This window comes from Manis pentadactyla, chromosome 11, assembly GCF_030020395.1.
Source record: "Manis pentadactyla isolate mManPen7 chromosome 11, mManPen7.hap1, whole genome shotgun sequence".
NCBI lineage: Eukaryota > Metazoa > Chordata > Mammalia > Pholidota > Manidae > Manis > Manis pentadactyla.
In genome coordinates this window covers 40,304,456-40,436,711 of record NC_080029.1, presented here as the reverse complement: position 1 = coordinate 40,436,711, position 132,256 = coordinate 40,304,456, and the positions used below count along the sequence as shown (strand labels likewise).

General features: G+C 35.8%; 1 protein-coding gene across 1 annotated transcript; it reads right to left on the bottom strand.

Annotated features, from left to right (window-relative positions):
* Nucleotides 1–69,851: 69,851 nt before the first annotated feature.
* C11H14orf39 (chromosome 11 C14orf39 homolog) lies at nucleotides 69,852–130,007 on the bottom strand. The gene is made up of 17 exons (XM_057488405.1): nucleotides 129,956–130,007; nucleotides 129,804–129,860; nucleotides 126,726–126,852; nucleotides 122,139–122,228; nucleotides 112,601–112,788; nucleotides 112,470–112,512; nucleotides 110,643–110,763; nucleotides 109,561–109,652; nucleotides 108,060–108,190; nucleotides 107,289–107,369; nucleotides 101,660–101,741; nucleotides 101,510–101,568; nucleotides 98,663–98,721; nucleotides 80,755–80,930; nucleotides 78,959–79,097; nucleotides 77,731–77,788; nucleotides 69,852–70,148 (listed from the first exon to the last, which is right to left on the bottom strand). Exons 1-17 carry the CDS (start codon nucleotides 130,002–130,004, stop codon nucleotides 69,949–69,951), a joined length of 1,752 nt encoding a protein of 583 aa, XP_057344388.1. The 5' UTR covers nucleotides 130,005–130,007; the 3' UTR covers nucleotides 69,852–69,948.
* Between the last annotated feature and the right edge of the window lie 2,249 nt (nucleotides 130,008–132,256).

Below are 132,256 nucleotides of genomic sequence, written 5' to 3'. Positions count from 1 at the left end.
TACCTGGAGTATTTTGTACTGGGCCTCATGTTGGGTGCCATTAGCAAAGTGACAAATGTGGAGATGTGCCACCTAGCGGAGATAAAATATAATCAGTTAGAATTGGTTCATCTTTGGTTCTGATACAGATATTGGAATCTCCTTCTTGTGCCTTGTCTGGACAAAACTGTACCTGAGGGTGTGGGAAAGAGAATGGGCACAGAAAAGGCAGGCAAGGTGCTCATGATTGTGGATGGTATAGTACTGCCTTTTCCTGTGACAGCTACTAAACAGCTGTTATACTGTGTATTGACAGGTCTTTAATACACCTCTGTGTAGATAATAAACTAATCTTTTGAGATCTGTGTGGTATTTTATATAATCTTCCATTTCTATGCCCAAATGCAGAGTGCACTCAACCTATCGATTCAGTTCATTTACTAAGTCAAACCTGCCAGTGCTTATCATCACAGGGACATGGCAATGTTCACTTTCAAGACTAGAAAGCCAGAAAATAACCTATTTTGTCTTATTATTCTGCTTCACTCATTGACAAAATTTTATTAATCAGTAAAATGATGCACAAATGCCTTAACTATATTTTGCTTTGTTTTGCTGTGTCCATCTGGTACAGCTTCTGTAATATCAAGGACTCACTCTCTCACTATGCTCTGAAAACTGAGATATTATTTTTTCACTTTAATCACTCAATAAAACTAACAATCCTCTTTCTCCATCAGTTTTCAGCAGAATTTGAACTCTATCATCTAACTTAAATGGTAACTTATAATGGGTACTTTGCATTCCTTCAGTACCTGGGAGCTTTCCTTAAAAAGAGAAAATAAAAATTATCTGTTAATGCCATTGCAAATACAGTCATACCTAAGATCTATCGGTATCTCCTCATTCCCTTCAGAAAAATCCTGAGATTGAAGTCACCAAGATGGTGAGGTTGTTCCTGACTTTACTCCCCATCACAAGAAGAACTTCTATTCAAGAACAAGGCACCGCTGAGAGAATCCTAGAACACAGAGGGTGAGGCTAAGACACCCCCTGCACCATGCCCCTATAGGCTGGACGGACCACATCAGCAGGGTAAGAGAAGAAGCTACGCGCTGACTGCAAGGCCCCGCCCCCAGGCCCACAAGCTGCTGGGGAGGTCTCCCCTAAATCTCCAGTTCCTCCAGGGGGAAAAGAGAAGCCAGAGGGGACTGTGGGTCACTTTGTGGGAGCCCCTAACTCTGATCTTACACCATGGGGGCTGCAGGGGAGTCTCTGAAGCTCAGTAGCTGGGAATCTGACTGTGATGGAGGAGGGGGAGGGGCTGCACCAAGCAGCACTCAGATCTAGGCAGAACAAGTTCATACTTGCGGTGCCCACTGGCAATCCCAACCAGCAGCTTTGCTCATCTGCACACCAAAGTCAGAGGTGCACTCGGACCAGGGAATTCCACAACTTAGCAGGGTGCAGATCTGCCTGATTCAGCTCCTCGAAAGAGGAGTTTTGCTGGCCCTACAGCCTGGTGTACCCCCACTGAGGCAGGGTGCTGAGTCACAGCCCCACCTGTGCGGAGATTGCCTTCCATCCACCACCGGAAAGGCTGGTGACAACTCCTGGAAGCTGTTTGGCCTAGTGACACTCAAGCTGAGAGGCAAGTGGGCAGAGCTGATGGCTCCCAGAGCAAAGCCAGTACCAGGCATGGAGGCTTCCCTTGCTGTGCCCAGGCAAGGGGATTAATTCACAGCCAAGGCTGAGGGTAGCTCTTGGCCCCTCCCAACTGGAGCCTATTTGGGAAACTGAGAGTATTCTGGAGTGGCCCTTCTGCTTCCTGCCCAGGCAGGAAGGCTAAGATACAGTCCCATCCCTCTGTGGAGAGTGTCTTCTTGCCCCAGCTGACCAGAAGGGCTAGTGACAGCTACTGGAAGCTGTGCAACCTAGTGATACTCAAGCTAAGAGAAGGGCAGGCAGAGTCAATAGTTCGCAGAGCAAAGTCAGTGGCCCTGTTCAGCCAGGGAAATTGGGGTGCAGGTTGGCTTAAGACAACAAAGAAAGACCTTGACTGGTTTCAGAGCTGCTTCCCCCACTGCACCTGGGCAGGTAATCTAATCACTGCCCTGCTCATTGCTGAGTACAGCCTTCAGCCTCTCTGACCAGGGAATCTAAACAGAGCACATAAGAAGCTGTGTAGCCTATTCAGCAGCCCTATGTACAGTGGCACTTGAACAGAAAGCCTGTGGCTTTCCCCATTAGCAGAGCAAAACCAGTGGCCTCTTCTGACTAGGGAATTCAGTGCATACTCAGGCCTGATTTGGACCCCCAAAACAATGTGCTATAGAGGCCCTGGGCCCTGGCCTACTGCCTTGCCAGAGCAGGGAAGCTAATTCATAGTCCCATCTGTTACTGAATATAGTACCCAGTCCTGCTATCTAGTAAGCTTGACCTAGTAAGAGAATCTGAGCAACTGTGGAGCCCATCCTACAGCTTCACTTGGGTAGTGAACCAAACTTGCAGCCTTACCCAATGGTTCCTGGCCAGTGGCACCCCCCAAACCCTCAGTTTCAGCACTTCAACAGTTGCCTCACCCAAAAATAGACTTTAATAGAGGACCCCACCTGTACAAAGACATTACCAGAAGATACACCCAGAAACCCAGAATGAGTGGACTGGTTAAGAACTGCCTCTGCCAATATGGAGGTTCCTCAAAAAACTTAAAATAGAAATACCACATGACCCAGTAACTGCACTTCTAGGAATTTAACCAAAGAAAACAAAATCCCTGATTCAGGAAGATATATGCACCCCTGTTTTTCACCATGTTATTTACAATAGCTAAGATATGGAAGCAACCAAAGTGTCCATCAATAAATGAATGGATAAAGGAGAGGTGGTACATATACACAACAGAATATTATTCAGCCATAAAAAGAAAGAAATCCTGCCATTTGCTACAACATGGATGGATCTAGAGGGTATTATGCTAAATGAAATAAACCAGGTGGAGAAAGACAAATACCATATCACTTAACTCACCTGTGGAATGTCAAAACAAAATGAACAAAACAGCAGTAGATTCAGAGACACTGAGAAGTACTGGTAATTACCATGAGTAAGGTGTTGGGGTGGGTGGGTGGTGAGGATAAGGGGGAGAAAGAGACACAAAAATCTCAATCATAATATAAGTTGCTCATGGGGATGGAAATGCAGCATGGAGAATATAACCAATGGTTCTGTAACATCTTTCTATGTTGACAGATAGAGACTGCACTAGTTGTGGTGAGGATTTAATAACATGGGTAACTGTTGAACTACTGTGTTGTATACTTGAAACCAATATAATATTGTATATCAGCTATACTTCAATTTAAAAAAATTTCTCTGCTGAAGCAAACCTGAAAGTTCTGAAAGAGGAGCCCCATTACTCAAATGTATAGATAGCAACATAAAGAATGAAGGATCGTGAAAAAATTAGGTAAATATAACACCACCAAAGGAAACTAATAAAGCTCCAATAACTGACTCTAGAGAAAAGGAGATTAATGAGATGTCAGATGAAGAATTCAGAATAATCCTCTTAAGGAAGTTTAGTAAACTACAAGAAAACAGACAACTAAATGAAATTAGGAAAACATGGATGAACAAAATGAAAAGTTTGACAAGGAAATAGTAACCATAAAAACAAGCAAGCAAGCAAGAAATCCTAGAGTTGAAATATATGATAACTGAACTGAAGAATTCAGTTGTATCAAAGTAGACTCAACTATGCAGAAGAAAGAATCAGTGACCTAGAGGATAGATAGGACATTAGAAATTATCCAGACAGAAGAGCAAAAAGAAAAAAGAATGAAATAGAGTTAAAAAAGCATTTAGGAATTATGGGACACAATGAAAAGAAGTAATATTCACATTATGGGGATTTAACCAAAGAAAGATAAGAGGAAAGATAAGAGGAAGAAAAGGAAAGTACATTTAAAGCAATAATGAGTGAAAACCTCCCAAACCTGGGGAGAGAAATGGACATCCAGATCAATAAGGCCCAAAAGATCCCAGAAAGGTTGAACCCAAACAGGGCTACACTGAGACACATTATAATTAAATTGTCAAAGAGAGAATTTAGAGAAGCCATAGAAAAGACAGAAGTTACATACAAAGGAACTCCTATAAGACTGTTAGTGGATAGTTCAGCAGAAACTTTTCAGGCCCCGAGAGAATGGGATGACATATTCAAAATATTGAAATAAAATAACTGTCAACCAAGAATTCTATATCTAGTGAAGCTGCCCTTCGGAAACAAATGAGGGATAATGACTTTCCTGAACAAACAAAAGCCGAGGGAGTTCATTACCACCAGACCTGCTATACAAAATTGCTAAAGGGAATTCTTTGAGTAGAAGTAAAAGAACACTAATTAACATTATCATACAAAAAGATAGTGTAAGTATCACTGGTAAAAGTAAATATATAGTCATAGTTAAATTTTTCAATATGGTAATAGTGGTGCATAACTCACAACTCTAGTTTAAAAGTTTTTAAAAAATGAATGTAGCAAAAATATAAATATAATAATATATTATTAGCTACAAAATATAAAAAACGTGAGAATGAAATTGGATCATTGTCTAACCCCATACACAAAAGGTATATTTGAAATGGATCAAAGACCTGAATGTAAGTCATGAAACCATAAAACTCTTAGAAAAAAACATAAGCAAAAATCTCTTGGACATAAACATGAACAACTTCTTCATGAACATATCTCCCCAGGCAAGGGAAACAAAAGTAGATATGAACAAGTGGGACTATATCAAGCTGAAAAGCTTCTGTACAGCAAAGGACACCATCAATAGAACAAAAAGACATCCTAAAATATGGGAGAATATATTCATAAATGACATATCCGATAAAGGGTTGACATCCAAAATATATAAAGAGCTCACGCACCTCAACAAACAAAAAGCAAATAAGCCAATTAAAAAATGGGCAGAGGATCTGAACAGACACTTCTCCAAAGAAAAAATTCAGATGGCCAACAGGCACAGGAAAAGATGCTCCACATCACTAATCATCAGAGAAATGCAAATTAAAACCACAATGAGATATCACCTCACACCAGTAAGGATCGCCACCATCCAAAAGACAAACAACAACACATGTTGGCGAGGTTGTGGAGACAGGGGAACCCTCCTACACTGCTGGTGGGAATGTAAATTAGTTCAACCATTGTGGAAGGCAGTATGGAGGTTCCTCCAAAAACTCAAAATAGAAATACCATTTGACCCAGGAATTCCACTCCTAGGAATTTACCCTAAGAATGCAGCAGCCCAGTTTGAAAAAGACAGATGCACCCCTATGTTTATTGCAGCACTATTTACAGTAGTCAAAATTGAAGCAACCTAAGTGTCCATCTGCAGGCGAATGGACAAAGAAGATGTGGTTCATATACACAATGTAATATTATTCAGCCATAAGAAGAAAACAAATCCTACCATTTGCAACAACATGAATGGAGCTAGAGGTTATTATGCTCAGTGAAATAAGCCAGGTAGAGAAAGACAAGTATCAAATGATTTCACTCATCTGTGGAGTATAAGAACAAAGAAAAAAACTGAAGGAACAAAACAACAGCAGACTCACAGAACCCAAGAATGGACTAACAGTTACCAAAGGGAAAGGGACTTGGGAGGATGGGTGGGAAGGGAAGGATAAGGGGAATAAGGGGCATTTCAATTAGTATACATAATGTAGTGGGGGGGCACAGGGAAGGCAGTACAACACAGAGAAGACAAATAGTGACTCTATAGCATCTTACTACGCTGATGGACAGTGGCTGTAATGGGGTATGTGGTGGGGACTTGATAATGGGGGGAGTGTAGTAACCATAATGTTGTTCATGTAATTGTACATTAATGATACCAAAATAATAATAATAATAATAATAATAAAAAAACATGTAAATTGTAGCAGCAGTAACCTAAAATGTGAGGGAAAGTAGAAGGAAGTAAAAGGCAAGATACATGAATTCTGTTGAAGTTATTATCAGTTCAAAATAGGGTGTTATAAGCTTAAGATATTTTATGTAAGCCTTATGGTAACTACAAGGGAAAATCTTGTGGTAATGACACAAAAAACACAATATAGAAGTCAAAGCATACTGGTGCCAAAGACATCAAAACACACACACAAAAGCTAAAGAAAAAAAAAAGGAACAATGGATCTACAAAACAACTGGAAAACAATGAACAAAATGATAGTAGTAAATCCTTACCTATCAATAATTACTTTAAATGTAAATGGATTAAATTCTCTAATCAAAAGATCTAAAATGCCTGAATGGATTTTATAAAACAAGATCCAACAATATGCTGCCTATAAAAGACTTGCTTTTGCCCTAAAGACAAACATAGACTGAGAGTAAAGGGATGGGAAAAGACATTTCAAGCAAATGGTAACAACAACAAAAATAGCAGGGGTAGCTATACTTATATCAGACTTTAAAACCATATAAAAATAGACTTTAAAAACCAAAAACAATAAAACTACCATATGACCCAGCAATTCCAAAGCTGGAATATATCCAAAGGAAATGAAAACACTAACTTAAAAAAAGATATCTGCATTCTCATTTTTAAAGCGTTATTATTTACAATAGCCAAGACATGGAAATTGCCTAAGTGTCCATTGATGGGTGAATAGGTAAAGAAGTTGTATGTATGGAATATTATTTAGCCATAAAAAAGGAAATCCTGCCGTTTGTGCCAACATGGATGGACCTTAAAAGACACACTAAATGAAATAAATCAGACAGGGAAAGACAAATAGTTTATGATTTCACTTAAATGTGGAATCTAAAAAAAAAAAACAACAAACCAAACTCATAGAAAAATAGATCAGACTTGTGGTTACCAGGCGGGGGTTGGAAGAAACAGGATTGGAGGAAGGCGGTCAAAATGTACAAAGTTCCAGTTATACAATACATAAATACTAGGGATGTAAGTTCAACATGATGACTATAAATAACACTGCTGTATGACAAACAGTTGTCCCTGGAACACTATGTGTTTGAACCATGTGGTTCCACTTATCTGTAGATTTTTTTCAATAAATATATTGAAAAATTCTTTGGAGATTTGTGGCCATTTGAAAAATATTTTCTTTTCTCTAGCTTACTTTATTGTAAGAATATAGTACATATTACATATAACATACAAAATATATGTTAATCATCTGTTTATATTATCTGTAAGACTTCCAGTAAACACCAAGTTACTAGTAGTGAAGTTTTGGGGGAGTCAAAAGTTATACATAGATTGCAAATTCACGGGAGTTAGTTCCCCTAACCCCTGCATTGTTAAGGGTCAACTATATAGGAAAGTTAAGAGAGTACAATTCAGAGTACTCATCACAAGGATAAATTTTTCCTCTTTATTCTTTTTTTGTTATATCTATATGAGAAGACGGATGGTAGCTGAACCTGCTGTGGTAACAATTTCACAGTATGTGTCAATCAAACCATTATGCTGTATGCCTTAAACTTACACAGTGAATCATGTCAATTGTTTCTCAATAAAGCTGAAAAAAAAAAAGGAAAAACAGAGAAGCCCTTAGCCTGGCACATGAAGCTATGTATGACCTGGCACTGGAGCACCTCTCCACCTCTGGCCTCCTGCCATATTGAACTTCTCTCAGTCACTCAAAGCACCAATGTGCTTTCTCTTTTCAGAATATTTATATAATGTTCTCTCTGCCAAGAACTCTTTCTCACTGAACACTCTCTAACCTCATATTCTTTAGGAGTTAGCTCTGGTGTCATCTTCACCAGAAAATCCTGTGAGTGTGGACAACCAGTTAACATACATTCTGAGCCACGTGTCACTCCAGGTGTTCCCGTATGACACTGTACCAAACTTGATGTCATTTCTCTTGAGGGGTAGGGACCTATATTTTTCATCTGTGGGACTCCAGCATCTGGAACAATGTCTAGCACAGGTAGGTGCCATGTAAATATTTGTTGAATGCATTTTCTGTGAGAAATCATTAAATTTTGTGAAAGTCATTTATTTTATATGATAAAATCCTTGAAGTAAAGGAACCCAGACACATATATTAACACTTGATCTGGTTCTAAGACAATTGTGACCATGCTGGATCAGTCTTCACAAAGATAATCTTTTTATAGGAAATCAACTTAAACCCTACACAGGTAACTTTATGGCGTCCTCTAGATTGAGAAGATGACATATTTTGCCCTCTCCTTGTCTTTGCCCCATACTCTGGGCCAGTTTAAAATTTTAATGGGTGTTTCAACCTACATATTGGAAATAGTGACTGGGTCTTGAACAGCAATTGATGGTCTCTTCACAGAGGGCACAATCTAGAAATCAAAATTCTGTCTACCAGTTTTGTCCAATTGTGCAAATGAATGACATGCATTGCCTGTGTGCTTTTGGCAAAGCACGTATTTGTGACCAGCAACTGTGAATAGCAGTTTTCCTGTTTACCTTCTTATCACTTGTTTAAGTTCTAAGGAGAGGGACCTGGCCATTTTGTTACAGAATGGGGGTTTTCAATGCAAAGAAAAAAATCACAGTCTTGAGTTTTTACAATGTTTGCCCCTTTTCCCAGCAGGGATGTGTTTTGAGTGCCAGGAGACAAAAGTGTGGCCTCAACAAGCAGAATTTTAAAAAGAACATCATTTTCATTATATAGTCAATCTCAATTACAAGCAAATGTTTTCTCTGTGGAGACTCTTCTCCTTTCAGGGCATTATGTGAACCTCTTTTGTGGATTGAGAGAAAGGATCAGTGGTCAATAGGGAGCAGAGTGCTGTGTACAGTGGATTTTTGTATCCCTCCGTCTCCTACATAATGTGTTTTGTCAGGAGAACAGCCTGCCATCCTGAGCAGATTTGCTGAATTAAAGGGCACAGCGGGGATAGGAAACTTGTTGCTAGGTGACTGACCGGGGCTGCTTGGCAGGTCTGGGCCTAAGGTGACTCTGCTTTTCTTCCACTACTTAATCTGGCTTTTTAATCTGCATCTATAATTAACTCTGTTAATGCCACACATCCATTTCTTTCTTTTTTACTACACTTTAGGCAACCAATTTATCATTATTTAGTCTTTACACTCAAACAACAAACTATCTTTTCTCCATTAGCCATATGAGGTGAAACATTACAAATTGCAAAGAAAGATGTAGACTTGGTAGATATTGCCTGTGATTACTCACTTCCTCTGAGGATTTTCAGAGATACTTCTTACTAATCTGAATGAAAAACACATCCTTGAGGAAACACTCCTGTTCTGCATTATCTTGTACAGCTTACCTGTATAGCTTAACTGTGCCTAATGAATGGAAATGTTCTTGGTGGCTTTAAATTTATTTCAGTGGGGACACATATCAATGATTAAAAATTGATTTCTTCCTCAAAGGTTTACAGAATTGTTTCACTTGAAAGAAATAGTTGCCTTCAATGTCTTTGTAGGACATATTCTCTGTGGTCATTAACAGCCACAGAGGCTGGAGTTGGATGCAAGCTCTAGGGAAGCAAAGAATTAGGGAATTAGCAGAATCAACACCAGTGAGGTGGTGGCTACACCCAGTGTCTGGGGGCTGCTGTAGCAGATGCTAGCAACAGTATCCAGAATTCAACTTGGATGATACTGGTGGGTCATGTGTGATGTTGTTCGGAAGGTGATTTTAAGGAACCAGGTCTGTGGCATGATTTTCAATAAAGATCCAGGCTGGACATTCCAGGCTAGACATTTCTGACCCTCCCAGATATTCTTGGATCTAAGATACAGTCTAAGAACTCTTACTGATATAATAGGCCTTGATGTATATTTCTATACCCATATAGGCAGACTGATATGCTAGTTAAAGATCTGACCTGGAGATTGACTGCCTGGGTTCAAATCCCAGGTGTACCACTTACATGTTCTGTGGCCTGAGATAACTTATTCAACCTTTCTGTGCTTTGGTTTCCTCATCTCTAAAATAGTGGTAGTAAGTACCTTCTGATAAGGGTTGTTATAGGATTAAATGAATTAACCTATGTAAATCAATTAGTGCTTATTAGTTATTATACTGGCAATATGATGAAAATATTATATGACTAATTTTTCCATGTCTTAATACGACAAAATTTCATGTTGGTGGTGAATGAAAATATTGACATGAAAATTAAATAATGCCTTTTACTTAGGGTTTTCACAGTATTTAATGACAAGAGCTCATTAATTCTCAAACCCCTCTTGTTTTACAAATTGTCCGTTTATCAAGACAGGTTATCATACCAAACACAGCTGAAATGCACATTTTCCTTAAGAATGTATATTTTGTGTGTACTACAGAACTATACTATAGTTCAGATTTTTGGAAGTCCTCAATCAGACCCACATAAATTAAGGAAAGACAGGTTATGCAGGCTTTTATGCCAGACGTATTTGGAGAGCATTAGGCTGTAATTAGACTGACTGGGGCTAGTTGGAGTTTGTGATGGCTCTACTTCCCTGGTACATAAAAGCATTTCATGCACAGAGAATTAGGAAGCCAGAATAAAGACCATTAGGATGTCATTTACTACATTTTCATTTGATCAATTTATACTTTTTAATGTGGTGGCTTGGTTTGCATCCTTTATGTAGGTGTTAATTCTTTCTCTTTGACTCTTTTTAATACTCTTTTTAATGCAGTCTATGAAATGCAGCTGCCTGCAAGTCTACGTGCGATTATGATGAGATCACATTGTTGGGGAATGTGAGCCCAGACCCTTACTCCCTGTCACCACCAAACACAATGTGACAGCTGGAAAACTTCTACTTCTGATATTCTGAGAGTGAGTTAAAAGCCTCAGTCTTTGGAGGAGGTGCAAGAGGCTGTTAATGGAATAGAAATCAGAGAAGTGGAACACAGAGAAGCTGAGGCAGAGAGAGATAAAAGAATCTCCAGGAATGAAAGAATATTAAGAGAACTGTGTGACCAATCCAAACAGAACAATATTCACATTATAGGAGTACCAGAAGAAGAAGAAGAGTGAGAAAAAGGGATGGAAAGTGCCATTGAAGAAATAAATGCTGAAAACTTCCCCAAACTGGGGGAGGAAATAGTCTCTCAGACCATGGAAGCCCACAGAACTCCCAACACAAGGGACCCAAGGAGGACAACACCAAGACATATAGTAATTAAAATGGCAAAGATGAAAGACAAGGACAAAGTATTAAAGGCAGCCAGAGAGAGAAAAAAGGTCACCTACAAAGGAAAACCAATCAGGCTATCATCAGACTTCTCAACAGAAACCTTACAGGCCAGAAGAGAATGGCATGATATATTTAATGCAATGAAACAGAAGGGCCTTGAACCAAGGATACTGTATCCAGCATGATTATCATTCAAATATGAAGGAGGGATTAAACAATTCCCAAACAAGCAAAAGTTGAGGGAATTTGGCTCCCACAAACCACCTCTACAGGGTATTTTAGAGGGACTGCTCTAGATGGAAGCACTCCTAAGGCTAAATAGATGTCAACAGAGAAAATAAAATCACAGCAAAGAAAGCAGACCAACCAAATACTAACTAAAGGCAAAAAGTAAAATCAACTACTCACAAAAGCAGTCAAAGGAAACACAAAATAGTGCAGAATAAAACACCTAACATATAAAGAATGGAAGAGGAGGAATAAGAAAGGAGAGAAATAAAGAATCATCAGACTGTGTTTATAATAGCTTAATAAGAGAGTTAAGGTAGATGGTTAGATAGTAAAGAAGCTACTCTTGAACCTTTGGTAACCATGAATCTAAAGCCTGCAATGGCAATAAGTACATATCTTTCGATAATCACGCTAAATGTAAATGGACTGAATGCACCAATCAAAAGACACAGAGTAATAGAATGGATAAAAAAGCAAGACCCATCTATATGCTGTTTACAAGAGACACACCTCAAACCCAAAGACATACACACACTAAAAGTGAAGGGATGGAAAAAGATATTTCATATAAACAATAGGGAGAAAAGCCCCAGTGTTTTATGAAGAGCATCTGAACTTATACAACACACTGAACTTGACTTTATTTCAGGATATTGCTTCCTTATCTTTCTTTTTGACCATCAATGATAAACTAATAAACAATAATAATTTGAAGTAGGTGGCTCATCTGAACATAGTCTTCATAGATAATCCCGTTTTATAAGTGAGAAATGTCAGCCTAGTTGCTGACCTAGCTTCCCACAGTGATTCAGTGAGTCATAGTAGTAATGCAATGAAGCACAGATACGTTTTCCTTCAGGCCATGTTCCATGATGCCTCTCTGCTAATTCTTGCTGGTTCAAGTATGGTGTAGATAGAACAGTAAGTTGTTTTACTTCTTGTTTTCCAGAAATGCTAAGTGATTATCTTAATTGCACTTATAGAATGATTTCTCATTTTGACACTTTCATAAGATTTTTCCTCCAAAAACAAATAATAAAAGAGTCTTTAGAGCTGTACTCGAAATGCCCCATAGCATGTTTCTTAGTTTGCCAGATAAACCATCCCTGGAGGCTGAAGCTCCTTGAGGACAAGGATCATGTCTTCTAGGTTCACCTCTACATTGCCAGCATTTAGCGTAGTGCTCAGCACATAGCTGGTGTTCATATCATATCTGTTGAGCTATAAGTTGGTGAGCAAATGAATTAATAAATTAATATACCCAAAAGGAGAAGCATGTGTCTATTACTAGTTCCCTAGGACTCATTCTTTTCCAGTGGTTTTCTCAAAGTGGCTCAAATCAACTCTTCAAAATGAATTTGAAGGATTACTTTAAACTTGACTTTTGATTTTTTAATTTTCATTTCTGTTCTTTTTTAAATAAATTCTTGGCTTCTCAGTGAACTGTGTAGAGATTTGATTGGACTTTGGTTTAAATTCATAAAGTGAGTTCAGCAATGGTAACTTATCAGTTTAGATTTCTCCATATTCATCAAAGGATGGAATAAAATTAGAGAAGTTATTTTAGAGCTTTTTTATTCATTGTCTTTTCTTGAGAATGACTAAAATTTTGAAATGTTTAAAATTAAACATTGTAGTCTTACTCTCTAATATACAGGTGGTTGTAACAACCAGGAAATGGATAAAAAGTTCAAATTTTAAATTTAAGCTTGAAGTATGGAAATTATATATCTTTTCCTTTCATCCTTATGAATTTTCAAAGAAATGTAACAAATAGTTGTATTAATGTACTGGGAGCTATTATTAAACTAGGTTGTCCTAATATAATTAAAGTTATCATCAAATAGACCCCATTAATAAACTTTGATATTTGGTAGCTGATTATCTTTGATTTTGCAGCACATAAAGAGAGTCTATTTTTCATTTATATAAACACTTAGCTTTTAGTAAGTTCTGCTAATTGACATAACTATACATAATGACTGCAATGCACTAATAGGATTCTATTAATATTCCCTTTGCATCTGTTAAACACCTAACAACACTAATTATTAATCACTTTTCTGCAATCATCTTTTGCAGTTTTTTCAGAAATGTGTAGATATTTGTTTGGAACAAGCCTTCTGTTTTGTTATTTTTTTCCCATATTTTGTGTCTGTTATGTTTTAACTTTTTTTTTTTCAGTATGATTCCATGTCTAGTAGGTAAAAATTATTTAAATACAAAAACTGCAATCAACAGGGAAAATGTTTTATAATGCTATTCATTTTAAAAAGGAATATATCTCATAATTGATTCATATCATTTTATAGTATGAACTTCCATCCCTGGGATCATGGTGAAAATCAATAATTGTAAAAGTACTTGGGAATTATGGTTATTGCTGAACAAATTGGATTAAGCAAGTGATATACCAACTCAGAAGACTATCTGTAGCATTCTTGACCTCATGCAGGTTTATCACAAGTAGAATGACATGCCTATTTGCTCTACAACCTTCAGTACATAACACTGACATCTAATAAAATCAAAAGTTCGATTTCCCTTGCTAAATATGTCTCTTTGGTAAGTTATTCTTAAAAGACATAATTCTGCTTATTTCCCTTGTGTTTGTGCGATGTTACTTTATAGCTAAGAGACCTTACTAATTTTTCAAAATTATTTCTAACTTATAATTAGATTAAAATACATAAATTCATACCTTTTAAATTTAATTTTGTTTTTTTTGTTTACTTCTCAGAGTGCTGTGTTAAGTGTTTTAGACAAAGTATAGTGATAAATTTTTGTTGAATCATAGGATGCATTATAGCATTTTCTTATGTCAATACAAAAAGAATAAAATATAAATAGCTTGTAGCAATTTAACTTTACCCCCTGTGGACAATGATCTATCTGTTTATTTTGTTTGGTGGAGTGCTTATTTTTGTCTCTGGTCTAAAATTAGCCAACAAATATTTATTGAGAGCCTACTGGGAGCAAGTCACTATTCTAGTAATCACGCTTAAGAAAAAAATCATGGCTTAAGAAAAAGTCAGTATGAAATAGTGTATCATTGACTAACTCTTAGGGTATCTATCATATTGGATTACCATGTAAGTCTAACTGAGAGTTGTAAGAATACACAGAAGATGAATCAGAGAATGATTAACTTGCCATTCTCATTTCAGAATTCTTCAAAGTATAATAAGAATCTAACTAATAAATAATGAGCTTTAAACATATTTAAATGATTTTTGATCCTGAACTGAAAAGGAGAAATTATATTGTGAAAAAAACTTCAAAAATCGCCTGCTTCTCTAGGTCTGTTTTGTTATGTTATGGGTCTTTTTGCCTGGAGACCAATGATGATGAACACCTTTCTTATGGTCATCTGCATACCTTCTTTAGTTTGCCTTTTGATTGTCTTAACTGTATCTTTTGATGAGCAGTTTTTAATTTTGATCAAGTCCAATTTATCAATTTTTTTCCTTTATGGTTAATGCTTTTTGTGTCTTCTAATAAATCTCTGTTTATCTCAAAGATGCTCTTTTATGTTTCTTCTAGAAGTTTGTAGTTTTACCTTTTATATTTAAGTCAATGACACATCCCAAATTAGTTTTTGAAGTATATGAAGTAGGAGATGAGGTTCATTTTTTTCCACATATTTGCCGCCTTGCTGCAGTATCATTTGTTGTATTCCCTGTTGCATAGCCTTGGTACCTTTGTGAAAAATCAAGTGACTACATATGTGAGAATATTATTTCTGGACTTTCTGTTCTGATCCACTGATCCATTTGCCTGTTCTTAAGATACTACCACATTGCTTTGATTATTGTAATTTAAAGTAAATTTTGAAATCTGTATGTTTACCAGCTTTGATTTTTTTTCCAAGGTTAAAATCTGTTTTTCCACATTAATTTTAGAATCAACTTGTTAACTTCTACAAAAAAAATCCTGTTGAGATTATTGACTAGGATTGAATTTAATCTTTCCATAAATTTTGAGAGAATTGAGTATTTCACTCTAGAAACATGGAACATATCTCTCTACTTACTTTGGTCTTTCAAAATTTCCCTGTGAATATTCCTCAGTTTTCAGTGTAAATATCTTGTAGTAAGTACTAAACTGCTTATTGAACTAAAAGCCTCTTCTTTCATTTATTACCAATATGTAGTTTGAAACCTTTGAGCATTCCTCAGGACCCAACTACCATCCTATAATCCCACCTCCATTACTCTCTTGAAACAACATTTTCCACAGCAATCTGAGGTCTCCTTAATACTGTTAAGTCCTTATTTCCCCTTACCTCCCTGTAGCTGTCAAAGCCATCTACAATCTCCCCTTTGGAAGTCTCTCTGCATTTGCCATCCAATCTATACATTTTCCTGATTTCCCTTAAACCTCTGACTATGCATTCTTACTCCTTTGCTTATTTACTCCCTAACCATAATGATTCCCTAAGACTCAGGACTCAAGTCTTTGTCTTCTCTTCTGCTTACTGCTTCTACCTCACAGAACAAGTGACTCATAACCTAAATATAAATAAAGCTATCTTCAAAGTGTATGATTTCAAAATTTATAATCCCCATCCATCCATCTTTTGTGGAATAAATGAGAAATAAATATTCTCAGCCCTATCCCTTTCTCTAAACTTGAGTCATGTAGCTCTGCCTTCTAGACTCTTGAATCATCAATCCCCATCTCAAGCTTAATATACCAAAATCTGAACTTACTATCTTCACCTCTCCTTATTATCTTCAGCTGTTTATTCTAACCCCCTAATTTTCTCCAGTAACACAGGCTCAAAATCTAAGAGTCATCAATGAGACCTCTTTTAACTGTCAGAACCAATTAGTGAGAAAGTTTTTTCTTTCAATAGTTTCCACCTGTCCTTTCTTTTCCAATTCCAGTCAACCTTTTGGATTTTGCATAGAAACACCTCAATTATTACAATTGTTTCCTAACTTACTTTCCCATTTTTGGTCTTTTTTCACATTCAATTTAATTTTTACACCATTGTTTGATTAATCTTTTAATATCACCACCTTTATCTTATCACTTCCCTACTCAAATAGTCATCTGGAGTGATCATTTGTCTCTGAATTCCTTAACACCTATTCCTCCACACTTATTAAATCATTTGCCCAGGAATTGTGGATGTTTTCTTTATGATAATTCTACTTAGTGCCCCCAGATTTATTTCTGTCTCACTATCAACTTGTTTAACTATATTCTTTTAATAAATTTTCACCTGTGTTTCAAAAATTTCTAAGGTTTTCTAACTCACTTATTTATTTTAATTTTTTAAATTAAAGTATAGTTGATATACAATATTACATTGGTTTCATGTACACAACATAATGATTCAACAGTTATATACATTGTTAAATCTTTACCCCCACTAGTGCAGCTACTATCTGTCACATAGAAAGATGTTACAGAACAATTGACTATATTCTCCATGCTGGACTACTATCCCTGTGACCAACTTACATTATGATTGAAATTTTTGTGCCCCATTATCCCCCTGTAGGGAAAATGGAAGTCCTTATCACACTTGAGGTTAATGTCCTCTAATGTTTTCGTGGACTGGACACACACCCTAGCAAAGCTGCTGCTCGTTGGGTGTGCATGGAGCTCCCTACCAGTACCACTATTAGTCGCCTGTGGAAAGTGAGAGTCATGAATTCATCTGAGTAGAATTGGCTTGAATACAGCTGGAATGACCACTTGGTGGCAATCAGTCTCCTCAGGCTTGAGGATGACTATTTTTCTCATAATTTTTGTTGCTATCTGTATCATAATTTTTTGTTGTTATCTGTATGTTGTTGTAGGCTCTGTTGCCATTGTGGAATCTGGTTACAATGTTCCAGCTTTCTCACACAGGGACCACTGCATAAGATTGGGGGCACACAGATTGTGAGGCAAGAATCCTGGAGGGGCAGAATGTAGGGAAAATGAAAGTTTCTATGGCCAGGATCCTCACCTGACCCTAATCTACCTGCCCACTACACACATGCAATGATGTAATTGGCCTTACTGCATAGGCACATGCTTACACATGTGTTGGCAATAGCCCTTATTGTCTGTGTTACTATAGGAAAAACTCCACCCAGTGCTCTGCCCAAAGGCAGAGATGGAGACAGATTGCAGATTGCAGACTTGCTGAATGTGGATGTGCTCCTAACACATGACATCCTGAGAATAAATCTTGGTATAAACCCTTTTACCCCCAAAGTTCCATTGTCATTATTCAGTCTCACCAGAATCCAGAGGGAGCTTCTCCAGAGTAGAAACCCTCTGGCAGGACATCCCCTCATCCACCCCACCCACACACCCTAACCCCTCCCAGATGGTAACCACCAGTCACTTCTCAGTTTCTATGAGTCTACTGCTGTTTTGTTCATTCTTTTTGCTTTGTTTTTAGATTCCACAGATAAGTGAAATCATGTGGTCTAAACCATTTATTTTTCCAAGTTAATTCAAGATGTGTTAAGTTATTTGAAAAGAAAACTTGGAATTTTAGAATTCTATTAACTTTACAGATTTATTTAGGGAGAATTGAGATCTTTATAATATTGATTTTTTCATCCAAAAATAGCTGAAAGTATTTCAGCTTTCTATGTCTCTATCAACTTTTGCAGTTTTCTTCATGTGACTCCACACAGTTTTTATTGCATTTATGCCTAACTATTGGATTTTGTAATCATTATAAATAGATTCTTTCTTCTGTCTTCCCTTCCTTCCTTCCTTTCCCCATTTCTTTCCTCTTTCTTCCTCCATTTTTCTTTTTAACTTTTTGAATTCACTTCATTGAAGAGAATTTCAACCAAGATGAGAAATTTCCAGGTAATTTTGTGGATTTGATTATACAAAAATACAGAAACAAAGATATATAGATATATGTGTCTGATTTGTTGTTTTAAGTAAACATTGAAAGTAGAAAATTTTTCTTAAATTACATGGCTTGATTTCAGATACCATACTTCTTACTGGATATTTAGACTGCATAACTTAAATGCCAGCTTATATCCATTGAGAATATATGAAAATACCTAGTAAAATATTTACTGTTACTTGTGTTTTTCTTGTTCTCTCAAAGAAAATTACAATATTTCTATCCTAATGAGTTAAAAAGAGTTCCAGGGTATTCTTTTTCTTGAGTGTTATTTACACAGAGTAAATCAACAAAGATAATATTGAGAAAAGATATAGCATATTTTATTTGAAGATAAATAAAACAAAATAAAGATAAAACAGTGCTTCTAGAGTGGTTGCCAATTTAATATGGGTAACTGTTGAAACACTGTGTTGTATATTTGAAACCAACATAAGATTGTATATCAATGATACTTCAATAAAAAATGAAAAAAGATAAATAAAACAGTGTTTATCAAAGAAGGAATGCTTAAATAAACGTATTAGTCCTTTACCCTAATTATCTCATTTGTTAGTACTGAGAAAAACGTATGCACATTCACTTAAGTTCCCCTAACACTGGAATTTGCCAACAAAGCCAGAAGTAATTGCATTTTACTGAGTGCACATTAAAGCAATTTAGAAACAGCTATTAAAATACAGATATCCCAGTTCTGCCAGGATGGAGTAGTCGCATTATTAATCCCATTCTTCTCATGTCCTCTCCTTTCAACAAAAACATCCTGGACATACACAATAAATATAGGAAGACTCTGAAAGCAGTTGACCTGCCTAGGTTCCTCAGGACTTGAGGAACAGCATGGTAATGAGGTCCTGGGTTTCCTTGCCTCCTGTATATCCTGGACAAGGCATTACAGAAGGTTCCAATCTGAAACCACTAAAAGGAATAGGCAAAAGAACAACAAAGATTTTTAAACTCCAAGAAAAATCTGTTCCTCCTAGCCAAATCATTTGATGGTGTAACCACAGGAAAAAAAATCTTCTAGACAACACCCACCCTATTCTGGCCAAACTCCAATAGAAAAACCCCATTCCTCCTAAATATGTTCAAATAGCCCACAGGAAGGAAAGACAAGACAAGCAGAAATCAAATAATAAAAATGACAGAATTAAGCCATAAAATAACAAATATTATCTTCAACATAAAGAGTTTAAATACACCAGTTAAAAGACAGAGATTGGCAGAATGGCTGAGAAAACACCCAAAAATATGCTGTCTACAAGAAATTCACTTCAAAGACAGATTGGTTTAAAATAAAACAGAGATTGATTGACATTAATATGATGGAACAGAAAATTCCAGTCTTTGTTCTCTCACAGAAAACAGAGTTAATGATATATAAGTTACAGAATACCTTTATGAGAAGTCCAGAATCTGGTTAATAAGTTGCAGCACCCCCAGATGAGCAAAAAATTGAGATCAGCTGTGCTAGACTAGGTAAGAAGAGTGATTTCACTCTATCTGCATCAGTCCTTCTCTGAGCTGGCACAGCTCAGTACTGAGACAGCTTGTGACTCCTCCTTGGGGTTAGGGAGAGAAAAAAGAAAGAGGTAAATATCCAACACCCCCAGCCTTTCAGTGCCAAAAATAAATTAATGTGATATACTACATTAACAGTATGAAGGATAAAAAAACACATGATCATCTCAATAGATGGATAAAAAGCATTTGACAAAATTCAACATCCTTTCATGAAAAAAACTCTCAACCTACTAGATATAGGAGTAATTTATATCAACACAACAGAGTTTTTATGTGAGAAGCTCATAGCAGTTTTGAAAATTTTATTTTGCTTCTGTCAGTTTTTCCTTCAGGAATTTTGAGGCAGCAGAGCCTCAAAATCATGAAACAAAACTTACAGAGTAAGAGGAGAAATAGATAAATCCAAAATTATATATTGGGGACTTCAACAGCCCATTTGGCAATTGCTACTAAACAAGTACTAGATGGAAACTCAGCAGGATATATAAAATCTGAATAACACAATCAACCAATAGCTCTAATTGAAATATATAGAACACTCTACCTAACAACAGCAAAATACACATATTTTTCTAGTGCTCATGTATCATTCACCAAGATAGACCATATTATGGGCCATAGAACAAGCATCAACACACTTAAAAGAATTAAAATCATACAGAGTATATTTTCTAACCACAACAGAACCAAAATAGAAATCAATAACAGAAAAATAGTAGAAAAGTCTTCAAACAGTTGGAAATTAAACAATACAGTCCTAAATAATCCATGACGTGAAGACAAATTCTCAAAGAAAAAGTTAAAAATATACAGAACTGAATGAAAGTGAAAATTAACATGAAAATATGTGGTATGTAGCTAAAGAAGTGATAACATTAGGAAAAAAAGAAAGATCTCAAATCAATAATCTAAATTCCTACTTCAAGAAACAAGGAAGATAAACCTAAAGCAAGCTGAAGGAATAAAATGATGAATAGAAATCAGTGTAATTGAAAACAAGAAAATAGAGAAAATCAGTGAATTATTGAAACAAAAAAAGTTAAATCTCCAGCAATATCAACAAAGATAAAAACAAAGAAAACCAAAATCACCAATCTTAGTAATTAAAAATGGAATATCACTACAGCCATTAAGAGGAAAATTATCAGTTAGGGTTCTCCAGAGAAATAGAACTGATAGGATGAGTGTATATAGAAAGAGATTTATTTTACAGAATTGGCTCATATGATTATGGAGGCTGGCAAATCCAAAATATGCATGATAGGCAGGCAGGCTGGACACTCAGAGAGAACCAATGCTGTAGCACAAGTCCAAAAGCTATCAGGCTGAATATACAGAAAAGAGCCAATGTTGTACTTCAAGTCTGAAGGCAGTCAGGCTGGGGGCCCAGAAAGGAGTTGATGTTGAATTTAAATTTATCATTTAAATTTGAAGGAGGATCAACCATTGTGGAAAGCAGTATGGAGGTTCCTCAAAATGCTTAAAATAGAAATACCATTTGCTTGAGGGGCGGAAGATGGCGGCGTGAGTAGAGCAGCAGAAATCTCCTCCCAAAACAACATATATCTATGAAAATATAACAAAGACAACCCTTCCTAGAATAAAGACCAGAGGACACAGGACAATATCCAGACCACATCCGCACCTGAGAGAACCCAGCGCCTCGCGAAGGGGGTAAGATACAAGCCCCGGCCCGGCGGGAGCCGAGCGCCCCTCCCCCCAGCTCCCGGCGGGAGAAGAGCAGGCAGAGCGGGAGGGAGACGGAGCCCAGGACTGCCGAACACCCAGCCCCAGCCATCCGGGCCAGAGTGCAGGGCCCTCGATACTGGGAAAACAGGGCAGCAAGAACAGTGAGCAGGCACTGGAGGCTGGGCCACAGAGGACATAAGAAAAGCGCGCGACCATTTTTTTTTGCTTTTTTGCTGTTTTGTTTTGGCGAGCGCTTTTTGGAAGTCTTAAAGGGATAGGGACCCCAATACTAGGGAAACAGGGCAGAAAGACCGACTGGTGAGCAGAGGCCTGAGGCTGGCACTGGAGAATAAAGAAAAACGAACGACCACCTTTTTTTTTAATTAAAAACTTTTTTTTTTTTTTTTTAATTAAAAAAATTTTTTTTTCTTTTTTCTTGGTGGGCGTTGTTTTGTTTTGGCGGGTGCTTTTTGGAAGTCTTAAAGGGGCAGGGCGGGTCACTTAATCCAGAGGTAGGGAATCCGGGATCTCTGGGCACCCTAACCCCTGGGCTGCAGGGAGCAGGGAGGGCCCTTACGGAGATAAATAGCCTCCCAGCAGCTCCTGCTCCAACGCGACTCCACCATTTTGGAGTAGCTGCCCGAGCCAGGCCACGCCCACGGCAACAGCGGAGATTAACTCCATAGCAGCCGGGCAGGAAGCAGAAGCCCTGTCTGCCCGCAGCTGCGCAGCACAAGCCACTAGAGGCCGCTGTTCTCCCAGGAGAGGAGGGCCACAAACCAACAAGAAAGGAAGTCCTTCCAGCCGTCACTCGTCCCAGTTCTGCAGACTATTCCTATCACCATGAAAAGGCAAAGCTACAGGCAGACAAAGATCACAGAGACAACACCAGAGAAGGAGACAGACCTAACCAGTCTTCCTGACAAAGAATTCAAAATAAGAATCATAAACATGCTGACAGAGATGCAGAGAAATACGCAAGAGAAATGGGATGAAGTCCGGAAGGAGATCACAGATGCCAGAAAGGAGATCGCAGAAATGAAACAAACTCTGGAAGGGTTTATAAGCAGAATGGATAGAATGCAAGAGGCCATTGATGGAATTGAAATCAGAGAACAGGAACGCATAGAAGCTGACATAGAGAGAGACAAAAGGATCTCCAGGAATGAAACAATATTAAGAGAACTGTGTGACCAATCCAAAAGGAACAATATCCGTATTATAGGGGTCCCAGAAGAAGAAGAGAGAGGAAAAGAGATGGAAAGTATCTTAGAAGAAATAATTGCTGAAAACTTCCCCACACTGGGGGAGGAAGTAATCGAACAGACCACGGAAATACACAGAACCCCCAACAGAAAGGATCCAAGAAGGGCAACACCAAGACACATAATAATTAAAATGGCAAAGATCAAGGACAAGGAAAGAGTGTTAAAGGCAGCTAGAGAGAAAAAGGTCACCTATAAAGGGAAACCCATCAGGCTAACGTCAGATTTCTCAACAGAAACCCTACAGGCCAGAAGAGAATGGCATGATATATTTAATACAATGAAACAGAAGGGCCTTGAACCAAGGATACTGTATCCAGCACGACTATCATTCAAATATGACGGTGGGATTAAACAATTCCCAGACAAACAAAAGCTGAGGGAATTTCCTTTCCACAAACCACCTCTACAGAACATCTTACAGGGACTGCTCTAGATGGGAGCACTCCTAGAAAGAGCACAGCACAAAACACCCAACATATGAAGAATCGAGGAGGAGGAACAAGAAGGGAGAGAAGAAAAGAATCTCCAGACAGTGTATATAACAGCTCAATAAGCGAGCTAAGTTAGGCAGTAAGATACTAAAGAGGCTAACCTTGAACCTTTGGTAACCACGAATTTAAAGCCTGCAATGGCAATAAGTACATATCTTTCAATTGTCACCCTAAATGTTAATGGATTGAATGCACCAATCAAAAGACACAGAGTAACAGAATGGATAAAAAATCAAGACCCATCTATATGCTGCTTACAAGAAACTCACCTCAAACCCAAAGACATGTACAGACTAAAAGTCAAGGGATGGAAAAACATATTTCAAGCAAACAACAGTGAGAAGAAAGCAGGGGTTGCAGTACTAATATCAGACAAAATAGACTTCAAAACAAAGAAAGTAACAAGAGATAAAGAAGGACACTACATAATGATAAAGGGCTCAGTCCAACAAGAGGATATAACCATTCTAAATATATATGCACCCAACACAGGAGCACCAGCATATGTGAAACAAATACTAACAGAACTAAAGGGGGATATAGACTGCAATGCATTCATTCTAGGAGACTTCAACACACCACTCACCCCAAAGGATAGATCCACTGGGCAGAAAATAGGTAAGGACACGGAAGCACTGAACAACACAGTAGAGCAGATGGACCTAATAGACATCTACAGAACTCTACATCCAAAAGCAGCGGGATATACATTCTTCTCAAGTGCACATGGAACATTCTCCAGAATAGACCACATACTAGGCCACAAAAAGAGCCTCAGAAAATTCCAAAAGATTGAAATCCTACCAACCAACTTTTCAGACCACAAAGGCATAAAACTAGAAATAAACTGTACAAAGAAAGCAAAGAGGCTCACAAACACATGGAGGCTTAACAACACGCTCCTAAATAATCAATGGATCAATGACCAAATCAAAATGGAGATCCAGCAATATATGGAAACAAATGACAACAACAACACTAAGCCCCAACTTCTGTGGGACGCAGCAAAAGCAGTCTTAAGAGGAAAGTATATAGCAATCCAAGCATATTTAAAAAAGGAAGAGCAATCCCAAATGAATGGTCTAATGTCACAATTATCGAAATTGGAAAAAGAAGAACAGATGAGGCCTAAGGTCAGTAGAAGGAGGGACATAATAAAGATCAGAGAAGAAATAAATAAAATTGAGAAGAATAAAACAATAGCAAAAATCAATGAAACCAAGAGCTGGTTCTTCGAGAAAATAAACAAAATAGATAAGCCTCTAGCCAGACTTATTAAGAGGAAAAGAGAGTCAACACAAATCAACAGTATCAGAAATGAGAAAGGAAAAATCACGACGGACCCCACGGAAATGCAAAGAATTATTGGAGAATACTATGAAAACCTATATGCTAACAAGCTGGGAAACCTAGGAGAAATGGACAACTTCCTAGAAAAATATAACCTTCCAAGATTGACCCAGGAAGAAACAGAAAAGCTAAACAGACCAATTACCAGCAACGAAATTGAAGCGGTAATCAAAAAACTACCAAAGAACAAAACCCCCGGGCCAGATGGATTTACCTCGGAATTTTATCAGACATACAGGGAAGACATAGTACCCATTCTCCTTAAAGTTTTCCAAAAAATAGAGGAGGAGGGGATACTCCCAAACTCATTCTATGAAACTAACATCACGCTAATACCAAAACCAGGCAAAGACCCCACCAAAAAAGAAAACTACAGACCAATATCCCTGATGAACGTAGATGCAAAAATACTCAATAAAATATTAGCAAACCGAATTCAAAAATACATCAAAAGGATCATACACCATGACCAAGTGGGATTCATCCCAGGGATGCAAGGATGGTACAACATTCGAAAGTCCATCAACATCATCCACCACATCAACAAAAAGAAAGACAAAAACCACATGATCATCTCCATAGATGCTGAAAAAGCATTTGACAAAGTTCAACATCCATTCATGTTAAAAACTCTCAGCAAAATGGGAATAGAGGGCAAGTACCTCAACATAATAAAGGCCATCTATGATAAACCCACAGCCAACATTATATTGAACAGCGAGAAGCTGAAAGCATTTCCTCTGAGATCGGGAACTAGACAGGGATGCCCACTCTCTCCACTGTTATTTAACATAGTACTGGAGGTCCTAGCCACGGCAATCAGACAAAATAAAGAAATACAAGGAATCCAGATTGGTAAAGAAGAAGTTAAACTGTCACTATTTGCAGATGACATGATACTGTACATAAAAAACCCTAAAGACTCCACCCCAAAACTACTAGAACTGATATCGGAATACAGCAAAGTTGCAGGATACAAAATCAACACACAGAAATCTGTGGCTTTCCTATATACTAACAATGAACCAACAGAAAGAGAAATCAGGAAAACAACTCCATTCACAATTGCATCAAAAAAAATAAAATACCTAGGAATAAACCTAACCAAAGAAGTGAAAGACTTATACTCTGAAAACTACAAGTCACTCTTAAGAGAAATTAAAGGGGACACTAACAGATGGAAACTCATCCCATGCTCGTGGCTAGGAAGAATTAATATCGTCAAAATGGCCATCCTGCCCAAAGCAATATACAGATTTGATGCAATCCCTATGAAACTACCAGCAACATTCTTCAATGAACTGGAACAAATAATTCAAAAATTCATATGGAAACACCAAAGACCCCGAATAGCGAAAGCAATCCTGAGAAAGAAGAATAAAGTAGGGGGGATCTCACTCCCCAACTTCAAGCTCTACTATAAAGCCATAGTAATCAAGACAATTTGGTACTGGCACAAGAACAGAGCCACAGACCAATGGAACAGACTAGAGAATTCAGACATTAACCCAGACATATATGGTCAATTAATATTTGATAAAGGAGCCATGGACATACAATGGCGAAATGACAGTCTCTTCAACAGGTGGTGCTGGCAAAACTGGACAGCTACATGTAGGAGAATGAAACTGGACCATTGTCTAACCCCATATACAAAAGTAAACTCAAAATGGATCAAAGACCTGAATGTAAGCCATGAAACCATTAAACTCTTGGAAGAAAACATAGGCGAAAACCTCTTAGACATAAACATGAGTGACCTCTTCTTGAACATATCTCCCCGGGCAAGGAAAACAACAGCAAAAATGAGTAAGTGGGACTATATTAAGCTGAAAAGCTTCTGTACAGCAAAAGACACCATCAATAGAACAAGAAGGATCCCTACAGTATGGGAGAATATATTTGAAAATGACACATCCGATAAAGGCTTGACGTCCAGAATATATAAGGAGCTCACACGCCTCAACAAACAAAAAACAAATAATCCAATTAAAAAATGGGCAGAGGAACTGAACAGACAGTTCTCCAAGAAAGAAATACAGATGGCCAACAGACACATGAAAAGATGCTCCACATCGCTAATTATCAGAGAAATGCAAATTAAAACTACAATGAGGTATCACCTCACACCAGTAAGGATGGCTGCCATCCAAAAGACAAACAACAACAAATGTTGGCGAGGCTGTGGAGAAAGGGGAACCCTCCTACACTGCTGGTAGGAATGTAAGTTAGTTCAACCATTGTGAAAAGCAGTATGGAGGTACATCATAATGCTCAAAATAGACTTACCATTTGACCCAGGAATTCCACTCCTAGGAATTTACCCTAAGAACGCAGCAATCAAGTTTGAGAAAGACAGATGCACCCCTATGTTTATTGCAGCACTATTTACAATAGCCAAGAATTGGAAGCAACCTAAATGTCCATCAATAGATGAATGGATAAAGAAGATGTGGTACATATACACAATGGAATACTACTCAGCCATAAGAAAAGGGCAAATCCAATCATTTGCAGCAACATGGATGGAGCTGGAGGGTATTATGCTCAGTGAAACAAGCCAAGCGGAGAAAGAGAAATACCAAATGATTTCACTTATCTGTGGAATATAAGAACAAAGGAAAAACTGAAGGAACAAAACAGCACCAGAATCACAGAACTCAACAATGGACTAACAGGTACCAAAGGGAAAGGGACTGGGGAGTATGGGTGGGTAGGGAGGGATAAGGGGGGGAGAAGTAGGGGGGTATTAAGATTAACATGCTTGGGGGGTTAGGAGAAAAGGGAGGGCTGTACAACACAGAGAAAGCAAGTAGTGATTCTACAACATTTTGCTATGCTGATGGACAGTGACTGTAAAGGGGTTTATAGGGGAGACCTGGTATAGGGGAGAGCCTAGTAAACATAATATTCGTCATGTAAGTGTAGATTAGTGATACTACAAACAAAGCAAAAAAAAAAAAAAGGGCAGTTCCTGTGTGGTAACCTCCAACGAGTTCTACACAAGGGTATAAAGGGCATATAAAAGTGTAGGCAAAGGGTCTGTTTGTGTTTATACAGTGGATCAAAGCCTAATTGGGCTACCCCGAAAATGAACTAAGATACGATATGAAAAACAACTTCCAACATCTGCACTCTCTGGAAGACTCATGCCAGAAGATGAACATCAAAAAACCCCAACAAAGATCCACGCACTGCTACAACTGTAGATGCACTCATCCCACCAGTTCCTGGACTTGCCATGGGAATGAGGAAGGAGATATCTAAGCTGGCCTGTGCATACAGTAAAACAACAAATTTGACTGGATCTATACTGTTGGAACTCAACCAAGAATTTGGAGAAGTGCAAATTGTAGCGCTCCAAACTCTTACAACTACAGACTATTTACTGTTAAAAGAACATATGGCATGTGAACAGTCCCCAGGAATGGGTTGTTTTAATTTGTCTGATTTCTCTCAGACTGTTCAAGTTCAGTTGGACAATATCCACCATATCATAGATAAGTTTTCACAAATGCCTAAGGTGCCTTAATGGTTTTCTTGGTTTCACTGGAGATGGCTGGTAATTACAGATATGCTTTGGTTATGTAACTATACTCCTATTATGTTAATGTGTGTGCGCAATTTAAGTAGTAGCTTAAAACCTATATATGCTGAAGTTACTCTACAAGAAGATTTGTCAAAGAAATAATCAATCTTCCCATGTTTTCTTCCGCCTGCTACTTCTATAGCTTTTCTTCTTCCTTCCTAATTACAACCCTTAAATAGAATTCGTGCCTCATATCAAATTTACTGAGTATCATAACTCCTCCAAGTGGTAAAGATACCTCAAGACAAATGCTGGGCATAGAAGCCACAGGGCATAAATATGCAAAGAAGTAAAAAGCTAACTTTTTCAAACAATAAGGCTTCCCTCTCACTTACCAACTTCACATTTCCCTGTATGGCCCCGGAAGATGACTGGTTAGCCAGAGACGGGTAAGATTCCTCAAGGGAGGAACAACCTAAGACAGGCACAGTCGCAGGGGGGCCATCAGGTGAGAAATTGGGGATCAACAGAGGTGAGGCTTAGAACCTCACCCCCCCTGTTCTGAGAGAAATCTTCTGCATATGTGGATGTTTTATTGCCCTTGTCTAGCTTGGATTAACACATAGTCTACAGGCACACACCTGATCATCTACATTTGCTCTCTTACAACACTAAACTATGTTTTCTACCTTTATCTTGCATCTACCTACCACTTCAGCATTTTATTAAAAATAATAATAATAAAGAGAGAAATGTGGTATCCACATATAAATCAAGTATAAAAACCAAATGAGTATTCATATTTGAACTGACTGTTTATAGTTCACAATGCATGAGCAAAACCGAAAGTTTCTGTGATGACTGCCCTTGTACTGTTCACTATGTAACTTATTCATTATGTAAGAATTTGTTCTACATGTAAAAACTTGTTTGTTATGCCTCAGAAGATTGGAGACTGACAAAAATTAGGCTTGGGGTGGAATAATGATTGTGCATTGAGCATTGACTCCCCTATACAGAATTTTATTGTCGTTAACAACCATTTGATCAATAAATATGAGAGATGCCCTCACAAAAAAAAAAAAAAAAAAAAAGAAGGACAGACTTCCAATGGTAAAATAAATTAGTAACCGGGATGTAATGTATAGCATAAGGAATATAGTCAAGATATTGTAACAGCCTGGTAGGGTGATAGCTGGAACCTAGAATTATGTATATAAATGTTCTACCACTGTGTTGTATACTTGAAACTCATGTAATGTAATACTGTGTGTCAACTACCCTTCAATAAAAAATAATTATTTAAAAAAAAAAAAAAAAAAACCAAATGAGTATTCATATTTGAACTGACTATTTAGAGTTTATAATGCATGAGCAAAACCGAAAGTTTCTGTGATGACTGCCCTTGTACTGTTCACTATGTAACTTATTCATTATGTAAGAATTTGTTCTACATGTAAGAACTTGTTTGTTATGCCTCAGAAGATTGGAGACTGACGAAAATTAGGCTTGGGGTGGATTAATGATTGTGCATTGAGCACTGACTCCCCTATACAGAATTTTATTGTCGTTAACAACCATTTGATCAATAAATATGAGAGATGCCCTCACAAAAAAAAAAAAAAAAAAAAAAAGACAGACTTCCAATGGTAAAATAAATAAGTAACCGGGATGTAATGTATAGCATAAGAAATATAGTCAAGATATTGTAACAGCTTGGTAGGGTGATAGCTGGAACCTAGAATTATGTATATAAATGTTCTACCACTGTGTTGTACACTTGAAACTAATGTGATGTAATACTGTGCGTCAACTACCCTTCAATAAAAAATAATTATTTAAAAAAAAAAAAAAATAGAAATACCATTTGACCCAGGAATTCCACTTCTAGGAATTTACCCTAAGAATGCAGCAGCCCAGCTTGAGAAAGACAGATGTACCCCTATGTTTATCGCTGCACTATTTACAATAGCCAAGATATGGAAACAAACTAAATGTCCATCAGTAGATGAATGGATAAAGAAGAGGTGGTACATATACACAATGGAATATTATTCAGCCATAAGAAGAAAACAAATCCTACCATTTGCAACAACATGGATGGAGCTAGAGGCTATTATGCTCAGTGAAATAAGCCAGGTGGAGAAAGACAAGTACCAAATGATTTCACTCATGTGTAGAGTATAAGAACAAAGAAAAACTGAAAGAACAAAACAGTAGCAGAAACACAGAACCCATGAATGGACTAACAGTTAAAGCTGTGATATGCTCAAGTAATTGAGACTCCTGAAGCTACCAAAGGGAAAGGGACTGGGGAGGATGTGTGGGAAGGGAGGGATAAGGGCAGGAAAAAGAAAGGGGGCATTACAATTAGCATGTATAATGTGTGTGGGGGTACAGGGCGAGCTCTACAACACAGAGAAGACAAGTAGTGATTTTACAGCATCTTACTATGCTGACGGACAGTGACTGTGAAGGGGTATGTGGGGGGTACTTGGTGAAGGGAGGAGCCTAGTAAACATAATGTTCTTCATGTAATTATAGATTAATGATACCAAAAAAAAAATCATACAGCTCATTAGCGGCAGAAACAGGACTTGAATTGTTAGTTTGACACCAAAACCCACCCTCCCAATTTTTGTTTTACTGCCTTATTACAATGCTTTCTCCCTTCTGTGAGCTACTTGTAAATATGGCTCTTTGCAGTTTAGCCCATAATTGCTTTCAGGTTGTTTTATATAGTTTTATTTGGTCTTTCCAAATAGAATATAAACTCTAAGAGGCCAAGGTCTGGGCCATTTAAACCTGATAACATATTTTATCTGATTAAATTTAAAAATTAATTTAAATTAAAAAATTTTGAAGGAAGAATTAAACAAATTCCAAATAAGCAAAAACTGAGAGAAATTTACCTCCCACAAAACATCTCTACAGTGTATTTTGGAGGGACTGCTATAGATGGAAGTGTTCCTAAAGCTAAACAGCTGTCACCAGAGGTAATAAAACCACAGTAAAGACACTAGAACAATTAATTATTAAGCAAATGCAAAATTAAATCAACAACCCCCAAAATCAGTAAAGGGATAAACAAAGAGAACAGAAAGTGATACCTAATATATACAGAATGGAGGCAGAAGAAAAAGGAGGGAAAAAAAAGAACCTTTAGATTATGTTTGTAATAGCATGCTAAGTGAGATAAGTTAGTCTGTTAAATAGTAAGGAAGTTATGGTTGAGCCTTGGGTAACCACGAATCTAAAGCCTGCAATGACAATAAGTACATACCTATCGATAATCACCTTAAATGTAAATGGTCTGAATGCACCAATCAAAAGACATAGAGTCACTGAATGGATAAAAAAACAAGAGCCATCTATGTGCTGCCTACAAGAGACTCACTTCAAACCCAAAGACATACACACACTAAAAGTGAAGGGATGGAAAAAAGATATTTCATGCAACTAATAGGGATAAAAAAGCAGGAGTTGCAGTACTTGTATCAGACAAAATAGACTTCAAAACAAAGAAAGTCACAAGAGACAATGAAGGACATTACATAATGTTAAAAAGGTCAATCCAACAAGAAGATATAACCATTATAAATATCTATGCTCCCAACACAGGAGCACCTACATATGTGAAACAAATACTAACAGAATTGAAGGAGGAAAGAGAATGCAATGCATTCATTTTAGGAGACTTCAACACTCTACACACTCTGAAGGACAGATCAACCAGACAGAAAATAAGTAAGGAGATAGAGGTACAGAACAACACATTAGAGCAGATGGACCTAACAGACATCTACAGAACACTCCACCCAAATGCAGCAGGATACACATTCTTCTCAAATGCACAAGGAACATTAAAAAAATTTTTTGATATCATTAATGTATTACTTGAACAACATTATGGTTACTAGACTCTGACTATTATCAAGTCCCCCCTACATGCCTCATTACAGTCACTATACAAGAAATATTTTTAAGATTAGATCATATACTAGGCCACAAAAAGAGCCTCAGTAAATTCAAAAAGATTGATATTATGCCATCCAGTTTCTCAGACCACAAAATTATGAAACTAGAAATAAATTACACAAAGAAAATGAAAAATCCTACAAACACATGGAGGCTTCACAACATCCTCCTAAATAACCAATGGATTAATGACCAAATAAAAACAGAGATCAAGTAATATATGGAGACAAATGACAACAATAATTCAACAACATAAAGTCTGTGGGATGCAGCAAAGGCCATGCTAAGAGGGAAGTATACTGCAATAAAGGCCTACTTCAAGAAAGAAGAACAATCCCATATGAGCAGTCTAAACTCAAAATTAACAGAACTAGAAAAAGAACAGCAAATGAGGAACAAAGTCAGTAGAAGGAGAGACATAATAAAGATTAGAGCAGAAATAAATAAAATTGAGAAGAATAAAACCATAAAAAATCAATGAAAACAGGAGCTGGTTCTTCAAGAAAATAACCAAAATAGATAAACCCCTAGCCAGACTTATCAAGAAAAAAGGGGAGTCTACACACATAAAAAGAATCAGAAATGAGAAAGGAAAATTCACTACAGACACCACAGAAATACAAAGAATTATTAGACAATACTATGAAAAATTATATGCTAAAAAACTGGATAACCTAGAAGAAATGGACAACTTTCTAGAAAAATACAACCTTCCAAAGGCTGACCCAGGAAGAAACAGAAAATCTGAACAGACCAATTATCAGCAATGAAATTGAACTGGTAATCAAAAAATTACGTAAGAAGAAAATTCCTGGACCAGATGGCTTCCCTGCTGAATTTTATCAAACATTTAGTGAAGCCCTAATACCCACCCTCCTTAAAGTTTTCCAAAAAGTATAAGAGGAGGGAATACATTCAAACTCATTCTATGAGGCCAGCATCACTCTAACACCAAAACTAGGCAAAGACACCAGAGAAAAAGAAAATTACAGACCAATATCCCTGATGAACATAGATGCAAAAGTACTCAACAAAATATTAGCAAACTGAATTCAACAATACATCAAAAAGATCATCCATCATGATCAAGTAAGATTTATTCCAGGGATGCAAGGATGGTACAACATTAGAAAATCCATCAGCATCATCCACTACATCAACAAAAAGGAGGACAAAAAGCACACGGTCATCTCCATAGATGCCGAGAAAGTATTCAACAAAATACAACATCCATTCATGATAAAAACTAAATGGGTATAGAGGGCAAGTACCTCAACACAATAAAGGCCATATATGACAAACCCACAGCCAACATTATACTTAACAGCAAGAAGCTGAAAGCTTTTCCTTTAATATCAGGAAGAAGACAAGGATATCCACTGTCCCCATTTTTATTTAACACAGTACTGGAGTTCCTAGCCATGGCAATCAGACAAAACAAAGAAATACAAGGAATCCAGATTGGTGAACAAGAAGTTAAACTGCCCCTGTTTGCAGATGATATGATAATGTACATAAAAAACCCTAAAGAATCCACTCCAAAACTACTAGATCTAATATCTGAATTCAGCAAAGTTGCAGGATACAAAATTAATACACAGAAATCTGTTGCTTTTCTATACACTAACGATGAGCTAGCAGAAAGAAAAATTGGGAAAACAATTCCATTCACAATTGCATCAAAAAGAATAAAATACCTAGGAATAAACCTAACCAAGGAAGTGAAAGACCTATACTCTGAAAACTACATGACACTCATGGAAGAAATGAAAGTGATACCAACAAATGGAAATACATCCCTTGCTCATGGATAGGAAGAATTAATATTGTCAAAATGGCCATCCTGACTAAAGCAGTCTACAGATCCAAAGCAATCCCGATCAAAATAGCAACAGCATTCTTCAATGAACTAGAGCAAATCATTCTAAAATTCATATGTAACCACAAAAGAACCCGAATAGCCAAAGCAATCTTGAGAAGGAAGAATAAAGCTGGGAGGATTATGCTCCCCAACTTCAAGCTCTACTACAAAGCCAGAGTAATCAAGACAATTTGGTACTGGCACAAGAACTGACCCATAGACTAATGGAACAGACTAGAGAGCCCTGATATAAACCCAACCATATATGGTCAATTAATATACGATAAAGGAGCCATGGACATACAATGGGAAAATGACAGCCTCTTCAACAACTGGTGTTAGCAAAACTGGACAGGTACATGGAAAAGAATGAAACTGGATTACTGTCTAACCCCCTAAACAAAAGTAAACTCGAAATGGATCAAAGAGCTGAATGTAAGTCATGAAAACATAAAACTCTTAGGAAAAAACACAGAATATAACATAATATAAACATGAGCAACTTTTTCCTGAACACATCTCCTCAGGCAAGGGAAACAAAAGCAAAAATGGACAAATGCGACTACATCAAGCTAAAAAGCTTCTGTACAGCAAAGGACACCATCAGTAGAAGAAAAAGGCATCCACAGTATGGGAGAATATATTCATAAATGACATATCAACAAGGGGTTAACATCCAAAATATATAAAAAACTCACGTGCCTCAACACCCAGAAAGCAAGAAAGCCAATTAAAAAATGGGTGGAGGATATGAACAGACACTTCTCCAAATAAGAAATTCAGATGGCCAACAGGCACATGAAAAGATACTCCACATCACTAATTATCAGAGAAATGCAAATTAAAACCACAATGAGATATCACCTCACACCAGTTAGGATGGCCAGCTTTGAAAAGACTGAGAACAGTAAATGCTGGCTAGGATGTGGAGAAATGGGAACCCCCCTACACTGCTGGTGGGAATGTAAACTAGTTCAACCATTGTGGAAAGCAATATGGAGGTTCCTCAAAAACCTAAAATTAGAACTACAATTTGACCCGAGAATTCCACTCCTAGGAATTTACCCAAAGAATACAAGTTCTGATTCAAAAAGACATATGCACCCCTATGTTTATTGCAGCACTATTTACAATAGCCAAGAAATGGAAGCAACCTAAGTGTCCATCAGTAGATGAATGGATAAAGAAGAGGTGGTACATATACACAATAGAATATTATTCAGCCATAAGAAAGAAACAAATCCTACCATTTGCAACAACATGGATGGAGCTGGAGGGTATTATGCTCAATGAAATAAACCAGGCAGAGAAAGACAAGTGCCAAATGATTTCACTCATCTGTGGAGTATAACAATGAAGCATAACTGAAGGAACAAAACAGCAACAGATACACAAACTCCAAGAAGGGACTGGCAGTTAGCAAAGGTGAAAGGTGGGGGGCAATGGGTGGGGAGGGATGGAGAAGGGGATTGAGGGATATTATGATTATTACACGTGGTGTGGGAGAGATCATGTGGAAAACAGTGTAGTACAGGCAAGACAAGTAGCGACTCTGTAGCATCTTACTACACTGATGGACAGTGACTGCAATGGGGTATGGGGAGGGACTTGATAATATGGGTGAGTGTAGTAAGCACATTGTTTTTCATGTGAAACCTTCATAAAAGTGTAGATCAATAATACCTTAATAAAAATTGTAATAAAAGTAAAATATAAGCAAACCTAACAATATGACTAAAAATGGACAGATGACCTGAAAAATTTGAACATTTTTTCAAAGAAGATATACAGATGGTAACAGGAAAATGAAAAGATGGTCAATATACCTAGCCATCAGGGAAATGCAAATCAAAGCCTTCAAGTTATCACCTCACACTTGTCATAATGGTATTATGAAAAAGACAAGAGTTAACAAGTGTTGGTGAGGATGTGGAGAAAAGGGAACATGTGCACTGGGTGGGGGTTGGTGGAATGTGAATTAGTGTGGGTAGTAGCAAAAACAGTATGGAGTTTCCTCAAAATATTAAAAATAGAACTACCATGAAACCCATCAATTCAACTACTAGGGCTTTATTGAAACAAAACAAACATTAATTTGAAGACATATTCATCCTTATGTTCATCACAGCATTATTTAAAATAGCCAAGATATTTTAAATAATGGAAGCAACCTAAATCTCCATTGAAAGAGTAATAGATAAATATGTACATATACTCAATGGAATATTACTTAGTCATAAAAAAATTAAATCTTGCAATTTGTAACAACATGGATAGACTTAGAGGGTATTATGCCAAGTGAAATAAGTCAGAGAGATAAATACCACATGATTTCATTTATACATGGAATCTAAAAACAAAACAAAACGTGAACAAACAAAACAAAATAAAAACAGACTCATATATACAGAGAATAACCTGATGGTTGCTGGATTGGAGGAGATGAAAGTTGACAAAATAGGTGAAGGGAATTAAGAGGTACAGTCACCCTTTGTATAATAAGTAAGACACAGGTATATAATGTGCAGCATAGGGAATACATAGTCAATAACACTGTAATGACTTTGTATGGTGAAAGACTGTAACTAGACATTGTGGTGAACATTTCATAATGTATTATAAATATAAAATTATGTTGTGCATCTGAAACGAATATAATATTGTATGTCAATTATTCTTCAATAAAAATTGTGTAGTATACTTTCAACTGTGTTTTAGAGATCAGGGTATTTTTCGTATCAATAGACTTAGGCTGTTATAGAGATGCTACTGTTGCTGTGCAGGATTAATTTTTATTTAGCTCAGACAATAGACACTACTATTTTCCCTCTCTTCTCTGCCTGTCATCACAATGCTCTGACCACACTGACTTCCACTTCTAGAAATGCCACGCTCCTACCACAGGATCTATGCCCATTTAATGCCCATTACCTAGAATATTTTAAGTATTTAGTATTTTCTTTATTGAAGCATCATTGATATACAATATTATATTGGTTTAAAATGTACAACACAGTGGTTCAACAGTTATCCACATTATTACATCATCACCCCCTCTAGTGTAACTACTATCTATCAATGTAGAAAGGTATTACAGAATCATTGACTATTTTCCCCATGCTGTAGTACCATCCCTGTGACCAACTTATACAGTGATTGCAAATTATTGTGCCCCTTTATCCCCTTCAGTCTCCCCACCCACCTGCCCCAACACCACCCCCATGGTAACCACTAGTCACTTCTCAGTGTCTAAGTCTCCTGCTGTTTTGTTACTTCTGTTTTCCTTTCTTTTTATAGTCCACAAATAAGTAGAATCATATGGTATTTGTCTTTCTCCACCCTGGCTTATTTCACTGAGCATAATACCTTCTAGGTCCATCCACACTGTGGCAAATAGCAGAATTTCTTTTCTTTTTATGGCTGAATAATATTCCATTGTGTATATGCACCAAATCTTCTTTATTCATTCATCTACTGATGGACACTTAGGTTGCTGCCATATCTTGGCTGTTGCAAATAACGCAGTGATAAACATATGGGTACATATAACTTTTTGAACCAGGGATTTTGTTTTCTTTAGGTAAATTCCTAGAAGTGGGATTACTGGGTCAAATGGTATTTCTATTCAGTTTTTTGAGGAATCTCCATACTGCTTTCCACAGTGGATGCACCAATTTGCATTCCCACCAACAGTGTAGGAGGGTCCCCCTTTCTCCATATCCTCACCAGCATGTGTTATTTCTTGTCGTTGGAAGACAGTCTAACTGGTGTGAAGTGATATCTCATTGTGGTTTTGATTTGCATTTCCCTGATGATTAGCAATGTGGAGCATCTTTTCATGTACCTGTTGGCCACTGATATTTCTTCTTTGGAGAAATGTATGTTTAGGCACTCTGTCCATTTTTTACTCAGGTTATTTGTTTTTTGGGTAATGAGTGTATGAATTCTTTATATATTTTAGATATTAACACCTTATCAGATAAGTCATTTAAATATAATCTTCCATACTGTACATTGCCTTTTTGTTCTGCTGGTGGTGTCATTTGCTGTACAGAAGCTTTTCCATTTGATGTAGTCCCACTTGTTCATTTTTTATTTTGTTTCCTTTGCCTGAGGAGATGTGTCCAGGAAAAAATTGCTCATACTTATATCCAAGAGATTTTTGCTTATGTTTCCTTCTAAGAGTTTTATGGTATCATGTCTTACATTCAGGTTTTTTACCCATTTTGAGTTTACTTTTGTGTATGGAGTCAGACAATAATCCAGTTTCATTCTCTTACATGTAGCTGTCCAGTTTTCCCATCACCAGTTGTTGAAGAGGCTCTCTTTTCCCCATTTTATATTCATGGCTACTTTATCGTACATTAATTGACCATATATATGTGGGTTTATATTTGGGCTCTCTAGTCTGTTCCATTGATCTATGGGTCTGTTCTTGTGCCAGTAACAAACTGTTTTGATTACTATAGCTTTGAAGTAGAGTTTGAAGTCAGTGAGTGTAATCCTCCCAGCTTTGTTATTCTTTCTCAGGATTGCTTTGGCTGTTTAGGGTCTTTTGGGGTTCCATAAGAATTTTAGTACTATTTGCTCTAATTCATTGAAGAATGCTGTTGGTATTTTGATAGGGATTGCATTGAATATGTAGATTGCTTTAGGCAGGATGTCCATTTTAACAATGTTAATTCTTCCTATCCATGAACACAGGATAGATATCCATTTTTTGGTGTCTTCTTTAGTTTCTTTCATGAATGTCTTAAAGTTTTCAGAGTCAAGGTCTTTCACCTCCTTGGTTAGGTTTATTCCTAGGTATTTTATTCTTTTTGATGCAATTGTATGGAGTTGTTTTCCTGATTTCTCTTTCTGCTAATTCATTGTTAGTATATAGGAATGCTACAGACTTTTGCATATTACTTTTGTATCCTGCAACTTTGCTGAATTCAGTTATTAGTTCTGATCATTTTTTGGTGGAATCTTTAGAGTTCTTTATGTGTAATATGTTGTCTGCAAATAGTGACAGTTTAGCTTCTTCCTTACCAATCTGGATGCCTTTTCTCTTTGTGTTGTCTGATTGCTGAGCTAGGACCTCCAGTATTATGTTGAATAAAAGTGGTGAGAGTGGGCATTGTTGTCTTGTTCCAGATCTTAAAGGAAAAGCTTTCATCTTTTCACTATTAAGTATGATGCTGGCTGTGTATTTGTCATGTTGAGGAATGTACTCTCTAAACCCATTTTGTTGAGAGTTTTGATCCCGAATGGATGTTGAACTTTGTCAAGTGCTTTTTCAGCATCTATTGAGATAATGTGGTTATTATCCTTCTTATTGTTAATATGATTTATGAATATTGTACCATCTTTGTATTCCTCCAGTAAATCCCACTTGGTCATGATGGATAATCCTTTTGATGTATGTTTAATTTCATTTGCTGTTTTGTTGAGGATTTTTGCATATATGTTCATCAGCAATATTGTTCTGTAACTTTTTTTTTGTAGTGTCTTTGCCTGGTTTTGGCATTAGAGTGATGCTGACCTCATAGAATGAGTTTGGAAGCATTGTCTCCTCTTTTACTTTTTGGAATACTTTAAGAAGGATGGGTATTAACTCTTCTTTAAATATTTGGTGAGGTCATCTGGGAATGGACTTTGTTTTTTAGGAGTATTTTGTTACCAATTCAATTTCATTGCTGGTAATTGGTCTGTTCAGATTTTATGTTTCTTCCTAGGTCAGTCTTGGACGTTGTATTTTTCTAGGAATTTGTCCATTTCTTCTAGGTTGTCCAATTCATTGGCCCACCAATAAATCTGTTGTCATTATTCCTGTGGTATCTGTTGTGATTATTCCTTTTTTGTTTCTGATTTTGTTTAAGCGTATCCTCTGTCTTTTTTTCTTGATAAGTCTGGCTGGGGTTTATCTATTTTGTTTATTTTCTCTAAGAACCAGCTATTGGTTTCATTGATTTTTTTTCTATTGCTTTATTCTTCTCTATTTTGTTTATTTCTACTCTGATATTTACTCTGTCTCTTCTTCTACTACCTTTGGGAATTATTTGTTCTTCTTTTTCTAGTTTCTTTAATTGTAAGTTTAGACTGTTTATTTCAGATTGTTCTTGTTTCTTGACATAGGCCTGTATTGCTATGTACTTCCCTCTTAGAACTGCCCTCAATGTGTCCCACAGATTTTGGGCTGTTGAATTTTTGTTTTCATTTGTCTCATGGATTTCTTGGTTACTGTTTTAATTTGTTAATTGGTCCATTATTTAGAAGAATTTTAGTTAGTCTCTATGTGTTTGTGGCTTTTTTGTTTTCCTTGAGTAATTCATTTCTATTTTTGTCTGAGACTACCATTGTGGCTGAGAAGTTGCTTGATACAATTTCAAACTTTTTGAATTTATTGAGGCTCTTCTTGTGGCCTAGTATGTGATCTATTCTGGAAAATGTTCCATGTGCACTTGAGAAAAATGTGTATCCTGCTGCTTTTGGGTGGAGTGTTATGTAGATATCTGCTAAGTCCATTTGATCTAATGCATTGTTCAGTGCCTCTGTTTCCTTATTTTTCTGTCTGGTTGATCTATTGATGTGAGTGGTATGCTAAAGTCTCCTAAAATGAAGGTGCTGCAATCTATTTCCCCCTTTAATTCTGTTAATATTTGTTTTACATATTTAGGTGTTCCTATATTGGGTGCATAGCAATTTATAGTGGTTATACCCTCTTGTTCTACTGATTCCTTTATGATTATGTAATGTCCTTCTTTGTCTTGTCACTTTCTTTGTTTTGAAATAATTTTGTCTGATATAAGTACTGCTAATTCTGCTTTCTTTCTCCCTATTATTTGCATGGAATATCTTTTTCCATCACTTCACTTTTAGTCTGTATGTTTTTGGTTCTGAAATGAGTCTCTTGTGGACAGCATACAAATGGGTCTTGTTTCCTTATGCATTCTGGCACTCTATGTCTTTTGATTGGTGCATTCAGTCATTTTACATTTAAGGTTATTATTGATAGATATATACTTATTGCCATTTGTTTTTTGGTTGTTTTTATAGGTCTTTTCTGTGCTTTCTTCATCTCTTATACTCTTCTCTTGTTATTTGATGGCTTTCTTTAGTGTTGTGATTAGACCCCTCTTCAAATTTTTTTTGTGCGTGTATCTATTGCAGGATTTTGTTCTGTGGTTACCAAATGTTCATGGATAGCTTCCTGACTATAAAACAGTATGTGTGAAGTTTATGATTGCTCTATTTCAAACACAATCTAAAACCACTGCTTTTTTTCTTTTTCCTCTTCCACACTTTAGAATGTTCACTTTTTATGTGTCCCTTGACTGACTTTGTATACAGTTGATTTTGCTTTGGTGGTTCTAAGTTTTTACTTGCTTGGTAATTAATTGGTCTACTACCTTTACTGTGGGTTTATTTTCATTGGTTAAAACTATTGTCTTAGTAACAGTTCCATCTGCAGCAGTCCCTTTAACATGTCCTGAAAGGCTGGCTTAGTGGTGGTGAATTCTTTTAACTTTTATGTATCTAGAAATTGTTTAATCTCTGCTTTAAATTTCAGTGATAATCTTGCCAGGTAGAGGATTCTTGGTGGAAGATCCCTCTGTTTAAGTACACTACATATTTCATGCCACTCCTTTCTAGCCTGTAATATTTCTGCTGAGAAGTTTGCTAATAGCTTAATGGGGTTTCCCTTATATGTCATCTTCTTTCTCTCTCTGGCTGCTTTCAATATGCCCTCATCTTTGAACTTTGCCATTTTAATTATTATATGTCTTGGTGTTGTCTTCTTGGGGTTCCTTTTGTTAAAGGCTCTCTGTGCTTCCATGACCTGAGTGTCTGTTTCCTTCCCCAGATTGGGGAAGTTTTCAACAAATACTTCCCCAAAGAGACTTTCTATCCCTTTGTCTCTCTTCTCCTTCTGGTACACCTATTATGTGAATATTGTTTCATTTGGAGTGGTCACACAGCTCTCTTATCATTCTTTCATTTGTACAGATCCTTTTTTCTCTCTGTTCCTCAGCATCATTGTGTTCCTGTTTTCTAATTTCCATCTCATTCACTTTCTCTTCTACTTGCAGTAGTCTACTCTTTAATCCCTCCATTTTATGTTTCATATCAGTTACTGTATTTTTCAAGTCTGAGTGGTTTTCAGCCCTTCTTTTTGTTGAAGTTCTCCCTCAGATCTTGAATTTTTTCTGTAAATCAATGAGCACATTTATGACTTTTACTTTCAAATCTTTATCAAGCAGATTCATACCTCCATTTTATTAAGCCCTCTTTCTGGTGTCTTGTTCTGTAGTTTGTTTGGTAAACATTCTTCTGTCTCCTTATTTTGTTAGTGTTTCTCAGTTTCTTCCTTTGTATTAGATTGTTCTGACATGCTTCTTGGACTATAGAGTAATAGCTTTATGAAGGAGATGTCCTATGGTGCCCAGAAGCTCAAGGTCTCTACTCTTCAGTGTGTGGTTCTACTTTGTGGGAGCCCCAGCTGTTGTTAGTGTGTAGTGAGTGGGATCACTTTTCTGTATGCTTGTAGTGCCAGTAGTTTTCCTCAACTGCCTCTGTGATCTGAGCAGAAACCTTTGCTTGGATTTCTGTAGGCTGGGATGCCCTCAACCTGCTCTGAAGAAATTGTGGGACTTCAGGATTAATGGGGTGGGCGAGCCAATGTGTAGCTCTTTTCAGGGTGGGATGTGCAGCTCTGGGCTTAGACTCCTGCAGGCACCTCTCTAGTTGGGCTGAAACAGGGTGAGAAAGCTGGGAGAGTCTCTCTCTGCCTGCCAGGCAGCAAAGTCTGATGCTGCTTGGCCAAGTGGGTTGGCTCCCCAGCACTGCATGCAGGGAGGAGCCTTAGGACTGCATTGCCAGTGAAGAGGATGGAGTGTCTGGGGCTCCCAAGAGTTCCTGACCAATTGGGCCTAGGGAGAGCTGAGAGGTATCATCAACCTGCCCTTTCTCGTGAGGAGAGAGCTCCATCCAACCTTGGCCCCTCTGGTACCCCTCCCACTGGCAAGTCTTTCAAACTGCTGTCTCTGCTTTGGGTCTCAGGTCTGGTGGAGCATGCCTGTCCTCCACAATGGCTGGAGTGTCAGCCACCCAGAGTGTTCCATGTGTCTCTGGTATCCAGCCCTGCTAATCACCAGAACCCAATGCAATGTGGACTTGCATTCTTAACGCAGATCTCCAGGGCCAGGTGTGCAGCATTCCTGGGTACATATCCCCTTCCTGCTCTGTTCCTCTTTCTCCCACCTATGGCCTGGGTTAGGGGGAGAGCTTGGGTCCCACTCAATCAAGGCTCTGTCACTTTACCCTTTTCTGTGTGGTCTTCTCTTCTTCCCCAGGTGTAGGTGGTCTGTTCTGCAGTCTTCAGATTATTTTCAGGCTTGGCTGTATTTGCTGTATTTTCTTCTTCTGTGTGCATTTGGGAGGAATTTTCTGCCTTGCTTTCCTACTCCACCATCTTTTTCTCCCTTTGTCTCTAGTATTTATTTTAAGTATGTTACTGCCTATCATTTCCATTTAGTAGATTTTAACAATTGTTTCTTGGATTAATTATTATTAGGTTAGTTACATTTTTACTTTTGAGATAGTATTTCTACCCATCAAGTACAGAGAATAAGAAGCTAGTTCAATAGATGTAGTATATTATTAGTTATTTTTTTTAATGCACAATTCAAATATTTTTATATTACTAGAAGACATCAATTAATTATGAAGCACAAAAGAATAAAAGTGAGATTATGTAGTAAATAATGTTACTTTTTCATGATGTGTTGGAAGACAAATTTATTTCTACCTTGGCTAGGAAAAACATGCATTACATTTGCAACTAGTTAATTTTCAGACCCATCTGGGCCATAGTATCATTTATCTCTAAAACAAATTAGACCACCATTCATCAAGCGCTTACCATAAGCTAGGCACCAGATCAAAGACTTTAATTAATTTTCATTTTAAAAATAAGGAAACTGAGTAGAGAGGATAAATAATTGGCTCAGAGCCACACTTTAGCATGAATCTTTCAGTGTTTAAAGCCAGACACTAACTCCAGAACCCACACTCTCTGTGAACCACTATTGGATAGAACCACTATTCAGTACTGCATCCATCCTCCCTCTTCTATATGCTCTTGTGATTCATCAATCTGGAGCTACAAATACTTATGGAAAAAAAAGACACTTCCTAAAACTTTAACACTTCCATAAAGAAGAAAGTAAACACACTTCGGAAAAACTACCTTCTAAAAAATATGGGTAGTTTAAATTCTAAAAAAATCATATAGGAAAAAATTCTAAGTAGACTTTTAAAGAAGTAATATTTTAAGGGACAAGTTCTCAGCAAGATGTCAACATCAGAACACAAAGTGGTGTATTTAGAAGCAGAACTCCTGAGCTGCAAACAACCTGGGTATGAGTCAGAGAATATTAGGACAGGTCTATCCACCAGGGATATAAGTTTGATTGCATGTGACTTGTGTCAACTTTGTTGAAATCAAGAGCAAATTATAAAAGCAAGGCAATGGGAATGCTTCTAAATGAGCCATTCAGCCTCTAAGGCAAGTTATATGACAACAATTGAAATTCAAAGGGAAAGTAGCAACATGTTGCCAAGTTTATACATTGCTTGTTCATTAATTCCTTTAAAAGATAGGAAAAACTTTAGTTTCAAAATTACAATGTTAGCCCTTCAAAATTACTAACACTCTGGTCAGTTGGCAAGTATTATGGGAAAATCTTTCTCCCAGCCCAGAGCAAATTACCTTTGAAACCTAAATTGGTCACAGGGAGAAATAAAGTGGGAGAAACTTGTTTATTGCTTACAAGCAGTTGTCCACTTTTACTTGCCTGTGTCTTTCACCACCCAGCTGCAAAAAAGGGGCCTCACCAAACTTCTCTGATCCAGTTATACCCTAGCTCCCCCTACCTTGTAATCACCTTTTGAAATGGAAATGAACTACATCACTCCACCCTTGGAAACACCTATTGATATGGAGATGCACAAGGCCAGGTGAGAGATTCTGGAAATACTGCAATTTTACTCACAGTCGGTCACCTGTTTAGGCCCCTGAAATTCTAATACATTTTTAGTCACAATGAACAAATAAATATTTGTATTTTCCATTATTCAATAAGGGTTTTCAACCCTGCTACTTAGAAAAGTAGCAATAGAAAGCTTAAAGCTGTGTTTGCAGTACGTAGGGGTGTTAAATTTTCCATGTATTGATTTTTATAAATAGACCTTATTTCTTAGAGCAGTTTTAAGTTCACAGTAAAATAGAGCAGAAGGTACAAGGATTTCCCATATACATCCAACTCCTACATATACAGTCTCCCCAATTATATCAACATTTAGCACTGGAGTGGTACATGTGTAACAGTCAGTAAACCTACAATGACACATCATTATTCATCTGAAGTCCATAACATACATTAGGGTTCAGTCTTTGTGTTGTATATTCTATTGGTTTGGACAAATTTATACTGACATATATTCATATATATATAGTATCATACAGAACAGTTTCAGTGCCCTAAAAGTCCTCTGTGCTCTGCCTATTCATCCCTGTCTTCCTCCTAACCTTTCACAATCACTGATCTTTTTACTGTCTCTACAGTTTTGCCTTTTTCAGAATATTATATAGCTGGAGTCATATACAATGTTGTGTCTTCACACTGGCTTTTTAAATTTAGTAATATGTATTTACATTTCCTCCATGTCTTCATAGCTTGATAACTCATTTCTGTCAATACTGAACATTTCATTGGATATACCACAGTTTACTTATCCATTCACCTACTGAAGGACATCTTGATTGCTTTCAGGTTTTGGCAATTATGAATAAAGCTGCTATAAATATCACTGTGCAGGTTTTTGTGTGGACATGTTTTTACCCCCTTTGGGTAAATACCAAGAAACACAACTGCTGGGTCATATGGAAAGAGTATGTTTAGTTTCATAAGAAACTGCCAAACTCTCTTCCAAAATGGCTCTATCATTTTGCATCCCCACCAACAATGAATGAGAGTTCCTGTTTGTTTCATAGCCTAGCCAGCATTTGGTGTTGTCAATGTTCTGGATTTTGGCCATTCTGACAGGTGTGTAGTGGTATCTCATTCTTTTAACTTGCATTTCTCTGATGGCATGTGTTGTGGAGTATCCTTTCATATGCTTATTTGCCATCTGTGTATCTTGTTTGGTGAGGTGTCTGCTCAGACGTATGGCCCATTTTAAAATTAGGTGGTTTACTTTCTCACTGCTGAGTTTAAAGAGTTCATTGCACATTTTAGAGAATAATCCTTTATCAGATGTGTCTTCTGTAAATATTTTCTCCCCATGTGCTGTCTCTTTTTGCTCTCTCAATAGTATCTTTTGCAATGCAAGAAGTTTTAATAGGGTACAGCTAATCAATTTTCTGTCATGGATCATGCCTTTGTATTTTAGTTTTGTTTTCAGCATATTCTCTTTTATTGGAATAAAGTTGATATGCAACACTATAATGGTTTCAGATATACAATATGGTGATTCAATAATTACATATATTACTAGCTTGTTGCCACAGTTAATGGCTTTGGTATTGTATCTCAAAAGTCATCACAAATCCCAAGGTTATCCAGATTTTCTTCTGTTTCTAGGAGTTTCACAGTGTTGCATTTTACATTTACATTTATGTGATTCATTTAAATTTTTGTAAAGAGGTGAAGGTCTATATCTAGATTTATTGTTTTCTAAGTGGATGTCCAGTTGTTACAGCACCAACTTTTGAAAAGACTATTCCATTTGTCAAATATCAGTTGACTAAATTTGTACGGGTCCATTTCTGAGCTCTCTATTCTGTTCCATTGATCTATTTGTCCTTTAATTACCACACTCTCTTAATTACTGGAACTTTATAACAAATCTTGCAGTCATCTAGCTTCAGCCATCCAACTTTGTTCTTCCCTTTCAATATTGTATTGGCTATTCTGGGTCTTCTGCCTCTCCATATAAACTTTAGAATCAATTCACTATTATCCACAAAATAATTTGCTTGGATTTTGACTGTGATTATCTTATATATATATATATATCATGCTGGAAAGAACTGACATCTTGACAATACTGAGTCTTCCTACCCATGAACATGAACACTCTCTCCATTTATTCAGTTGTTCTTTGAGCTTAATATCTTTTCTGCTTTTTATACTCTAAGTCTACACATTTCAATCTGTTCTAATCGGTAGTATTTACATCTTATTTCCTGACTATGCTTAAGTGCATTAATGCTATTAAATACAAATAGAAAGTTATTTCATTCCTCTGAGACTTAAATATTATCTAAATTACACAATTAAAAACCTAAAAGAACACCAAAAAAAAAAAGCCAGTTCAGTTAAATGGTGAGTTACCTTAATACCTATACTAAATCAAACACTAAATACAACCAACTAAATGATTTTTGCATAATGATGATATGGTTTAAAACTGTTAAGAAAGTCAATTCAATTTAAAGAGACTTTCTTTTACTCCATAGTCTCAAAATGCCACCTAAATTTCACTGACAAAGATATTTCTTTTGTAGAGCTTCTTGCTCAATTCCACTCCTTCACATTTCTTTTAAGTTTTGCTATGATTTGTGTTAAACCCAATTCAATAATACTGAAAATTATAGAATTAGTTCTTTTGAAAAGAAGACAAATATGCCCTAATTCCCACTTTACTCTCTAAAATCTAAAAAAAAAAAGTTATTTTGTTAAATGTGTAATTTGAGACTGCTAACTTTGTAAGAAAATAACACTAGGGATAATAAATGGAATATATGTAATTATCCCAGGTTTTATTGATTTTCCAATATTTAAAAACCATCTTAAAAATACAAAGAAAACTGAACAAGAGTATAAAAAACAAAAATGGCCAATATACACTGGCTCTCTCCTGAAAACCTAAATCTAAAGACATCACAAAAGCTAGAGAAAGGGTGAGTTATCTGTCAAACTAACATATAAACCATTAGGGTGGAATACCTGCATCAGTGAGGGATCTCCAGAGAAACAGGACCAATAGTAAATTGCATATATTTATGTAGAAATTATATATATGTGTGTATATATAAAGAGAGAGATTTATTGAGTTATTATAAGGAATTGATTCACAAGATTATGGAGTCTGAGAAGTCCTAACATTTGAAGTAAATAGCTGGAGACCCAGGAGAGCCAATGATGTACTTCCAGTCCAAGTCTGAAGACCTGAGAAGCAGGAAAACTGATGATGGCAGTTCCAGTCCCAGTTCAAAGGCCTGAGAACCAGGAGAGTCAATGGTGTAAATTCCAGTCTGAGACTGAATCCAAAGGCAGGAGAAGACATATGTCCCAGCTTAAAGACAGTCAGGAAGAGAGTGAATTGTCTTACTCAACCCTTTTGTTCTATTCAGGAGTTTGACAAATTATATGAGTCTCACACTGAAGAGGGCAATCTGCTTTTATCAGTCTGATTCAGATATTTTATATTATCCAGAAACACCCAGAATAATGTGCAAACTGTGGTCAAACAGAAATGTAAAATTAACCATCACATAATACCATTTTTGAGGAGCTAACACTGGAGTTTTTAAGTGTGTCCTTTTATCTCACTCTGGTAGTGGTGGCAGTATGTTGATGTGAAATGGCTGGGAAACAGGGTCTGAAAAGCATTGAGAAGTGCAGGCAGATTGTTAGTCCCTAATATTTCCTTTTCCTCCACTCTCTTTACACCTATTTTCAAAAACAGCTCTTAAAAATGTTTATATCTACAAACTTTCATATAAATGCAAGCTCAAAGATCTTTGATGTGGATTGATAAGTGAAAAAAAGGGTGTTCTATCTCCTATTGCATCTTAAACTGTGAATGGAAGGGCAATAAACACCATCACTTATAAAGCACTGGCAAAAATCCATTGCAGCTGAAGGAAAGGAAAAGGGAAAAATACTTTTACAATTAGGGAAGGGGCAGGAATATGTTCTGGGCTCGAACTATGCCAGAGGCAGGAAAGGAACACTAAGAAGACCACACCCTGGAGACCCAGGGACACAGTTCCTGCCTAGGACAAGGTTTAATCAGAATAGAATAGAGAATGTTTCCCCTTCCTTCACCCCTACAACCAGTCATAAGTAAGGGTAATAAGATAGACTCTTTTGGAGACTCCACACAAAGGGAAGACCTAAGCTGATGATGGAGCAGATACTGTGGGGAAAAAAAAATTCTAGGAAATAAGCTAAAATCCTAAACACAAGGTGTCACTAGGGAAATTTGAAGCCTGTGGCGTACCAAAGGTAACCATACCAACAACAATCTCAAGCCAAACCAAACTCCTAATTAGATTAAGTAGAGCCACTGTACACTAAAGGTGTACCAAAAGGAAAAGTGCTCCATTTTGAGGCATAAAAACTAATTTTCCTTAGCCACTCCAATCTTACACAGGATGCCCAGCTTTGAGCAAAAAGATTTTCAAGCATATGAAAAAGAAAAAATTAAAATACACTCCCAAAAGAGAGCAATCATCAGAATCAAACAGTGCAAAAAAAGTATCTCAATACATATCTCACACCTTATACAAAAATTAAATTAACATATCACAGACCTAAATGTGAATCCAAAACTCTAAAATTTTTAAAAGGATGCATAGGAGAAAATTTTTTGACCTTCAGTTTGGCAAAGAGCTTTTAAATGTGACACCAAAAGCATGATGATAGATTGGACTTTATAAAATTTAAAACTTGCTCTGTGAAAGACACTGTTAAAAGATAAGTGATAGATGGGGAGAAAATATTTGCAAATCACATATCTAATAAAGGACCTGTATCCAGAATACATAAATAACTTGCATAATTCAACAGTAAGAAAATAAGAAACAACCCAATTTTTTTAATGAGCATAGATATTCAGATGACAAACATATAAAAAGATGTTCAACATCACTAGACATCAGGGAAATCAAATACAAATTAGAACTATAATGACATACTACTTTATACCTATTTGGATGGTTAAAATCTTAAAACTGATAAATACTAAGTACTGACAAAGATGTGAAGCAACTGGAACCCTCATACACTGCAATGTAGTACAACCACTTTAGAAAACAGTTTGGTAGTTTCTTTTAAAAAGTACACTTACTGTGCAACCTAACAATCCGATTCCTAGGTATTTTCTCATACCTAGTGAAATGAATCTTATTGTTTGCATAATACCCTATACATGAGTACTCACAGCAACTTTATTCATAATCACCAAAACCCACCCAGATGTTTGTCAACAGGTTAACAAATACACAAACTGTACCACATCTATACAGTGGAATAATTGGCAACAGACAGGAACAAACTATTGATTCATGTACAACACAGGTAAAACTTTAATACATTTTGCTAAGTGAAAGAAACCAGGACCCAAAGGCTACATAAAGTATGTTTCCATTTATTTAACACTCTGGAAAAAACAAAACTACAAGGGGCCAGAAAATAGATCTATGACTTCCAGGCTTTGGAATTAGAGGGAGGGGTTGACTACAAAGTGTCAACTCTAGAGAATTCTGTGGGCAATGGAACCATTCTATATGGTACTGTGGTGGTGGAAACATGACTCTATTTGTCAAAACCAATAGAACTGCACATCACAAACAGCTTTACTATATACAAATTCAAAAAAATTAACTAGGAATTCAGACAAACCCAAGATGGAATGCAGATACTGACAAATTAATCTAATTGTATTGTAAATGACTGACATAAACATAATTAAGCTGATAGTAAGACAGGAGCTATACTAAGTGACTTTGGAAAACAGGATTTTAACTGGATACCAATACTAAAGACTAAAAGAAAGTATACAAACACTATACTCTATATGTCATAGGATAGAAAATGTCCACCCAAAAGATTTCCACATCTTACTCCATGGAACCTGCTACTGTTACTTTATATGGCAAGAAAAAGATGGGTGTGTCTTTGCAGATGTGATTAAGTTAAGAATATTGAGATGGGATCCTAAATGTAACCATGTATAAAGAAGGCAGAGGGAGAGAGGATTAAAGATGGCAGCGTGAGAGGTGAGAGAGAAGCTTCCTCGTAAAACCACATATAATACGAAAATATAATTAATATAACTAATCCTGAAAGAGCAACAGGAAAGAGGACTGGGCCAACTCCATACACCTGAAGAAAAGAATAAACCTCATGGAACAGAGTAATGTACCAAAGCCATGGCCCAGTGGGATCCAAGCCCTTCCCTGACCCCAGATCACCGGCAAGAGGAAAAAAAAACAGAGTGGGGAGGGAATGGAGACCTGGGACTGCTGAATACATAACTCCAGATATCTGCTCTGGGAGCAAACCTACATTTCATGGTTTTTGCATGGTACTCTCATGATTAGGGGGTTGGAAAGCTAAGACAGGCATAATTCCTGGAGATACTGAGATTCCAGCTGCTTGTGGAAAGCAGGGATCTGTATCTGGCTGCTCTGGGACAAAAGAAAGGTGGGCAGTCTGAGAGACTTCCTAACAGCAAGAGGGCTGCTAATGGGGCAAGGATTCCACAGAGCTTACTGCTCATGAGAAAGGACAGGTAGACAAAATTGTCCAGGTGCACTCTTCCCAGCAGGTTGGGAGTCACGATCTTCAGGTGCTCCAGCTCCTTGGATGGCTACACAGCTCCAAGGACCCCCTCTGTGATATGCAGCCTACTGTGCCTTTCTTCCAGCCAGCCCCACCTAGCTCACAAACCAGGAAACCATACCCTGGCATTAGGCCAGCCAGAGGGAAGACCTGTCTACAGCAACTACAAACACAAAGCATAGAGGCTTAGACCTGTGTGCTCAGCCCACTGGTTCAGGCAGTGGAGACAGGCATAGCAGCTGGGAAGCAGGAAACAACTCTTTCCTCCCCCCAGGCACTAATACCACTCCCCTGCAACCATGTACATTGCTTCAGAGGCTAAGCAGCTCCAAAGAGTAGAGATTCTGGGCATTAGAGGGTGCAATATACAAATATGAAATGACAAAGGAACCTGGTTCAAAATAAATTATGTATATAACTCCTGAGAAAGATTTAAATGACATCAATCTCATGACTCTTCCTGAAAGGGAGTTCAAAATAAAAATCATTAGCATGCTCATGGAGGTAAAGAAAAATATTCAAGAACTTAGGAATGAATTCTGGTCAGAGATCCAATCATTGAAGAGCAAAATGGAGGGTATTAAAAGCAGATTAGATATGGTGGAAGAGATGATAAATGAAATAGAAACTAGAGAAGAGAAATACAAAGAAGCTGAGGCACACAGAGATAAAAAGATCTCTAAGAATGAAAGAATATTGAGAGAACTGTGTGACCAATTGAAATGGAATAATCTTTGCATTATAGGGCTACCAGAAGAAGAAGAGAGAGAGAAAGGGATAGAAAGTGTCTTTGAGGAGGTAATTGCTGAAAACTTCCCCAATCTGGGGAAGGAGATAGACTCTCAGGCCACAGAGGTGCAGATCTCCCAACACAAGGGACCCAAGGAAGACAACACCAAGACACATAGTAATTAAAATGGCAAAGGTAAAGGATAAGGACAGACTATTAAAAGCAGCCAGAGAGAGAAATAAGATCACATACAAAGGAAAGCCCATCAGGCTATCATCAGACTTCTCATTAGAAACCTTACAGGCCAGAAGGGAGTGGAATGATGTATTTAATGCAATGAAGCAGAAGTGCCTGGAACCAAGATTAATTTATGCGGCAAGGTTATCATTTAAATTTGAAGGAAGGATTAAACAATTTCTACATAAGCATAAGCTGAGAGAATTTACCTCCCACAAACTGTCTCTACAGTGTATTTTTGGGGGACTGCTATAGATAGAAGTGTTCCTAAGGTTTAATAGCTGTCACCAGAGGTAATAAAACCATCGTAAAGAAGGTAGAAAAGCTAATTACTAAGCAAATGCAAAATTAGATTAACTATCCCCAAAGTCGATCAAGGGATACTCAAAGAGTACAGAAAATGATACCTAATATATAAAGAATGGAGGAGGAAGAAAAAAGGAAGAGAAAAAAAAGAACCTTTAGATTGTGTTTGTAATAGCATATTAAGTGAGTTAAGTTAGACTCTTAGATATTAAAGAAGTTAACCTTGAACCTTTGGTAACCATGAATCTAAAGCCTGCAATGGCAATAAGTCCAAACCTTTCGATAATCACCCTAAATGTAAATGGTCTGAATGCACCAATCAAAAAACATAGAGTCACTGAATGGATAAAAAAAACAAGACCCATCTATATGCTGCCTACAAGAGACTCACTTCAAACCCAAAGACATACACAGACTAAAAGTGAAGGGATGGCAAAAGATATTTCATGCAACTAATAGGGAGGAAAAAGCAGGAGTTGCAGTACTTGTATCAGACAGAATAGACTTCAAAACAAAGAAAGTCGTAAGAGACAAAGAAGGAAATTACATAATGACAAAATGGTCAATCCAACAAGAAGATATAACCATTATAAATATCTATGTGCCCAACACAGGAGCACCTATGTGTGTGAAACAAATACTAACAGAATTAAAAGGGGAAATAGAATGTAATGCATTCATTCTAGGAGATTTCAACACTCCACTCACTCTGAAGGACAGATCAACCAGACAGAAAATAAGTAAGGACACAGAGGCACTAAACAACACATTAGAGCAGATGAACCTAACAGATATCTAAGGAACTCTACACCCAAAAGCAGCAGAATACACATTCTTCTCAAGTGCACATGGAACATTTTCAAGAATAGATCATATACTAGGCCACAAAAAGAGCCTCAGTAAATTCAAAAGATTGAAATTATACCAACCAGTTTCTCAGACCACAAAGGTATGAAACTAGAAATAAATTATGCAAAGACAATGAAAAATCCCACAAACACATGGAGGCTTCACAACATGCTCCTAAATAACCAATGCGTCAATGACCAAATAAAAACAGAGATCAAGCAATATATGGAAGTAAATTACAACAATTCAACACTGCAAAATCTGTGGGACGCAGCGAATGTCATGCGGGGAGGAAAGTATATTGCAATACAGGCCACCTGAGGAAAGAAGAACAATCCCATATGAGCAGTCTAAACTCACAATTAATGAAACTAGAAAAAGAAGAACAAAGTCAGTAGAAGGAGGGACATAATAAAGATTAGAGTAGAAATTAAAAAAATCAAAAAGAATAAAACAATAGAAAGAATCAATGGAAGCAAGACCTGGTTCTTTGAGAAAATAACCAAAATAGATAAACACCCAGCCAGACTTACCAAGAAAAAAAGAGAGTCTACGCACATAAACAGAATCAGAAATGAGACAGGGAATATCACTACAGACACCACAAAAATACAAAGAATTATTAGACAATACTATGAAAAATATGCTAACAAACTGGATAACCTAGAAGAAATGGACAACTTTCTAGAAAAACACAACCTTCCAAGGCAGACCCAGGAAGAAACAGAAAATCTGAACAGACCAATTACCAGCAATGAAATTGAACTGATAATCAAAAAATTACCTAAGAACAAAATCTATGGAGGAGTTGGCTTCACCTCTGAATTTTATGAAGCATTTAGTGAAGACATAATACCAATCCTCCTTTAAGATTTCTGAAGAATAGAAGAAGAGGGAATACTTCCAAACTCATTCTATGAGGCCAGCATCACTCTAATACCAAAATCAGGCAAAGGCACCACAAAAAAGAAAATAACATCAACATCCATTCATGATAAAAACTCTCAACAAAATGGGTATAGAGGGCAAGTACCTCAACATAATAAAGGCCATATATGATAAACCCACAGCTAACATCATACTGAACAGCGAGAGGCTGAAAGCTTTTCCTCTGAGATCGGGAACAAGACAGGTATGCCCACTCTCCCCACTGTTATTTAACATAGTTCTGGAGGTCCTAGCCACAGCAATTAGACAAAACAAAGAAATACAAGGAATCCAGATTGGTAACGCAGAAGTTAAACTGTCACTATTTGCAGATGACATGATATTGTACATAAAAAACCCTAAAGATTCCACTCCAAAACTGCTAGAACTAATATCAGAATTCAGCAAAGTTGCAGGATACAAAATTAATACACAGAAACCTGTAGCTTTCCTATACACTAACAATGAACTAATAGAAAGAGAAATCAGGAAAACAATTCCATTCACTATAGCATCAAAAAGAATAAAATACCGAAGAATAAACCTAACCAGGGAAGTGAAAATTTATACCCTGAAAACAACAAGACACTCTTAAGAGAAATTAAAGAGGTCACTAACAAATGGAAACTCATCCCATGCTCCTAGCTAGGAAGAATTAATATCATCAAAATGGCCATCCTGCCCAAAGCAATATACAGATTCGATGCACTCCCTATCAAATTACCAACAGCATTCTTCAATGAACTGGAACAAATAGTTAAAAAATTCATATGGAACTGCCAAAGACCCCGAATAGCCAAAGCAATTCTGAGGAGGAAGAATAAAAGTGGGGGGGATCTCACTTCCCAACTTCAAGCTCTACTACAAAGCCACAGTAATCAAGGCAATTTGGTACTGGCACAAGAGCAGAGCCACAGACAAGTGGAACAGAATAGAGACTCCAGACATTAACCCAAACATATACAGCCAATTAATATACAATAAAGGAGCCATGGACATACAATGGGGAAGTGACAGTCTCTTCAACAGGTGGTGCTGGCAAAACTGGACAGCTACATGTAAGAGAATGAAACTGGATCACTGTCTAACCCCATACACAAAAGTAAACTCCAAATGGATCAAATACCTGAATGTAAGTCATGAAACCATAAAACTCTTAGAGAAAAACATAGGCAAAAATCTCATGGACATAAACATGAGTGACTTCTTCATGAACATATCTCCCTGGGCAAGGGAAACAAAGGCAAAAATTAACAAGTGGGACTATATCAAGCTAAAAAGCTTCTGTACAGCAAAGGACACCATCAATAGAACAAAAAGGTATCCTACAGTATGGGAGAACATATTCATAAATGACAGATCCGATAAAGGATTGACATCCTAAATATATAAAGAGCTCACACACCTCAACAAACAAAAAGCAAATAATCCAATTAAAAAATTGGCAGAGGAGCTGAATAGACAGTTCTCCAAAGAAGAAATTCAGATGGCCAACAGGCACATGAAAAGATGCTCCACATTGCTATTCTTCAGAGAAATGCAAATTAAAACCACAATGAGATATCACCTCATACCAGTAAGGATTGCCATCATCGAAAAGACAAACAACAACAAATGTTGGCGAAGTTGTGGAGAAAAGGGAACCCTCCTACACTGCTGGTGGGAATGTAAATTAGTTCAACCATTGTGGAAAGCAGTATGGAGGTTCCTCAGAATGCTCAAAATAGAAATACCATTTGACCCAGGAATTCCACTTCTAGAAATTTACCCTAAGAATGCAGCACTCCAGTTTGAAAAAGACAGATGCACCCCTATGTTTATCACAGCACTATTTACAATAGCCAAGATATGGAAGCAACCTAAATGTCCATCAGAAGATGAATGGATAAAGAAGATGTGGTACATATACACAATGGAATATTACTCAGCCATAAGAATAAAACAGATCCTACCATTCTCAACAACATGGATGGAGCTAGAGGGTATTATGCTCAGTGAAATAAGCCAGGCTGAGAAAGACAAGAACCAAATGATTTCACTCATATGTGGAGTATAAGAACAAAGGAAAACTGAAGGAACAAAACAGCAGCAGAATCACAGAACCCAAGAATGGACTAATAGTTACCAAAGGGAACGGGACTGGGGAGGATGGGTGGGAAGGGAGGGATAAGGGTGGGGGAAAAAGAAAGAGGGCTCTACAATAGCATGTATAGTGTGTGGTGGGCACGGGGAGAGCTGTGCAACACAGAGAAGACAAGTAGTGATTTTACAGCATCTTACTACGCAGATGGGCAGTGACCGTGAAGGGGTATGTGGGGGGGACTTGGTAAAGGGGGGAGCCTAGTAAACATAATGTTCTTCATGTAATTGTAGATTAATGATACCAAAATAAAAAAAAGAATATTACAGACCAATATCCCTGATGAACATAGATGCAAAAATACTCAACAAAATATTAGCCAACTGAATTAAAAAATACATCAAAAAGATCATCCATCATGATCAAGTAGGATTTATTCCAGGCATGCAAGGATGGTACAGCATTTGAAAATCTGTCAACATCATCCACCACATCAACAAAAAGAAGGACAAAAACCACATGATCATAGATGCTGAAAAAGCACTTGACAAAACTCAACATCCATTCATGACAAAAACTCTCAACAAAATGAGTATAGAGGGCAAGTACCCCAACATAATAAAGGCCATATATGACAAACCCACAGCCAACATTATACTTAAGAGTGAGAAGCTGAAAACTTTTCCTTTAAGATCAAGAACAAGACAAGAATGCCCACTCTGCCCATTTCTATTCAACATAGTACTGGAGGTCCTAGCTATGGCAATCAGACAACACAAAGAAATATAAGGCATCCAGATTAGCAAGGAAGAACTTAAACTGTCCCTCTTTGCAGATGACATGACATTGTACATAAAAAACCCTAAAGAATCCACTCCAAAACTACTAGATCTAGTATCTGAATTCATCAAAGTTGCAGGACACAAAATTAATACACAGAAATCTGTGGCACTCCTATCCACTAAAAATGAACTAGCAGAAAGAGAAATCAGGAAAACAATTCCATTCACAGTGCATCAAAAAGAATAAAATACCTAGGAATAAACCTAACCAAGGAAGTGAAAGACCTATACTCTGAAAACTACAAGACACTCATGAGAGAAATTAAAGAGGATACCAATAAATGGGAACACATCCCGTGCTCATGAATAGGAAGAATTAATATTGTCAAAATGGCCATCCTGCCATTGAATCTACAGATTCAATGCAATTCCTATCAGCATACCTACAGCATTCTTCAACGAACTAGAGAAAATAGTTCTAAAATCCATATGGAACTACAATAGAACCTGAATAGCCAAAGCAATCCTGATAAGGAACAATAAAGCTGGGGGGATTATGCATCCTGACGTCAAGCTCTACTAAAAAGCCACAGGAATCAAGACAATTTGGTACTGGCACAAGAACAGACCCATAGACCAGTGAAACAGACTCGAGAGCCCTGATATAAACCCAACCATATATGGTCAATTAATATACGATAAAGGAGCCAATGGACATACAATGGGGAAATGTCAGCCTTTTCAACAAGTGGTGTTGGAAAATTGGACAGCTACATGCAAGAAAATGAAACTGGATTATTGTTTAACTCCATGCACAAAAGTAAACTCGAAATGGATCAAAGACCTGAATGTAAGTCATGAAACCATAAAACTCTTAGAAGACAACATAGCCAAAAATCTCTTGAATATAAGCATGAGCAACTTTTTCCTGAACACATCTTCTCGAGCAAGGGAAACAAAAGCAAAAATGAACTCATGGGACTCCATCACACTAAAAAGTTTCTGTATGGCAAAGGACACTATCAGCAGAACAAGAAGGCATCTGACAGAATGGGAGAATATATTTGTAAATAACATATCCAACAAGGGGTTAACATCCAAAATATGTAAAGAACACACACTCCTTAACACCCAAAAAGCAAATAACCCCATCAACAAATGGGCAGAGGATATGAAGAGACAGTTCTCCAAAGAAGAAATTCAGATGGCCCACAGACAAGTGAAGAGATGTTCCACATCACTAATCATCAGGGAAATGCAAATTAAAACCACAATGAGATATCACCTCACACCAGTAAGCACAGCCAGCATCGAAAAGAGTAAGAACAACAAATGCTGGCGAGGATGCAGAGAAAGGGGAACCCTCCTACGCTGCTGGTGGGAATGTAAACTAGTTCAACCATTGTGGAAAGCAATATGGAGGTTTCTCAAAAAACTAAAAATATAAATACCATTTGACCCAGGAATCCCACTCCTTGGAATTTACCCAGAGAATACTTCTCACATTCAAAAAGACATATGCACCCCTATGTTTATCACAGCACTATTTACAATAGCCAAGATATGGAAGCAAACCTAAGTGTCCATCAGTAGATGAATGGATAAAGAAGAGGTGGTACATATACACAATAGAGTACTATTCAGCCATAAGAAAGAAACAAATCCTACCATTTGCAACAACATGGATGGCGCTGGAGGATATTATGCTCAGTGAAATAGCCAGGTGGAGAAAGACAAGTGTCAAATGATTTCCCTCATTTATGGAGTATAACACAGAAACAAAACTGAAGGAACAAAATAGCAGCAGACTCAGAGACTCTGAGTCCCTAGCAGAAGGGACTAGTGGTTACCAAAGGGGAGGAGTGTGGGAGGGTGGGTGGGGAGGGAGGGAGAAGGGGATTGAGGGGTATTATGTTTAGTACACATGGTGTGGGGGATCACGGGGAAAACAGTGTAGCACAAAGAAGGCACATAGTGAATCTGTGGCATCTTATTACACTGATGGACAGTGACTGCATTGGGGTATGGTTGGTGATTTGATAATATGGGTAAATGTAGTAACCACATTGTTTTTTCATGTGAAACCTTCATAAGAGTGTATATCAATAATACCTTAATAAAAAAATTTTTTTAATAAAGAAAAAAGAAGGAAGAGGGAGGGATATTTCACACACACAGGGAAGGCCATCTGGAGGCAGAGCAGAGAGAGATTTGAAGATGGGGGCTGTGAGAGCTAATTTTATGTGTCAACTTGGCTAAGCTATGGTATACCATTGTTTGCAAACACCATTTTTGATGTTGTTGTGCAGGTATTTTTTAGAGGTGTTTAACATTAAAAGCAGTAGGTTTTAAGTAAAGCAGACTACTTTCCATAATGTGTGTGGGCTTTATCCAATCAGTTGAAGGCCTTCAGAGCAAAGGCTGATGTTTCCCAAAGAAGGAATTTGGCCTCAATACTGTAACATAGAGACCTTGACTGAGTTTTTAACCTGCCTCATCTGCTATGCAGATTTCAGACTAAAGACTGCAAAATCAACTCATACATGAATTCCCAGCCTGCCAATTTGTTACACAGATTTCAGAACTGCAACCTCCAAATCATGAAACCAACTTCTTAAAATAAATTTATATAGATATAGATAGATAGTAGAGATGGATGCTATTGGTTTTTTTCTCTGATTCCTAATATAACGGCCTTGAAAATTGGAGTGATGTGGACACAAGCCAAGGAATACCAGCAGACACCATAAACTGAAAGAAACAAGGGTTTGGATTCTACCCTAGAGCCTTGGGAGAAACCATGGTCCTGCCAACAACTTGATTTCAGTCTGGTAAAACTGATTTTGGACTTCTGGCGAGAGAATAAATTCCTGTTGTTTCAACCCACCAAGTTTGTAGTAACTTGCTATAGCAGCCACAGGAAACTAATATATCCTAATTCATAAATTTGTTTCTCATAGGGTCTGGGTTCACAATTCTGAAACTACTTTACATGTATCTTAGGGTTGAACAAGAAAGTAAAGAAACTATAGGTAATTAAAGCCAGTTTTCTCATTGTCAAATAAAGAAGTTACAAATAAGCAAAAGGGGAATACTAGAATGACTCTTATGTTGCTAGGATTATCAGTATAAGCTTGTTTTGTTTTGAGTATGTAGATAGATAGGCACATATATATATAGATAGACTATTATATGTACATATATTTCCTAGCTCTGTCCACTGAGAATTAGTGATACCTCAATAGCTATTGTGTACACAGACTTCCTCTGAGGATAAATCAGTCTTAACTGATTTTGGAATATTCTTCTTGTATATTTAGAATACCTTTCCTAGTAATAGCAAAAGTAGTCTAATCATGTTAAAACAGCTTTTCTCTTAATTAGATATGAAGTGTTACTTTCTGTTCTAAATATAACAGATCTCTGGGACTGGACCCATATTTCTGAAATTTTATTGAATAGAAGTGGAGACAAATTCCTATTTTGAAGATGAGAGCAAATTTGATGCATCTTTAGGGGAATACTGCTCTTTTAAAAATTATCTTTAGAGGCTATTTGATTATAGTTATTTTTGTGATCTGTATTAGAAACACTACATACACCTCCACTAGTTGGAAGCCTTATGATATTTAAAGACAACAAAACAACTCCGATTCCTTTCTCCTTTTACCTTACATCTGGATGGTATTCAATTAATATACCAGATGGTATTTCTTATACACAGGGTATACTTTTCCAATTTTAGGTGTTAGCTGTATCAAACCACAACATCATCATCTGTTATCACCTGGAACTTTTCATTTCATACCCAGGTGCAATTGCCTCCAAGTTGGTTTAACTCTAATTTCTCCCAAATCTACATTATCACTTTAATCTTTCTGAGCCATTCCTTTTCTCTTGCAACTCCAGCATGTAAAATTTAAATTCTTTATTGACCTCAGAAATCAAAACAAAACACTTGAAGATACTCTCTGAAGCAGTTCTATCACATCTGTGATAGATTTCCTGCTGTTACTTTCTACTCCAATTAGGCCTATTCTTGAATTTCTTCCACACATACTAAATTTGTGATTGTATTTTTCTTTTCTCATATTGTTCCCCTTATGCAGAAAGCCTTCCCTGCCTCCTCTACCAATTCAGTTCAGTTCTATTAATTCAATAAATGTTTTATGTGGCTACTGAACACTACCCACTAGAGTTAGGCAATAAAAAAATACAAAGCTAAAAAAAAGACAGAAACTTTTACACTCAAGAGTTTTATAATCTAAAAAATTTACTTTTTACAATTTCAAAGCCTACTACTTCAATGAATTATTCCCTGGCTTTCCAGTCCATGATAACCTTTCTTTTTTCTAATTCTTAAAGCACTCAATCTCTTCTCTACCAGAAACCAAGTTATAAACTCTATAATTTTTTTTTCTTTTTTAATTTTTAATTTTGTTATCATTAATCTACAATTACATGAAGAATATTATGTTTACTAGGCTACCCCATTCTCCAAGTACCCCCACATACCCCTTCACAGTCACTGTCCATCAGCATAGTAAGATGCTGTAAAATTACTACTTGACTGCTCTGTGTTGCACAGCCCTCCCCGTGATTAGCATATAAACTCTATAATTTGACTATAAACTATTTTACTGCAATGTGTTTTTGTCGTTTCATAAATTTTGTCTCAACTAAATTACAAGTTCCTTGATTATCAGAACTTTTTCTCTTTTATATGCCCTCAAAATGCCACGCACATTGTAGATACTTTAAAATACTTATTTTGCCTCTTTTACTGATACATGACAAATCCAACCATATTGGTGTGCTTGCCGTTTCTCTATCTAAAGTAAAAATAAACCATGGAGTCACTGGGTCTCTCAAAACTAAAACCAGTTTTGAAACTCTTAGTAACTAACAAATAAGCCAGTTACAACATTTTCCTCCTTTCTCATGTATAGTCAATGTCTTTACTACAACAAACTACCAATTAACTCAGTTATAGGGTCAATAAAATAAATACTTGTTATAAAAAGAAAAACTCCAGATTTTTAACTGAAATTTCATCTTTCAACCAGTTGTTGAAGGTTGTATTTTTAAAACACAGTCCAAAGTTTTATTAAATTCTTTCTATCATTAGTTATACCATCCTCTGCCTTCTAAAAAGTCTTTGGGAAGGCTCACATTAATACAGTCATGGTATGTTGTGGACAACCTAAAGCAGCAAGATATTGAGACTGATAAAACCGCACACAATCCAATAGGATATGAAAAGGTTTATTACTTTCTTCCCAAGCTGAAAATAGTTTGAGAGATCTGTCGGGTTTAAAGATGGTGATGTGAGAAGAGAGACAGAGGCTTCCTCCTAAAACTGGATACAATTAGAAAATTTAATTGGCGCAACTAATCCTGAGAGGGCAACAAGAAAGAGGATGGCATCAGACTGCACACACATGGAGAAAAGAGCAGACCTCAGCGAACGGGGTAAATTACCAGACCTGTGGCTCCGCAGGACCCGAGCCCCTCCCCCACCCCAGGTCACCGGCGGTAGGAAGAGAAATGGAGCAAGGAGGGAGTGGAAGGCTTGAGACTGCTGAATACCTAGCTCCGGAGATCTGCTCTGGGAGCACAAACCTACATTTCTTGGTGCTTTCATGAGACTCGCATGACTACTGGGTTGGAAAGTTAATACAGGCAGAGTTCCTGGGGAGACTGGGATTCTGGCTGCATGTGGAAAGCAGGGATCCATATCTGGCTGCACTGGGACAAAAGCTTATACCTGAGTGTCTGACCCACTGGCTCAGGCAGTGGAGACAGGCACAGCAGCAAGGTGGGCAGGGAACAGCTCTTTCCTACCCCCAGGCACCAGTATTGCTCCCCTGCAACCCACAACATTGCTTCAGGGGCTGAGCAGCTCCAGAATAGAGCTTCTGGACACTAGAGGGCGCCATATACAAACATGAAACGCCAAAGGAACCTTCTCCAGAGTAAAATTATTAATACAACTCCCAAGAAAGATTTAAATGATATGGACCTCGTGACTCTTCCTGAAACGGAGTTCAAAATATAAATCATCAACATCCTAATGGAGGTACAGAAAGACATCCAAGAACTCAGGAATGAATTCAGGTCAGAGATCCAATTGTTAAAGAACACGATGGAGGGTATTAAAAGCAGGTTGGATATGGTGGAGGAGACAATAAATGAAATAGAAACTAAAGAAGAGGAATACAAAGAAGCTGAGGCACAGAGAGAAAGAAGGATCTCTAAAAATGAAAGAATATTGAGAGAATTGTGTGACCAATCCAAGTGGAACAATATTCGCATTATAGGGTTACAAGAAGAAGAAGAGAGAGAGAAAGGGATAGAAAGTGTCTTTGAGGAGGTAGTTGCTGAAAATTTCCCCAATCGGGGGAAGGACATAGTCTGTCAGGCCATGGAGATCCACAGATCCCCCAACACAAGGGACCCAAGGAAGACAACACCAAGACACATAGTAATTAAAATGGGAAAGATCAAGGATAAGGACAGACTGTTAAAAGCAGCCAGAGGCACAAATAAGATCACATACAAAGGAAAGCCCATCAGACTAACATCAGACTTCTCAGCAGAAACCTTACAGGCCAGAAGGGAGTGGCATGATGTATTAAATGTCATGAAGCAGAAGGGGCTGGAACCAAGATTACTTTATCCAGCAAGATTATCATTTAAATTTGAAGGAGGGATTAAACAATTTCCAGATAAGCAAAAGCTGAGAGAATTTACCTCCCACAAACTATCTCTGCAGTCTATTTTGGAGGGACTGCTACAGATGGAAGTGTTCCTAGGGTTGTATAGCGATCACCAGAGGTAGTAAAATCACGGTAGGGAGGGTGGAGAAGCTGATTGCAAGGCAAATGCAAAATTAAATTGACTATCCCCAAAGTCAATCAAGGGATAGACAAAAAGTACAGAATTTGATACCTTATATATAAAGAATGAAGGAGGAAGAAAAAGGAGGAGAAATAGAAAAGAACCTTTAGATTGTGTGTGTAACAGCATACTAAGTGAGTTAAGTTAGACTCTTAGATAGTAAGTAAATTAATCTGGAACCTTTGGTAAACGTGAATCTAAAGCCTGAAATGGCAATGAGTACATACCTATCGATAATCACCCTAAATGTAAATGGACTGAATGCACCAATCAAAACACATAGAGTCACTGAATGGATAAAAAAAACAAGACCCCTCTATATGCTGCTTACAAGACACTCACCTCAAACCCAAAGACATGCACAGACTAAAAGTCAAGGGATGGAAAAAGGTATCTCATGCAAACAATAGGGAGAAAAAAGGTGTTGCAGTACTAGTATCAGACAAAATAGACTTCAAAACAAAGAAAGTAACAAGAGATAAAGAAGGACATTACATAATGATAAAGGGCTCAGTCCAACAAGAGGACATAACCATTATAAATATATATGCACCCAACACAGGAGCACCAGCATATGTGAAACAAATACTAACAGAACTAAAGGAGGAAATAGACTGCAATGCATTCATTTTAGGAGACTTCAACACACCATTCACTCCAAAGGACAGATCCAGCAGACAGAAAATAAGTAAGGACACAGAGGCACAGAACCACACACTAGAACACATGGACCTAATAGACATCTATAGAACTCTACACCCAAAAGCAACAGGATACACATTCTTCTCAAGTGCACATGGAACATTATCCATAATAGACCACATACTAGGCCACAAAAAGAGCCTCAGTAAATTCCAAAAGACTGAAATTCTACCAACCAACTTTTCAGACCACAAAGGTATAAAACTAGAAATAAATTGTACAAAGAAAGCAAAAAGGCACACAGACACAAAGAGGCTTAACAACATGCTTCTAAATAGTCAATGGATCAACAACCAAATTAAAATGGAGATCCAGCAATATATGGAAATAAATGACAACATCAACACAAAGCTCCAACTTATGTGGGATGCAGCGAAAGCAGTCTTAAGAGGAAAGTATATAGCAATCCAGGCATATTTAAAGAAGGAAGAACAAATCCAAATGAACAGTCTAACGTCACAATTATCAAAATTGGAAAAAGAAGATGAGGCCTAAAGTCAGCAGAAGGAGGGACATAATAAAGATCAGAGAAGAAATAAACAAAATTGAGAAGAATAAAACAATAGAAAACATCAATGAAACCAAGAGCTGCTTCTTTGAGAAAATAAACAAAATAGATAAGCCACTAGACAGACTTATGAAGAGTAAAAAGAGAATCAACACACATCAACAGAATCAGAAATGAGAAAGGAAACATCATGACAGAGCCAACAGAAATACAAAGATTTATTAGAGACTACTATGAAAACCTATATGCTAAGAAGCTGGAAAACCTAGAAGAAATGGACAACTTCCTAGAAAAATACAACCTTCCAAAACTGACCAAGGAAGAAACACAAAATCTAAACAAACCAATTACGAGCAAAGAAATTGAAGTGGTAATCAAAAAACTACTCAAGAAAAAAAACCCCGGGCCAGATGGATTTACCTTGGAATTTTATCAGACATACAGAGAAGATATAATACCCATTCTCCTTAAAGTTTTCCAAAAAATAGAAGAGGAGGGAATACTCCCAAACTCATTCTATGAAGCCAACATCACCTTAATACCAAAACCAGGCAAAGACCCCACCAAAAAAGAAAATTACAGACCAATATCCATGATGAACGTAGATGCAAAAATACTCAATAAAATATTAGCAAACCTTAATCAAAAATACGTCAAAAGGATCATACATCATGACCAAGTGGGATTCATCCCAGGGATGCAAGGATGGTACAACATTCGAAAATCCATCAACATCATCAACTACATAAACAAAAAGAAAGACAAAAACCACATGATCATCTCCAAAGATGCTGAAAAAGCATTCAACAAAATTCAACATCCATTCATGATAAAAACTCTCAGCAAAATGGGTATAGAGCGCCAAGTACCTCAACATAATAAAGGCCGTATATGATAAACCCACAGCCAACATCATACTGAACAGCGAGAAGCTGAAAGCTTTTCCTCTGAGATCGGGGACAAGACAGGGATGCCCACTCTCCCCACTGTTATTTAACATAGTACTGGAGGTCCTAGCCAGGGCAATTAGACTAAACAAAGAAATACAAGGAATGCAGATTGGTAAAGAAGAAGTTAAACTGTCACTATTTAAAGATAACATGATATTGTACATAAAAAACCCTAAAGACTCCACTCCAAAACTACTAGAACTGATAGCAGACTACAGCAAAGTTGCAGGATACAAAATTAACACACAGAAATCTGTGGCTTACCTATACACTAACAATGAGCCAATAGAAAGAGAAATCAGGAAAACAATTCCATTCACAATTGCATCAAAAGGAATAAAATACCTAGGAATAAACCTACCCAAAGAAGTGAAAGACCTATACCCTGAAAACTATAAGACACTCTTAAGAGAAATTAAAGAGGACACTAACAAATGGAAACTCATCCCGTGCTCTTGGGTAGGAAGAATTAATATCGTCAAAATGGCCATCCTGCCCAAAGCAATATACAGACTTGATGCAATCCCTATCAAATTACCAACAACATTCTTCAACGAACTGGAACAAATAGTTCAAAAATTCATATGGAAACACCAAAGACCCCGAATAGCCAAAGCAATCCTGAGAAAGAAGAATAAAGTGGCGGGGATCTCACTCCCCAACTTCAAGCTCTACTACAAAGCCATAGTAATCAAGACAATTTGGTACTGGCACAAGAACAGAGCCACAGACCAGTGGAACAGATTATAGACTCCAGACATTAACCCAAACATATATGGTCAATTAATATTCGATAAAGGAGCCATGGACATACAATGGGGAAATGACAGTCTCTTCAACAGATGGTGCTGGCAAAACTGAACAGCTACATGTAAGAGAATGAAACTGGATCTCTGTCTAACCCCATACACAAAAGTAAATTCAAGATGGATCAAAGACCTGAATGTAAGTCATGAAATCATAAAAGTCTTAGAGAAACACATAGGCAAAAATCTCTTGGAAATAAACATTAGCGACTTCTTCATGAACATATCTCCCTGGGGAAGGAAAACAAAAGCAAAAATGAACAAGTGGGACTATATCAAGCTGAAAAGCTTCTGTACAGCAAAGGACACCATCAATAGAACAAAAAGTACCCTACAGTATGGGAGAATATATTCGTAAATGACAGATCTGATAAAGGCTTGACATCCAAAATATATAAAGAGCTCATGCACCTCAACAAACAAAAAGCAAATAATCCAATTAAAAAATGGGCAGAGGAGCTGAACAGATACTTCTCCAAAGAAGAAATTCAGATGGCCAACAGACACATAAAAGGATGCTCCACATCGCTAGTTATCAGAGAAATGCAAATTAAAACCACAATGAGATATCACTTCACACCAGTAAGGATGGCTACCATCCAAAAGACAAACAACAACAAATGTTGGTGAGGTTGTGGAGAAAGGGGAACCCTCCTACACTGCTGGTGGGAATGTAAATTAGTTCAACCATTGTGGAAAGCAGTATGGAGGTTCCTCAAAATGCTCAAAATAGACTTACCATTTGACCCAGGAATTCCACTTCTAGGAATTTACCTTAAGGATGCAGCACTCCAGTTTGAAAAAGACAGATGCACCCCTATGTTTATCGCAGCACTATTTACAATAGCCAAGAAATGGAAGCAACCTAAGTGTCCATCAGAAGATGAATGGATAAAGAAGATGTGGTACATATACACAATGGAATATTATTCAGGCATAAGAAGAAAACAAATCCTACCATTTGCAATAATATGGATGGAGCTAGAGGGTATTATGCTCAGTGAAATAAGCCAAGTGGAGAAGGACAAATACCAAATGATTTCACTCATCTGTGGAGTATAAGAACAAAAGAAAAACTAAAGGAACAAAACAGCAGCAGAATCACAGAACCCAAGAATGGACTAACAGTTACCAAAGGGAAAGAGACTGGGGAGAATGGGAGGGTAGGGAGGGATAGGGCCAGGGAAGAAGAAAGGGGGTAATATGATTAGCATGTATAATGTGGGGGGTGGGGGAAAGGGGAGGGCTTTGCAACACAGAAGACAAGTAGTGATTCTACAACATCTTACTATGCTGATGGACAGTGACTGTAATGGGGTTTGTTGGGGGGACTTGGGGTAAGGGAGAGCCTAGTAAATATAATGTTCTTCATGTAATTGTAGATTAATGATAACAAAAAAAAAAACAGTTTGAGAGAGCCCAAAAAGGAGGCTGACTGGATTTGATGGTGGTTATGGGTGGGGCGAAGGCAAGAGTTCATGTATATGGTTTGAACTTCCCACTGGTATCCAAGGAGGGAAGACCTCAGCTTTCTTATTAGCTTGACCAGATGTGGGGCAGAGGGGAAGAAAAGAGAGTGAGGCTTAAAAATCTGTCAGCAGTCACATAGCAAAATTTGGTGTCAGACTCTTTATTACTTGAAAACTCAATACAACTAATTAAGAAAGCACAAAATACAAAGACATTGAGTAATATGTTTATATAATTTCATCAAATTTAAAGTACCTCTGTTTAAGTTATATTAGTAATTGATAAGAAAATAGTACATATAAAAAAGGCAAATATTTTTGTTGAAGACAGAAAACAAAATTGTAAATGTTCTTCAAAAATATTTAAGCAAAAAATATTATTAGTATCATCACTAATGTAACAACCCAATTTTCAGAAATTTACTCTAGTTTTTCAAAATTTCCTTCGATTAAAGGTACTAGAATAAAATTATTAATTTACTATTTGTTGTATTAGGAGAAAATAACACATTTTATTTACTATCAATAACATAAATTATTTGAGATTACTATTGCAGTACCACTCTTTTTACTGCAACAGCAAATCATAGTAAAACAGTAATTTTAAAAGCATTCTTTAGTAGCTAAATTACCAAGTACAGCTCAGCACTAACTCTTTACAGTTATTGCTAAAAGTCTGATGGCCTGAAGGAGTTCTTATTCTTATCAAAGCACCTAAAATACTACCAGAATGAAATGAGGTTCTGGGGAGAAGCAGGCTTAGCATTTACAATAAAGATTAATGGTAACAGCATCAAATTCTGTTAAGACTAATAAAAGTTCTGCCTGAATTTGGCTTAGAAAATCAAAAACAAGACAAATGAAGCTAATGATGCAAATAAAAACAAAATTAAATATGCAAATAAAAAATAAAAATAAACAAAAATAAAAATGCAAATAAAAACATAGGCTTAATTTCATTCCATATTTAAACAAATATAATCAAATAATATAACTATGGTAACCTATTATTGCTTTAATCAACAAAAGAAAGTAGTCTTCTTATTTTAAATAATGTAAATTTATGCCCTAGATAATTACAGAGTAGTAAAGCAATTCAAGAAACTAGTTCAAAAAAAAGTAAATTGTGTTGTATTTCGTGAGGAAGATGAAAAACCTTTTACAGAAAAAGGTGCTGAGTTTTGCTCCTGTTCAAATGAAAACGGAAAGCTAAAATCATCTTTCCCAGCTCCAAATGTATGAGCTGAAGAGTCAGATGGAAAAGAAAATGTAAAGGCATCTTCTCCTTCTGGTTTCCCAAATAAGTTTCCTGAGGAAGATAAATATTATAATATCATGTTATTCATGTTACATAATTTGCATAACCTATTAAATTACAGTACACTGCACAGAATAAATAGGGTAATATTGAATCACTTATCTATTAAGCAGATGCTGAACTGTATATTCTTCTTACCTACAATCATTGTCCTTTGTATTATGGAAGGTTAAACAGATTCAAAACTTAAACCTAAGTTAAAAAGAACTAGTATATAAGGTAGAAAGAGGGTTAAAACATCTCAAAAGGACATAACACAGAGGCACAGAAACAGGTATGCACAGGAAGTGTAAGGGTAACAGAAATTAATTCAGGTTATTAGGAGCACTGATAAATAATTAAGTTATTAAAAGGGAATTAAAGAAGACGGGCTTGAAAAGGTTGTTGAATGTCCAACTACAAAATATGAACTTTATTTGGTAGGTAAGAGGAAGCCACTATAAGTTTTCAAGCAGAGATATGACAGGATATGGACTGCTTTATATTCTTTTATGTATACTTAAATATATATATTCTATTCCATATTCTTTTATAGAATTCTATATATTTATATATCCTGAATATATAGTTTTTTATATTCCCTGAAGAGAATGTGTACAAAGGCTGAAACAGAAGAGTGTCTAGAAGTGGGGATAACAGGAAAGAGATGATCGAAGCTTGGCCTTACCTAAAATCATAGTGAAAGGAATAGAGAAAGAAATGCTGGATCTGAGAGAAACTGCGTAAGTCAAACTTACTCTACTATTATGTATTAAGGACTGCAATATACTGTTCATGGCATTGTTCAAGAAAATTGACAGAAGATTGAAAAGGGTTCTTTCTATAGTTTTAAAAAGGATTTTTGAAATCACGTTTTCATAAAAAATTATTTGGTTGATGACTCCCAGAACTGCAATTACAGAAAAATACTGTTTTTCATTCATTATATTATTTAAAACAATAAATATAAATATATATTTTCAACATCTTAACAATAATTTTAAATAAACAACTTAAAATGTACAGTAATCCAAAGACTTACTTGAAACAAATCTTTTAAAGCAACTATGTTTTCTCCATAGAAAGCCAATTCAATTTGTACATACACAATTTACTTTGTTCCACTTTAAAATTTCATATACTTTAAAATATCTCAGTAATTTTACCCTGAATAAATATTACCCCAAGCCAACCAGCTGTAGGCTGGGTGGGTGGGTGGATGGATGAACAGATGAATGAACTGATTGATTACCAGATACCTGAGTTCTTCCTCTCTCTTATTTTATTTTTCCATTGATTTCAGAACATATCCATAAGACTTAAACAAAGAAAAATAGCTATCATATATCTATAGATCCAGAAAGAACTAAAATCTTGAATCTCCCTTTGAATAAATGTTTTTTTTAATTTCAGAAAGAAGTTCATATGAAATCTTCATAAAACTCCCATAAACAAAATAATAGACTACTGTGCAAAGCTGTAGTCTAGGTGCTATGGAGAATTCAAAGGAGATAAAACAGAGTCCCTGCCCTTAAAGAACCTGTGATTAGAAGAGATTTTATATATACTCAAAAAGAATGATAAATGTCAGATGTAAAAAAGTTTTTAAAAAAGACATTCAGAAAAGTTAGGGAGAGATCTTCCTGGAATGGAAATTTAAGGGGTAAATAATAGGTTTTATGGAAGAGAAACTGGTTTTGAAAAGATGGTTAGGAAGAGATGGAAGTTGAGGATTTCAGAAAGAAAAAAGTGAGTAAGAGAATATGGGCATATATGGGATTTAATGAGTTATTCAGTCTGGCCAAAGCATAGATTATTCTTATAAGAGAAATGGCTTAAAATGTATGTTGGTGCTAGGTTAGAAAAGCAGGAGCATAATTTGATATTCCATGGGGAAGCACTGAAGTTAATTATTAGGGCAGTGAGATGGCCAACATTGTGCATAAGAAAGATTAACTGGGCTGTGATCTATAGGCAAACTGAAGGATGAAAAGAACAGTTATGATGTTTACTGCAATAGTCCAAGTGAATGGTAATAAAGCTTGAATATAAATATTTCAATGAAAATAGAAAATAAAAGGAGATAACCATTTCAGAGAAAACTGATTAAAGTTGATGATTGGTTGAATGTATTGACAGGAACAGAGAGAAAGTAAAATTATCACTGATGTTCTAAGTCTTGGCAACTACAATAACTGAGATAACATTAGGTCCATCAGAAAGAGAACAAGTTAGATTTGGACATACTGAGTTTTTAATGGCAACAGATGTCTTAGATTAAGATATATCAATTGGACAATTAGAAACAAGGTCCTACCAGATGACTTCATTGGTGAATTTTACCAAACATGTATAGAAGAATTAATGCTTTGAGATTTCAGGAAGAAAAAAGTGAGTATGAGACTATGGGCATATATGGGATTTAATGAGTTCTTCAGTCTAGCCAAAGCATAGATTATTCTTATAAGGGAAAAGGCTTAAAAGGTATGTTGGTGCTAGGACGTTGGATAGGGACATGGGAGAGAAGGGTGTTCCAATTTTAATTTATTTAGTTCTAGTCAAACAAAGTGCATTCAGCAATTGTTGCACGTAAGGCATCATAAGTGTGGATAAAGTATTATAAAATGTCATCCCTGACTTCAGATCTCAGAGAGAGAAGCTGACAATTTAGCCAGTCATGCTCCTTACTCCCTATCAACATTATTTTACTTTTTAATTTTTTTGTTAATGGTATATTCCCAGATCATCAACATTGAACCTTTGGAATCATTTACAATTCACCCTTTCTCTTAGTGGCTCATATTTATATTACTTATCAACTTAGGCACTTGGCAAGTCCTACCAATCCTTACCCCCATTTCTGCATTTCTGTGCTCAAAAAAACTGAAGAGAACAGTCCCAAACTCATTTTACAAGGCAATTATCCATTCCCTTGATACCGAAGCCAGAAAAGGACACTACCAGAAAAGAAAACTACAATTCAGTATCTCTAATAAATATAGTTGCAACAATTCTCAATAAAACACTAGCAAACTATGATCAAGTGAGATTTATAGCTGAGATGCAAAGATGGTTAAATATATGCAAACCAATTGATGTGAAACACCACATTAATAGAATGAATGAAGGGAATCGTATGATCTCAATAGATATAGAAAAAGCATTCAACGAAATTTAACATCCATTCATGATAAAAACTCTTAACAAATTAGGCATAGAAGAAACATATCTCAACATAACAAAAGCAATATACGACAAGCCCAAAGCTAGCATCATATTCAGTGTTGAAAGGATGAAAGCTTTTCCTCTAAGATCAAAACAAGAAAGGGTACCTACTCTCTCCACTCCTATTCAACACTGTACTGGAAGTCCTTGTAAGAGCAAAAAAAAAGAGAAATAAATTACACCAAAATTTGAAAGGAAGAAATAAAACTGTCTTTATTTGCAGAGGACATGATTTTATATATAGAAAATCCTAAAGACTCCACCAAAAAACTGTTCAATGTAATCAACAAATTTAGTAAAGTTGCAAGATACACAATTAACACACAAAAATAAGCATTTCTATACATTAGCAACAAATTATCTGAAAAAGAAATTTTTTAAATGATCTTATTTACAGTAGCCCCCAAAACAATAAAATACTTAGGAAAAAATTAACTGAAATAAAAGGTCTCTACTCTGAAAACTGTAAGACATTGATGAAAGAAATCAAGACACAAAGGTTCGTGGATTGGAAGAATTAATAGTATTAAAATATCAATATTACCAAAAGTCATCTACAGATTCAATGTAATCCCTATCAAGATTCCAATGGCATTTTTTAAGAAGTAGAAAAAACACTCTTAAAATTTATACGGAACCATAAAAGATCCCCAAAAGCCAAAGCAATCCTGAAAAAGAATAAAGTGGGAGGCATCACACTTCATTTCAAGCTATACTATAAAACTATAGTAACCAAAACAGTATGGTATTGGCATAAAAACAGGCACATAGATCAACAGAACAGAATCAAGAGCCCAGAAATAAATCCAAGCATACAGCCAAGTAGTATTTGACAAGGGAGCCAAGAATATTCAATGGAGAAGAGATAGCCTCTTTAATAGATCATGCTGGGAAAATTGGATAGAATGTATCTGGAATGAAAAAATGTAAAAGAATGAAACTGGGCCCCTGTATCTCACACAACTTATAAAAATTAACTCAAAATGGATTAAAAACTTAAATTTCAGATCTGAAGTCATGAAATTCCTGGAACAAAACACAATAACAAAGTTCCTTGACATGGGTCTTGGCAACCATTTTTTGGATATGACAACTAAATCACAACCAGCAAAATAAAAAATAAATAAATGAAACTACATCAAACTAAAAAGCTTTCATACAACAAAAGAAACAGTGAGTAAAGTGAAAAGACAACCTATGGAATGGAAAAAATTATTTGCAAACCATGTGTTGGATAAGGGATTGATATTCAAAATACACAAAGAACTCATACAACTCTATAGCAAATAATAATAATAATAATAATAATAATAATCCAATTTTTAAAATGGACAAACAATCCAAATAGAAACTTTTCCAAAGGACATATACATATGGCCAACAGCTACATGAAGATGCTCAACATCACTAGTAATTAGTGAAATGCAAAAACCACAGTGAGATATCACCTTACACCTGTTAGAATGGCCATCATCAAAAAGACAAGAGATAACAAATACTGATGAGGATGTGCAGAAAAGGGAACCTTTCTGCACTGTTAGTGGGATTGTTAGGGGTACAGTCACTATGAAAAATAGTATTAATTATTAATTAATTAACAATAGAACTACCATATGATCTGGCAATTACACTTCTTAGAATATATCCAAAGGAAATGAAAACACTAACTTGAAAAAGTGTTTGCACTACCATGTCCATAGCAGCATTATTTACAGCAGCCAAGACATAGAAACAACCTAAATGTTCAATGGATGAGTGAATAAAGAAGTTGTGGTATATATACAATGGAATATTATTCAGTCATGAAAAAATAAACAAACAAGGAAATCCCGGCATTTGTGACAACATGAAGGACTTGAAGACATTATGCTAAGTGAGGTAAGTCAGAGAAAGAGAAATACTTGTATCATCTCACTTATATATGGAATCTAAAAGATCAGATTTGTGGTTACCAGGGGCAGGAGCCAGGGGCAAGGGGAGCTGAAGGAAGGTGGTCAAACAGTATAAACATCCAGTTAGAAGATGAATAAGTACTAGGGATGTAATGAATAATATGATGACTATAATTAATACTGTGTATGGCATATAGGAAAGTTGTTAAAAGAGTAAATCCAATGAAAAAATGTTTTCTTTTTTGCTTTTCCTTTTTATTGAATCTAAATTAGATGGATTCTAATTAAACTTCCTGCAGTAATTATTTCACAATATATGGAAGTCAAGCCATTATGCTGTACACCTTAAATTTATACAGTGATGTATGCAAACAATATCTCAAATAAAATGGGGAAAATACTTAAAAAAAGGTTCTAGAATTAAGAAGTCAGGGATAGAAAAACATGAATTTTGTCTTCACCAAAATATTATAATATTTGAAAGTGCTGAAGTGAATGAGTGTCGAATGAGTGTCAAAAGAGAGAATGTAAATAGATTTAATATTTTAGACGGTAGGCATTTAATGAATGTCTACAATTGGTAGTTTCATTCTGGTCTATGGCATTAAACACTATTTATGACAATTCTAATATTTATGTCTCCATTCCACCGAATTCCAAATTCATATATACAATTTCCTACTTTACTTTCACTTAGATATCTATTAGAGGCTTTTCAATAACACTTCCAGCAGCTCCTATCAATAAATGGCAATTCCATTCTTACCGTCAGTCAGTCATGTCAAAATCTTGACATCCTTATTTCTTTCTCTTTCTCTTCACATCTAGTCCATAAGCAAATCCTTACAACCCTACCTTCAGAAAACTTAATGACCAAAATCTGACCTCTTCTTAACACTGCCACCATTCTTGCCATCGTCCTCACCTGTATTATTTTAATAGCTTCCTAATCAATCTCTCTGATCTCACCCTTGTTTCCATACAGACTGCTGGAATATAGCAGCCATGTAATTCTTTTAAAATCTGTCATATTACTTCATTCCTTTGCTCAAAACTCTTCAATAGCTTCCCATCTCAGAAGAAAACAAAAAAAAACAAAACAAAAACCCAAGATCATTTATGATCTAAGGGCCCCATATGGTTTGCTCTCCTTGCAACCTCTCTGATTTAATTTCCTACCAGCTTCACCTTCCTTATTTGATTTCAATCATACCAACTTACCTGCTGTTCAAGAACATGCTGAGCATGCTCCCATTTCAGGGCCTTTGTACCCTCTGCCTAGACCAATCAGCTCAGTAGCTTATACACATACCTCCTTCAGGTCTCTGCTCAACTGCTAACCTTTTAGTGATGCCTTCCCTAGTAACACAGCAACACCTTCCCAGTCCAAGTTCTCCCAATTCCCCTTACTCTGCCTTACCTTTCTTCATACTTATCACTTCCAGTGAATAAAGAATTAACATCAAGCCTGAGCTGATTCAGGGCCACCTCCAAGGATGGCTTTGGAGTCTGACTTCTCACAGCATTGTTTTCTTAGAAAATACAGAATTAAGGCAAATGTAGAATGTTGCATCTGCCTTGTTTATTTTATGGGGCTACAATGGAATTAGATGAGCTGTGAGTTGGTATATAGCCCTTGGGCCTCATGATTATAATAGTATTAACAGACATGGGAAACTGAGGCTGCAGCTTTTGTGTGTCAAAGTGACCTACACACACCATGCCTTTTGTACATAGCAGCCTTAGATGTCCCATGTGGATGAGGTGGCTAACAAAGCTTATTTTTTGAGTAGCTGGTGGGCCTCTCAATGAGTTAACAATACTATACATGCTGTTATATCCTCTCCTGTGTCTTTCTATAAAGCTAAGTGAATCTAATATTAGATTAAAAATTGTAACCTTTGAGTCTGAATGCCAGTTCAAACCCATATCAACTGCTGTTATGCACCATCTGACATACAACCATTTGTCTTTTTTGTCTCACTAGAACATAAAGCCTATGAGAACTCTGCATTTTTGTCCACTAGTGTATCAGAAGAGCCAAAGTGGTACCTGATATAAAATATAATAATGTACACACATACATACTATGTTGAATGAATGAATAATTCGAGGGATAAAAGAAGAAAAAGGATCCAATAAAAAGTAAGCACCAGAGAGATAGGAGGAAATCCAAAAATTCCAGAAAGAAAATGGGAAGAGTCAACTATATCAAAGAGACTGAATATGACAACAAATATAAAATACCCATAATGTTTGATAATTGGTTAAGTCATTAGTAATACTGGAGAAGGCAAGTTGTGGTAGAGTAGTGAGAGAAGCTGTAATACTAAAAATTAATAATAATTAGTGAATGATGCAGAGGTAACAGTGATTTTTAAAGAATAAATTGAGTGCCTAAGAAAATCAGTTAAACTAAATACAAATGGGGAAAGTTAATATGTATTTTTATATGCAGCAAACTTCAAATCACTTACCAATTTCCTGTTGTGAGGACACAGGATTTAAATTTCTTGCAGAATAATGTTCATTAAACTGAAAAATAATTTCCACTAAATATTACTTATGAAATTAGTAGAACAGTATATATAGCATTTATAGTTGAATATAAAACCTAGTTCTAATAAGCATAATTAGAAAAAATGACAACATTCTATATAGTACACTATTGTACTTAAAAGGAGATCTATCTTTAAAACCTATCATTTATTTATATTAAAATAAGGCTTATTGATTTGATTTTGGAAATAGATAAAATATTAATAACCAACATGTATTGTACTAAGGATAGTTCCTACTTTGGAATATTAATGTACCCTATAATTCTAATTAACTTTTGCTTTATTCTGAAGACTTTGTACAAATCAGGTCTTGGTATTGTTTTCCTATCTATAAAAGAAGCAGAGAGTATGATAGTTTCATGTCAGTTCAGATCAGTTTTGCTGCCACAAGAGTTTAATTTCTCTGTAAGACAGACTTAAAAAATGGAATCATGACACATAATTTTCTCTTAATATTGCATTATGAGCATTTCTTCATGTCACTATTTTTCCAAAGTCTGATTCTATTTATGGCATTTTAGTATTCTTCCATATGGACATATACAGTTTCAATCATATTCTGAGGTTGTTTCTATCTCTTTTTCTAATATAAATCTCACTTGGATAAATACTGTTATGCACAAATTTACATTTATTTGACAATTAATAAGGAAAGTTGTTTTTCCCAGAGGTTTTATAAGTCGATTGAATTTCTTTTTTAGTTAATTATCTATTTACTAACTGGACTTTGTAAAATTTTATATCTAGCAATAATTTTATTCCTAGCAATAATCTTTGTCTTAAAGACAATTTAAAATGATGTTAGTTTAGCCACTGTGACCTTCTTATGCTTACAGTTTTCATGATATGTTATTAGACACATGAACTACAAAGCTGAATTGATTTTTAAACTGCTTATAACTGTAATTTATTTCATCCATTCCTGAGATTCTTTTTTTATAAATAGATATCAGTTTGGGGTTCCTGAGGTTGAAAACAGAAAGATAATGGGGAAGCATTGCTAAACTATCAATACTCAGAATCTTTTTAAAAAATTGCCTCTGCTTTGCACTCTGCCCAAGGCAGTTTGGTACCAAAAATTTTAAATTATTTGAGGTTCCAGTCTACAAATTTTTAGAAATAAAGCTTGAGTCTCTTATATTACCTGATCTGATGAGGTTTCTGTATCAAATACAGATGAATCAAATAAATTCAATCCAGGTGATCTAGAAGCATAACTCATGACAAAAGACAATGCAGGGGATTCCTTTTGTGTTTGGCCTTCAGGCATTATATTTCTATTTCTGTTACAGAGAAATAAGAAATCATAAAAACATTAAAAATATATTAGTTTATATTGCAGACTGCTAAGCACCATAAGCAATGGCATAAAGGTAAAAGCAGAGTAGGGAAAGGGAGAAACTATTATTGAAGTGACAAACCTACAAATCTATGGAGAAAAAGATGGCTTTGGTTGGAGAATAATGTTAAATAAAGTAAAATGATCAATTATGGAATGATAATAATGAATTACTACTGAGAATATTCTATCAGGCTCCATTCTAGGTATTCCCATCATTACTAATTTACTTATTCCTCAAATAACCCTATGAAATAGGTACTATTATTATCACTACCACTTTACAGAAGAGGATTTTAAAGCAGAGAGGTTAAATGATTTGCTAAAAAAAAATGTGTCAGAGTTAGGATTTGAATGTAATCAACTCAAAGTCTAAATTCTTAACCCTGGTGTTATTCTGTCTCAAATATCTTGAAAGCCAATCATAAGAATGTGATTGATGAGAAGCCAGCCACTACAGATTGTGGCATAAGATACTTAAACTATAAATGATTTGGGAAAAACAATTAGAAATAGTACATAACAGTGGTTAAAAGTATGGATTCTGAAGGCAGAACTACTTGTTTGAAACTCAACTCTATCACTGATGAGTTGTAATACCTGTGATTCTGCTTCCACATCTATAAAATAAGGATAATGTACTTGGATCTCATTAAGTTGTTGTGAATACTAAATAAGCGATGTTTATAAAATGCTTAGTCATCCATGCTATTAAATGTTTGTTAAACATAATAGAAATATGAAGATACTTCCATATCTATCTTCATGACTATTAATGAGTCACTTAACTTTACAGATCAGTATTCTCATCTGTAGAGGTTTTAGCATATGATCACCTTATCCTTTTACAGTTCTCAGATTTGATGATGAGTTCCATTTTAACATGCTGTGGTTCAGTCAACACCATGACATTTGTATGTAATACTCTTATTAGCAATTTAAAATACAGAAGTAGAGCACAGGTGAAAGATTCCTGATGAAGTGAAATGTGTTTTAAATTATGTTTTACAGGAATTTCAGGGCTCAGTGTTAAGGAAGAGATTGAACTAAGCAAAAAGGTTAAATGCAGCACAATTTTATTAGCTGCAAAGTACAAACCTGTGGTTTCCGAAGTTACGTAATCATGTTGGAGCTATTTGTGCCTACCAAGGGTACTTAACAGAATGACCAATTCTTGCTTTAGACACTATAGCATAAGGAAAAATGACTGCTGGGACATTGTTCAATGATGCCCAATACCAGACATGATAGCTTTTTGGCTTGACATTTAAAATTTTTACACATATTTTTTATCTTTTGGAAAATCTTAAATTCTATATACTATAGCATTGGATAATTATTCAAGATCTATGCCATCTTCAGCTAAATGTTGCAGGAAAAATGGGGAAGAAGGTCTATGAAACCAGAATGGCAAAATGTTAATAATTGTTCAAAGGCATGATAGGTACATAGAGATTTATTGTACTCTCTCCTTTGCATATTTGAAATATTCTATAATAAAAGCTTTTTAAAGTTACAGGCACAAGGCATTTTCCTTTTCTTATCAATTATTTAGATAACTCAATATATAGATTAATGATAATTATTAATTAAAATCTTACATTTCAAATGAGGGAGTTTTAGGGAACACTAATTTCTCCAAAGATTCAGGTGTTTTCACAGCTTCAGGAGTTCTTAAAAATAAAGGAGCTTGAGGAGTTTGTGGAAAATTCTCAGCTTGCTCTTCTACTTCCTTATTATTACCTATTGGCTTCCCCAATTGCTCTGCATATACAACCTGCAAATTCAAAGTAACAGAAAACTATAGAAATGAATGTTATTGCATTAATAAACTCACATATGTAAAAATGTTTGAGGTGGAAAACACCATATCAATCTATGATGTTATCATTACATAGACAAAATAAGTAGAATAAGAATAATTGGACTTTCAGATTCTGGGAAAAATATGGCAGTTTAAGAAGGCAAGGCATAAGCATCCTCCCAAAATCACATTGAACACAAAAATACAGCAAATACAACTAAAAATGACAATGACCTGAAGACTGTAGAGCTGACTACCTACAACTGGGGAAGTAGAGAAGACCTCACAGAAAAGGGTAAAGTGGCAAAGCCACAATCTGGTGGGACCCAAGCCCTCCCCACAGCCCAGCTACAGGCGGAAGGAAGAGGAACAGAGTGGGGAGGGAGTAGGAGCCCAGGACTACTGGACACCTGGCTCTGGAGATCTGCTCTGGGAACATGAACCCACATTACATGGTGCTCTGGTGATTAGTGGGGCTGGACAAAGAGAGGTGGAACACTCAGAGAGGTGGAAATTCCAACTGCTTGTGGAGAGCAGGAATTATCTACCAGACCCCTGAAACAAATGTAAAGCAAGCAGTTTGAAACACTTCCAGCAGCAAGAGGGGTGCCAGATGGGCAAGGGTTACACAACGTGCTCTACACAGGAGCAACTAGGAAGCTGCCTATGGGAGCCAGCCCCAGGAGCATCTTCCTCCTGGCAGGCACAGGTCCCACTTGCCTGCAACCTCTCCCATTGCTGCAGGCTGGGCAGAGGAAGGCTCCTCCCTGCATGTGTGGCTCACTTGACCCAGCAGTGGGGGCAGGCATTGCAGCTAGGAAGGCAGAGGGAGACCATTCCAGCTTTCTTGGCCTTGTTTTACCCAGCTGGGGAAGTACTGTGGGAGCTCCCATCATTGCTGCAGGCTTGGCAGAGGGCAACTCTGCACACAGCAACTCCAGCAGCACAGCCCTAAGTATTTTTCCTGCTCATGCAATCAGCTGACAGTGCACACAGCCCACCAAGATCACCTGAAGTCAGATCACTACCAGTCAGACAGAAAGGTGCCCTGCTCACTGCAAGCCAACAGCAGGGGCTCCCACAAAGGAAATTAAGCTTCTGGGCACTAGAGGGTGCCTCCTACATAAAGCTATTATTCCATAGGAAACACTAAACAAACAAACAAAAAATGAAGAGGTAGAGGAATTTGGTCCAAACAAAACTACAAGACAAAACACCAGAAACAGGGCTGAGTGAAACTGAAATCACCAATCTTTCAGATAAAGACTTCAAAGTAAAAGTTATAAACCTGCTTTATGGATCTAAAGAAAAATATTCAAGATCTCAGGGAGGAGCTCAACAAAAAGTAGATGACCACCAAAGAGTCACTCAGAGCTAAATAATATAGTATCTGAAATGAAAAAAACAATGGAGGGATTTAGACTTTCACAGGTTGAAGAACTTAGGGAGCAAGAAAATAATCAAGCCAAAAAACAAAGAGAAAAGGATCTCTAGAACTGAAAGAATAGTAAGAGAGCTGCATGATCAATCCAAACAGAACAATATTCACATAATGGGGTAACAGAAGAAGAAGATATAGACAAAGAGATATAAAGTCTCTTTGAGGAAATAATTGTTGAAAACTTCCCCAAATCAGGGAAGGAAATACACACTCAGGTCATGGAAGTGCAGAGAGCTCCTAACCCTAGGAGAGAAGAGGCTTAAAGGTAACAGTGTGAGAATTGAGACAAAAACTTCCTCCCCAAACCACATATAATATGAAAATATAACAAATAAAACTAATCCTGAAAGAAAAACAGGAAAGAAGGCTGCAACAGACTGCCTACATCTGGGGAAAAGAGAAGACCTCACAGAAAAGGGTAAAGTAGCAAAGCCATGATCTGGTGGGACCCAGGCCCTCCCCCAAGCCCAGCTCACCAGTGGGAGGAAAAGAAATGGAATGGGGAGGGGGTGGAGGCCTAGGACTGCTGAACACCCAGCCCTGGAGATGTGTTCTGGGAAAACAAACCTACATTATGTGGTGCTCTGGAGATCAGTGGGGTTGGAAAGCAAAGACAGGCATAACACTTGGAGAAACTGAGATTCCAGCTGCTTATGAAGAACAGATACCCACAACCGGCTGCTCTGGGACAAAAGGAAGGTGGGCACTCTGAGAGACTTCCAACACTGAGAGGGCTGCTAAAGGGGCAAGGATAGCACAGAGCTTGCTGCTCAGGAGAAAGGACAGGTGGGCAAAATCGTCTGGGCACAATCAGCCCAGCAGGTTGGGAACTTTCAGTAGCATCAGGTGCTCCTTCCCCCTGTTTGGCAATGCAGCCCTGAGGCCCCCCAGTGCAATATGCAGCCTGCCACTCCTAACACCCAGCTGGCACTGGCTTGCAAACCTGCTGCCCCTGCCATTGTGCCAGGCCAGCCAGAGGGCGGCCCCACCTACAGCAGCTACAGGGGCATAGCATAGAGGCTCCTCCCTGCATGCTCAGCCCACTGGCCCAGCAGTGGAGGCAGGCACTGCAGATGGGAAGCAGGAAACAGCTCTTTCCTACTGGCAGGCACCAGCGCCACTCACCAGTGACCTCCAACATTGACACAGGTGCTAAGCAGCTCCAGAAAGTAGAGCTTCTGGGCACTAGACAGTGATGCCTACACAAAGTTATAATTCCATATGATTCATTACAAATATGAAACATCAAAAGAACCTCATATACACCAAAATCCCACAAATACCAGAAAGAGGGCCAAGTGAAACTGAAATCACCATTCTTCCTGATAAAGATTTCAAAATAAAAATCATAAAGGAGCTACAGAAAAATATTCAAGAAACAGACAAAAATTTTGAAAAATACAGTGTCCAAAATGAAACATACAATGGAGGAATTTAAAAGCAGATTAGAAGAAGTAGAGGAGAAAGTAAATGAAACAGAAATTAGAAAACAGGAATATGAAGAAGCTGAGGCACAGAAAGCAAAAAGGGTCTCTACAAATGAAATAATATGGAGAGAATTATGTGCCCAATCAAAACAGAACAATATTACCATAATAGGGGTTACCAGAAGAAGAAGAGAAAAAAAGGGACAGAAAGTGTCTTTGAGGAAATAATTGCTGGAAACTTCACCAATCTGGGCAAGAAAACAGTCTCTCAGGCCATGGAAGTACACAGATCTCCAAACACAAGGGACCCAAGGAGGACAACACCAAGTCATATAATAATTAAAATGGTAAAGATCAAGGATAAGGGAAGACTATTAAAAGCAGCCAGAGTGATAAAGAAAAGATCACATACAAAGAAAAGCCCATCAAACTATCATCAGACTTCTCATCAGAAACCATGCAGGCCAGAAGGGAGTGGCTTGATATAGTAACATAATTAAACAGAAGGACCTCTAACCAAAAATACTCTACCCAACAAGATTATCATTTAAATTTGAAGGAGGGATTAAACAATTTCCAGATAAGCAACAGTTGAGAGAATTTTACCCTCCCACAAACCATCTCTACAATGTATTTTACAAGGACTGCTATAGATGGAAGTGCTCCTAAAGCTAAATAGCTGTCACCAGATAAACTAAAACCACAGTAAAGGAAGTAGACCAATTAATTACTAAGTAAATGTAAAATTAAATCAGTTACTCACAAAGTCAGTCAAGAGATACACAAAGGGTACAGAATATTATACCAAATATACAAAGAATGGAGGAGAAAGAAAAAGAAGGTAGGAAAAAGAGAACCTTTAGATTGTGTTTGATACAACGTACTAAGTGAGTTGTCAGACTGTCAGATAATAAAGAAGCCACCCTTTAACCTTTGGTAGCCACAAATCTAAAGCCTAAAATGGCAATAAGTACACATTTATCAATAATCACCCTAAATGTAAACGGACTGAATGCACCAATCAAGACATAGAGTTACCGAATGGATAAAAAAAACAGGACCCATCTATATGCTGCCTACAAGATATTCACTTCAAACCCAAAGACATACACACTCTAAAAGTGAAGGGATAAAAAAAGATATTTCATGAAAATAAAAGGGAGAAAAAAAGCAGGGGTTGCAATGCTAGTATTGGACAAAAAAGACTTCAAAACAAAGAAAGTCACAAGAGACAAAGAAGGACATTACATAATGATAAAGGGGTGAGTCCAACAAGACGATATAACCATTATAAATATTTATGCACCCAACATGGGAGATTCTACATATGTGAAACAAATACTAACAGAATTAAAAGGGGAAATAGTATGCAATAATTTCATTCCAGGAGACTTTAACACTCCACTAACTCCAAAGGACAGATCAACCAGACAGAAAATAAGTAAGGAGACAGAGGCACTCAAAAACATATTAGAACCAATGGACCTAACAGACATCTACAGAAAGCTACACCCAAAAGCAGGAGAATACACATTCTTCTCAAGTGCACATAAAACATTTTCAACAATAGATCATATACTAGGCCACAAAAAGAGCCTCAGGGAATTCAAAAAGATTGAAATTGTACCAACCAGTTTCTCAGACCACAAAGGTATGAAACTAGAAATAAATTATGCAAAGGAAAAGAAAAATCCCACAAACACATGGAGGCTTAACAGTATGCTCCAAAATAACAAATGGATCAATGACCAAATAAAAACACACATCAAGCAATATATGGAGACAAATGACAACAGTAATTCAACACCACAAAATCTCTGGGATGAAGTGAAGGCCATGCTGAGAGGGATGTATATTGCAATACAGGCCTACCTCAGGAAAGAACAATCCCATATGAACAGTCTAAACTCAGAATTAACAAAACTAGAAAAAGAAGAACAAATGAGGCTCAAAGTCAGTAGAAGGAGGGAAAGAATAAATATTAGAGCAGAAATAAATAAAATTGAGAAGAATAAAACCATACAAAGAATCAATGAAAGCAGGAGCTGGTTCTTTGAGAAAATAAACAAAATAGATAAACCCTTAGCCAGACTTACCAAGAAAAAAAGAGAGTCTACATAAACAGAATCAGAAATGATAAAGGAAAAATCACTACAGATATGACAAAAATACAAAGAATTATTAGAGAATACTTAGAAAAATTATATGTTGACAAACTGGATAACCTAGAAGAAATGGACAACTTTCTAGAAAAATACAACCTTCCAAGGATGACCCAGGAAGAAACAGAAAATCTGAACAGAGCAACTACCAGCAACAAAATTGAATTGGTAATCAAAAAATTACCCAAGAACAAAAATGCCTGAAGTAGATGGTTTCATCACTGAATTTTATCAAACATTCAGTGAAGACCTAATACCCACCCTCCTTAGAGTTTTCCAAAATCTAGAAGAAGAGGGAATACTTCTAAACTCATTCTATGAGGCCGCATCACTCTAATACCAAAACCAAACAAAGGCACCACAAAAATGAAAATTATAGACCAATATCCCGGATGAACATAGATGCAAAAATACTCAACAAAATATTAACAAACCAAATTCAAACATACATCAAAATATCATTCATCATGGTCAAGTAGGATTTACTTCAGGGATTCAAGGATGGTAAAATATTCAAAAATCCATCAACATCATCTACCACATTAACAAAAACAAGGACAAAAACCACATAATCATCTCCACAGATGCCGAAAAAACATTCGACAAAATTCAACATCCATTCATGATAAAAACTCTCAGCAAAATGGGTATAGAGGGCAAGTACCTCAACATAATAAAGACCATATATAACAAACCCACAGTCAACATCATACTTAACAGGGAGAAGCTGAAAGCCTTTCCTTTAAGATCAGGAATAAGACAAGGATGCCCACTCTCTCCACTTTTATTCAACATAGTGCTGGAGATCCTAGCCACAGCAAACAGAAAAAACAAAGAAATAAAAGGCATCCAGATTGGTAAACAAGAAGTTAAACTGTCTGTGTTTGCAGATGACATGATATTGTAAATAAACCACTCTAAAGAATCCACTCAGAAATTATTAGATCTAACATCTGAATTCAGCAAAGTTGCAGGATACAAAATTAACACACAGAAATCTGTTGCATTCTTATTCACTAACGATGAACTAGCAGAAAGAGAAATCAGGAAAACAATTCCATTCACAATTGCATCAAAAAGAATAAAATACCTAGGAATAAACCTAACCAAGGAAGTGAAAGACCTATACTCTGAAAACTGCAAGATATTCATGAGAGAAATTAAAGAAGATACCAATAAATGGAAACACATCTCATGCTCATGAATAGGAAGAATTAATATTGTCAAAATAGCCATCCTGCCTAAAGCAATCTACAGATTCAATGAAGTCCCTATCAAAATACCAACAGCATTCTTCAATGAACTGTAACAAATAGTTCTAATGTAACCACATTATGTAACCACATTATGTACACATTATGTAACCACAAAAGACCCCAAATATACAAATAAATCCTGAGAAGGAAGAATAAAGCTGGGGATTATGCTCCCCAACTTCAAGCACTGCTACAAAGCCACAGTAATCAAGACAATTTGGTACTGGCACAAGAACAGAACAATAGACCATGGAGCAGACTAGTGAGCCCAGATATAAACAAAACCATATATGGTCAATTAATATATGATAAAATAGCCATGGACATACAATGGAGAAATGAATGAAAGCCTCTTCAACAACTGGTGTTGGCAAAACTGGACAGGTACATGGAAGAGAATGAAACTGGATTATAGTTTAACCCCATAAACAAAAGTAAACTCAAAATGGATCAAAGACCTCAAGGAAGGTAAGTCATGAAACCATAAAATTCTTAGAAGAAAACATAGGCAAAAATCTCCTAAATATAAACATGAGGAAATTTTTCCTGGACTCATCTCCTCGAGTAAGGGAAACAAAAGCAAAAGTGAACACATGGGATTACATCAAACTAAAAAGCTTCTGTACAGCAAAGGATATCATAAGCAGAACAAAAAGGTATCCTACAGTATGGGAGAATATATTTGTAAATGACATATATGACAAGGGGTTAACATCCAAAATATATAAAGGACTCATATGCCTCAACAACCAAAAAGCAAATAAGCTGATTAAAAAATGGGTGGAGGATATGAACAGACATGTCTCCAAAGAAGAAATTCAGATAGCCAACGGGCACATGAAAAGATGCTCCACATCACTAATTATCAGATAAATGCAAATTAAAACCACAATGAGACATCACCTCACACCAGTTAGGATGGCCAACATAGAAAAAACTAAGAACAACAAATGTTGGCGAGGATGTGGAGAAAGGGGTACCCTCCTACATTGCTGATGGGAATATAAATTAGTTCAACCATTGTGGAAAGCAGTATGGAGGTTACTCAAAAAACTAAAAATAGAAATACCGCTTGATGCACGAATTCCACTCTTAGGAATTTACCCAAAGAATATAATTTCTCAGATTCCAAAAAGACATATGCACCCCTATGTTTATTGCAGCACTATTTACAATATCCAAGAAATGGAAGCAACTTAAATGTCCATTAGTAGATGAATGGATAAAGAAGATGTGGTACATATGGAATATTATTCAGCCATAAGAAGAAAACAAATCCTACCATTTGCAACAACATGGATGGAGCTAGAGGGTATTATGCTCAGTGAAATAAGTCAGGCAGAGAAAGACAAGTACCAAATGATTTCCCTCATTTGTGGAATATAACAACAAAGGAAAACTGAAGGAAGAAAATAGCAGCAGACTCACAGACTCCAAGAAGGGAATAGTGGTTACCAAAGGTCAGGAGTGAGGAAGGGCAAGTGGGGAGGGAGGGAGAAGGGGATTGTGGGGTATCATGATTAGTGCATATGGTGTGTATGAGGTCACAGGGAAGACAGTGTAGCACAGAGAAGACAAGTAGGGACTCTGTGGCATCTTACTACACTGATGGACAGTGACTGCAATGGGGTATGAGGAGGTACTCGATAATAAGGGTGAATGTAGTAACCACATTGTTTTTCTTGTGAAACCTGCAACAGAGTGTATATCAGTGATACCTTAATAAAAAATATTCTATTTATCTTGAAAAAAAATAGTCCAGGAAAAAAAGGAATAAGTAAGATGGGCTCATGATCACCTAAAAAAAAAAAAAAAAAAAAACCTAAGAACAAAATACCTCGACCAGATGGCTTCACTGCTGAATTTTATCTAACATTTAGTGAAGACCTAATATCCATGCTTCTAAAAATTTTCCAAAAAGTAGAAGAGAAGAATGGGATTAAAGATGGCAGCATGAGAGGAGAGACAGAGGCTTCCTTCTAAAACTGGACACAATTAGAAAATTTGGTGCAACTAATCCTGAGAGACCAACAAGAAAAAGGATGGTGTCAGACTGCACACACGTGGAGAAAAGAGGAGACCTCATGGAACGGGGTAACATACCAGACCTGTGGCTCCGTGGGACCCGAGCCCCTCCCCCACCCCAGATCACCGGCAGGAGGAAGAGAAATGGAGCAGGGAGGGAGTGGAAGGCTTGGCACTGCTGAATACTTAGCTCCGGAAACCTGCTCTGGGAGCACAAACCTACATTTCATGGTGCTTTCATGAGACTCACATGATTATTGGGTTGGAAAGTTAATACAGGCAGAGTTACTGAGGGGACTGGGATTCCGGCCACCTGTGGAAAGCAGAGATCCATATCCAGCTGCTCTGGGACAAAAGCTTATACCTGTGTGAACGGCCACTGGCTCAGGCAGTGGAGACAGGCACAGCAGCAAGGTGGGTGGGGAACTGCTCTTTCCTACCCCCAGGCACCAGTATCGCTCCCCTGCAACCCCCGATATTGCTTCAGGGGCTGAGCAGCTCCAGAATAGAGCTTCTGGACACTAGAGGGCACCATATACAAACATGAAACGCCAAAGGAACCTTCTCCAGAGTAAAATTATTAATACAACTCCCAAGAAAGATTTAAATGATATGGACCTCGTGACTCTTCCTGAAACGGAGTTCAAAATATAAATCATCAACATCCTAATGGAGGTACAGAAAGACATCCAAGAACTCAGCAATGAATTCAGGTCAGAGGTCCAATCATTGAAGAGCACAATGGAGGGTATTAAAAGCAGGTTGGATACGGTGGAGGAGACAATAATTGAAATAGAAACTAAAGAAGAGGAATACAAAGAAGCTGAGGCATAGAGAGAAAGAAGGAACTCTAAAAATGAAAGAATATTGAGAAACTGTGTGACCAATCCAAGTGGAACAATATTCGCATTATAGGGTTATAAGAAGAAGAAGAAGAGAGAGAAAGGGATAGAAAGTGTCTTTGAGGAGGTAGTTGCTGAAAATTTCCCCAATCGGGGGAAGGACATAGTCTGTCAGGCCATGGAGATTCACAGATCCCCCAACACAAGGGACCCAAGGAAGACAACACCAAGACACATAGTAATTAAAATGGGAAAGATCAAGGATAAGGACAGACTGTTAAAAGCAGCCAGAGGCACAAATAAGATCACATACAAAGGAAAGCCCATCAGACTAACATCAGACTTCTCAGCAGAAACCTTACAGGCCAGAAGGGAGTGGCATGATGTATTAAATGTCATGAAGCAGAAGGGGCTGGAACCAAGATTACTTTATCCAGCAAGATTATCATTTAAATTTGAAGGAGGGATTAAACAATTTCCAGATAAGCAAAAGCTGAGAGAATTTACCTCCCACAAACTATCTCTGCAGTCTATTTTGGAGGGACTGCTACAGATGGAAGTGTTCCTAGGGTTGGATAGCGATCACCAGAGGTAGTAAAATCACGGTAGGGAGGGTGGAGCAGCTGATTGCAAGGCAAATGCAAAATTAAATTGACTATCCCCAAAGTCAATCAAGGGATAGACAAAAAGTACAGAATTTGATACCTTATATATAAAGAATGAAGGAGGAAGAAAAAGGAGGAGAAATAGAAAAGAACCTTTAGATTGTGTGTGTAACAGCATACTAAGTGAGTTAAGTTAGACTCTTAGATAGTAAGTAAATTAATCTGGAACCTTTGGTAAACGTGAATCTAAAGCCTGAAATGGCAATGAGTACATACCTATCGATAATCACCCTAAATGTAAATGGACTGAATGCACCAATCAAAACACATAGAGTCACTGAATGGATAAAAAAAACAAGACCCCTCTATATGCTGCTTACAAGACACTCACCTCAAACCCAAAGACATGCACAGACTAAAAGTCAAGGGATGGAAAAAGGTATCTCATGCAAACAATAGGGAGAAAAAAAGGTGTTGCAGTACTAGTATCAGACAAAATAGACTTCAAAACAAAGAAAGTAACAAGAGATAAAGAAGGACATTACATAATGATAAAGGGCTCAGTCCAACAAGAGGACATAACCATTATAAATATATATGCACCCAACACAGGAGCACCAGCATATGTGAAACAAATACTAACAGAACTAAAGGAGGAAATAGACTGCAATGCATTCATTTTAGGAGACTTCAACACACCATTCACTCCAAAGGACAGATCCAGCAGACAGAAAATAAGTAAGGACACAGAGGCACAGAACCACACACTAGAACACATGGACCTAATAGACATCTATAGAACTCTACACCCAAAAGCAACAGGATACACATTCTTCTCAAGTGCACATGGAACATTATCCATAATAGACCACATACTAGGCCACAAAAAGAGCCTCAGTAAATTCCAAAAGACTGAAATTCTACCAACCAACTTTTCAGACCACAAAGGTATAAAACTAGAAATAAATTGTACAAAGAAAGCAAAAAGGCACACAGACACAAAGAGGCTTAACAACATGCTTCTAAATAGTCAATGGATCAACAACCAAATTAAAATGGAGATCCAGCAATATATGGAAATAAATGACAACATCAACACAAAGCTCCAACTTATGTGGGATGCAGCGAAAGCAGTCTTAAGAGGAAAGTATATAGCAATCCAGGCATATTTAAAGAAGGAAGAACAAATCCAAATGAACAGTCTAACATCACAATTATCAAAATTGGAAAAAGAAGAAGAAATGAGGCCTAAAGTCAGCAGAAGGAGGGACATAATAAAGATCAGAGAAGAAATAAACAAAATTGAGAAGAATAAAACAATAGAAAACATCAATGAAACCAAGAGCTGCTTCTTTGAGAAAATAAACAAAATAGATAAGCCACTAGACAGACTTATGAAGAGTAAAAAGAGAATCAACACACATCAACAGAATCAGAAATGAGAAAGGAAACATCACGACAGAGCCAACAGAAATACAAAGATTTATTAGAGACTACTATGAAAACCTATATGCTAAGAAGCTGGAAAACCTAGAAGAAATGGACAACTTCCTAGAAAAATACAACCTTCCAAAACTGACCAAGGAAGAAACACAAAATCTAAACAAACCAATTACGAGCAAAGAAATTGAAGTGGTAATCAAAAAACTACTCAAGAAAAAAAAACCCGGGCCAGATGGATTTACCTTGGAATTTTATCAGACATACAGAGAAGATATAATACCCATTCTCCTTAAAGTTTTCCAAAAAATAGAAGAGGAGGGAATACTCCCAAACTCATTCTATGAAGCCAACATCACCTTAATACCAAAACCAGGCAAAGACCCCACCAAAAAAGAAAATTACAGACCAATATCCATGATGAACGTAGATGCAAAAATACTCAATAAAATATTAGCAAACCTTAATCAAAAATACGTCAAAAGGATCATACATCATGACCAAGTGGGATTCATCCCAGGGATGCAAGGATGGTACAACATTCGAAAATCCATCAACATCATCAACTACATAAACAAAAAGAAAGACAAAAACCACATGATCATCTCCAAAGATGCTGAAAAAGCATTCAACAAAATTCAACATCCATTCATGATAAAAACTCTCAGCAAAATGGGTATAGAGCGCCAAGTACCTCAACATAATAAAGGCCGTATATGATAAACCCACAGCCAACATCATACTGAACAGCGAGAAGCTGAAAGCTTTTCCTCTGAGATCGGGGACAAGACAGGGATGCCCACTCTCCCCACTGTTATTTAACATAGTACTGGAGGTCCTAGCCAGAGCAATTAGACTAAACAAAGAAATACAAGGAATGCAGATTGGTAAAGAAGAAGTTAAACTGTCACTATTTAAAGATAACATGATATTGTACATAAAAAACCCTAAAGACTCCACTCCAAAACTACTAGAACTGATAGCAGACTACAGCAAAGTTGCAGGATACAAAATTAACACACAGAAATCTGTGGCTTACCTATACACTAACAATGAGCCAATAGAAAGAGAAATCAGGAAAACAATTCCATTCACAATTGCATCAAAAAGAATAAAATACCTAGGAATAAACCTACCCAAAGAAGTGAAAGACCTATACCCTGAAAACTATAAGACACTCTTAAGAGAAATTAAAGAGGACACTAACAAATGGAAACTCATCCCGTGCTCTTGGGTAGGAAGAATTAATATCGTCAAAATGGCCATCCTGCCCAAAGCAATATACAGACTTGATGCAATCCCTATCAAATTACCAACAACATTCTTCAACGAACTGGAACAAATAGTTCAAAAATTCATATGGAAACACCAAAGACCCCGAATAGCCAAAGCAATCCTGAGAAAGAAGAATAAAGTGGCGGGGATCTCACTCCCCAACTTCAAGCTCTACTACAAAGCCATAGTAATCAAGACAATTTGGTACTGGCACAAGAACAGAGCCACAGACCAGTGGAACAGATTATAGACTCCAGACATTAACCCAAACATATATGGTCAATTAATATTCGATAAAGGAGCCATGGACATACAATGGGGAAATGACAGTCTCTTCAACAGATGGTGCTGGCAAAACTGAACAGCTACATGTAAGAGAATGAAACTGGATCTCTGTCTAACCCCATACACAAAAGTAAATTCAAAATGGATCAAAGACCTGAATGTAAGTCATGAAATCATAAAAGTCTTAGAGAAACACATAGGCAAAATCTCTTGGAAATAAACATTAGCGACTTCTTCATGAACATATCTCCCTGGGGAAGGAAAACAAAAGCAAAAATGAACAAGTGGGACTATATCAAGCTGAAAAGCTTCTGTACAGCAAAGGATACCATCAATAGAACAAAAAGTACCCTACAGTATGGGAGAATATATTAGTAAATGACAGATCTGATAAAGGCTTGACATCCAAAATATATAAAGAGCTCATGCACCTCAACAAACAAAAAGCAAATAATCCAATTAAAAAATGGGCAGAGGAGCTGAACAGACACTTCTCCAAAGAAGAAATTCAGATGGCCAACAGACACATGAAAGGATGCTCCACATCGCTAGTTATCAGAGAAATGCAAATTAAAATCACAATGAGATATCACTTCACACCAGTAAGGATGGCTACCATTCAAAAGACAAACAACAACAAATGTTGGTGAGGTTGTGGAGAAAGGGGAACCCTCCTACACTGCTGGTGGGAATGTAAATTAGTTCAACCATTGTGGAAAGCGTATGGAGTTTCCTCAAAATGCTCAAAATAGACTTACCATTTGACCCAGGAATTCCACTTCTAGGAATTTACCCTAAGGATGCAGTACTCCAGTTTGAAAAAGACAGATGCACCCCTATGTTTATCGCAGCACTGTTTACAATAGCCAAGAAATGGAAGCAACCTAAGTGTCCATCAGTAGATGAATGGGTAAAGAAGATGTGGTACATATACACAATGGAATATTATTCAGGCATAAGAAGAAAACAAATCCTACCATTTGCAACAATATGGATGGAGCTAGAGGGTATTATCCTCAGTGAAATAAGCCAAGTGGAGAAGGACAAATACCAAATGTTTTCACTCATCTGTGGAGTATAAGAACAAAGGAAAAACTGAAGGAACAAAACAGCAGCAGAATCACAGAACCCAAGAATGGACTAACAGTTACCAAAGGGAAAGAGACTGGGGAGAATGGGAGGGTAGGGAGGGATAGGGCCAGGGAAGAAGAAAGGGGGTATTATGATTAACATGTATAAAGGGGGGTGTGGGGGAAAAAGGAGGGCTGTGCAACACAGAGAAGACACGTAGTGATTCTACAACATCTTACTATGCTGATGGACAGTGACTGTAATGGGGTTTGTTGGGGGGACTTGGAGTAGGGGAGAGCCTAGTGAACATAATGTTCTTCCTGTAATTGTAGATTAATGATTACAATATAAAAAGAAAAAAAAGTAGAAGAGAAGAGGGTACTTACAAACTCATTTTATGAGGCCAGCATCACTCTAATACCAAAACCAGGGAAAGAGCAAAGACAGCACAAAAAAAGAAAATTACAGACCAATATCCCTGATGAACATATATGTAAAAATACTCAACAAAATATTAGCAAACTGATTCAAAAATACATCAAAAAGATAATCCATCATGATCAAGATTTATTCCAGGGATGCAAGGATAGTACAATATTTGAAAATCTATCAACATCATTCACCACATCAACAAAAAGGACAAAAATCACAAGATTGTCTCCATAAATGCCAAAAAAGCATTTGACAAAATTCAACATCCATTCATAATAAAATTTCAACAAAATGAGTATAAAGGGCAAGTACCTCAATATAATAAAGGTCATATATGACAAACCCACAGCCAACATCATACTCAACAGCAAAAAGCTGAAGGTTTTCCTTTAAGATCGGGAACAAGACAAGAATGCCCACTCTTTTGACTTTTACTCAACATAGTTCTGGAAGTCCTACCAAGGGCAATCAGACAACACAAAGAAATAAAAGGCATCCAGATTGGGAAGGAAAATGTTAAACTGTCATTGTTTGCAGATGACATCATATCGTACATGAAAACCCTAAAGAATCCACCCAAAAACTCTAGAGTAACTGAATTTAGCAAAGTTGTAGGATTCAAAATTAATACACAGACTCCTGTTGCATTCCTATACAGTAACAATGAACTAGCAGAAAGAGAAATCAGGAAAACAATTCCATTCACAGTGCATCAAAAAGAATAAAATACCTAGGAATAAACCTAACCAAGGAAGTGAAAGACCTATACTCTGAAAACTACAAGACACTCATGAGAGAAATTAAAGAGGATACCAATAAATGGAAACACATCCCATGCTCATGAATAGGAAGAATTAGTATTGTCAAAATGGCCATCCTGCCTAAAGCAATCTACAGATTCAATGCAATCCCTATCAAAATACCAACCAACAGCATTCTTCAATGAACTAGAACAAATAGTTCTAGAATTCATATGGAGCCACAAAGACCCTGAATATCCAAAACAATCCTGAGAAGGAAGAATAAAGCTGGGGCGATTATGCTCCCTGACTTCAAGCCCTACTACAAAGCCACATTAATCAAGACAATTTGGTACTGGCACAAGAACCGATCTACAGATCAATGGAACAGAATAGAGAGCCCAGAAATCAATGCAAGCATATATAGTCAATTAATACACAATAAAGAAGCCATGGATATACAATGAGGAAACGACAGCTTCTTCAACAACTGGTGTTGGCAAAACTGGACAGCTACATGTAAAAGAATGAAACTGGATTATTGTCTAACTCCATACACAAAAGTAAACTCAAAATGGATCAAAGTCATGAAAGCATAAAACTCTTAGAATAAAACATAGGCAAAACCCTCTTGAATAGAAATAAAAGCAAAAATGAACAAATGGGATTACATCAAATTAAAAAGGTTCTGTACAGCAAAGAACACCATCAGCAGAACAAAAAGGTATCCTACAGTATGGGAGAATATATTCATAAATGATTTACCTGATAAAGGGTTAACATCCAAAATATATAAACAACTCATATGCTTCAACACCCAAAAAACAAACAATCCAATTAAAAAATGGGTGGATGGCCTGAACAGACACTTCTCCAAATTAAAAATAAAGATGGCAAACAGGCACATGAAAGGATGCTCCATATCACTAATCATCAAGGAAATGCAAATCAAACCCACATGGAGTTATCACCTCACACTATTTAGGATGGCCACTATCCAAGACAAGAAACCACAAAGCTGGTGAGGATACTGAGAAAGGGGAACCCTCCTACACTGTTGGTGGAAATGTAAATTGGTTCAACCATTTTGAAAAGTTCAAATATGGAGGTCCCTCAAAAAACTAAAAATAGAAATGCCATTTGACCCAGGAATTCCACTTTTAGGAATTTACCTAAAGAAATCAAGATTCCTGATTTGAAATGACATATGCACCCCTATGTTTATCAGTCCACTATTTACAATAGCCAAGATATGGAAGCAACCTAAATGTCCATCAATATATGAATGGATGAAGAAGATGTGATACATATACACAGTGGAATATTATTCAGCCACAAAAAGAAAAGAAATCCTCCCATTTGCAACAACATGGATGGATCTAGAGGGTATTATTCTCAATGAAATAAGGGAGATGGAGAAATAACAAATGATTTCACTCATTTGCAGTGTATAAAAACAAAGCAAACCAGAAATTTGAGAATAGCAGTGGACTCATAGGTACCGAGAAGGGACTAGTAGTTACCAAAGGAGAGGGTTTGGGGAGGGTGGGTGGGAAGGAAGAATGGGATTAAGCGGAACTATAATTCACACAGTATAGGTAGGTCACTGGGACTGTAGTACAGCACAGAGAACACAATTAATGACTCTACAACATCTTACTACCTTGATAGACAGTGACTGCAATGGAGGGGGTGAGGTCTTGATAATATGGGTGAAAAGTTGAACCACCGTGTTGTGTATTTGAAACCATCATAAGATTGTATATCAATGATGCTTCAATTTAAAAAAAAGTAACTGGTGAAAATACCAAAATATATCTGTTCAAATAAAGGAAAAATAAATATTTTAAGTTTTTTAATTTTTCTTTTTTTCTCATCTCTGCTTCCCCTACCCCTACCTGAAAAAGTAAATGATAACAAGAACATACTCAAATTGATGAAGAAAACTGTTTAGGAATTATTTTTCTTTTAAAATTTCCACATCACGTTCTGGGTCAAGAATTGTGTATCATACCTCTTTGAAAGGAAAAAGTAATTTATTTCTAAGCAATCTGGCTCTGTTTGGTTATATTCTTTGTACTTTTTTTCCCTTATAAATTCACTATGTTACTTTCTCTGCAGACTGAGGACTTGAATACTAATTTTCCCTTATATCATCTTGTAGGATTAGGAATGTGATTTCTCAAATATGTTTGTTATACCAAATCCCATTACAGAACAATTTGGGTTCCATCACCCAAAAATTAAAATGTGCTTTTTACCTACATTTCTTTATAGCAGGATACTACTGTATTGTTTCTCTTGTTTTAACTCTTAGCAGCTATGGTTAAGTCAAAATACATTGTCTACATCTGTCATCATTAAGCTTTCCACTCTTAGAAAGTAATCTGAAGATATTTTTGTGGCAACCACTGATCTTGAATTGCCTTGGAAAAACATTAAATCTTACCAAACAAAATTGTTTTCTTCATTATTTAGTTGCAGTGTCAATACATGTTGTCAATTTTATTAATAATGATTCTTTTTCTTTTGTGGCTTCATATTTTAATCTAAAACTCCTCCAAGGGATAGAAGCTGTAACACCATACCAAGCTAATAACACCTACACCTCACATAAATAATCTTCATTATACTAAATCTGAAATTAAGATGGAAACAATATTTTAAATTGGAATCTTTTGCTTAGAAATTAGAATTGACTTACTTGTGAAGGACAGCTTGATTCTGTCAATTGCCTTGTCCCTTTATCTCCACACTCGGCATCTGTTTGTTATATGAGAACAAACTTTTTTTTTCTTTTTGTAATTTAATTGCAAATAAAACATATTAGTCAAACCATATGAAACTGTCAATATTTAACTATTTGACCTGCAAATATGGCAGTTTCATAGACAGAGAGCTTAACCCAATACATAAAGGTAAGAGAATAAAACTTGTATGAACAGTTTAATAAGCAAAATTATAAAGAGAATACCCATGTAACCACCACCCCAGGAAAAGAAAAATGAACATTATGAGTACACCAAAAGGGCCCATATTCCCCATATCCTCCTCCTCAGAGGTAACAACTAACCTGACTTCCATGATAATCATTTCCTTGATTTGCTTTTCATAATCAGCTAAGCAATATAGTTTATATTTCCTGTTTAAAAATGTTACTGATGAAATAATAATACATATGCTCTTTATCTTTTTTGTTTAGCATATGCTTGTGAGATTCATCTGTATTATTGCATAGAGACATAGTTTCTTACTTTTACTGATGTAAAGTATTCCATTGTACAAACACAACACAATGTATCTTTCCATTCTACACACATGGGCATCTGCAGTGTTTCTGTTTTGAGGCTATTACAAACAATGATGTTATGAACATTGCTTTATATATGTACTTCTACATACATGCCTGTATTTCTCTAGGCATGTATGTAGGAGAGATAAAGGGCATCTGTATCTTCCATTTTACCAGATGTTAACTATTTCCCAAAGTTTAGTTTCCAAACTATTTACCAATTTTTGATGTGGTATATGAGCTTCCCTAGGAAATCACTAGTTTTCGCCACACACAATCATTAGCTATAATTATAATTTAGGTATGGTCTCGATATATAATTCATTTATAAGTGACAGTTCCTTTCAATAGTTATGAGAATTCCTATTGTCCTACATTCTCATCAACATTAAGTATTGTCACAATTTCTGAATTTTGCTAATCTGGTGAATGTGTAATGATACCTTATTTTGGTTTTATTTTTCATCTTCCTGATTTGCTGAGCATCTTATGTTCATCTGTTGTGAAAGTTTCTCTATTCGAAGTGCCTATTTGGGTATTCTGCACATGTTTCTAACTGGGTTGTCTGTCTTTTACTTCTTGGTTTGCAGGAGTTCTTTATACATTTTTGGAAACTAGTACTTTGACAGTTTTATTGTTGAAAATATATCCTCTTGCCTTCCATTCATTGTCTTTTGATGACTTGGTGACTTACCTTCCATTCTTTTTATATTATCTTTTTATAAATAGAAGTTCTTAATTTTAATAGAATCAGTTTATTAATCTTTCTTTTATGATTAGGCTTTTACATTCTTAATTTAAGAAATCCTACCTTGAATAGATGTTTTTCTATTTAATCATCTGAAAGCTTTATAGTTTCGCCTCTTGCATTTAAGTCACAACTATTATTTTCACCACATACTAACTTCTTCAAAAGATAGGCTTGGACATTGTTGAAAGAGTCTTTTTTCTTCTAAGATAATTATATGTCTCCTTTGGTATGAAGCATCACCATGTATGCTCAGCTAGGACTGGCAGCTAGAACTATACATGCAGACACATGCATTTTGCCACATATCTCTATTAGGATTATATTATTCCTCGAGATTAGCCATTCCTCCCTTGCCTTAACACTTTGTCAGCTTGGCATATATAAAGGATTATAAACAGGTGGAAAAGATCACTTGTGCAGATAAGATATAATTCTTTCTTCCAAAAAAGGCAGGAAGAATATCCATCTGCATGGAATAAGCATATTGTGTTGGCTGAATCCTATATTGAAATTGATAGAAATAGATTCATAATATATTATATGACCACTTTGAATATGCATGTAAATATTTACAAAATTTTTATACCGCCAGAATGAGCCATTTTTTAACTTTAAATAAAAGTCAGTAACCCAGCATGCTATAGACCAGAAAATATGAACACTTTTATATAGCCTAATGGGTGGAATAACTGTTATTCAGTACTGGACTACCAACATATGTACATATCATATATCTGTGTATATGATATATATCCTGCATATACACCATATACATGTATACATATGTATATATGTATGTGTGTGTATATATATATATGTATATATATATATATACACACACAGAAAGACAGACAGAATGAATTAGTATTTTCAAGAACATAACAGCTTTGAAAAGTTCCAATAGCTAGTTGTTTCTTAGAATAAAAAATCATAGGTATATATTCTGTGACCTTTCTATGGCTTTTAGTTGAATAAAATAATTCAACATAAAAAGGATTTATGTAAGAGTACAGTAGCATTATTTATAATAACAAAATGATTGGAAACAAAGTATTCACTGGGAGAGAAGTGTCAAGTTATAGCATATTTATACAATGGTGTATTATACAGTCATTAAAAATAAAACCTGATGGCATGGAAAACTATGCTCAACTGTATGTCAAGTGGGAAGAAAAGGATACAAAATGATATACAGAGCATGCTTCACATTTGGGGGGGAATAAAAACGAAACATACATGTGCATAGAAAAAAAGACAAGAATATACACCAATATGTATAGTGTTTGTTATGTCTGGGTGCTGGTAATATTGTTTCTTTTATATTTTTCTGTTTTCTAAATTTTCAACAAAGAAATTTATTTGTTATTTATTTAGGGAAAAATATTTTTAAAAATAAGCATATGTGGTCAGTTATCACAGATGCAAACAATCCAATTTATCTTAGTAGCATAAAAACCTGATATAATTTGTTGTTTCCACTACTTAGGAAAAGTATAAACAGCGAATACCTGTATCTCCTTTTTCAAACCACTGATTGCAATTTGATTGTTTCTGAGGGGTTAACAATCTAAAAATGAAATAAATAAAAATTTAGTGTTATTTTCTGAGTTGATATATTATTTCAGAAATTAAAACATTTTCTTATGTTTAAAAGTTACCTGAATTGCATAAAATTTTGTGAACTTTTAATAGCTGTAACATGTGAACATTTTGAATTGTTATTCACAGCAGAGTCACTAACTACCTGAACAAAAGAAATTAAGCATTAGAACTGGATACACAAAACAATAAAAATGTTCTGCATACCAAAGCTACTCAGGGCTCTCCAAGAGCATTGCCATCTTATCATCACCATATTATTATCAATATCAACAATTACAAACATTAACTAAAACCACTATATACAAAACAATGAATCTTACACATACTAGGAAACAAAGTTTAAGAGTCTCAAGAAATTTGATGTTTTTGACAAGTAAAATAATTATGCTTGTATTCTACATTTAAGGTAAACCTTTAAATTTTTATACCATATTCATGACTAATCAGGTGAATCTTACCATTTTCTCAACTCTTTACCTGATTTCTGTGTCTCTCTATTCTCTATAACCTCTCAAATTGAACATAGGAAAGCAAAACAGCAGGTTGAAAGATCAAAGCCTGAAATTTTCTTACATATGTAAGAAAAAGCTTATATTTCATTTTTAACTTTAAATTTTGTTTAATAATAATAATAATATCTAAATCACTGCTTTACTAATGTTGTATTATCTGTTTCAAGTCTTTCATCCTCCAAGTCACTCATTTTGAAGAATTCCTAGTTTTTATTTGACCCAAAATGAAAATATCGTTAATAGGAAGGTTTATCCCATTTTTGTTAAAACAGCCATTGGTCTCAATTCTATCACTTTATTGTGTTTTCAGATCATAAGAAAAAGACCTTGTCCCTCAAAGAACAAGTGTCATATGTTTTAAATAATATACATTTGTATTATACCTCCTGATACAAGTATTTGTACAAGTATATCAAGTGTTTGTTTAATGTAGATGCCAAGAAATGGAATTGCTACATTAATTTTTATTTTTAATAACTATTGTGAACCAGTCCTCCAAACTAGTTTCACCAAATTCATTCCCACTATCACTGACCTCACTAGATGTTATCAAATGTTTTAATGTCTGCACATCTGATAGGTGAAACGAGATTATCTTACTGGTTTAATTTGCATTTCTCTGTACTTCTGAGGTCATTTTATGTGATGCTTTGTCTTTCCTTCTTGGTAAACTGCCTTATCTTTTGCCCATTTTTATTGTTTTTATTAATTTGTAAGAATTATTATGTATTTCTTTATATTGTCTACATTCTGGATACTAATCCACTGATGATTCTGTCGTTTTTTTACTTTGTTAGTGGTCTTTTGTCCTAAAGAAGTTTATTATTTTTATGTAGTCTACTAATGAATTTTTTTTGCACCACAGTTACAGTTACTGCATTTTGGTAATGTTTAAAAATGTTTTGGGATGATGAAAATGTTCTGCAATTAGGTAGTGGTTATACCATATATACTAAATACATTAATTTAGTATTTAGAATATATAAAAACAGTGAATTGTACACTTTAAAATGGTGAATTTTATGATATGTGAATTGTATCTCAAAAACAAAAATAATTTGATAAATTGATAGTATGAGTCTCCCTAACATTTTTTTAGAAAATATTTTCTTTAAATATTTAAAATCATTTACTAATCTGTTAATGTAGTGAATCATATTGCTAGATTTTCCTAATGCTAAACCATCACTGAATTTCTTGGAAAAACCAAGGTTTCTCATAATATATTATTCTTTTAATGTTACAGTACCAAATTTGGTTTGCTAGTGACTTATTTAGGATTTTTATATCTATGTTCATTCTTGAAACTAATGCATAATTTTTCTTTTACCTTTGTCCTTGCTATCTAATAGATTGGCCATGTATAATTTGTTCAATAATTTCCAATTTTTTCTATATACTCTGGAATTATTTGTATAAAAAGATTGCCCTTAACTGGCAATTCTGCCTCTCAGGGAACACTTGACAATGTCTGGATATATTTTTGATTGTCATAACTTGAGGGTGAAGTTCTATTGACATCTAGTGAGTCACAAGATGACCCCATAACAAAGAATTTCCAGCTCAAAATGTCAGTAGTGTCACAAGTGAGAAACTTTAATCTAATCCTTATGGTTTGGTAGAATTTACCTGAGAAACTAAGTCTGGTGTGTTCTGAAGGGGATGTATGTGTGTAAGTGGGAGAAGGAAGGGAAGTTAAGGGAGGAAAAAGGGAATTAGATGTTTGTCTACATTTCCATTTCTTTCATGTTATTGATCCATTCATATTTCCCTTTTTTAGTCTATTTAGCAATTTATATTGTCCTAGAAGATTGCCCATCTCACCTAAATTTTCAAATGTATTGGTATGAAGTCTTACATAGTATTCTCTTAGGACTTTCAAAAGATTTCTTCAATGTGTGTGTGTTTATGATACATGCTTTTCTCCTTTTTTATTCTTTTCTTGGTGGGGCTTCTTTTTTCTTTATACTTAAGTTTTATTTTATTAATATTTAAAAGTTACCAGCTTTTGAATACATTAACCTAACTTCTAAATTTCATTAATTTCTGCTTCTCTCTTTATCAATTCCTACTTATTTGCATTTTTCATTTTGCTCTTTTAATATTTTAAGTTGAACTTTTCAGAAAAGTTCAGCAAGTTTAAATCTTTCTAATTTTCTAATATAAATTTCTGAGGACCAATTTGACTACATTCCACAGATTTTGGTTTTATTCCTTTAAATAGTTTTTAAACTTAATTTTAATTTCTTCTATAACCTCAAAGTAATTTGAAAGTATTTGAATATTTTTTTTCCTCAGCCAAAGTTTTTTGAGAGAGCTCTCCTTTTGTTTTTTATATTATGGCATATTCTATACGGCAACTTTTTAGAATTGGTGGAGATATCCTTTATTCCCTAGCTAAATGATCAATTTTGGCAAATACTGAAAATAAAAATTAAACTGAATTCTGTGTTGTTGCGCATAAAGTTTGCTAATTGTGTTACTCAGATCCTCTACATCCTTATGTACTTTTCATTTACTTAATGTGTTCCTGTGATAGAAACTGCCAGTTTTTATCCTATCAAAAAATCTACTTTCCCTCTGTGCTCTGATTTAAAAAACAAACAAAAACACACCTATATTTCTCAATGTCTCCACAGAAACTGGTAGCCATGTGACCAACTTCTGGCCAGTAAAATACTATCATGGATTGTTTAAGGAGCTTCCAGGAAAGATCCTTAAAAATGGGGCTGACACAGCTAGCCTTTCTCCCGTTTTTCTTTTCTGCAAAAGTTGCAATAGTTGTGACCATAAGGTGACCTTGAGGTGAAAGCTTAGCATTAAGGATAGCAGGAAAAGAAAGCATAGATGGAGCCTGAGAAATAACTGCAGTGTGAAATCGTGCTATTAGCCCTGATAAGTGAACCTCAGTCACATTAGAATTTCATGGCAGATAAGAGTAAAATGAATGTTTATGTTGTCTAAGATGCTATAATTTCATTGATTTTGTTGTCTATTGCTTCACACGTACCCAAATTCAACCCCTAAACTCAGGGTCAGCACTTTTTTTTGAGAGAGCTATTCTGTTTTAATTGTTTCTTTGGAATTCTATCAATTTTTGCTGTACATATTTTGAAACTATAATTTGGTGCATCATGGTTCTTACAACTTGGTGAATTTATTCTTTTTAAAAATAGGACATAAAGTTACACCTATTGATGCTTTTTATCCTAAACTCTCTATTTTTATTTTTAGTGAAGTATCATTGATATACTATCTTGATTTCCAGTATACAACACAGTGGTTCAACAGTTACCCATATTATTAAATCCTCACCCCCACTGGTGTGGTTACTATCTTCCAACATAGAAAGATGTTACAGAATCACTGACTATATTCTCCATGCTGTACTACTATCCCTGTGACCAACTTACCTTGAATTCTATTTTATACGGCATTGCTACAACTGCTTTGTTTTTGTTTGTATCAGCCTGATATATATTTGCCCTCCCTTTATTTTCAGCCTTCATTTGTCAAGTAGTTTTAGCTGTTCTGTTTAGCAGTGTATAGCATAATTTTGTTATATATCTCATAGAAGCATTCTGTCACTTTTCTATAATTACTGATTTGTTCAGAACTATTTCTGGCATCTTATTTGTTTTCTATTTACAATGCTTTCTAGCTGTTTATTCTTCTGAGGACCCCACCCTCCACTGCCCTCATTCCTGCCTTTTGTTAGTGTGGAGAAAGTGAAGATTCCCATGGCCAGGATTCTCACCTGGCCCTGGTCTGTTTGCTCAGTACACATGTATGGGCAGTAGGTTGTATTGACTCTATATAATACAGAGCTCCACCCAGTGTTCTGGGCTGCTGCACGGCTGCAAGGCTGCAGGAGAGCAGAGACTGGAGTGGTGGCACCGCTAAGTACAAAGACTGAGACAGCTGCAGGGGCAGAGAGGCCCAGAGGCAGAGACTGGCTTGCTGCATGCAGACCCGCTCTGAGTGGATGGGATTATAGTGATTGACCTGCCGCCGTGGAAATAAAGTTGGGTATAAACCTTTTTCACCCCAAGAACATTCCACTGTCCTTTTTTCAGCCTCATTGAATCCATAGTGAACTTGTCTAGGGCTGAAACCCACTGGCAAGACAGTTGGACTGATTAAGTTTTCTTTTTTTCATTTTTTTTCTTCTACTGTTTTAAAACTTACACATTCCACTTCTCTTCTGTTGGTTACTCTTAAATGTTTAACATGCATGCATGAATTTATATTTTTCCAACAATACACAGAATTAGTCAGTATTCATATATTCTCCATACCTCCATCCCCAAACAAAAAAATAACTTGAGTAAATTTTTTTAGTAAACTTTTGTTTACTTCATTTTTCTCCCCATATTGATATCATCGGGAATTTCAGTACCAGATTTTAAGATTTCTGCTAATTAATACATATTCTGAATTAATAAGTTTCACTAATTACTCTGGTCACTACTACCCCTACATCTGTTTCTATGAATTATGGATTAATAAAAGTAATTGTCCATTGAGAATTTCCCACTGGACTATTTTCAGGAAGAACGGGGGAAGAGAGAGAAACACCACACCAGAAGGTAGCTTTCTGGGTGATAAGCTCCTTGTTTTTTCATTAGCACCAATAACCACCCAGAGTACCACCTCTCTCTCTAGCCCAACCTACTATATTCACTGCTTCCACCTGGAGACAGTCATTCGATTGCTGATGCCTGGCTGCCAAAGGCAAAGAGGATATGAGTTGTAACAGGTGTTAACTGAATTAACCTCCTCTGAAGTAACCAATTACTTCATTCATTGTCCCCAGACCTTTACTTTCTGCAAGATTATTCTCCTATGGAAGTCCTGGGTCACAATTTTCCTCTTCAACAATCCTGTTTTCCTTCCTCAGAAATGTCTCAAGAGTTTTTGGTCTACTAGGTACAGGGCTTGCAAGTTTTAAATGTCTTTTCAATTATTTTTAGGAGTTAGTGAGAGGGCTACACTATATACTAGGCTGCCATATTGAAACTCTTTTAAGATTTTTCAACCCTGGGGTTGTACTAAGGATTGATTTAACACACACACACACACACACACACACACACACATCCTAAATGCAGCACATTCACTATCTCATTTAATGAAAGCAAGCATTTAATTTATACTATTAAAGAAGAAATACATACTTGTGTATCATTTTCTTTTTGTCTCAAGTCAATATTGGCAAGCTTTGACAGCTTCACAGAACTTTCTTTTTCTTTATCTAGGTTATGAAATCATACAACTTCAGATCAATTCCAGAGAGAGAATCAAGTATCATGTCCAACATTTACTTAATCTACCTTCGTAAAAAATCAAGTTCATGAATATTTAAATTAAAATAATTATGAAATTATTATATAAATCTTAATTCCTCACTATATAATATGATAACTATGAATATAAAATGAAAACCAGCTAACAAAACATAACTTTATAATGGGAAATGAAAGAGGACAGAGTGGTAATATTAATAAATGGGAGAGGAAAAAACAGGCAATGTGTAGTTAATCTAATACAATGTAGTTAGTCTAATCTGCAGATGACTGAATGAAACATGATTCAAATCTCAGTTTCTAAGCCACAAATATCATTAATTCAAGTCTGCTATCCACTTTGATAACATGTAATGATAATACAACTTCCCATATATATATAATTGTTCATCCTCTGACAGTTGAGCAACCAGACCAGAACATTTTTTTTAATATCATGTGATTTCTCCATCAAAGAGAAAAAGTTAGGTGTAGAAAGCATATCTTGTTTGCTCTTAGAATGAATCAAAGTAGTACTTTCCTGAGTCTATAGGTCTTCAGTATTGTTTTCACTTACACCCAATGATAAGTAAACTTGCTTGTATTTCTTCTTCTTTGCAAAGAAAACTAAGCTTTTGAATAATTAATAAATACTGTACCTGTAACTCTTGGTTCTGAAGAATGCATCTTTATTGGTATGACTAATTTTTGAAATTCATGTGGAAGAAATAATTGACTGTTTTGAGGGGTTTTATTCAATATAAGTAAATGTTCATCTTTTTCAAAAATTCTAGAGAGAAGAGATAATTACATTAAATATTAGCTCAGTAAAGATTAACCTATCTTAAAGCTAGAAGAGATATTTAGATACTGTTTAGCTCAAACTTCTCATTTTTCAGGGAGTAGAAATGAATTCCAGATAATTTAACAGATTTTCCCAATATTATTAAAACACTGCCTAGTGTCACAGTTAAAATACATCTCTTGATTAAGTCCATTGCTTTTCTGAGTATACCACGCTCTCATTTTTAAAACATAATAATTTTAAAAGATAATTTTTAAAAGACTTTCTAAACATGTCGAAAACATTTTAAACCAAAACTTCATCCACAAATAGCATGCTTTAGATTTTAAAGTACTTCAAACTTTAAAAAGATTTATTCATAAACAAATCATAAGCATGAATACGGAATCATTAAAGCAATAATTCAAACATAAATGGGCTTTTTTCAGTTTTTCTGTAAGAATTTCACTGAATTTTTCCTAAATTGAAATAATTTTAATAATTGGTAAATATTTAATAGGTAATTAAATAACAAACAAATATTATTTTAGTTCCTCTCAATATAGAGAATTTTTACAATATTAAAAAGTTGTCAATGAAGTGAAATTCTGTACACCTACCTATTTTTCTGATCAATTTCATTACATAATTAATGACTCATTACCATATATGTGAGATGTGGGAGTCAGGGGATCAAGAAAATAACAGATCCAAGGAAGTGGGATCGGAAATTGGGAGAGGACTGTGCTGAAAAATCAGGATAAGAGCTGTGGAGCTTGAGGAGAGGAATTTAAGAATGAAAAAGGGTATAGGCAGGAGAAAAAGTAGAAAGTTTCTCAAAAACAGCAACAGTAATACATCTATTTTTCTATTATTCAGTAACAGGCAATATTAATTTTTTTTAAAACACTTTCACCACTGATATCTATTTTATCACCACTAAGAGGAAAGACAAGGAAACATAATGCCACAGATTCAGTAACATTTTGGCTCATCTTCACTCTCTGTGGCAAAGGAAGAGCTGGTCAAGAAGGATAAAAAGGTAAACACACCGCTGATCCCACCACTGCTACTCTTATTTTACTCTTACTGGTGACACATCATGGGAAACTGGATGAAATGTAAACCTGACAAGTTAGAGAACAGCAAATGTGCTACTGCTGCCCTATTTCCCTCATCACAGTATCCTTGGCCTTCTGAAATAAGAAGCCTATGTATTAGTCCAGAATACTTAAAAGTATAAATAATAACAATAAGTAATAATAATAAGTAATAGATACTGTGTAAACATTAGTGGCTTAGGATGAAATGTAAGTAAAATTTTTAGTTGCAGGATATCTGTTCACATAAAATCCCATTTTAGAGTTAACCTATACCTTTCTTTCAATTCCTTTCTCTTTTCTATGGTTTTATTTTTTTCTTCCAAAGTTTCTGAAAAATTCTTAGTTTCATAAAGTCTTGTAATATGCTAAAAAGAAAAAAATGACAAAGCAAAACAAAATAATTACCTGCAAGGCATTAAGGAATATATGCTTTATCTTAACTAATGATTATAATTTTTTCTATGTAATTACAAGATTTTTAGTAGTATTAGTTCTGTTTTAGTGAAAGTTGATAAACAATAGTAAAAATCAATGACAAATAATATTACTTTAACTCTCCCTTACAACTCCATTAGCAAAGCTGGATTTCAATGAAATTCCATTACTTTTTTTAAAAGGACAGTCAAAAGGAGACATTGATTCCCTATACAGAGACATAGTTACCATATGTTTTAAAGGAAGTGGCATCCACTTTCTTCTCATTACCAAAATTATACCATTATTTGGAACCTCATACCAATGAATGATAAATATACCATCTTTGATGCATTTTTTAAAAAAATTTAGAAAATTCACTATTCAATTTTTTCTCAAAATTTGGTAGTGACTTTGATGGATTCTCATACTTGTCAATGAAAGCCACATTTCAATAGATGACATAAAAATGTGTTCAAGAAAATATCATGTACCATCAATCTTAAGGGCTAAATTAGTTCTAGCCTACCTCTATAAGTATTATAGTCATAAATTTTCAAAATTAAATTATTTAATTTTGTTTAATTTTGCAGGGATAAAGAAGACAGTATAAACAGTGGAGTTACAATGTCTTGTTCTCTTTTTTGACACTATTTAGCTCTTTTAATGTCTTTCAGTTCCTATTATTAAACTATATGTTGTTCTTTCCTCATCTTCTTTCCTCAACCCCCAAAGAAAATTAAAGTATTCCTCAAAACTCAAAGTTCAATATACTCAATACATAAAACACATTTGACTCCAAAGGTAATCAGCAAATAAATTATCACAAGCCTTTCTCTACATTTGGTTCTTTAGAAATAGCTCTTACAAGACTGTCAACTAACATATCATTACACTTACATGTCAATACATATATTTGAAGCATATAATAAAATATATACCTGGTTTAAATAATTAATTTCTATTTCGACTTCATCTACTTCTTTCTTCAGTTCAGATGAACTTTTGGAAAAATTGTTGGCATCTTTAAGAATATCTTGTGTTTTACATCTCAAATTAACCCTTTTATGTTAAGGAACTATATTATGAAAGTTTATTTTACATTTATAATATATGTACTATAACAGAAATAATTAATACAAGCAAAAATGTTTCATATAAGCAATAAACAGTATTAACAACAGTACCTAAAATAAGAGGTAAGATTAATAGAAACATTTGGCAAACTGACAAACATTTGTTGTTTATCTATATTGAGCTTAAAAATAACATTTCCTCCAAAATATTTGTTAGGATTTTTCTTTCAGTTAAATATTTTCACAGGGTAGCTTTTTGCTTTTGGTTTTTACCTAAGTTCATCATGTTGTTTGGCATAACTAATCATACATAACCAATCCAGGTCCAAATTTAGCTTACTGTATTTCCATTATTTATTTATTCCAAAGTCAACACTAAATAAGATTCCACCCAATTTCCCTTTTCTTATTCTCTAAGACTAATCAGTGCATCCTGCAGAACTCAAAAGAGAGCTTACTTTCCATCTAGACTTTCTGCGTGAGCTGGATTTATACCCAATTTCAAGTAGAGAATTCCTCAGCTGTTAACAGACATCCTGCATGATCATTAGCTACTACACTTTTCTAAACCACTCCACAATCAATTTAGAAGAATTTCAAAATGAACATAACAGTGGTAGTAAACAAGAATACCAGAGAAAATGTTTCCTTAAACTATATGATTTATATGCTAAACATGAAATTTCAGGTGAACATAATTTATAATGCTATGTTGTTACCAAAAGTATCAATTTAAATTTTTAGATACAGACATTTAAATCCTAATATTCAATTCTCCTTACCTCCATCACCTCTTATTTTTCATGCAATCTCCCATCTCATCCCATCCTACATTCAACTCCCTAAAGCCCTAGTACACCTTCTGCATCTACCAACCTCTGCCCCTTCCCATTGTGAAGTTAAAACCCAGATGGGCAGCAAATGAACTAAAAACAGAATAAGCTAAAACCCAAACATGGAGTGAGCAAGCAGCAAAGGAGTTAAAAGGATGATTTAGGATGGAGCAGAATGAAGCAAGGAAAAATGCAGGATAAAGAAGACTAGTACAAACAGTAGACTTATAAAGTCTTAGGAAAGCATAAGCAGGATCGTGGAGATTGGAAGAGGATTAAAGTTCCAAGTTCCTCATCAGGGAAGAGCGTATCTTGACAAACAGACAAGACTTAAACAAATAAGAGTTATTCAAGCATCTAATACAGTGCCACTATATTAGAATTGTTTACCCATCTGCCTCTTCTACTAAACTGTGAGCTCCTTGCAAGAATGCTCTGTATCTTCTTGAGTATTGTCTGACACAAGGCAAGTACCCATTGCATTTCTATAGATGAATGAATTGTTGTGATTCATCTCCTTACCACCTTCCATCCTAACAAATAATAATGAATTGATTTAATTGGAATACTTTCTTTGGTAAGACAGAGCAAGGTGACTTTTTCATTGGTTTTGTTACTAAGATATGTCACTTAAAGCCAGATACATGTACCACTTTATTCTCTTTAAAATTGCTTGCTTCTGATCACATACAATATAAGAAAAACACTTCTAGAGAACCTTTAATGTAACCTCTAAAATTTTTGAATTAAACAAAAAACAAATCCAAGTGATTCTCACCAAAGAAACACAGTAACAATTATAATACAGAAACAATACTTAAGTAATAAAAATTCTAATTAGAAATACTTTTGTGGATACATATGCAATGTCCATTTAGTAAGTGATGGGAAAGGAGCAGGCACTGAAAAACAAAGTCATATTTTAGACTAATTTATTACATTCATTTTATTACAAAAATACTACTATTAAAACTATAAAAATGTTAATACCTAGAAATTCCATAAAAATAGTTTCATTTGTTTTTAGTTGTTCAGTACATGCCAACACTTTGTTTTGAATTTCTTCATGTTCTCTTTTCTTCTCATAATATTCATGTGAAAGGGGTGTTTCTGAGAATTTTAGTTGGTATTGCTTGAGAACATCTTTATACTGACATACATAACCATGGTACATTTTTCTGTTAAAATTAAAAGAAATGACGTCAATATAACAAGAATATATCCAAAATCTTTTAAAATATCACAATAAAGTCTAATAAATTAAGCAAAAAAAGCAAGTCAAATATCTAATCCCTGTTTCCCTCAATACTGCCAGCCTTTCAAACCTTCCTTAATTCCATCACACTTTTCAATTCTTTACCCTTTTTCATCACTACATGAGTTATTCACTCCTTAATCTTCTTCAATTTAACCTCCACTCCCACCTTTGCCAGGTCACCAATGATCTCATTTGTACAACTCAGTGCTCATTTTAGTTCTCATCTTGACACTGAAGAACTTCGTTCTTTTGATCATTTCTTGAATGGCTATTCTCACTGAGTTCTGAGTCTCTACTCTCCCCAATTTAGCTACCTCCATAAGAATGCTTTTCAAATCTCCTTCAACTTTCTAAGCTAAACTTATCATATGAAGTCCTTTCTGTGTGTTAGAATTCTGGGTTTACAATCATACTTGTATATTCTGCAACTATTTGATGAAGAGAATTTTAGTACTGGTTAGAGGAATCCCTCCAGTCCAACTCAAGTAGAGATTGGTGGTCATCTATTTAGGCACAAGCCTTGAGTACAATGGGTAATTCTTGCAAAAGGATATTAACTCTTCCTTTTCATTTAACCTTTGCTTGATGTACAATAGGGGTCAGTTACTATAACCTATGTGAGGAACTGTAACCTGCCACTTGTTTTTGTACAGCCCATGAGCTAAGAATGGTTTTACATTTTTCAATGATTGAAAAAAAATCAAAAGAAAAATATTTTATAACACATTAAGGTTATATGAAATTCAAACAGTAATATCCATAAATAAAGTTTTATTGGAACATAATCATTCATTTATATTTTGTCTAAAGTTGGTCTTGCACCACAACAGAGTTGAGTAGTTACAACAGAGACTGTATAGCCCACAGTCCTGATCAAAGGCTTCATCTTCTTGTATTATCTTTACTTCTCTTTAGCCTTGATTTTTATATAGTTTTCTTTTAACACTATGGTATTATAGAAATCATCTCAAATCCTTTTGGATAAGCAGGCTCTATAAATGACAAAGTAACAATCTCCTTGACTAATCCCACCTCTGCCTATTCCTTGGATGATTGTTTACTCTAGCTTTCTGTCCCTTTTGCTGTATATATTTGCCTGGGCAATGTCATCTATTTGCACAATTTCAAATGCGAATGAAGTCCAAATCTTTATCTTTGGCCTCTCCCTTCTCCTAAGACCCATCTTTGAACATAAAGGGTATTGTATTCTAGATTTTGTGTGTGTGTTTTTAATTAAAACATAAGAATAAACGTGATGTCAGCAAGATGGCACAATAAAATATCCCTTGCACATATAAACCCCTCAACAATAATAATGTAGCATCCATCCATGGACAAAAGTACTTTTGTGGGAACTTTGAGATCCAGATAGGAGACAATGAAACCCTGGTACAGTCCAAGACTGAGGAGAGCCATTTTGAGAAGGAGGTTCTCATATACTGGTAGCTAATTCACTGACTGTGGTCCTGACTACAGACTTGTAAACAGCTCTATACCCCTGAGAATTCAACTACAGCCTTATTTGGCTTTGGATCTGTCAGCAGCACCTGCATGGTGGGAGGAGTCAAGCCCATCCATGGGTCAGGTAATAGGTACACAGACCCTTTTCCCAGCTGTGGACCCTGAAATGGCCTATGAACCAGCTCCAGCCCTTCACAGTTACAATGAAGGAGTTCTTGGAGGTAAGCCTGCCAAACTCAGGTACACTGTCGATGCTTAAAGGGCCCAATAACTGAGCTCTAGCTCATCCAAGCCACAGACACTAAAGTGTCCTGCTGACACAGGGACCCATGAGAAGATACTCCTGTCTGTACCCCTTGAAGATTCCTAAAGTCCCTATAATTGGTTCCAGCTCCCTCAAAGCCACAGTTTGCCAGCAGTACTGAGGGTTCAGGGTCAAAGTGGAAGACGCTTCCATCGGCAGATCCCCTAAGAACCCTATATCTGGCTGTAGGCCCCTTATAGGCAAAGGTTGCCAGCAGGCCTGCTGGCCCAGGATCTCAAAAAGAGATACTCCTATAAGTACTCCCTGGAGATCTTGAAAGGGCCTTATACTTGGATTGAGCCCCTCAAGCTGCCATCAGGAGGCAGTCCAGTCCATCAAGGGACCTGGTGGGAGACATACCTGTCTGTGCCTCCAAAGCCAGGACTACAGACCTCAGTCGTGGCTATGGAATCTGAAACATCCCTGAGACTCATTTTCAGCCCCTCCCAGCCACAACCTAGGGCCAGTCCTGACCACCCATAATCCATTCAGTGACTAGGACGGATCCCTCCCAGAGACCTATCACATTTGTCACACATTTGGTAATGGCCTGTAGACTGAGGACCCAACTGTGGAACCTGTAGCAGACCTCTGTCCCAGAACTATCTGCCTAAACAATGTACTAGAGGCAGTCTCATAGGGGAGCAGACAGGATCCATACCTACCTGAGCCTCTGGTAATAAGCACGTCAACCACGGATCCCACTGTAGACTCAATGACGGCCTCAAAACTAGCTCCAACCAAGCATGACTACACTTCTAGAGATAATCATATCAGCCCAGGAAATCAAAGGAAGGTTTTACCTTCCAAAAGTAATCTGTAAAGACTGGAAGAGGTTTGTTCATTTAAGTGTACAGACATCAATGCAAGACTACAGAGATCATGAAGAATCAGGCAAATATGACCACTAAAGGAAAGTAATAAAGCTTCATAACTGACCCCAAAGAAATGGAGATCTTCAATTTTCCTTACAAATAATTCAAAATAATAATCTTTAAGAAACTCAATAAATTTAAAAGAGAACATAGAAACTAAATGAAATCAAGAATATTGCATGAAGAAAATGAGAAGTTTAATGAAGAAATAGAAATCATATAAACAAACAGAAATCCCAGAGCTGAAGAATACAATGACAGAACATCAACAACAGAATTAATCATTCAATAAATAAAATCAGCAAACTTGAAGAGTTTATTTGAAATTAGCCAGTTAGAGGAACAAAAAGAAAAGAAGAATGAAAAGGAGTGAAGAAAGCCTACATGAATTATGGAACACTGAACAAATGTTCACATCATGGGAGTCCCAGAAGGAAGAAAGAAAAAGAAAGAGGCAGAAAGATTATTTTAAAAAGTAATAGCTGAAAACTTCCCAAATCTTGGGAATGAGATGTACATTAGGTACAGGAAGCTCAAAGGACTCCAAGGAAGATCAACCCAAAGAAAATTACTCCAAGATACATTATAATCAAAATGTTAAAGATGAGGAGTGAATTTTGAAAGCATCAAGAGAAAAATGAGTCATTACAACATGGGAGCCTCCATAATGTTATCTGCAGATTTCTCTGTCGGGACAGGACAGAATGGGATCATGTATTCAAACTGCTAAAAGAAAAAACTGCCAACCAAGAATACTATGCCCAGTTAAACTATCCTTCAGAAATGAAGGAGAGACAAGGACACTCCCAGACAAAAGCTAAGGTAGTTCATTACCACTAGACCTGCCATACAATAAATATTAAAGGCAGTTCTTCAAGTTGAAATGAAAAGGCACTAACAACATGAAAACATAAAATTCAATGGTACAGGTGAACATACAAATTCAGAATACTGTAATGATAGTGTGTACATCATTTATCTGTAGTACAAAAGCTAAATGTTAAAAATTAACTATAGCTACAGTAATTTGTTAACAGATGCATAATATAAAAAGATGTAATATATGATATCAATAGCATAAAATGTGGGGAAAAGTAAAACTGTATAGTTTTTAATGGGGGAGGGAGTTTTGAGTGGTGAGGGGGGTAAAGGGGCACAAAAATTCTCAATCATAATATAAGTTGGTCACAGGGATAGTAGCATAGCATGGAGAATACAATGATTCTGTAACATCTTCCTATGTTGAAGTCTCTTAAAATGAATGCATTGCATTCTGTTCCCCCTTTAATTCTGTTAGTATTTGTTTCACATATTTAGGTGCTCCTATATTGGGGGCATAGATATTTTTAATGGTTATATCCTCTTGTTGGACTGACCCCTTTATCATTATGTAATTTCCTTCTTTGTCTCTTGTTACTTTCTTAGTTATGAAATCTACATCTTCCTATGTTGACAGGAAGTAACTGTACTGGTGAGGGTAAGGATTTAATAATATGGGTAACTGTTGAACCACTGTGTTATATGTTTGAAACCAATATAAGATAGTATATCAATGATACTTTTTTTTTTTAATGTGGAGTGTTTCTATGCAAGTGAAGGTAAATTATCAGCTTAAAATAGTGTAATATCTTTAAGATATTTTATGTAAGCCTCATGGTAACCATAAAGAAAAAACCTAGACTAGATACATCTAAGATAAACAGAAAGGAATTAAAGCATACCAATTAAAAAATTAAATCACAAAGGAAGAGAGCAAGAGAGGAAGGAACAAAGGAACTAAGAAAAAACTCAGAAAACAATAAACAAAAGTGGCAATAGTAAGTCCTTACCTATCAATAATTACTATAAACATACATAGACTAAATTCAAAAGACACAGAGTGTCTGAATGGATTTGAAAAACAAGACCCAATAATATGCTGCCTATAAGAAGCTCACTTTAAGGACATGCATAGGCTGAAAGTGAAGGAATGGAAAAAGATATTCCATGCAAATGGTAACCAAAAGAGAGCAGAAGTGGTTTTACTTACATGAGATAAAACAGACTTCAAGTCAAAATCAGTCACAATGTAGAAAAAGGCCACTATGTAATGATAAAGAGATCAGTTCATCAATACGATATAGCAATTGTAAATATGTATGCTCTGAACACTGGAGCACCTATATATTTAAAGCAAATATTAACAGAACTGAAGGAAGAAACATAGCAATACAATAATGATAGAGGACTTTAATACCTCACTTTCAACATTGGAAAAATCATCCAGATAGAAATTAATAAGGAAACAGCAGACCTGAATAACACTATAGAATAAATGGACCTAACAGACATATACAGAACATTCCATCAAACAACACCAGAATATACATTCTTCACAAGATTCTATCAATATATGATAGATCATATATTGAGCACAAAGCAAGCTTAACAAATCTAAGAAGACTGAAATTATATCAAGTATCTTTCTGGCCACAATGATATAAAGCTAGAAATCAATAGCAGGAGAAAAATGGAAAAATTCACAAATACATAGAAATTAACACACTCCTGAACAACACTGGATCAAAGGAGAAATAAAAAGAATCAAAAAGTATCTCGAGACAAATGAAAATGAAAACATAATATACCAAAACTTATGGGATACAACAAAAAAAAGGTCTCAAATTAACAACCTAACTTTATACTACAAGGAATTAGAAAAATAACAATTAAGCCCAAAGTTAGCAAAAAGGAGTAAAAACAAAGATCACAGCAGTAATAAATGAAATAGAGAAAAGAAAGGCAATAGAAAAAAATTAATAAACAAAGAGTTGGTTTTTTGATAAGATAAACAAAATTTGCAAACCTTCAGCGAGACTAACCAAGCAAAAGAGAGAGGACTCAAACAAAATGATAAATGAAAGAAAAACAGACACCACAGAAATACAAAGGATGATAAGAGGCTACTATGAACAATTATGGGACCTTAGATTATAGGAAATGGATAAAGTTCTAGAAAAATATAACCTACCAAGACAGAACCATGAAGAAATAGAAAATCTGAACAGATCAATTACTAGCAAGAAGATTGAAGCAGTAATCAAAAACCTCACAACAAAGATTAATTCCAGGACCGGATGGTTTCAATGATGAATTATAGCACACATCTAAAGAGAATTAAAACCAATCTTTTTCAAACTCTTCCAAAAATCTGAAGAGGAGGGAACATTATCCAACTCATTTTATAAGCCCATCATTACCATGACACTAAGGTCAGATAAGAACAGTACAGGAAAAGAAAACTACAGGCCAATATCCCTAATGAATGAATATAGATGTAAAAATTCTCAACAAAATACTGCAAACTGAGCTCAACAGCACATTAAAAGGATCATATACCATGACCAAGTGAGATTCATACTTGGGATGCAAAGATGGTTCAACATACACAAATCAATAAACAATGATACACATTAATAGAAGGATAAAAATCATATGATCCTCTCTCATTTGGCAAAATTTAATACTCTTCCACGATAAAAACTCTCAACAAATTGGATATAGAAGTAACATACCTCAACATAATAAAGGCCATATATGAAAAGACCATGACTGAAACCTTACTCAGTGGTGAAAAGCTAAAAACTTTTCCTCTAAAAGCAGGAACAAGATAAGAGTACAATTCTCACCAGTTCTACTCAACACAGTACTGGAAATATTAGCTAGGTTAAGTAGACAAGAATAAAAAATAAAAAGCATCTGAATAGGAAAGGAGGAAGTAAAATGGTCTCTGTTTGCAAATGACATAATCTTATGCATAGAAAATGCTAAAATTCCACCAAAAAAAGTTAGAAATAATCAACAAATTCAGTAAATTTTCAGGATACAAAATCAATGTATAAAAATCAGTTGCATTTATATATAGTAAAAATAAAGTATCTGAAAAAGAAATTAAACTATCCCATTTGTAATAGCATCAGAAACAATAAAATATTTAGGAATGAATTAAACCAAGGAGGTAAAAGATCTGTCCACTGAAAACTATAAGCTATCAATGAAAGGAAATGAAGATACAATAAATGGAAAGATAGTCCATGCTCATGGATCAAAAGAATTAATATTGTTATAATATCCATACTGCCTAAAGCCATCTATAGGTTCAGTGTAATCCCCATCAAAATTCCAATGGAATTTTTCACAGAAATAGAAAAATTAATTCTAAAATTTATATGGAACCACAAAAGACCACAAACAGCCAAAAAATCCTGAGAAAGAAGAACAAGGCTGGAAGCATTACACTTCCTAATTTCAAACTATGCTACAAAAACGTGGTAACTGAACAGACTGGCATAAAAGTACACATATAGACCAATGGAATAGAATCAAGAGTCCAGAAATAAACATATATATATATATATATATATGCATATATATATATATATACAGTCAATTAATATTTGGAAAAGAAGCCAAGAATATTTAATGAGGAAAGGATAGTCTCTTCAATAAATGTTGCTGGCAAAACTGGATATCCACATGCAGAAGAATGAAACTGGACGCCTATCTTACACCACTCACAAAAATTAACTTGAAATAGAATAAAGACTTAAATAGAAGACCTAAAACCATAAAAATCCTAGAAGAAAACAGAGGGGAAAATCTCCTTGGTATTGATCTTGGCAACAATATTTTGGATATGATACCAAAAGCACAAGCAAAAAAGCAAATATAAATAACGGGACTCCACTGAACTAAGAAAGCTTCTTCAGGGCAAAGGAAACCATCAACAAAGCAGAGAGGCAACCTATGGAATGGGAGAAAATATGTGCCAACCATATATACAATAAGGAGTTAATACCAAAATATATAAGGAACTCATACAACTCAAGCTAAAAGACTAAAAACCTGAGTTAAAAATGGGCAGAGACCTGAATAGACAGTTTTCCAAAACAGACATATAAATGGCCAAAAGGTCTGTGGAAAGATGCTCAACATCACTAATCATCAGGGAAATGAAAATCAAAACCAAAATGAGGTATCACCTCATACCTGTTAGAATGATTGTTATCAAAGGGATGAAAGTGTTGTCAAGGATGTAGAGAAAAGGCATCCCTTGGGTACTGGTGATGGGACTGTAAATTGGTTCAGCCAGTATGGAAAATAATAGTTATATATTTTTAAATAATCAAAAATTAAAAATAGAATGAACATACATGATCTAGCAGTCCCACTTTTGAGTATATATTGGAAGGAAATGAAACTGCTATCTCAAAGAAATATCTGCACTACCATGTTCACTGAAGCATATCCACAATAGCCAAAACATGAAAACAACTTGGAAACAACTTCAGTGTCTATCAACATGTGAATGGATAAAGAAAATGTGGTGTGTAAATATACAATGAAATATCATTCAGCCACAAAACGGAAGGAAATCCGTTTTACGCTAAGTGAATAAGTCTGAGAAAGACAAATACTGTTTGATCTTACTTATTTGTAAAATCTGAAAAAGCTGAGCTCATAGAAATAGAGTAGAATGGTGGCTGCCAGAGGCTGAGAGGTGGAGGAAATGGGGAGATGTTGATCAAAGGGTATAAACTTCCAGTTATATGGGAATAAGCTCTGAGGATCTAATATGCAGCATGGTGAATATAACAATACTGCCTTATATACTTGAAAGTTACTAAGAGAATAAATCTTAAATGTTCTTGCTACAAAAAAAAAGTTATCTGATGTGATAGATGTGTTACTTGACCTTATTGTGGTAATCATTTCACAATATATACATATATCAAATCATACCTCAAACTTAAGCAATGTTATATGTCAAGCATATCTCAATAAAGCTGGGGGTGAAAGTAGTAAAAACTAAAATATAAAAATAGATATTGCTACACCTCAAATGCTGTACAGGCAAAGGGACAAAGTGGATGGAGGGGTGGAAGGGGCAGAACCACAGACTAGGTAACAGTCGCACGGAAGTTCATTATTCTGTCTACTCTTGCTTTTTAAAATTCTCTCCAATAAAAAGTGTTTGTATAAAAAAAATAGATACTGCTTTGGTTCAACTATGTTAAAAAACATTTCAATTTCTTAAATTAAGTGAAATTATAATGGTATGTGTTCAAAGTCCTTCTCTTTTTTTCATTATGTTAACTAATTACATTTAGTCCCCAAGACCATGTGATTTTACACATAAAATAAACACACATAAATAATTGGTATTTCTTCATTAGAATATAACACCTCACTAAATTAGCAATCTGAAAAACACAATTTTGATTTAAAATACCTTTCAAAAGCCAATACTCCAAATTTTTCATAAGCTAATTCTAAAGCTATTTCTCCAGATGTTTGTCTATAACAACTTAGTCATAAAAACCATTAATTGGAGCACTCTCCTATAATAATTGCTACTGATATATAGTTTCTATTTAAGGCCATACCTAAATATACACAGAGTTTGATAGAGCTTTATAACAAATACGTAAGCCTCCAATGGCACCCAAAGAGTCAGAAACACTGGATTTACTTAAAAAAAAAAAACTCCCTCAGCAAAATTTCTACATTTCCAATTAACATTTTACAAAGCATATCCTATTAATACTAATTTATAGAAATGATAAGCTTAAATTAACATATGCACTATACTTGTCTTTTTCAATAGCTTCTTGGTAAACAGTAAATTGGTTCTGCATATAGTCTTCATGTTTATGGAAAACATCACATGTTGGCTTCCAGCTATGGAGAAAAAAATATTGTAACTAGCATCCTAGAATGGTAAACAAAATTTAAGAGATAATATAAATCAATGTAACCATTTAAAGATACAGGGATCTTTCCTTTCCTGGAGAAAATAAGCTTACATCAAGAAAAATATTCCCACCTCCCATCACCCCCAACTAGCACCATTCATGCAATCATACATATGCTCAGATATTAATATCCATTAATTTTTTCATAAAACCTGTTTTGGATCCATGACTAAGAAAAGAATAAATGTAACATAGCTGGATTGTGTGTGGCTATGGCATTTCTATAATGTACTCTGCAACACTCCAACATCCAGCTTTCTTTTTCATCATATTTCTAAGATCTTGGATAAGAAACTGTTTTTGGAGTAAGCATACAAAGAGCTAGAATAAGGACCAAGAAAGCTTTTTTCTCCTTTGAAACTTAGAAAGTCAGATTGTTATACCCTCCTGAACTAGAAAGAAGGAAACTAGACCAAAATTTATTTAAAAATCAAATAGTAACACTAAAACAAGTATTCACCTTATACAGTTTTTGTTTTATTACATCAGTAATAAAATCTCAATAAAGCTGGGGGGGAAAGTAGTAAAAAATAAAATATAAAAATAGATATGCCAGTATGAAAAATCTAAAATTAGCATACACCAAGGCAGCTTCCATTCTAAGTACTGTTGAAATATTTCTTCTAACTCTTTTTTCTAATCTTTTTAATTTTTTCAGATTCAAAAAGTACACATGCCCACTCAGGGAGCACAGAAAAGTATATTTAAGACAATAACTATCACCCATATTCTCAACATTGAATAATAACTACTATTATTGTTTTAATAAATTGTTCCCAGATTTTACTACTAGTAAATATTTTAACATCTTTTGAGATCATACTGACATATTAACAACATATCTTCCTGTATCACTTGCTTCTAAATTCTACACATTTTCCTTGTCACTAAGAATTATATTGTAAATGTTGTAATATGTACATCATATTCCATAATTTATTTAGCCATGCCCATATTATTGGCCATTTGTGCTTAATCTACATTTCTCTATTGTAAACAGAATTTGTACTTAAATATTTGTCTGAATTTCTAATTTCCTTAGAAAATATTCCCCAAAATGTAATTTATAAAGTTATATATATACATATTCTGAGTATTTAACAAAATCACATAAGAAATCTATGTTCACTGAAAAGACACTCAGAGCATTTTGATGTACATATTTGTAGACTTTTTCTATCATATATAAATGTATAATTACTAAATTTTCATACTACAATGTTTTATTGCTTTGTTCAATTTGTAATATACTGGTACCATCTTGCCATGTCAATAAATATACACTTATAATTTTATTAACTGCCTACTCTTCACTTATGTGAATATACCAAAATTCATTTAACCAACCACCTAACGCTGAACAGTAGAATTGCTTCCAGTGTTTTCCTGTCATAAAAAAGTTGAAATAAACACCTTGTTGTATATCTTTCAGAGAATGCCTAATTATTTCTTAATGAAAAATTCTCAGAAATAGTAGTTTAATCAAAAGTCATGCTTATTTTTAAAGCTTTTTAAAAGTATACTAACATGTCATCCAAAAGGTTTATGCCAGTGTATATTCCTATAGTATATGAGAGAGCTGATTTTCTTACTCCCTGAACAACACTGGATATAATCTTTCTTTAAATTTCTGCAAAAGTTAAAGGCAAAAAATTAGTATTTTATTATTGCTTTAATTTAGATGTCTTTGACTAACAGTAAGATTGAGCATTAGACATGCATTTTTTCATTTTAGTATTTACCTTTTTACTTTCTTTGTCCATTTTTTCTAATGAGGCTTTTTCTTTTTCTTATTAATTTCCACAAGTATATTATATATTTTTTTAAATTAACCCTTATTTGATATTTTTCCTACCTTATCCTTTTGCCTTTTATACCATTTTGGGGTTTTCTTCTTTTTAATTTTATGTATCTGTATTTATCCATTGTTTCAGTTGTGATTTCTACCTTTGGTACTTAAAAAGTCCTTCTCTCAAATCTTCTGCATATGTGGATGTTTTATTGCCCTTGTCTAGCTTGGATTAACACATAGTCTACAGGCACACACCTGATCATCTACATTTGCTCTCTTACAACACTAAACTATGTTTTCTACCTTTATGTTGTATCTACCTACCACTTCAGCATCTTATTAAAAATAATAAAGAGAGAAATGTGGTATCCACATATAAATCAAGTATAAAAATCAAATGTGTATTCATATTTGAACTGACTGTTTATAGTTCATAATGCATGAGCAAAACCAAAAGTTTCTGTGATGACTGCCCTTGTACTGTTCACCATGTAACTTATTCACTATGTAAGAATTTGTTCTCCATGTAAGAACTTGTTCGTTATGCTTCAGAAGATTGGAGACTGACGAAAATTAGGCTTGGGGTGGATTAATGATTGTGCATTGAGCATTGACTCCCCTATACAGAATTTTATTGTTGTTAACAACCATTTGATCAATAAATATGAGAGATGCCCTAACAACAACAACCAAGAAAAAGTACACACTTCCAATTGTAAAATAAATAAGCAACCGGGATGTAATGTATAGCATAAGGAATATAGTCAAAATATTGTAACAACTTGGTATGGTGATAGCTGGTACTTAGAATTATCATGTATATAAATGTTGAATCACTGTGTTGTACACCTGAAACTAATGTAATGTAATACTGTGTGTCAACTACCCTTCAATAAAAAATAATTATCTAAAAAAAATAATAATAAATAAAAAAAAAAAATAAATAAAAAAAAAAAAAAAAAAAAAAGTCCTTCTCTCAAAGATAATATAGTCAACTATACATTTCTTCTAGTACTTTCATGAATTCATATTTCACATTTAAATCTCTTAACCAACATACTGCAATAATAAACTCGAGGCATTCATAGTATTAAAATCAATATATTCTACGTTCTTCAGAACTCAGCAAACATTAAGTACAGTGCATCTTGCATACAACAGGTCCTTAGGGGAAACTATCAGTACTTTTCTAGCACCCATTGCAGCTAGTTAAGGAAAATATCTACTACACCAAAACCTAAGTCAAAATAAAAGTTTAACAGCATATAGTTTTTGTTGATTAGATTGCTCAAAAACTTGAATATTGATAATTCCAGTGTTAGCAAGGTTGTAAGGAAACAGAAACTCTCATCCATTGTTAAGAGTATAAATTTGTAAAATCTCTCTGGAGAGTAATTTGGTATTATCTATCCAATGTTTAAATGTGCGTACTCTTTGATTAAGGAACTTTACTTCTATGAGTTCATTCTATAGCAATAGGTCTATACATGTGGAAGGGTACCTGTACATGTTGCTTTTAATAGGGAAAAACTGGAAACAACATAAATGTCTATTAACAGTAGAATGGTTAAATAACTTAAGATACATCAATACTATAAAATACTATGGAGCTGTTTTAAAAAAGAATGACATCTATATACAATCATTACATATATATTTCCACTTACATTACACATTAGTAGAATTCAAAAACAAGTTGAAGAGTAAGTATGGTATGATCCCATTTTTGTAAAAAGGAAAGACAGATGTATAGATAGATGTGCATGTAAGTATACGCAATAATGATGTTGAATATTTATTGGAAAAGGTCTGAAAGAATACTGTTAAGATTGGTTACCTATATGGAAAAAGACAGGGTAGGGGTGGGGACTGCAGGCAGGGAAAAACTGTTTACTCCATATACTTGCATAGTTTTTAAACTTTTATACTAAATATTTGTTACTTTTATAAGAGTTTAAAACCAGTATAAAAAAATAGTGAGGGAAAAGCCAACAGGGCTTATTAGAAGTTTGAATAACAAAATATTTTAAATCAAATATGATTCTAATATACAGTATTTAATACAAAGACAATGGTCCACATAAAATTAAATACAGAAAACTAATACATTTTATTTTTCTAAGTATTTCTAATATACAATTGAGTTTCACAAACAAGTCTTTGTTTCAAATGTTTATGTCTTATAATAGATTTAACTACTAGAATCCAGAACCTGAAGCCATGTTGAAAGAATTCTTAACATACTGAATACTTTTATTTTGAAAAAGCTACTAATTTTAGGCTAGATTCCCCTAGTTAAAAACAAGATCTTGAAAATTTAAAGACATATTATTTCAAATTATTTATATAATAGAAATTTTATATACTGAGCCTAAATTATTCAAAATTCTATATTTAGGCTAATTGTATCTGAATTAGAGAGATTTTATCACATTTACTTCTATTTTTCTTTTGAACCCCCTGAGACCCCTTTTTATACATCTATGTAACAAGACAATTTAAGACTTGATTCATCATTTTGCCAATATAAAATACTACTTTAAAGTAAAAGTGTCTTCAACTATAAACTGAGAAGCCTGAGTTAAAGAAACTAGTGACAATTACTGAAGTTCATTTCTTTCAAATACTCACTTACTACAGTTGTCTTTGATCTCCTTACTATGTTTATAGTAATGGCCAATTTCCTCATCTGTTGCATTTATACTTTCCTGTATCTTACAAATAGTTGCTTTATTTTCTTTAATATCTTCAAAGCATTCTGGAAAGAAGAAATATTGGTTTTCTTAAGGTAGAAATCATAAATTCAAAATAAAGAAATACATCAGAAAAAAGGTGTATGGCCACTTAACTAAAAGGAGGAGAGCCAGAGGATGAAGAGGAAGTGACATTTGAGTTGGGAAGGGCCCTATATTAAAAAGCACAGAACCAGAGCCAGAGTTGCTTTTGGACGCTAAAACTAAGGACTTGTGTTTGGGGCTGAAAATAAATAAATGTCCCTGTGCCTCTTCCTTAATGTAAGAGGGCTAGATTAAGTGAAATCTAAGATTAATGGCATCTTACGATTCTATGAGTTCATGTAAACATTTACTCATACTCATATGTAACACTAACATAAAGAGTTTTGTTTTTAAAGAAGCTTATTCTGAAGTTTGTTATTCTGAAGCTTGTTAAAATGGTAAGATGGACTTTATCCAGGACTATTGCAACAGGAACATTACAATAGCGGGGAGAGATTGTATTCAACATCAAATACAAGGACAAGTGGGGATTTACAGCCATCAAGTAGAAGGAAGAGGTCAATGGATGGGAAATTACTAAGAGGTGATACCAAGGGTAGGGGGAGTTCTTGCTAAACTGACTTAATAGGATTGTTCCTGGAAGCAGATTTGGGATTAAGCAGGTATCAAGGGTGGGGGTTTCTCTCTAAACTGATTTGGGATTTTTGCTAAAAGTAGATTCGACTGGGACAGACATGGAAGCTCAAGGCCTAGGTGAGAAAGGGAGAAGACTCCTCAGAGGAGCAAAACAAAAGTTTGGTCAAAAAGAGTGTGTCCAAGAAGGGACTAGCGGTTACCAAAGGGGAAAGGTGGGTAAGGGTGGATGGGGAGGGAGGGAGAAGAGGATTGAAGGGCATTATGACTGGTACACTTGCTGTGGGGAGGGTTACAGGGAAGGCAGTATAGCACAGAGAAAACAAGTAGTGACTCTGTGGTATCTTACTACACTGATGGACAGTGACTGCAATGAAGTGTTGGGGGGACTTGATAATAGGGGTGACTGTAGTAACCACAATGATTTTCATGTGAAACCTTTATAAGAGTGTATATCAATGATACCTTAATAAAATAAATAAATAAATAAATATTTTTTTAAAAAGAGTCTTTGTCAGAGGTGGCATTTGATTTACTTGCATCAAGTTTGGTAAGCAGAAAAAGAGATGGCAGAGAAATGGGAGGTGAAGGGAAGGAGTAGTCATCTATAGCAATGCTGTGCAACAATTCTCTGTGATGATGGAAATGGTCAATAGCTGTGCTGTCTGGTCCTGTGTCACCATATGTGGCTATTGAGAACTTGAAATGTGGCTCTTGCAACTGGGGCCTGGATTTTTAAATTTAATTTAAATGGCCATATATGGTATCCTGGCTAGTGCAGATCTACAGCATCTGGGTGACAGAGCAGTGGACTGTAGAAAGGAGGAGCAGTAGGCAGCCTAGGAGCAGATGCCCAAGCAGCAGCTGCTACTTTGCCCTCAGCCCCAGCCAGGCCCAGTCCTGTCCAGCAGCAATAACTCTGGCCTTTGAGCTTCCAACTCCATGGGAGAAGAGGGTCAGTGGAATTTTATCCCTGAAGCTTGCTACCTCTGTAACCACCTAGGTTTCTGGAATTTATTGACTTATAAAGTACAGATAGTTTCTATGCCCAGGTTTGAGAAAGAGAAGGATTGAATAATCAGTGGAAGAGGAAGACTACTAACTTGAGACACCATTGGGTTTTTACTATATGCAGATCAATTATGGTGTTTTATAAAGTTCAGGAGAATCAGGAGCCAGGTATGCCTCACTTTAACCATTTGTTTCTAAAATGTGCCAGCAAACCAAATCACCTATTAAACACTTCAGGGAATGTTAATATTTAAAGGTGATTTGCAATGGTCTCTTTAAAAATTTGGGTGGGATATCTTTGTTTTAAAAAATTACATTAAGTAAACTAAAGAAAATTCCATAATCCCACCCATGTTTCCAAGACCGTTGTCTATAGAGAAAAATCTGTTTTGAATCAGCTTATTTGAATTGATTCAATGGGAATTACTTTACAACTGCATACATTGCAGGTAATTGACAGACATGCAATTTCTTTCTGGTCTGATAGAGGTTTGACTGTTTTCCTCCTTTCCTTGTGGACAAATGTGGTTTGCTTCAATTTGCGATTCCTTTTCTCAGACAAACTGTACTTTTCTTGAACTAGCAGAACCATCTGACTGATTCCCTCACTGAATGACTTAAAATCTTTAACATGCATTCATTTAAATAAAAAAAGTTTTTAACAAATGTGAAATTTCTATTCAATTCCATGTCAATTATTAAATGCACTTCCAACTCACTTATTTCTTTGTTACTAGTGAATAAATACAAGATAAAAATAAAATGCAATTTCTTACAAAGAGTAAAATTAATTCTTAATGCTCTATATTTTTTTTTGTTACAGAAAAGACAACCACATTCTACCTTTTCAGAACTATTAAGAAATTAATGGTCCTATTCTCTTCTGATACTTTTTGTGTAGGATCTAAAAATACTATATTTATGTAATTTACATTGCTACTTCACTCATAATAGTATTTTTCAGGATTATTATTCCTGAAAAATGTGGCATCTGTCAATCAAAGCCTCTGACCTTTGGTATTTTCTAAGATTTTAAAATATTACTCAGATGTTTGAAATTACCTGTTACTTGAGAAAAATAACATATTTTTCAACTACACTTAAGGGTTCGTTTCTGCTTAAAGCAAAATTCTTCAACAAAATAATTAAATGATAAATAGAGAAATTTATTACTGAAAAACTGTAGTTAGGATAAATAGCTCATTATTCATCACCAGATAGTACTGCCAGCTAAACCCTAAACAAGGCAACTGCATATTATTTCACATGCCATTAAAAAATTTAAAAACTAAAATATATTTATCAAGCAAAACTACTTATTACTTACTGTTAATTCGTTGAATCATATCTTCTTTAGTACTTATATCTTGCTCATACTGGAAAACTAAAATAAATGTTTTTTGTGACTTCATTGTTAAAATGTCAAATGATAATACAAATAGCTAGGTATTTGAAAGTTTATTTTCATTTCATACCTACCAAATTCTAGCAAAAGTCTGTCCAAACTGACAAACAGGCTGTCATTCATCCTGGATACTATGTTAAAACAAACACAGCAGAAAACATTCATAAAGATTTTCTGAAGTCATATACGAAACAGCATATATTCTGCAACATTAGTACAGAAAAATATGGGTGGAGCAAAAACTGGTGAGGAGAGAGACTCACAATTGGGCATAGCCCCGGTAGGCACTTAGTAAATACTTGTTGAATGTCGTTGCATGACTGAAACTGCTGGGGGAAGCCTTCTTAATTGTTTATAAGTGGTACTTCAGTAAGTCATTGAATATTCTGTGCTCCACTGATACCCAGATTTCTCAAAATGATATGCCCTTTAAAATAAATAAGATCTCTGAAGATGTACTTTCTCTGCGTGTGTACTACTACTAGCAGCAAGATTCCTAACAGCTTCACGAACAGCGAGGTAAAACCTACAGGAACAGTGCAATTTTACATTTGTGAATTTACCACAAAGAATCCAACAAAAAGTGTTTTTCACAGGACAGCCTAGTCACATTACAAAATACGCCTGAGGCAGGGTTCGCGTACCTGCGCGCTCCAGGTGCTATTCTGGCCGCGCGTTTAAAGGGGGTAAATTCGCGCGCCTACTAACCCTCTCACAGACGCAAGCTTCCCCTCACCGGACCGCCCCCAGCACTCCAGTCGAGCGGCGGCCCCCACAGCTCCGGGTGCTGTGCCGAGGGGAACGTCAAGCGCCTGGAAGCCTCCGGTCGCACTGTGGGGACAGGCCCGCCGGCCCCCTCAGAGCCGCTTGCCCTGCAGCCGCCACACACAGCTCCCTTTCCCACCCACCTTAAATGACCCTCTGGCATCCAAACGTCCACCCCTTCCTTCCCGGGTCCCAGACTCCACTCAGGGTCCCAAGCGCTGGGGACGCAACGGCAGATCCCGACACTGACAGCCCGGACACCCGCTTCGCCCGGTCCGGCCCCGCGAAGTCCGCGGCGCGCGCGGCAGTTCGCGCTTAGAATGACGGACTCCACGCGAGATCAGCACTGCGGGTACCGCCCCTTCCCCAGGGCGAAGCGTGGACGAGCGCCTTAGAACCCAGAAGAGGCGCTGGGGTCAAGAGAGAAGCCGTGAAAGGACCAGCAGGGAGTCTGTCAGGGGCTCTCCCGTTGCATTGAAGACAAGTGTTTTTTTAGACTATTTATTTCCCCTGTAACATAACAGTTTAAAAAATGTTTTGGGAAACAGCAATAGAATATTAACTTTAATGTGACAGTAAAAACAAACAAAAAAATACTGTAATCAATCATCAGAATTCAATTTTGCATTCAGCATTTTTCAACACTTCTTCTTTAGCAAGCATAAGAATTCAAATACATTTTCATTCAACAAACATTTTGAGAGTGACTCCCTTGTTCAGTTTCAAACAAAATGCACATTTTCTGTCCACAATGCTGTCTTTAGATAATTTATGCTCTTAAGACTTTTTGTCTGCCTATCCTAAATGAAAAGAGAGTGGAGAAAAATAATTTAAATAAATTAGCCCCCCAAATTGCCTTAATTATTGGTATATTTCTAGTGAAAATGTTTTTAACACTATGTGATCTAAATAATTACCTCAATTCACCACAATCTAAGTTGTTTCAAATTATTAAAATGAAAAAGAAATGATCAGAAGTTTTTAAGTACCTCAGATTATATATGCACATCCAATTTTATTATGTAATGTAATGTTGCTAATTAATATTAATGGTAGCAAGCCATCAAAGCTAATGTAAGTTTGATGACATTAGAAAAATGGCTTTATTCTTCTAGTTACTGATAGTATAAGAATAATTGTCCTTTATTAACCACGTTTTCTTAGGAAGACATGAGAGAATGAATATGAAGGCTGCAGTTATTTATCTTCCTGGCACAATATTGCTATGACTGTCAGGAGAATTTGATAGGTCAAAAGAGTTAATCCCCTTCCACCTAACAGTAGATTTTATGAAAAATTGTGGAAACCTAGAAACACCACCTGAGACCTGAAAATCAATTTATTTGCACTTAACTTCACAGCTATGCATATCCCAATTACTCTTACAAAAATATGGCTAAGTTCTAACACCACCACTACCACCTATCCCGTTCCAAAAATCCATTCTGGAAAAGCAATAAAGATGAAGATGTTCCATCCACTGGAGAGTTTTAAATGATAAACTTATTCTCTCCTAAATCCCACAATGAAATATAGTGCTCTATTTGAAAAATTATAGAGCATTGACTCAGATAAACATTTACCCTAACAAATCATTTTCTAGGAAAGTA

What these genes read in the sequence shown, in the direction of transcription:
- C11H14orf39 (XM_057488405.1), bottom strand. Translation starts at nt 130,004, where the DNA reads ATGAATGACAGCCTGTTTGTCAGTTTGGACAGACTTTTGCTAGAATTT. An exon ending in CAAAATTTTATGCAATTCAG is followed by an intron (nt 101,569 to 101,659) that starts GTAACTTTTAAA and finishes TTTCATTTTTAG; the next exon opens with ATTGTTAACCCCTCAGAAAC. An exon ending in GTTTGAAAAAGGAGATACAG is followed by an intron (nt 98,722 to 101,509) that starts GTATTCGCTGTT and finishes TATAACAAACAG; the next exon opens with ATGCCGAGTGTGGAGATAAA.